Raw genomic sequence first — 144,179 nt, 5'->3', positions numbered from 1 at the left:
AGTTCACACAGCTGTTTTGAATAGAACAAAGTTTAATATCTTCTCACCGTTTCTCGGTAACCACGAGACATAGGTTTTCTTATTTGGTTCCTTTGATTTTTCTTGTTCCTGATTGACAAATATTCCAAACCTCAGATCAACTCTCCCACTTGCATCATGTCCCAGTCTCAGTCACAAGCAACACATAACAACACAAACACTCTGAAACATACAACGCAGTCACATTTTCCTTCAGTGACAATAATGTCGAGCTGTTTTCCAGGTTGAATACAACTGTAAACAAATTTGTATCAAAGAAGTTGCCTTTGAAATATCAGCACTGGATTTCTGTACAAGGAGGAACAGCCATTCGAAACTCACATCCTTCACAAAGGCTGTCATCTCCTGTGACGAAAATTAATCATGTAATTTGAATTCTCACTTAAAGGTCAGAAAACACAGTGAGAAGTGATTGATAAAGTAATTTTTACATCACAAATGTGAAACAAGGCTCTACTGGGAATTGATCCCAGGATCTCCTGTTTACAAGACAGGTGCTTTAACCAACTAAGCTACAGAGCCAGAAGTTGTTATTGTTAACATCAGAGGAGTGCACTATTTATTCTCATATAATAACAATATCAAAGCAAAATCCAGCAGATGCTGGAAATCTCAAATAAAAACAAGAAACGCTGGAAATACTCATCAGGTCTGGCAGCATCTGTGGAGAGAGAAGCAGAGTTAACGTTTCAGGTCAATGACCCTTCTTCATTCCCTTCTATATATTCTCATCCCACTTCTCCACAGGTCACAACATATATTTTAACTTTTCCCACTTCCTGAAACAGTCAATCATATACTCTATTCTTCCCAGAATAGAAGACACTGACCAGGTTTCTTTAATGAACAGCAAAATTATCAGTTTATTACAGAACAAGTTTTAACTAGTCATGAAATAAAGCATAAATACACAGGTAGAAATTTTAAAAGTTCCCTTTTTACCTTAACCAACATTGAAAGCCCCTTTCTTACCACAGCCCCACACACGCACACACACATACACTGGTTAACTGTAAAAAAAAGAATTATTTTTTACAATTCTGAGTTCTGTTAAAGACAAAAACAACACTTGGGCTGGTTACTTGTTCATTCCTGAAGAAAACAGCAGATAAGATATGTTGTTCCAAAATTGGCATACAGTCTAACTTCTGAGTGTGCGTAGACAGGTCACTAGGGTCTTTTAGAACAGTTTTTTAGGGGCAGTGTTGAGAATTAATTTTAGCAGGCTTTCTTCAAAGACAGGAGAAGAGATGAATTGACACAGTGAAGTTCTCAGGGTCTTTTAAAGATTTGCTGCAAAACAACGTGGGTTGTGATCTTCTCTCCTTCCTTGACACTTCTTCAGGCTAACTTTATCAGCTGCTCACTCCAGAAGGTAAAACACAATGACTGCGACAACTAAAAGCTTGTGATTTTTCTGCCCTCTTCGGTGAGTGCTGCTGCTGCCGGGTTTGTCCAATCAAGAGGCGCAACTGACTTCTCTGTCCACATTTCCCCCTGTTACCAGGGTTTCTGTTCTACATTTAACTTGAGTCATGTGACAACCAGTAAACATAGTTGCCAAATTAGCACTTTCAGTACCCTCTTGAAAAAGAACTGGTCTGACATTTATTAAGTTTGACGATGAATTCCTCAAAAAAATTTCACAAAAAAAAAATCAAAATCACTTCCATAACATCATGTACTTTCCCTGAGCTACAGGTTATTGCTAGTCTCTCTGGCTGTGTTTATTTTTGTTGATTTTGCACTCAGGTTCTTTCTCAATCCATGTGTTTGCAGAACTTTGTCAGTGAGAAACATGGAGATTTGCTTAAAGATTTCCCTGCAAATTATTCATATCTCCGTCTTTCTCTGAACTTTGTAGAAACACATTATTGTGGGAATCACACACATCAGGCCATAAAACCTCTCCGTTAAACATTGAAAGGTGACAGTGTTTATTGTGACGGGGTTCCATTTATTCAGACACATCTGGTATAAAAGTGCTCAAGAAATGATTCACACATGTAATGTATTTGTATATTATGTGCATGACATAATGACGCAAATAAACAATTCCTTGCACTTGCCATGCTTGGTGTATATTTTCTCTGCTGATGCCCCCTGAATATATTAGAGAAAATGGTGATGAGGATGAGATAAAAGTCTGTAAATATAGGCAGCAAACAGCAGCAGGGACTGCAATGAACAGGATCAGGCAGCTCCTGGTGACCTACCTGCTCGGATGGTGGAGATTTTAGGTGGATTGTGTGAAGCCTGGGCCACAGAATGTCTCTTCAGTTGAATTAGATTCCGCAGGGTCTTCCTGTGCATCTGATTCAAATTGCTTATTTGGGACAATATGGCTGCACACATGTGGGATACATCGGAAGGTGAGGAACTTATGAGAGGGCTTGAGAACCATTCAGTTCATATATTGAAAGAATGGACATGTTTTTCAGAGCTAATAACATTTTGGAATTTGAAGGTGAAAGTGCAGAGGTCAAGACTCAGAATAAGGCAATTCTTGAGGGCAAGAAAGCAATTTTGCCAATGGAAATTAGCCTGGAAGTGCATGACCAGCTAACAAAGCTTCCTGCTCCCATCAAGGCAAAAGATGTGCCATTCAAAACGATCATCACCAAGTTGGAGGAACATTTCAACCCTAAGCCACTAGAGATCACGGCAAGCTAGAAATTTGGAAGCAGAAATCAGAAAAGTAGTGAAACAGTTGGTGAGTACATTGTGGCATTGAAGAATTTATCACCACATTGCAACTTTGGCATATTCTTAGACCGTGCATTATGAGACAGATTTGTGCTTATATTGGTGGATGAGAAAAGATACTAAACACACAAAATCTCACATTCGAGCTCGCATGTAAGATTGCTCTTTCCATGGAGATTGCATCAAAGAATGCTCGAGAATTTCATCCTGTGCCAGTGATTGTAACACACTTCAGGGGAGCTTAAAAAAACTGGTAAAATGGGCTTTCACATGGCAGATAAAATTTACACAGAGAATTGTGAAGAGATACAATTTGGGAGGAAGAATAAGGAGAGGCCATATAAATGAAATGGTACAATTCTAAAGTGGGTGCCGGAACAGAGAGACAATGTACACCAATCTTAGAAGGTTTGAAAAGGCTTCCAAGAGCAAACAGGACACTTGGCTTTATTAATAGAGACATATAGTAAAAGCAAATAAGTTATGATAAACCTTTATAAAATACTGGGTCTGAATGGCCTACTCCTGTACCTCCACAGAAAGCTTCCATTCCAGGTTTGCACACACTCGTCAGGATCACTCGACACAGATCCCGCCACTCCAGGCTCGGACACCCTCTTCAGGATCACTTTCCATAAATCCCACCACTCCATGCATGGATATCTCCCTCATGATCAGATCACAGGTCCTGAGTCCTGCGACATCCAGTCATGAATGATGGTGGACAATTAAATAACTAACCAGATGAGGAGGCTGCAAAAAATCCCCATCCTCAATAATGGTGGAGCCAAAGCTAAATCATTTACAACCATCTTCCATCAGAAATTGCTCAGTGGATGATTCAGCTCGGCCTCCTGAGGTCCCCAGCATCACAGTTTCCAGTCTTCAGCCAATTCGATTCACTCCACATGATAGCAAGAAACAGCTGAAGTCACTCGATACAGCAATGACAATAGGCCCTAACAACATCCCGGCTCTAGTACTGAAGACTTGTGCTCCAGAACTAGCTGCGCTCTCAGCCACACTGTTCCAGTAGAGTTACAACACAGGCATCTACCCGACAATGTGGAAAATTGCCCAAGTGTGCCCACTCCATAAAAAAAAGCAGGACAAATCCAATCTGACCAATTACCACCCCATCAGTCTCCTATCAATCATCAGCAAAGTGATGGAAGATGTCATCAATAGTGCTATCAAGCACCAGACACTTAGCAATAATCTGCTCATCGATGCTCAGTTTAGGTTCTGCAAGGGTTCCTCGACTCCAGGCAAATACTTGGCAGGTAGAGTATAATGTGGGAAAATGTGAGGTTATCCACTTTGGTAAGAAGAATGGAAAAGCAAAATATTATTTAAATTGTGAGAGATTACAGAATGCTGTGGTATAGAAGGATCTGGGTGTCCTCGTACATGAATCACAAAAAGTTACCATGCAGGTAGAGCAAATAATTAGGAAGGCAAATGGAATGTTGCCCTTTATTTCAAGGGGGATGGAGTATAAAAGAAGAGAAGTCTTGCTGCAAATGTACAGGGTGTTGGTGAATACACACCTGGAGTACTGTGTACAGTTTTGATCTCCTTATTTAAGGAGGGATATACTTGCATTGGAGGCAGTTCAGAGAAGGTTCACTGGATTGATTCCTGTGATGAAGTGGTTGTCTTATGTGGAGAGTTGATCAGGTTGGACCTATACTCATTGGAGTTAAGAAAAATGATAGGTGATCGTATTGAAACATATAAGATTTTGAGGGGGCTTGACAGGGTGGATGCTGAGAGGATGTTTCCCCTCATGGTGGAATTCAGAACTAGGGGACACAGTTTCAGAATAATGGTCTTCCATTTAAGAAGGAAATGAGGAATTTCTTCTCTCAGAGAGTCATTAATCTTTGGAATTCTCTACCACAGAGAGTAGTGGAGGCTGGGTCATTGAATGTCTTCAAGACTGAGTTTGACAGAATTTTATCTGCAAGGAAGTCAAGGGTTATGGGGGGCAGGCAAGAAAGTGGGGTTGAGGCCATGATCAGGTCAGCCATGATCCTATTGAATGGTGGAGCAGGCTCGAGGGGCCAAATGGCCTACTCCTGCTAATATTTCTTCTGTTCATATTTTTTATTGCAGCTTGCTTCAAACAGACACAAAAGAGTGGAGTTCTAGAGGAGAGGTGAGAGTGATTGCCCTTGAGTGAGTGTGGCATCAAGGATCCCCAGCAAAATTGTAGTCAATGAGAATCAAGGGGAAAACTCTCCACTTGGTGGAGTCATACCTCGCACAAAGCAAGATGGTTGTGGTTAGTGGAGACCAATCATCTCAGCCCAGGACATTGCCTCAGGACTTTCTCAGGGTAGTGTCCTCGGCCCAAACATCCTCAGCTGTTTCATTGATCACTTTTCCTTCAACATAAGTCAGAAGTGGGAATGTTCGCTGATGACTCACAACTCCTCAGATACTGAAGCAGCCTGTGCCCACAAGCAGCGAGACCTGTACAAACTTCAGGCTTGAGCTGATAAGTGACAAGCAACCTTCTGGCCGCACAAGTGCTAAGCAGTGAACATCTCCATTGAGAGAGAATCAAACCATCTACCTTTTGATATTCAGCAGCATAATCATCACTGAATCCCCCACCATCAACATCTTGGGGGTTACCATTGACCAGAAACTAAACTGGACCAGTCACATCTATGCTGCAGCTATAGATGCAGGTCAGAGATTAGGAATTCTGCAGCAAGTATCTCGCCTCCTGCCACCTCAAATCCTGTCCACCATGTACAAGGCACAAGTCAGGAGTGGGATGGAATACATCCCACTCAACAACACTCAAGAAGCTCAACACCATCCAGGAGAAAGCAGCCCACTTGATCGGCACCTAACCCACCACCTTAAACATTCACTTCCTCCACCACCAGTACACAGTGGCTGCAGTGTGTACCATCTCCATGTGCACTGTAGTATCTCGCCAAGTATCCTTCAACAGCACCTTCCAAACCCGTGACCACTACCACCTCGAAGGACAAGGGCAGCAGATGCATGGGAACTCACTACCTGCAGGTTCCCCTCCAAGTCACTCACCATCCTGACATGGAACTCTATCGCCATTTCTTCACTGTTGTTGGGTCACAATCCTGGAACTCCCTCCCCAATAGCACTGTGGGTGTTCCTGCACCATATGGACTGCATCAGTTCAAGAAGGCAGCTGACCACCACATTCTCAAGGGCAATTAGGGATGGGTAATAAATGCCAGCCTTATCAGCGATACTCGCGCCCATTAATGAATAAAAAACAAATCACTCTCCACAGATTCCCCACAATCTGGGCTTGGACATTTACTTCAGGAGCACAGAGCTTTATATAACTGCAACATGAGTTCCAATCTTCATATTCCGTTCACTTTTCACATTATTTTTCTCCCAGTCCACTAGCTTTTAGTGATTCAGTACTCGGGTCTCTGCACCTCCGCAGTTTCTAACATCTCACCACTTAACAAAAAACACTCTGATATATCTTTCGTAGGTACTAGATGACCCCTCATTTTAAACTCCATCTGCCAAAGCATTGCTCACTTACTTAATCTATCAAGAAGATTTGAAAATAAATTTCTTGCCAAAGGATAATGTTCTGCTTCTGCTCCCTCGCCATTTGCTTTTCCCGTTAGTCTTTCACTTGGTGTAAATCCAGAGAAAGTAAAGATGGAAAGAAGGAAGGAGGGGAGGGAAAATCCTGCTCCGTTTTGTGATCCCTATTTGATCTTCATTCCAGTCCAATATGGGTGAAGAATTCCAATTGTCTGTCTCAATTTTAATAAAGTATAAACAATTCTGGAACCACCGTCAAGATACTGACAAGAACAGGTTTCCAGGCCGACATTGCATTGAAGCTGCAACAAGAATGCAACCGGCAGTTGATAAACTAACGACAAGGATGGGATTCAAACCAATGCGTGCACAACACAAAGGATTATTAACCCACCGCCTTAACCTCTCAGCCACTTCGTCACCTACCAAGTAATTGAAGCACAACCGTCACCTTCACACAGATCCTGGCTGTGCAGCCAGATGCGCAATGATGGAAATGTAGCTTCTGAAAGTAAATGAAATTTCCATCACATCAGGTCATGGCCTGTTGGGAACGGAGCGGTGTGAAACATTTCCAGACCATTTCCAACACGTTTCTACTCAGTGTGAAAACCCACCACGGAAAGACTGGAACATAAAATCATTTGATCACAGCATGATTAACATCACTCAGACACCTGAACCATTCGGTCACTGACGAAGTCATGATAACTTCAAATTTCTCATGAAATGACAACTGAGAAAACTGACTGGAAGAATTGCTTCAACTCCACGTGATCAGTGAGGCACAGCCTCAGCCGACTTGTCAGGTGGTGTAAACAGATATCACTGCTTCTGATCTTCACCAGAACAGAGAGTGAGATGTAACATTGATCATCAAACAGACTGTGAGAGAATACAACAGAATAAAACACATGGAGAGACACTGTGGAATAACAAATAGATTTGATTGGAATGTTGAATTTTAATTGGAATGGATAAAACACCAGAAACAGCAGATTAAATTGGGATTCTCATCATTATATTGATCTGGGACAGAAAAGAGAAACTGATAGAAAGAAGAGAAGAAGGAAGAATGGAATTGTTCAGTTTGTTCAGTTTTTTCACTCGTCCATCAAAGCTGGATAAAAAAAAGTTGCAAAAGTTGCAAATGCTGCCAAAACCTTGGATTGAAGGATGTCCCAACTGTTTAACTGTCTCCTCACTGGGGGATTTCAATCAGTGAGCAATATTATTCTCTACCTTTTTTTGTTAAATGAACCCAGAACTGTCTCTTGGTGTAATATCTGTGTTCCGACTCCTGAATAATAAAATTGTGAGTTTCTTGATATTTTCTGGACACATTTCCTGCTGAAAGAACTAAGAACTCTTTTCTAATTTACACAGTACTATATACACACTCATCAAGCCTCCTCAGCCAGCATCCTTGGTGCTGCTCTCTCTTCTCCCAAACCTCATCTCATGTGACTGTTACATCATCACTCTGACAGTGGGAGGGGTTGATCCCACTGTCTTCAGCATTAACCCTTTACATCTTTATACTACACTGTGAATCAAAAAAAATGGTTAGAGGGAACTTCCTTCATTTATCGAAACACCAACAGCTGCCAGTTGTCAACCAACTCAAACCCATCAGAGAGAGAGAGAGAGACAGACTGTCAGAGAACTTCCTGCATCCAGTCCTGACCCTGTCACGATCAGCAGTTGCTCACCCAGACCCCACTCTCATCAACACTGAACATTGTCACTGAGACCCTTCAAATAATGTTTATAAAAGGCAGAAAAATTCAAAGTTCATCACAGCTGGATTGATTGAAACTAAGTTTAATATCTTCTCACCACTCGGTAACCACATGAGAAAGTCCTTCAATCGTTAGCATAAATTATCAGCTGTAAGAATGTTTGTCATTGGGTTGAATAATTTCTGTGTGAGGAATGTTCCAGCATCATAAACCAGGGGAACGTGCTGACTGAGCTGTGTCTTCATCTCTTCTGGGCAGTCAGACAGTTCACCCTTCATTCTGCTCTGATTCACTTTCCCAAAGCGGATCTACAGATTCTCAAATCTGGAGACTGGGTTTTCTTATTTGGTTCCTTTTGATTTTTCTTGCTCCTGAATGATAATATATTCCAACCTTGGATCAACCTTGCCCTGTGTCCCAGTCTCGGTTAAAGGCGACACATAATGGCACCAACACTCTGAAACATACAACATGGTCACACTCTGCTTCAGTGAGATTAATGTTGAGGCGGTTTCACGTCAAATGCAATTGTGAACAAATTTCTCTCGTGGAAATTGTGGGTGATTTGAGTATTGACACTGAATTTCTGTGCAAGGAGGGGCAGTTTCAAACAGCCACTCCGAAATCACTTCTTTCACAAAGACAAAGACTGTGCTGTCTTAACGTGCCACTCAACTTCACAAACAAATTTGAACTCAAAGTTCAGGGGAAGACAGAGATGTGAATGATTGATAGAGTAATCTTTAAATCATAACTTTCCGTTTCTTCACTGCAGTGAGGCTTTGTTGGGGTTTGAAGTGAGGTTCTGCTGTTTATTAGACAGAGGCTTTAACCAACTAAGCTACAGGGCAAAATCTCAAACACATCCTTTCCTGGAGTTACAGGTTATTGCAGGACTATCTGTCTCTGGGTTCTTTCTGAATCCACAAGTTTGCAGATCTTTGTGAGTGAGAGACATGGAGATATGCTTCAAAGATTTCCCTGTAAATTATTCATATCTCCATCTTTTCCTGAACTTTGAACAGACACATTACTGTGGGAATCACACACATCTGGCCCTCACACTCGTCCGCTAAACATTGAAAGGTGACAGTGTTTATTGTGAGGGGATCCATTTATTCAGACACATCTTGATCGGGACGTGTTTCACACGTGTAATGTTTTTGTATATTATGTTTATGATGTAATATTGTAAATAAACATTTCCTTGCACTTGTCGCATTTGATGTCCATTTTCTCTGCTGATGCCCCCTGAATATATTGGAGAAAATGGTGATGAGGATGAGATAAAAGTCTGTAAATATAGGCAGCAAACAGCAGCAGGGACTGCAGTGAACAAGAACAGCCAGCTCCTGGTGACCTACCTGCTCAGATGGTGGAGATTTTGGGTGGATTGTGTGAAGCCTGTGCTACAGACTGTCTCCTCAGTTGAATGAGATGCCCTAGGGTAAAGCATGGCTACACGACCCGACACCGACCAGACCCGATGACATGTGTCGGGTTCGGGTCGGGTCTCTCTTCCATGTCCGGCATTCGGGTTCATGACGGGTCGGGCTGGAGGCCGACACAGTGCTGCCTTGTTCAGGGAGGGAACTTCTGCATGATTCCACAGGAATAGCCAGCTTTCGGAATGGAGGATCACAACATTTGGACAAGGTATGTTTGATATAATTAACTTTATTATGGTAGTCGGGTCGGGTCGGGTCGGGTGCGGGAAAAAAAATCAAAGGACTCGGGCCCGGGTCAGGTTCAGGTTGGATGTGGTCAGGTCGGACCGGGTCGGGTTTCAATTTTATAAATGAGCAGGCCTTTACCGCAGGGTCTTAGTGTGCATCAGATTCAAAGTGATTATTTGGGACAATATGGTTGCACCCAAGGGATACATCAGAAGGCTCGGAACTTATGAGAGGGCTCGAGAACCATTCAGTTCATATCTTGAAGGAATGGACATGTTTTTCAGAGCTAATAACATTTTGGAACTTGAAGGTGAAAGTGAAGAGGTCAAGACTCAGAATAAGGCAATTCTTGAGGGCAAGAAATTAATTTTGCGAATGTAAATTATCCTGGAAGTGTTTGACATGCTAACAAATCTTCCTGCTCCCATCAAGGCAAAAGATGTGAATTCAAAACAATCATCACCAAGTTGGAGGAACATTTTAACCCGAAGCCACTAGAGATCACGGCAAGCTAGAAATTTGGAACCAAAAAGCAGAAAAGTAGTGAAATAGTTGGTGAGTACATTGTGGAACTGAAGAATTTATCACTGCATTGCAACTTTGGCACATTCTTAGACCGTACATTATGAGACAGATTTGTGCTTATATTGGTGGATGAGAAAAGATACTAAACACGCAAAATCCTACATTTCAGCTGGCGTGTAAGATTGCTCTCTCCATGGAGACAGCATCAGAGAATGCTGGGGAATTTCGTCTTATGCCAGTGACAGTAACACACTTCAGGAGAAGATAAAAAAAACTGTCAAAATGGGCTTTCACATGGCAGATAAAATTTTCCACAGAGAAGTGTAAAGTGATAAAGTTTGGGAGGAAGAATGAGACAATGTGCACCAATCTTAGAAGGTTTGAAAATGTTGCTGAAAGCAAACAGGACACTTGGCTTTATTCATAGAGGCATAGAGTAAAAACAAATAAGTTATACTAAACCTTTATAAAACACTGGGGCTGAATGGCCTACTCCTGCACCTCCACAGAAAGCTTCCACTCCAGGCTCGGACACCCTCTTCAGGATCACTCTCCATACATCCTGCCACTCCACGCACGGATATCTCCCTCAGGATCAGATCACAGCTCCACAGTCCTGCCACATCCAGTCGTGAATGGTGGTGGATAATTTAATAACTAACCAGATGATGAGGCTCCAAAAACACCCACATCCTCAATGATGGTGGAGCCGAGCACGTCAGTGCAAAAGGCAAAACTGAAGCATTTGCAACCATCTTCAGTCAGAAGTATTAAGTGGTTTCGATCTGTGCTAATTTCAGCTTCTCATGCTCGCTGGTGCCTTGATTCTCTGGTGCTAATTTCAGAGTAAATCATGCAGCTTGACAATTGGAGCCAAAGAAAAAGACACAGGAGAGGTTGAAAGTGCCAAAACCTGGGATTGAACCAAGAACTGCGATTTTTAGTGCAATGCAAATCCAGCTGATCTATTTCAGCCACACACTAAAACCAGCCTTCGCTTATTGCTTTGGAAGACAATATTTACATTCAGGTCTTTGCCAAAATTTACAGAACACAACATGAGTAATATTTCCCATTGTTTTCTCAGCACTGATGGAATGTGAAGCAGGAGACAGCCAGAAGTCCCACTGATCCACACTGACCCAGAGCTGAGAGTGAAATGAGATAAAGTTCAATCTTCAGCAACGAGACGCTGGAGAGACGTAAGAGTCCTGAATCAAGGAGAGACTTTCTGATATAGTAAAAGCAAAATACTGCATATGCTGGAAATCTGAAATAAAAACAAAGGTGCTGGAAATACTCAGCAGGTCTGGCAGCATCTGTGGAGAGAGAAACAGAGATAAAGTTTCAAGTCTGTGACCTTTCATCAGAACTGGCAAAGGTTAGAAAAGAATTGGGTTTTAAACAAGTGAACGAGAGGGGCCTGTGGGAGAGAACAAAGGGGAAGGTGTTTGATGGGGTAGAGGGCAGGAAAGATTAAATCACAAAGTTGTCCTGGGACAAAGGCAAAGAGTCCGTTAATGTTTGTGGTCAAAGACAAAGCATTTGTCCAGAGAGAGTGTTAATAGCAGAATAATGAGCAGCTCTGACTACATGAAAAACAGGCGCATGGTTTTAAACACACTGTGTTTTGTGCTCCCCCTTTTGTGAATCCTTGTTCACAGCTTTCCAATTATAATGCAAAGAAATGAACACAAACAGGCTTTCTTTGGTTTAAAGAAGAAAAGTGAAACTTATTAAACTTGCTTAAACTTTAATATGGTTCAGGCCTACAAACATACGATGTACCCATGCTAGCATGCACACATGATATACAGATGCAGCGGGGACAGAAAAAATAAAAGATAAAGTGGAACAGTTTGAGGCAATATCTTGTTACTGTGCTTCGAGCTCACGGTATAGCACTTTTGTAGGTAATTCTTGCATTTTGTAGGGCCCAGTATTCTACTTAAACCTTGTACATGTTGGAGACTTTTCTCTCTTTGAGATTCACATGTTTTCACAAGGTTCAGTTCTGTGGGAAAGAGATGGAGGCAGGCAGGACTGGAAAGGGTCTGCCCCATCCGGGAGCACATGGTGTTCTGAGTTCAAATCTGTGGCAAGTTCAAAAAACCAACAGCCAACTAGTCATGTGACTAAAACTGGTCTGACCACTTCTGCTGTGTATTGGGGAAGCAAAAGACTGCGTCCCTTTGTTTCAATACTGTTTGTTACTATGCAAATTTCTTTCCCGTCAGGCGCTTGCAATTTTAAGTTTTAATGTTCATGTGGCAAAAATCATGTGTGCCTCAGTCTTGGCAGGTGGGGTGGGGGGTTTTCCTGACACCAGTCATGTTCTGAAGTTATTGAACTCAAGGTTCGGTCCACAAGGCTGTAGAGTGACGAATCGAAAGATCAGGTGCTGTTCATCGAGCTTGCGTTGATGTTCACTGGAACACTGGAGCAGGCCAAAGACAGAAATGTTGACATGAGAGCAGGGGGAAGTGTTGAAATGGCAAGCAACCAGAAGCTCAGGGTCATGCTTTCGGACTGAGTGGAGGTGTTCTACAAAACGGTCAGCTAATCTGCGTTTGGTCTCCCCAATTTAGAGAAGACCGCATTGTGAACAGAAAATACAGTACACTAAATTGAAAGAAGTACAAGTAAATCGCTGCTTCACCTGAAAGGGGTGTTTGGGGCCTTGGATAGTGAGGAGAGAGGAGGTAAAAGGGAAGCTATTGCACTTCCTGCGATTGAATGGGAAGGTGCCGTGGGAAGGGGACGAGGTATTGGGGTTAATGGAGGAGTGGACCAGAGTGTTGCGGAGGGAACGATCCTTTCAGAATGCTGACAGGGGAGGGGAAGATGCATTTGGTGGTGGCATCACGCTGGAGGTGGTGGAAATGGCGGAGGATAATCCTTTGGATGTGGAGGCAGGTGGGGTGGAAAGTAAGGACAATGGGAAACCTGTGGCGTTTCAGGGCGGGATGGGAAGAGGGGAGGGCAGATGTGTGGGAAATGGACCAGACACACTCCTTGAACTCTCTGCTGACGAAGTCTGAAAAAGGGAAGAACAACCACACAACATGGGTCTCAAATCGAAGACCCTGGGATTAAAAGTCTCATGCTCCACCAACTGAGCTAACAAGGCCTGATACAGTACTTCCACTCTGTCTGTTATTGGACGGATGCAGCTGTTGGCTCCACCCCAATGGCGGGCGTTTGTTCCACCAACCATGAAGCAGCTTCCTATCAATTCCCAAAATTATCATCTCCAACAAGAGAGAATCTAACTATCTCCCCTTGACATTCAATGGCATTATCATTGCTGAATCCCTCACTATCAACATCCTGGGGTTTGCCAATGAACAGAAACTGAATTGGAACAGCCATATAAATACCACAGCTTCAAGAGCAGGTCAGAGGCTGGGAATTCTACTGTGAATCACTTACCTCCTGTCCACCATCTCCAAGACACAAGTCAGGAGTGTGATGAAAGGCTCCTCACTTGCCTGGATGAGTGCAGCTCCAACAACACCAAAGAAGCTCAACACCATCCAGGACAAAGCAGCTCACTTGATCAGCACTCCATCCACCACTACCTCGACCACCTGGAAGGACATTGGGTGAATGGCAACACTACCATCTGCAAGTTCCCCTCCAAGCTGCACACCATCCTGTCTTGGAACTATATCATGATTCCTTCACTGTCACTGGATCAACATCCTGGAACTCCCTTCCTAACAGCACGTATTGCAATGGCTCAAAAAGGCGGCTCACCACCACCTTCCCAATGGAAATTAGGGATGGGCAATAAATGCTGGCTTTGCCAGCAATGCCCACATCCCATGACAAAATAAAAAAGAGATTTACCACAATGGTAGCAGGGTGAGGGATTTCAGTGATGTGGAGAGATTGGAGAAGCTGGGGTTGTTCTCCTTGCAGCAGAGAAAGGTCAGAAGAGATTTGACACATTTATTCAAAATCATTTTAAATAAGGCGAAACCGTTTCCAGTGGTAAAAGGGTCAGTAAGCAGAGGACACAGATATCAGGTGATTGGAAGAAGAACCAGAGGTGACATGAAGAACCATTTTTTACACAGCAATGTGTTGTGATAAAGAAAGAAAGGACTTGCATTTATATAACACCTTTCAAGACCACTGGACATATCAAAGCACTTTGTAAACAATGAAATACTTTTGAAGTGTAATCACTGTTGTAATGTCAGAAATGCAGCAGCTAATACCCACAAACAGCAATGTGATAATGACCAACTGATCTGATTGAGGGGAAAATATTGATCATAACACCAGGGATAATTAGAATTAGAATTAGAATTAGAATTAGAACATTACAGCACAGTACAGGCCCTTCGGCCCTCGATGTTGCGCCGACCTGTGAAACCATCTGACCTACACTATTCCATTTTCATCCATATGTCCATCCAATGACCACTTAAATGCCCTTAAAGTTGGCGTGTCTACTACTGTTGCAGGCAGGGCGTTCCACGCCCCTACTACTCTCTGAGTAAAGAAACTACCTCTGACATCTGTCCTATATCTATCACCCCTCAACTTAAAGCTATGTCCCCTCGTGTTTGCCATCACCATCCGAGGAAAAAGACTCTCACTATCCACCCTATCTAACCCTCTGATTATCTTATATGTCTCTATTAAGTCACCTCTCCTCCTCCTCTCTAACGAAAACAACCTCAAGTCCCTCAGCCTTTCCTCGTAAGACCTTCCCTCCATACCAGGCAACATCCTAGTAAATCTTCTCTGCACCTTTTCCATAGCTTCCACATCCTTCCTATAATGCGGTGACCAGAACTGCACGCAATACTCCAGGTGCGGTCTCACCAGAGCTTTGTACAGCTGCAGCATGACCTCGTGGCTCCGAAACTCGATCCCCCTACTAATAACAGCTAACACACCATATGCATTCTTAACAGCCCTATTAACCTGGGTAGCAACCTTCAGGGATTTATGCACCTGGACACCAAGATCTCTCTGTTCATCGACACTACCAAGAATCTTCCCATTAGCCCAGTACTCTGCATTCCTGTTACTCCTTCCAAAGTGAATCACCTTGCACTTTTTCGCATTAAACTCCATTTGCCATCTCTCAGCCCAGCTCTGCAGCCTATCTATGTCCCTCTGAACCCTACAACATCCTTCGGCACTATCCACAACTCCACCGACCTTAGTGTCATCCGCAAATTTACGAACCCACCCTTCTACACCCCCTTCCAGGTCATTTATAAAAATGACAAACAGCAGTGGCCCCAAAACAGATCCTTGCTGTACACCACTAGTAACTAAACTCCAGGATGAACATTTGCCTTCAACCACCACCCTCTGTCTTCTTTCAGCTAGCCAATTTCTGATCCAAAGCTCTAAATCACCTTCAACTCCATACTTCCGTATTTTCTGCAATAGCCTACCATGGGGAACCTTATCAAACGCCTTACTGAAATCCATATACACCACATCCACTGCTTTACCCTCATCCACCTGTTTGGTCACCTTCTCGAAAAACTCAATAAGGTTTGTGAGGCACGACCTACCCGTCACAAAACCGTGCAGACTATCGATAATGAACTTATTCTTTTCAAGATGATTAGAAATCCTGTCTCTTATAACCTTTTCCAACATTTTACCCACAACCGAAGTAAGGCTCACAGGTCTATAATTACCAGGGCTGTCTCTACTCCCCTTCTTGAACAAGGGGACAACATTTGCTATCCTCCAGTCTTCCGGCACTATCCCTGTCGACAATGACGACATAAAGATCAAGGACAAAGGCTCTGCAATCTCCTCCCTAGCTTCCCAGAGAATCCTAGGATAAATCCCATCTGGCCCAGGGGACTTATCTATTTTCACACTTTCCAAAATTGCTAACACCTCCTCCTTGTGAACCTCAATCCCATCTAGCCTAGTAGCTTGAATCTCAGTATTTTCCTCGACAACATTTTCTTTCTCTACTGTAAATACTGACGCAAAATATTCATTTAACACTTCCCCGACCTCCTCTGATTCCACACACAACTTCCCACCACTATCCTTGAATGGCCCTAATCTAACTCTAGTCATTCTTTTATTCCTGATATACCTATAGAAAGCCTTAGGGTTTTCCCTGATCCTATCCGCCAATGACTTCTCGTGTCCTCTCCTTGCTCTTCTTAGCTCTCCCTTTAGATCCTTCCTGGCTAGCTTGTAACTCTCAAGCGCCCTAACTGAGCCTTCACGTCTCATCCGAACATAAGCCTTCTTCTTTCTCTTGACAAGCGCTTCAACTTCTTTAGTAAACCACGGCTCCCTTGCTCGACAACTTCCTCCCTGCCTGACAGGTACATACTTATCAAGGACACGCAGTAGCTGCTCCTTGAATAAGCTCCACATTTCGATTGTTCCCATCCCCTGCAGTTTCCTTCCCCATCCTACGCATCCTAAATCTTGCCTAATCGCATCATAATTTCCTTTCCCCAGCTATAATTTTTACCCTGCGGTATATACCTGTCCCTGCCCATCGCTAAGGTAAACCTAACCGAATTGTGATCACTATCACCAAAGTGCTCACCAACATCTAAATCTAACACCTAGCCGGGTTCATTACCCAGTACCAAATCCAATGTGGCATTGCCCCTGGTTGGCCTGTCTACATACTGTGTCTGAAAACCCTCCTGCACACACTGGACAAAAACTGACCCATCTAAAGTCCTCGAACTATAGTATTTCCAGTCGATATTTGGAAAGTTAAAGTCCCCCATAACAACTACCCTGTTACTCTCGCCCCTGTCGAGAATCATCTTCGCTATCCTTTCCTCTGCATCTCTGGAACTATTTGGAGGTCTATAAAAGACTCCCAACAGGGTGACCTCACCTCTCCTGATTCTAACCTCGGCCCATACTACCTCAGTAGACGAGTCCTCAAACGTCCTTTCTGTCGCTGGAATACTCTCCTTGATTAACAATGCCACACCCCCCCCCCCTATTTTACCATCTTCTCTGTTCTTACTGAAACATCTAAATCCTGGAACCTGCAACTTTTGCTCTTCACTTGTTTGAAAATGCAGCATGGGATCTTTTACATTCACCCAAACATGCAGACCAGGTCTTGGTTTAACATCACACCTGAAAGGCAGCACCTTCAACACCCTCAGTGCTGCACTGGAGTGTCAGCTGTGAAATCTGAACCCAGAAGCTTGTGATTTAGAGGTGTGTGTGACCAACTGTGCCACAGCTTTTACCTGAGTCTCAATCCTTCTACCAACAGTTTCTCTCTATCTGGTCTGTCACGACCCCTCATGATTGTGAACACCTCTATCAAATCTCCTCTCTAAGGAGAACAACCCCAGCTTCTCCAATCTATCCACATAACTGAAATCCTAACCACACATTGCAGAAAGGAATTTTTCCTCAAGTTCCTTCTGGTTTTGTGAGTCACCTTAAATCTGTAACTTTCGTTATGGACCTTTCAGCAGTTAGAAACAGTTCTTCAGTATTTACTCCACCTCAAACCTTCAAGGAAGCTCTGTAAAGTAACTGAAAATCAAGTTGTCAGAAGTGGGATTTAAACACATGCCTCCAGTTAAAGCTGCAACCTGAACTGAGAAGCTGAAACCGCTCAGTCACCTCAACTGTTCAGACCTTTTTGACCGCGTCATCACTTCTGTACTTTGAAAGTTCACTCAATTCAGTAACTTGTTCAATGTTACTGGAATGCTCAGTGACTGGGATATTAACTCCCCCGGGTTTTCCTGAGCTTGTTCTCGGTGTATGGGGATGTTTGTCCTGGGCCGTGGAATCTTGCATCCCTGTAATGGACATTAACCCACTGATTGAATCTGTATTCACTGCTTTCCGCTGGTGCTGGGTAATTGCAGAGTGTGGGGCTGGAATGTTGCTGCTTGTCCCGGCCTCACTCACTCTGGGAAAGAGTGAATAATTGATGCGTCTGTTTCTGTATCTGAAATGTGACTTCGATCTGCTGTTATTAACCGAGGCAGCGCTGCAGAAGGATACGTTAATAATCTCTCACTAATCAACTGCAAACAGTCAGAATGTGTAACTTTGAACAGCGCTTTCTGCACCGTCAGGGCTGGAAAGTTGAGGGAGGGAGAGACACTGTCAGTATCTGAGTGTATACAGCACTGGACAGAGAAAGAGTCAATATAACGGGGCTGAGACACAGTGCATCTTTTCACATTGAATCACAATAATATCCACAGTCAGGAGCTGAAAAGGATGAAAAACCGAATAGCAAGAGCAATAGTAAGAATACTAAGCAATTCTAGATTAGCTGATAAGCTTTCACTGTGTTACCTGGTCGTCTACTGTTTTATATTCAATGCTTTCTCCACTGTGGCCAGGGAATGGTTTCTTCTCAAGGGCTGAATATTAACAAAACTTCTGAGAATTAAAATCTTTTAAAATTAATTCCATGGAGCTAATGGGGAAAAGTCAAATAACTGCATCAATTATAGGCGAGTTGGTTGGTGATGACGTGGATGTGTCTGCAGTGTGCAGGACCAGACTGTTTCTATAGATTCACAATGAATGTTCCATCTTTATTTATAACAGTAAAACTGATAGTGGACAATGGCTATTCTGGTTGCAGCAACTTGAAGATTTAACTCATTAACACCCTGCTTCAGGGTAATTTAGAAAGCACAACATGCTGCTCTGTCAGTTAGTGTGCTTGTCTGTTCACCCACAATTTGTTGGTTTAAACACAAAAAAGGATGAGGCTTTATTAACTTAAACTCTTCTCCATCTGCTGTATTACTCTTGCTGTTGATTCTTCAAAGATAAGGTTAATCAAGTCTTTCTTTGTGAAATCCATGCTGACTGTGCTTTATTATATTTTCATTTTCATATGTATTTTCTACTTTTGGGAATTATTGTCTTTTTTATTGATTTTATTTTTATTTATTGCCCATCCCTAATTCCCTGGAGAAAGTGGTGGTGAACTGCCTTCTTGAACCACTGCAGTCGATGTGATGCTGCTCGGAAGGGAGTTCCAGGATTTTGACCCATCAAAAGGAAGAGAACAGTGATATATTTCCAATTCAGGATGTTGTATGGCTCAGAGGGGAACTTGCAGGTGGTGGTGTTCCCATGCATCTGCTGCCCTTGTCCTTCTAGGTAGTAGAAGTCACGGGTTTGGAAGGTGCTGTCGAAGGAGGCTTGCTGCCTTGCTGCAGTGCATCTTGTGGATGGTGCACACTGCTACCACAGTGCATCGGTGATGGAGAGAGTGAACATTGTGAATGAGGTGCCAATCAAGTGGGCTGCTTTGTCCCAGATGGCGTAGAGCTTCTGAAGTGTTGTTGGAGCTGCACCTATCCAGGCAAGTGGAGAGTATTCCATCACACTCCTGACTTGTGCCTTGTAGATAGTGGACAGGCTTTGGGGAGTCAGGAGGTGAGTTACTCGCCGCAGGATTCCTAGTCTCTGACCTGCTCTTGTAGCCATGATATTTATATGGCTACTGCAGTTCAGTTTCTGGTCAATGGTAACGCCCAGGATGTTGATAGTGGGAGATTCAGCAAACGTAATGCTGTTGAACGTCAAGGGGAGATGGTTAGATTCTCTCTTGTTTGAGATGGTCATTGCCTGGCACTTGTGTGACTCGAATGTGAAATATCCTTATTGTCGGGTATTGTATTGTACTGTACAGTGACAACACTTGGAAAGTCCTTCATTGGCTGTAAAAGGCTTTACAAAGTCCTGTGGTCGTGAAATGCATGTGTTGCTTTTTCCATTGTTATCAGTGTCATTTTGATCAAAAGATAGGATTCATGAGCACAAAGTTTAAATCAATGTTGATTCAAATAATGTAAAAGCATCTATATTTTTGCGCCATACTTAATAATCACCATCTTCCCATCCTTACAGAGTACAATGTCTTTGACCCTGAAATTGATTCCACAATCGCAGTCCCTCAGACAATTTCAGCCCAGTTCTGATGAAAGATCACAGATCTGAAACGTTAACTCTGTTTCTCTCTCCACAGATGCTGCCAGACCTGCTGAGTATTTCCAGCATTTTCTGTTTTTATTTCAGATTTCCAGTATCTGCAGTATTTTGCTCCTGTGTTACTTTGAAAGTTAAAACTGACCCACCTGTCTACAATTCACACTGGGGTCTCCCATGAAATGATTCTGTATAATGTTGATGTAAGGAATACAGACTCCGAGCACAGAGCTTCCTGTGGGAAATTGGGGATATGAAAACCAGCAGACTCTGCAGGAATTTCCACTGGGAGCACAAATTCACAAAATCTACCTTTTATATATCGATTCATTTTGATTGTCCTTCTGGAAAATTATTTTGAAACAATTTAAACATCAACCCACAGCTCCATGACTGGGTCAATTATGAGGTCATCCTCTGACAGGTCATGTGACAGCTGGAGCCACAAGACATCAGAACCAGACTTGTGATGGATTAAAACCCGGAATCCTGTCCCAATGGCTTTTCAAATAAAGCTGTTGCTGTTTGAAAACACAGCAGTTAAACTTTCTGCCTGACCATGAGGGGAGCTAGGGAGAAATTTACAAAACTCAATCCTTCAACAAAATAGTTCGAAAACCATTAATATAGAAGTCATGTGAGGATTCATATGCAGGAGAAACAAGCAGAACACAGAAAGTACAGAGGAGAGCTGAAAAAGGAAATGAGATCAGCAAGAGAATGTATGAGAAAAGATTAGCAGGTCACATAACTGGGAACACTGAAGTCTTTTACCAACATATGGACAGTCAAAGAAAGGGTGGGTCAATTAGGAGATCCTGTGGAGGCAGAGGTTGTAACTGAGGTACTAATTAAGTACATTTCATCTGTCATCACAAAACAAGCAGATTGTGCAAATGTCACAGTAAAGGAGGAGGTTGTGGAGAAATTGGAGGGGATGAAAATAGATAAAGAGGAGACAATTACAAGGTTAGCAGTGCTCACAGTAGAAAAGTCACCCGGTCTGGATGGGCTGCATCCTGGGTTGCTGAGGGAAGTAAGGGTGGAAATAGCAGAGACTCAAACCACAATCTTTCAATCCTCCTTGAATATGGGAATGATGCCAGAGGACTGGAGGATGCAGGTAAGCTTAGGTAGTTCGATCTCAGTTTAACTTGACCATTTTTATAATGTATCTGTTGTAATAACTAATAAGGTCAAGGAAGCCATTTTACAATTAACACATGACCAAAGGAGCCATTTTGTGTTCAGTACTAACGTTTATATCCTGCAAAATTAATGAGTAGCTACCCATCATGAAACAGATGTTTGTAAAGGTAATGAACCTTGATTGAGTTATAAATAATGAATCAATAAACATTTTAGAGAGAATGGGTTTTCATTTAAAGTTAGTTCAATCTAATTACTGTGAGTTTCTGTGTCTGTGTGGGAAAGGGCAGTTTCAGCGAAACGTATTCAAACAATGGACCTTTCTCAGACCCCTGATAAAACCCATGGTCTGGTACATCGTGACCGTCAAGAGTCTCGATTTAATGAATAGGAAACTTGTTTCAGATCAGATTGGGAGACAGTGTGAAACCACTCCATTGTACTCATGTCTGAGATTCTGAGGACAGGTGACTGTTAGTGGAAGACATAATTAAGAACTTATTAAATGTACCTAGCAACAGCTCGGACCAAATATTATTTTGCAAGGTGGTGTGATGGCAATCCAGGGGTTAAAAGTAGGGATTTTGTAAGGTTTCTGTGCGCAGGAACGCTAGAAGATCTCAGGGGTAAAGGCTCAGATCATCAACCAAGTTTTCCACCTGATGAGGGATCAAGACTGGACAAAGAGGACCGTGACACTCTGAGACCAAGCTCGACTAGTCCACACACCTGCTCGAGCTGTAAAGTTATATTGTCCAAGTGTGTTAAAGATAATTTTGCTTTCAATTATTAAGCACTATTTTACTCTCAATAAAAGTTCTGGACTTACTAATCTAGTATCCTGTTGCTTTAATTGGTTAAAGTCATGCCCAAAGAGATTGTCCACAATAGACTTTCCAGAACTGAAAGATAAGTCTGCAAGGGTTGCTAATTTTATAGCCCTGTTTAAAAAGAGAGATAAACCAAGGAACTAAAGACCAGTTAGTCTAATGTCGGTGGTGGGGAAACTTTTAGAGACAAATATCCAGGAGAAAATTAACTGTCACTTGGTAGAACATGGGCTAATAAATGACAGCCAGGACAAATTGGTTCACAGAAGATTGTGTCTGAAATAATTAATTAATTTCTTTGATGAAGTTTCACAGAGAGTTGACCAGGGTGGTGAGGTTGATGGTGTGCGTCTGGACTTCAAAATTGTGTTTAAAAAAGTACCATAAAATAGACTTGTTAACAAAATTCGAGCAGATGGGATTAAAGAGGCAGTGGCAGCGTAGATACAAAATTGGCTGAGGGACAGAAAGCATAAAGTAGGGTGAATGCTTGTTTTTCAGAATGGAGGGACTAATACAGTAATGTCACTGTTGCTGCAGTGTGTGCAGTGTCTGACCCTGAGCTGTCCTCGGGAGGGGGCTGTTTGTGATGTTCCTGTGGGGTGCATTATCATCAGGGTATCTCTCTGAGCTGTCACAGGGATGGGGCAATGTGTGATATCCTTGTGCATGTCATGCAGGCCCACTGGCATGTGGTTCCATCCTGATGCCAAGAAACAGAGCCCCAGCTATGGGCAAAAAATCTCACTTCCCTGTGGATGGCTTGAGAGAGAAGAAGGCAGAGGGAGTAAACCTGGACAGTAAATCTGGATTGGAGTCCCTTAGGCAGTTACCTGTTACTTATCAGGTAGTTTTCCAGCAACTCCTCCAGCAGAGCAATACCAAACAGTACTGTTTTTTTCCTTTCCTTTGGACAATACTCGCAATGCTGAGAGGGTGTCCTGATGCTCAGTGTCTCCATACTATTTGCCCAGGCCTGTGCCCTGGAGAGGACACTCCAGCTTTGTGGTTAAACATTAGCACAACACGGGAATAAACAGTTGCTGATTGTAAGCTCTCACTCAATTGGTGCAGACTATGAGCACCAGGGGTTACTTCTGACAGAGGGAGAGATCATCATGTCTCATTGGATAGCTACCACTCACTCAGTTAACTGCTGTCCTGCCACGACCTACTTGCTTCAATGGGTGCTTGGAGCTCAGAGAGTCATCTCTCAACAGGCAGTTTGATAATCTATGCACCAGGCAAGACAAACTTAACAAAGAAGACACCAGTCCTTCGCATCGCAAGCTGGAATGTGAGGACCATGTGTCCTGGCCTTACTGACAACCTTCTGCAGGTTGATGACACACACAAGACAGCTGTGATCGACAAGGAACTCACAAGGCTCAATGTGGACATTGCTGTGCTGCAAGAAACTAGACTCGTTCAAAGTGGATCCCTCAAAGAGAAACACTGCACCTTCTTCTGGCAGGGGAAAGCCCAAGAGGCAACTCATGGGTTTCACAGTAAAAAACACGCTACATGTGATGAGTGAACCACCCACAGTAGGCTCAGAGAGACTTCATACTCTTCACTTGTCAACAAGCGCGGGCCCAGTTAATCTCATGTGCATCTATGTCCCGACACTCACCTCCACCCCAGATGTCAAGGATCAATTCTATGAGACACTTGACGCTGCCATCAGTAGAATTCCCAGCACTGAGGGATTGTATCTTCTCGGAGATTTCAACGCAAGTGTGGGTACTGACTATAGCTTGGCCAACGAGAATAGGGCACCAGGGGATTGGCAAGATGATCAAAAATGGACAGAGGTTGCTGGATCTATGCTGTCACCATGGACTCTGTGTGACAACCAGCTACTTCCAGTTCAAGCTGTGCCACAAGGTGTCCTGGAGCCATCCAAGATCACGCCACTGGCACCAGCTAGAACTTAACATCACCAGATGTACCACCCTCAGCAGTGTCCTCATCACTCACAGCTATCACAGCGCTGTCTGTGACACTGACCACACCCTGGTGCGTAGCAAGGTCAGGCTTCAGCCAAGGAAGCTTCACCCATCCAAGAAGAAAGGTCCTTCATGGATCAACACTTGCCGAACCACTGATCCAGAAAGGACTCAGGAGTTCCTCAACATCATTGATCAGGCTCTTTCAGAAAACACCCAAGGCGTCAGTGCGGTGTCAAAGTGGAATCATCTGCACGCCACCATCTATAACTCTGCACGGGAAAAGAGATGGGAGGAATGCTGACTGGTTTGAGGCTTATTGGACTGAAATGGAGTCAGTTACTGTAACTAAGAAGAGAGCCCTCATGAACTACAAACCAGTCCCCAGCAGACAAACTCTCGACACTCTCAGAACTACCAGAAACAAGTCTCTGCAGACTGCTCGGCACTGCACCAATCAATACTGGTTAAAACACTGCAACAGTATTCAATCTGCCGCTGAATCTGGGGGATGCTGGAGGGACATATGAAGGAATTCAACACACCAAGGTTCCTTGGACAGCACCTTCCATACCCGCAACCTCTACCAACTAGAAGGACAAGGGCAGCAAATTCATGGGAACACCACCACCTGCAAGTTCCCCTCCAAGCCACACACTATCGTGACTTGGAACTATATCGCCTTTCCTTCACTGTCGCTGGGTCAAAATCCTGCAACTCCCTTCCTAACAGCACTGTGGGTGTACCTACCTCACATAGACTGCAGCGGTTCAAGAAGGCAGCTCACCACCACATTCTCAAGGGAAATGAGGGATGGGCAATAAATGCTGGCTTAGCCAGTGATGATCACATCACATGAATGAATTTAAAAAAAATTATGAAAGCAACGGGCCCAGCAGTAACTAAATCAGCACCTTTGAAGACAAAGACAGGGACGATCATCACTGAACCTAACAAGCAGATGGAAAGGTGAGTGGAGCATTACCTTGATCTCTACATAACGGAGAACATTGTCATTGAAGTAGCTCTCAGTGCCATTCCAGACTTCCCTGTCATGGAGGAGTTGGACAGTGAGTCCACTATAATAGAGCTCAACAATGCCATTGACCGTCTTGCCAGCGATAAAGCCCCGGGAAATGATGGTATACCACCTGGAATCATCAAAAGCGGAAAAGCGGCACAGTTGTAGCATCTCCATGAACTTCTGTGCCTCTGTTGGAAGGAGAGATCTGCGCCTGAAAACATGCGTGATGCAAACATTGTCACCTTGTACAAAAATATAGGAATCACAGTGACTGCAGCAATTACCGAGGCATCTCCTTGCTAAGTATTGTGGGGAAGGTCTTTGCTCACATTGCTCTGACCAGATTGCAGACCCTGGCATCACACATCTATGCTGAGTCTCAGTGCAGCTTCAGATCTGGTAGATCGACAGTCGACATGATTGTCTCACTTCGACAGTTACAGGAGAAGTACTGTGAACAGTACAGACCACTCTACATTGTCTTTATAGACATCACCAAGGCCTTTGATCTTGTCAGCAGAGACGGACTCTTCAAGCTGCGATGGAACATAGGCTGCCCTCCTGAACTCTTGGGCATCATCTCTTCTTTCCACGAGAACATGCACAGTTCCATCAGTTACCATGGAGCAACATCAGATGCTTTCAAGATCAGCAGTGGGGTAAAGCAGGGCTGTGTCCTGGTGACAACTCTCTTAGAAACAGAGGAACATAGGAGGAGGCCATTTAGCCCGTCGAGCCTGCTCTGCCATTCAATTAGATCATGGCTGATCATCTGCCTCAACGCCCCTTTCCCATGCTATCCCCATATCCCTTGATGTCATGAGTATCAAGGTTTCTATCAATTTCTGTCTTGAACATGCTCAAAGACTGAGCTGCCACAGACCCCTGTGGTAGAGAATTCCAAAGATTCACCACCCTCTGAGTGAAGAACTTCCACCCTATCTCAGTTTTAAATGGCCTTTTAAATGAAACTTTAAGGAATGCAAGCCCAGTTTCCTCATCCCAGGGATTAGTCTGGTGACCCTCCATTGCACTCCCTCTATGGCATGTATATCCTTCCTTAGATAAGGAAGCCAAAACTGGACACAATACTCCAGCGCGGTCTCACCAAGGCTCTATGCAATTGCAGCAAGACATCTTTATTCCTGTACTCATGACCCCTCGTGTTAAGGCCAACATACCATTTGCCTTCCTAATTGATTGCTGCACCTGCATGCGAGCTTTTAGTGTCTCATGAACAAGGACACCCAGGTCCCTTTGGACATCAACACTTCCCAAACTCTCACCATTTAAGAAATACTCTGTCTTTCTGTTTATTCTACCAAAGTGGATAACTTCACACTTCTTCATATTATATTCCATCTGTCATTTCATTCACTTATCCTATCCAAGTCCCCTGGAAGCCTCCTTGTAACCTCCTCACAGCTCACATCCTTTACAATTAGCATACTCTTCTCCATGCTGCTATTGTACACTTTCAGTGACTCAGATGGGGGTGTCCACCTGCATACCAGAGCTGATGACAAGCTGTTCATCATGGCAAGACTGCACACCAAGACCAAAATGAGTCAGTTCCTAGTCTGTGAGTTGCTGTTTGCTGATGACGCTGTGCTGACATCCCATAATGAAATTCACTTGCAGCAGTTTGTATATCGTTTCTCCCTGGCCTGCAAGGAGTTTGGACTGACGATCAGCATCAAGAAGATCAAAGTTTTGGGCCAGGACGTAGAGACTCCACCTTCCATCAACATCGACAACCTCACTTTGGAGGATCAACAATCACCAGCAATCTGTCCCTTGATACTGAAATCAGCACCAGGATTGTCAATGCTGCAGCTGTCATGTCAAGGTTGAGAAGACCAATGTGAACCAACAGCAAACTGATCAAAAATACAAAGCTCCACATGTCCCAGGCTTGTGTTCTCAGCACCCTCCTTTATCGTAGAGAAGCATCAACAACTTATACAAGCCAAGAAAAGCAGTTGAACAGCTTCCACCTCCGCTGTCTCAGATGGATATTGGGCTACTCCTGGCAGGACAGAGTGCCGAATGCGGTAGTACACCAGCGTGCAGGGATCTGCAGCATGTTTGTCCTCTTGAGTCAGCGGTGACTCTGTTGACTGGGTCATGTGTGCTGAATGGATGACGGTCACTTTGCCAAAGACACGCATTTTGGTGAGCTTGCTATCAGCATGAGACCAACAGGTCACCCACGTCTGTGATACAAGGACATCTGCAAGCGAGATATCCAGCAGACTGGGAGTGTAGTCGATGCATGGGAATTCCTTCCTGCTGACTGGCATTCCTGGAGAAAGGCATTCAGGAAGACCATGGGAAAAGCAGAGGACAAAAGAAATGACCAGTTGGCGGGAAAGAGAGCTCAGAGGAAGGAAAAATTGTCAGTCGACATCGGACCAATGATATTCATCTGTACCAGCTGTGTAAGGGATTGTCACTCACGTGTCGTCCTCTACAGCCACAACAAACGATGTTTAAGACAGAAGTGACGTCCACCCCGGGCGTTGCCCATCGTCTTCCGAGACGGACGGTTGCCTATTACTATTACAGCTACAGCTACAACTACAAGAGCGGGTCGGAGGCTGGGAACTCTGCGGCAACTAACTCACCTCTTGACTCGCCAAAGCCTGCCCACCATCTACAAGGCACAAGTCAGGAATGTGATGGAATACTCATGCCTGGATGCCTGCAGCTCCAACAACAATCAAGAGATTGACACCATCAGGTCAAAGCAGCCCACTTGATTGGCACCCCATCCACCACCTTACACATTCATTCCCTCGAAGACCAGTGCAGAGTGGCAGCAGTGTGTAACATTTACAATACGTACTGCAGCAACTTACCAAGCCTCCTTCAACAGCACCTTCCAACCCACAAACTCTACCACCTAGAAGGACAAAGGTAGCAGACGCATGGGAACATCACCACCTTCAAGTTCCCCTCCAAGTCACACACCATCCTGGCTCGGCATTCTACCGCCATTCCTTTACTGTTGCAGGGTCAAAAACCAGGAACACCCTCCCAAAAAGCACTGTGGAGGTGCCAGAGGACTGAACAGTGGCAAATGTGACTTCCTATTTCAACAAAGGGTGGAAGGATCGTACGGGTAACTACAGGCCAGTGTGATTAACAGCAGTGGTGAGTAAGGTTTTAGAAACAATATTGGGGAAAAAATCAACAGTCACTTGGAGAGATTTGAGTTAATTGAGGAGAGTGAGCATGGATTTCTAAATGGGAGTTCATGCTTGACTAACTGCATTTTCTGATGAACTAACAGGAAGATGATGCAGCGAATGTTGTTGATATGGATTTTAAGAAAGGATGGATGGATGGATTAAGAATGGATTATGAGGTACCACATAAAAGGGCGGTTAACAAAATTGAGGTTGATGGAATAGGAGAGTCACTGTCCAATTGGATAGAAAATTGCCTTATGGACAGAAAATAGCGTATCGTAGTAAATGGTTCTTTGTCAGACTGGAGGATCGTCGACAGTGGGTGTTCTCCAGTGTTCACTGCGAGAACCACAGCTTTTTCTGCTATATGGAAATGACTCGGATCTTGGAATATCGAGTAGAATATCAAAATATACCGATAACACCAAACCTGGAGGAGTGGTAAACAGTGAGGATGATATGACCTGCCTGCAACAGGACAGTGAAAGGCTAGCAGAATGGGCAGACAGGTGGCAAATAGAATTTAACAGCGACTAGTGTGAGGTGATGCACTATAGCAGAAGGAATTGGGAGAGACAATATATACTTAATGGCACAGTTCTAAAGAGAACTAAAAATAATGCACCTTGTAAGTGGCTTGTTGGTCCAGGGGTATGATTCCCACTTTGGGTGTCTGATTGGTTAATATGCGAGAGGTTAACAGACCAGCCCTTCTTCATTAGTGTTTTTAGTTGAAGGTCATCAATTGGTTGCAGCCTTACAGAAAGCGAAATTGACGTTCATACAGATCCTGTTTGAGGACCAGAGAACTGGATTCAAAGAGCCTGTCGACAAAATTGAAATGAACAAAATGTACAGGTCACCAAGTGGGTGTCTGAAGGTGGAGCAGTAACTGAGAGCTGGATACAAAAACAACACGACTAGTATCTAGTATGGAATGGAATTCTTCTGTGTTTCTGTTGTTTGGTTCGGGTTAGGGCAGCACAGTGACACAGTGGTTAGCCCCACAACCTCACAGTCTCAGGGGCCTGGGTTTAATTCTGAGTACTGCCTGTGTGGAGTTTGCAAGTTCTCCCTGTGTCTGTGTGGGTTTTTGCTGGGTGCTCTGGTTTCCTGTCCCCTCCAAAGACTTGCAGATGATAGGTAAATTGGCCATTGTAAATTGCCCCTACTGTCGGTAGGTGGTAGGGAATATGGGATTCCTGTAGGGTTAGTATAAATGGGTGGTTGTTGGTCGCCACAGACTTGGTGGGCCGAAGGGCCTGTTTCAGTGCTGTATCTCTAATAATAATAACTCATCGATTTTCTTGTTTTTCTCTTTTTTGATGCGTTTGAATAATTGTGGATCCTTCTTCAGGGTGTTTCCATTCACCAGGAAGTTCTGACCTCTGATGATGTTGATTGTAATAAGCTTCTGATAGTTTTGGAACTGAGCAAATTTGCTTTGCTTGAGTCTGCAAGATGTAACTCAGTCTGACAAGGGAGGATTTGAAAGCCACCCCTGCATTGGAGCATACAGTTGTATCCATCCAATAAGAGACTGAGTAGAAGTGACAGTTCAGTCAGTCGAATATGAGACTTTTAATCTCAGGGTTGTGAGTTTGAGTGCCATTCTATATTTCCCTTTTTTTAGGCTTCATTAGCAGAGAGTACAAGGAGTGTTTGAAATGAAATTCAACAACAGTCTGCGCAAGTCTTGCTTTGATTCAGGACTCATCTCTCTGCAGCATCTTGCGATGAAAGATTGAATTTTATCTCATTTAATTCTCAGCTGGGGGTCTGTGCGTCTCAGTGGGACTTCTGGCTGTCTCCCACTTCACAATCCTTCAGAGCTGAGAAAGCAATGGGGAATATTACTCCCATGTTGTGTTCTGTAACCTTTCAGAAACAATTGAATGTATGTATTTTCTTCCAAAACAAGGACACAAAGACATTAACAATGTGGGGCTGAAATAGCTCAGTTGGGGGAGTGTTAGATTGAAGATCTAAAGGCAATTTCAATTCTTTATGCGTCCCATGCTTTTGTTCTGATTTTCCAGTTGTACAATTTACTTTGAAATTATTTACCAAACACCAGTGGATTGGATTTGAGAAACAACACAGAGTCATTTACAGCATAGAAGGTGGTCGTTTGGCCCATCATGTCCATGCTGGCTCTCCCCGGAGCAATCGAGTCAGTTCCACTCACCAGCTCAATCCCTTTCCTCCTGCAAGTTTCTTTCCTTCAAGTATCCATTCAATTTCCTTTTCAAATCATTGATTGTCTCTGCTTCCACCACACTCGTGGGTCAGGACATTACCACTCACAACATTAAAAAATTCCACCTCACCCAAGGATGGGAAATATTTATATCTTCTATATTTAGCTTATTCTTTATTTCTATGAGAAGAGAATGGCAGTCAACATGAAAGGGCACCCAAAGATCTTTGAGCAGTAGATAAGTAATCAGTGGGTAGCAAGAGGTGGAGTGGGCCTTATTAAGGACAAAGAGGACAGTATATGCTCAGAGGTGCTGGGCAATGTTAATATATTTAATGAGTACTTTGTATCAGTGATCACTAAGGAATTGGAATCTGACAAAATATCAGTAGAAGCGGAGAGAGTAGAGGCAATGGATAGGGTACAAATTGAGAGAGGGAGCTACTAAAAAGGCTGGCTGTGCTTCGGGTAGATAAATCACCTGGTCCAGTTGGCTTACATCCCAGATTGCAAAAGGAAATGCGGATGCAGATAACGGAAGGGCTTGTTATAATCTTCCAATCTTCCCTGGATACGGGGGAGGTGCCAGAGGATTGAACAGAGGCAAATGTGACACCCTTATTCAAGAAAGGGTGTAAGGACAGTTGGGCTAACTACAGGCCTGTTAGATTAACAGCAGTGGTGGGCAAGGTTTCAGAAACAATAAACAGGGAAAAATCAACAGTCACTTGGAGAGGTTTGAGTTAATTAAGGATAGTGAGAATGGATTTATAAAGGGAAGTTCATGCTTGACTAATCTAACAGCATTTTTTGATGAATTAACAGAGCAGGTTGATGAAGGGAATGCAGTGGATGTTGTTTATATGGATTTTATGAAAGTATTTGATAAGGTACCACATAAAAGGGTGGTTAACAAAATTGAGGTTCATGGAATAGGAGGATCAGTGTGCAATTTGATAGAAAAGTGGCGAAAGGACAGAAAACAGTGAGTCATATTAAATGGTTCTTTGTCAGACTGGAGGATAGTCGACAGTGGTGTTCCCCAGGGGTAAGTGCTAGAACCACTGCTTTTTTTGCTACAGATAAATGACTTGGATCTTGAAATATAGAGTAGAATCTCAAAATATGCCGATAACACCAAACCTGGATGAGTGGCAAACAGTGAGGATGATATGAATTGTTTGCAACAGGGCAGTGATAGGCGAGCAGAATGGGCAGACAGGTGGCAGCTGGAATTTAATAGTGATTGATGTTTGGTGAAGTATTTTAGCAGAAGGAATAGGGAGAGACAATATATACTCAATGCTCCAGTGGTGAAGAATGTGCAGGAGTAGAGGGACTTGGGTGCATGTCCATCAATCTATGAAGTTGGCAAGACATATTGCGAGAGTGGTTAGCAAAGTATGTGGGATCTTGGGCTTTATAAATAGAGGCATTGAGTACAAAAGCAGGGGAATTATGCTGAACCATTATAAAGCTCTGGTTTGGCCCCAATTGGAGTGTTGTGTCCAGTTCTGCTCACCACACTTTAGAAAGAATGTGCGGATCCTTGAGAGGATGCAGAGGAGATTTACCAGAATGGTTCCAGGGATGGAGGATTATAGTTTCAAGGTTAGGCTGGAAAAGCTAGGGTTGTTCTGCCTGTATCAAAGGAGATTGAGGGGAGAATTGATAGAGGTGTATAAGGCTATGACAGTTTTAGATAAGTTGGCAAGGAAAAACTGTTCCCATTAACTATTGGTACAAGGACTAGGGACACAGATTGAATGTTTTAGGCAAGAGATGCAGGGGGGATGTGCGGAAGAACCTTTTTTACACAGTGATTGGTGATGATCTGTAACTCGCTGCCCATGAGGGTGGTGGAAGTGAAAACAATCGATGATTACAAAAGGAATTTGGATGGGCCCTTGAAGGAAATAAATTTACAGGGCTACGGGGATCGAGCATTCGAGTGGGAATGACTGGATCGTTCCCTGGAGAGCCGCCATGGACTCGATGGGGCGAATGGCCTCCTTTTATCCCACAAATGACTCAGTGACTCAATGACTCCAGGTCACTCGCAGAGTCAAGAAAACAGAGTGATGGATTTAACACAACATTATAAGTTATGTTTGTTTTGACAAAATGCAATAATAACTCGTCTCCACTCCTCGTGTTTCGAAATCCCACACATTCACTATAATGTGAGCAATTATTTCCTGTTGTGTCTCTCTCAGATTTGTAAACTTCACTGTTTTGGAGTGAGGTGACATCTACTGGCAGGAAACAAGAACTGCAATCAAGCTGCAGAAACTCCACAGTCTGTCAGGGTGAAAGAAACATTGCAATGTGAGGATGCAGCGAAGTGGTTTGATTGGGTAGATGGAGACATGATTCCACTTGTGGTGGTGTCCGAAGCAAGGGCCGGAAATACGAAATTGTCATTCATAAAAGAAATGAGGAATTCATGAAAAATGTAATTATGTAGTGAATGGTTAGAATGTGGATAGAATAGAAAGTGAGATTGGATGGACAGAAGCATTCTGAAAGGATGGCTGAGACAAAAGGTGAACACCCTGAAACGTTAACTGTGTTTCTCTCTCCACAGATGCTGCCAGAGCTGCTGAACATTTCCAACACTTTCTGTTATGATTTCAGCATTTACAGGATGTTGCTTTGATCTGAAAAAAAAATGGATGAACAGCTTTTCCAAAGGAGCTAAAAGCACATGCATTGTAAGTGGCTTGTTGGTCTAGAGGTATGATTCTCACTTTGGGTGTATAATTGCTAATATGCGAGAGATCCGGGGTTCAACTCCCGGACGAGCCCTTTGTCTTTTGTGTTTTTAGTTGAAGGTCATCGATCGGTTGCAGCCTGACAGCAGGCGGAATTGACTTTCAAACGGAGCCTGTTTGAGGACCAGAGAACTGGATTCAAAGAGCCTGTCGACAAAATTGAAATGAACAAAATGTGCAGATCACCAAGGGGGTGTATGAAGGTGGAGCAGTAACTGAGAGCTGGATACAGGAACAACACGACTTGTATCTGGTATGGAATGGAATTCTTCTGTGTTTCTGTTGTTTGTCTTGGATTAACTCATGCATTTATTGGTTTTTCACTTTTTTGATGCGTTTGAAGAATTGTGGATCCTTCTTCAGGGTGTTTTCTTTCACCAGGTAGTTCTGACCTCTGATGATGTTGATCGTAATCAGCTTCAACTCACTGATAGTTTTGGAAGTGAGCAGATTTCCTTTCCTTAAGTCTACAACATGTAACTCAGACTGACATGTGGATCCATGGGAGGATTTTAAAGCTGCCCCTGCATTGGAGCATACAGTTGCATCCATCCAATAAGAGACTGAGTAGAAGTGACAGTTTAGTCAGTCGAACATGAGACTTTTAATCTCAGGGTTGTGAGTTTGAGTGCCATTCTGTTTTTCCCTTTTTTGGGGGCTTCATTAGCAGAGAGTACAAGGAGTGTTTGAAATGAAATTCAACAACAGTATGAGAAAGTCTCACTTTGATTTGGGACTCCTCTCTCTGCAGCATCTCGCTGTGAGAGATTGAACTTTATCTCATTTCTTTCTCAGCTCGGGGTCAGTGCGGCTCAGTGGGACCTCTGGCTGTCTCCCGTTTCACAATCCATCAGTGTTGAGAAAGCAATCTGGAATATTACTCATATGTTGTGTTCTGTAACCTTTCAGAAACAATTGAATGTATGTATTTTCTTCCAAAACATTCATTCTCAGTACAGAGAAAAATAGAGTATATTATTGCCTGTCTCAGTAGGTGGGAAATGTTTAAAATATGTTGTGACCAGTGGAGAAATGGGATGAGAATATAGTGCCCTCTTCTGATTTCAACTGTAGAAACATTTGTTGTTTGGCTCTGTAGCTTAGTTGGCTAAAACACCTGCTTACTAAATAGGAGATCCTGGGTTCAACTCCCAGCAGAGCCTTCTGTCATTATTAGCAACATGCTTTGGAAGTTCACATCTGCGTCTTGTGAGCTTGAACTCATAATTCAATTTACATGATGAATTTCAGTCACAGGAGAAAACAACCTTTGTGAAGGATGTGAGTTTGGAATGGCTGTTCCTCCTTGTCCAGAAATTCAGTCCTGATATTTCAAAGGTAACATCTTTGATCGAAATTTGTTCACCGTTCCATTCAACCTGGAAAACAGCTTGACATTAATCTCACTGAAGGAACGTGTGACCGCGTTCTGTGTTGCAGAGTGTTTGTGTCATTATGTGTTGCTTTTAACCGAGACTGGGACATGACGCAAGTGGGAGGGTTTATCTGAGGTTTGGAATATTTGTCAGTCAGGAACAAGAAAAATCAAAGTAACCAGATAAGAAAACCTATGTCTCGTGGTTACCGAGAAAAGGTCACAAGATATTAAACTTTGTTCTATTCAATACAACTGTGTGAACTTTGACCTTTCCTGCCTTTTATAAACAGTATTTGAAGTGTCTCAGTAAAAATGTTCAGTGTTGATGAGAGCGCGGTCTGGGTGAGCATCTGCTGAGTGTGACAGGGTCAGGACTGGATGCAGGAAGTTCTCTGACAGTCTCTCTCTCTCTCTCTGATGGGTTGAGTTGATTTTCAACTGGCAGCTGTTGGTGTTTCGATAAATCAAGTTCCCTCCTCTGTTTTTTTTGGACAGACAGTGCAGTATAAGGATGTAAAGGGTTAATGCTGAAGACAGTGGGATCAACCCCTCCCACTGTCAGAGTGATGATGTAACAGTCACATGGGATGAGGTTTGGGAGAAGAGAGAGCAGCACCAAGGATGCGAGCTTAGGAGGCTTGATGAGTGTGTATATAGTATTGAGTAAATTAGAAAAGAGTTCTTAGTTCTTTCAGCAGGAAATTTGTCCCGAAAATATCGAGAAACTCACAATTTTATTATTCAGGAGTCGGAACACAGATATTACACCAAGTGACAGTTCTGGGTTCATTAACAAAACAAAGGTAGCGAATAATATTTCTCACTGATTGAAATCCCCCAGTGAGGAGACAGTTAAACAGGTGATCTGTTGGGACATCCTTCGATCCAAGCTTTCAGCAGCGTTTAATCTCCCTTTTTGGTGAAATTCTCTGTTATTTGCAACTTTTTTTAATCCAGCTTTGATGGGCGAGTGAAAAAACTGAAAAAAATTGAACAGTTCCATTCTTTCTTTTCTTCCTTCTTCCCTTCTTTCCATCAGTTTCGCTTTTCTGTCTCAGATCAATATAGTGATGAGAATCCCAATTTAATCTGTTGTTTCTGGTGTTTTATCCATTCCAATCAGAATTCAACATTCCAATCTAATCTATTTGTTATTCCACAGTGTCTCTCCATGTGTTTTATTCTGTTGCATTCTCTCACGGTCTGTTTGATGATCAATGTTATATCTCACTCTCTGTTCTGGTGAAGATCAGAAGCAGTGATATCTGTTTACACCACCCGACAAGTCGGTCTGAGGCTGTGCCTCGCTGATCATGTGGGGTTCGGAACATAGGAACAGGAGTCGGCCATTCAGCCCATCGAGCCTGCCCCGCCATTCAATATGATCATGGCTGATCATCCACTTCAATGTCCTTTTCCCCACACTTTCGTCATATTCCCTTATGTCATTTGTATTTAGAAATCTGTCAATCTCTGCTTTAAACATACTCAATGACTGAGCTTCCACAGCCCTCTGGGGTACAGAATTCCAAAGATTTACAACCCTCTGAATAACAACATTTTTTCACATCTCTGTCCTAAGTGGCTTCCCCCTTATTTTGAAATTGCATCCCCTGGTTCTCGACTCCCCAACCAGGGGAAACATCTTAGCTGCATCTACCCTGACTGTCCTTTAAGTATTTTGTAGGTTTCAATGAGTTCACCTCTCATTCTTCGAAACTCTAGAGAATACAGCCCCAGTTTCCCAATCTCTTTTCATGGAACAGGCCCACCATCCCAGGAACAAGTCTGATGAACCTTCGTTGAACTCCCTCCATGGCAATAATATCCTTCCTAAGGTAAGGAGACCAAAACTGCACACAGTACTCCAAGTGCGGTCTAACCAAGGTTCTATACAATTGAAGCAAGACTTCACTACTCCTGCACTCAAATCCTCTTGTGATAAAGGCTAACATACTATTAGCCTTTCTAATTGCTTGCTGCACCTGCATGTTAGCTGTCAGTGACTTATTGACATGGATACCAGGTCACCCTTATACTTTATACCTCATTTTAGTGCCTCCCTCTCTCAATTTGTACTCTCTCCATTGCCTCTCTGATATTTTGTCAAATTCCACTTCCTTAGTGATCACTGATACAAAGTACTCATGAAGTAGATTAACATTGCCCTGCACCTCTCAGCTTATATTATCCTTTTTGTCCCGAATAGGCCTTACTCAACTTCTTCCTCCCCACTTATCATTTACATGCTGCTCGAAGATTTTTGGGTTCCCTTTCATGTTGACTGTCAGTCTATTCTCATAGAAATAGAGAATAAGCAAAGAGAAGGTATAAGTATTTCCCATCCTTGATGAGGTGGAACTTTTTTATGTTGTGGGTGGTAATGACTTGGCCCACGAGTGTGGTGGAAGCAGAGACAATCAATGATTTGAAAAGGAAATTGGATGGATACTTGAAGGAAAGAAATTTGCAGGACGAAAGGGATCGAGCTGGTGAGTGGGACTGACTAGATTGCTCCGGGGATAGCCAGCATGGACGTGATAGGCCAAATGACCACCTTCTATGCTGTAAATGGCTCTGTGTTGTTTCTCAAATTCAATCCACTGGTTCTTGGTAAATAATTTCAAAGGAAATTATGCAACTGGAAAATCAGAACCAAGGCAAGGGATGCATAAGGAAACGGAATTGCTGAAACCCAGGATTGAATCAGGAACTTTTAGATTTTCAGTCTAACGCTCTCCCAACTGAGCTATTTCAGTCCTACATTAACAGTTTCTTGGTGTCCTTGTTTTGGAGGAAAACACATACATTCAAGTTTTCCAAAAAATTAAAGAACACAACATGTGAGTAATATTCCCCATTGCTTTCTCAGTACTGATGGATTGTGAAGCGGGAGACAGCCAGAAGTGCCACTGAGCCGCACAGACCCCGAGCTGAGAATGAAATGAGATCAAATTCAATCTTTCACAGTGAGATGCTGCTGAGAGGTAAGAGTCCTGAATCAAAGCGAGACTTGCTCATTTCAAACACTCCCTGTACTCTCTGCTCATGAAGCCTTAAAAAAGGGAAAAACAGAATGGCACTCAAACTCACAACCCTGCCATTAAAAGTCTCATGTTCGACTGACAGAACTGTCACTTCTACTCGGTCTTTTATTGGATGGATGCAACTCCAACGCAGGGGTGGCATTCAAATCCTCCCATGGGTCCACATGTCAGACTGAGTTCCATGTTGTAGACTCAAGCAAAGGAAATCTGCTCACTTCCAAATCTATCAGCAAATTGAAGCTGATTCCAATCAATATCATCAGAGGTCAGAACTACCTGGTGAAAGAAGACACCCTGAAGAAGGATCCACAATTAATCAAAGGCATCGACAAAGTGAAAAACAAGAAAATCGATGAGTCAATGCAAGCCAAACAACAGAAACACTGAAGAATTCCATTCCAATCCAGTCATGTTGTTTGTTGTGTCAGGTCTCAATTACTGCAACAACTTCATGTTCCCACTTGGCTATCTGTTCATTTAGTTAATTACAATTTTGTCGACAAGCTCTTTGAATCCAGTTGTCTTGTCCTCAAGCCAGCTCCGCATGGAAGTCAATTCCACCTTCTGCAAGGCTGAAACAAATAGATAACCTTAATCTAAAAATGCCAGCAGACCAGGGCTCATCCGGGACGTGAACCCAATATCTCTCGCATGTTAATTAACCATACTCCCGAAGCGAGAATCATACCCCGAGACCAACGAGCCACTGATGGGTTGGGCTTCTTTAGCTGCTGTGGAATTTCACTGGAACCCCCCAGTCAATCATCCAATTTTTTCAGATCAAAGCAACATCCTGCAAATGCTGAAATAAAAACAGAAAGTGCTATAAATGTTCAGCAGCTCTGGCAGCATCTGTGCTGAGAGAAACACAGTTAACGTTTCAAGGCACTCATCTTTTGTGTCAGCCATCCTTTCAGACTGCTTCTGTCCAACCAATCTCACTTTCTATTCTATCCACATTCTAACCACTCACTACGTTACTACATTTTTCATGAATTCCTCATTTCTTTTATTAATGACAATTTTGTATTTCTGGCCTTTGCTTCAGACACCACCACAAGTGGAATCATGTCTCCATCTACCCAATCAAACCACTTCGCTGTATCCTCACATTGCAATGATTCTTTAACCCTGACAGACTGTGGAGTTTCTGCTGCTTGATTGCAGTTCTTGCTTCCCGCCAGTAGATATCACCTCACTCCAAAACAGTGAAGTTTACAAACCTGAGAGAGACACAACAGGAAATAATTGTTCACATTATAGTGAATGTGTGGGATTTAGAAATACTAGGAGTGGAGACGAGTTATTATTGCACTCTGCTATTACATCTTTTATAATGGACTCCAGCATTTTCCCCACGACTGATGTCAGGCGAACCGGTATATAATTCGCTGTTTTCTTTTTGCCTCTTTTTTTAAATAGTGGAGTTACATTAACTACCGTCCAATCCATTGGAACTGTTCCAGAGTCTACAGAATTTTGAAAAAAGACCAGAAATGCATCTGCTATTTCAAGGGCCACTTCCTTAAGTACTCTGGGATGTAGATTATCAGGCCCTGGGGATTTATCGGCCTTCAATGCCATCAATTTCCCAAACATTCCCTACTAATACTGATTTCATACAGTTCCTCCTTCTCACAAGACCCTATGTTCCCCAACATTACTGGGAGGTAATTTGTATCCTCCTTTGTGAAGACAGAACCAAAGTATGTATTTAATTGGTCTGCCATTTCTTTGTTCCCCATTATAAATTCCCCCGTTTCTGACTGTAAGGGACCCACATTTGTCTTCACTAATCTTTTTCTCTACACATATCTATAGAAGCTTTTACAGTTAGTTTTAATGTTCTCTGCTGGCTTACGCTCATACTCTATTTCCCCCTTCTTCATCAATCCTTTTGTCCTCCTCTGCTAAATTCCAAACTGCTCACAATCTTCAGGTTTGCTGCTTGTTCTGGCCATTTTATATTTCTCCTCCTTGGATCTAATACTTTCCTTAATTTCTTTTGTAAGCCACAGTTGAGCCACCCTTCCTGTTTTACTTTTGCACAGACAGGAATGAACAATTGTTGTAATTCATCCATGCGCCCTTCAAATGCTAGCCATTGCCTATCCACTGTCAACCCTTTAAGTAACGTTCCCCAATCTATCATAGCCAACTCCCGCCTCAGACCTTCAAAGTTTCCTTTGTTTAGATTCAGGACCCTAGTCTCGGAATCAACTCTCTCACTCTCCATCTTAATGAAGAATTTTATCAGATTAAGGGCGTACTTCCCCAAGGGACCCCACACAACAAGATTGTTAACTAATCCTTTCTCAATACCCAGTCCAGGATGGCCTGTTCTCAAGAGGTGTTTTACACCTCTATCAATTCTCCACTCAATCTCCTTTGATATAGGCCGAATAATCCTAGCTTTTCCAACCTAACCTTGGAACTAAAATCTCCCATCCCTTGACCCATTCTGGTAAATCACCTCTGCATCCTCTCAAGGACCCTCACATTCTTTCTAAAGTCTGCTGAGCAGAACTGGAAGCAACACTCCAATTGGGGCCTAACCAGAGTTTTATAATGGTTCAGCATAACTTCCCTGCTTTTGTACTCAATGCCTCTATTTATAAAGACCAAGATCCCATATGCTTTGCTAACCACTCTCGCAATATGTCTTGCCACCTTCAAAGATCGATGCACATGAACCCCAAGTCCCTCTATTCCAGTACACTCTTTAGAACTGTGCCATTAAGTATATATTGCCTCTCCCTATTCCTTATGCCAAAATACATCACCTCACACTTGTCACTATTAAATTCCATCTGCCACCTGTCTGCCCATTCTGCTAGCCCATCACTGTCCTGTTGCAGGCAGTTCATATCATCCTCACTGTTTGCCACTCCTCCAAGTTTGGTGTCATCGGCATATTTTGAGATTCTACTCTGTATTCCAAGATCCAAGTCACTTACCTTTAGCAAAAAAAGCAGTGGTTCTCGCACTGACCCTTGGGGAACACCACTGTCGACTATTCTCCGGTCTGACCAAGAACCATTTAATATGACTCGCTGTTTTTAGTCTTTAAAACAATTTACTATCCAAATGGACACTGACCCTCCTAATTCATGAACCCCAATTTTGTTAACCACCCTTTTATGTGGTACTTTATAAAATGCTTTCGTAACATCCATATAAACAACATCCACTGCATTCCCTTCATCAGCATTCTCAGATCGTTTATCAACAAATGCAGTTAGATTCGTCAAGCATGAACTCCCATTTATAAATCCATGCCCACTCTCCAAAGGACTTTTTTTCCCTGACCTGTTGGTCTCGTGCTGATAGCAAGCTCACCATAGAGCATGTATTTGGCAATGTGACCGTCATCCATTTGGCCCAGTCAACAGAGTCACCGCTGACTCAAGAGGGCAAACATGCTCCGGATCACTGCACGCTGGTGTACTTCCGCATTCGGCACTCTGTCCTGCCAGGAGATGCCCAGTTTCCATCTGAGGCAGTGGAGGTGGAAGCTGTTCAGCCGCTTTTTTTGGTTTGTATAAGTTCTTGATGCTTCTCTACTATAAAGGAGGGTGCTGAGAACACAAGCCTGGTACACGTGGAGCTTTGTATTTTCGGTCAGTTTGCTGTCGGTTCACACTTGTCTTCTCAACTTTGACATGACAGCTGCAGCATTGGCAATCCTGGTGCTGATTTCAGTATCAAGGGACGGATTGCTGGTGATTGTTGATCGAAGGTATGAGAAGCTGTTGACAACCTCCAAAGTGAGGTTGTTGATGTTGATGGAAAGTGGAGTCTCTACGTCCTGGCCCATAACTTTCATCTCCCTGATGCTGATCGTCAGTCCAAACTCTTTGCAGGCCAGGGAGAACCGATCTACAAGCTGCTGTGACTGAACTTCCTTATGGGATGTCAGCACAGCATCATCAGCAAACAGCAACTCACAGACAAGGAATTTACCCACTTTGGTCTTGGCGCACAGTCTTGCCAAGTTGAACAGCTTGTCGTCAGCTCTGATGTGCAGGTGAACACCCCCATCTGAGTCATTGAAAGTGTACAATAGCAGCATGGAGAAGAATATGCCAATTATAAAGGATGTGATAACTAGACAGTTCGAAAATGATGATATGATTGGGCAGAGTCAACATAGATTTATGAAAAGGAAAACAGGTTTGAAAAACCTCTTGAGTTTTTTGAGGATGTTACCTATTGAACAGATAAAGGAGAACCAGTGGATGTGTGGTATTTGCATTTTCCTTTGGTAAGGTCCCACACAGGAGGTGAGTAAACAAAATTAGAGCACATAGGCTTGGGGATAATATACTGATATGGATTGAGAATTGGTTAACAGACCTAAAACAGAGAGCAGGAATTACGGGTCCTCCTCAGGATGGCAGGCTGTTACTATTGGGGTACTGCAAGGATCAGTGTTGGAGCCACAGCTGTTAACAACCTATATAAATGATTTGGATGTGGGGATTAAACGTAATATTTCCAAGTTTGCAGATGGCACAAAGCTAGGTGAAGGATGAGTTGTGAGGAGGATGCAGAGAGGCTTCTAGGGGATCTGGAGAGGCTAAGTGAATGGGCAAGAACATGGAATGTAATGTGAATAAGTGTGAAGTTATCCACTTTGGTGGAATAAACAGAAAGACAGAGTATTTCTTAAATGGTGAGAGGTTGGGAAGTGTCTATGTCCAAAGGGACCTGGGTGTCCTTGTTCCTGAGACACTAAAAGCTCTTGTGCAGGTGCAGCAATCAATTAGGAAGGCAAATGGTATGTTGTACCCACACGAGGGGTCATGAGTACAGGAGTAAAGATGTCTTGCTGCAATTGTATAGAGCCTTGGTGAATCTGCACTGGAGTACTGTGTACAGTTTAGTCTCCTCATCTTTTGAAGGATATACTTGCCAAAGAGGGAGTGAAACAGAGGGTCAACAGACTAATCTTTTTTTTGCATTTATTTCATTTCATCTCAGTTTGTTCAGTTTGCTTACCTACTGTTTTTTTCAGGTTTGTACTTGCTGCTGTTCAATATTCAGTCCGTTAACACCTAATCTGTACGAATGCTTTGTCTTTCAACACACCATTAACATTTTGTTTGCCTTTGCTGCATGACCTTTTGGTCAGCTATGTGGCCTTGTCCAATCTACACCTTCTCCTTTGTTATCTCTTGCCCCACCCCCACCTCACATGCTTATAACCTGTGACTTTTCTAATATATGTCAGTTCCGAAGAATGGTCACTGACCTGAAACGTTAACTCTGCTTCTCTTTTCACAGATGCTGCCAGACCTGCTGAGTGGTTCCAGCATTTCTTGTTTTTATGTCACCAGACTAATCCCTGGGATGGTGGGATTGTCTTATGAGGAAACTGGGCCTGTATTCCTTAAAGTTTCGAAGAATGAGAGGTGATCTGATTGAAACTGACAAAATTCTTACAGGGCGCGACAGTGTGGATGTAGACAGGATGTTTGCCCTGGTTGGTGAGTCTAAAACCAAAGGACATCGTCTCAGAATAAGGAGTAGGCCATTTAAAACTGAGATGGGTGGAATTTCTTCACTCAGACGGTGGTGAATCATTGGAATACTGTGCCCCATAGGGCTGTGGAAGCTCAATCATTGAGCATGTTCAAGACAGAAATTGATAGTAATCTTGATACTCATGACATCAAGGGATATGGGGATAGCACGGGAAAGGGGCTTTGAGGTAGCTGATCAGCCATGATCGAATTGAATGGCAGAGCAGGCTCGACGGGCTGAGTGGCTTACTCCGATGTTCCTCTGTTCCTAAGAGAGTTGGCGTCAGCGTGCAGCCCTGCTTTACCCCATTGCTGATCTTGAAAGCGTCTGATGTTGCTCCATTGTAACTGATGGAACTGTGCATGTTCTCGTGGAAAGAAGAGATGATGCCCAAGAGGTCAGGAGGGCAGCCTGTGTTCCATCGCAGTTTGAAGAAGCCGTCTCTGCTGACAAGATCAAAGGCCTTAGTGATGCTAATAAAAATGTGTGAGGCTCTGTGGCGCAATGGATAGAGTGTTGGACTTCTAATTAATGATTACGAAGATATTCAAAGGTTGTGGGATCAAGTCCCACCAGAGTCAGATTTTGGACCAGAAACAGAGGAGCACAACGGAACAACAAATGAAGAAATGCGCCAAAAGCACAGACTCGGTGACAGAGCGAGAGAGAGAGGAGCAGAGCAGGGGGACAAAAAATCGTGGAGTGACGTCACAATGGAGAGTGAGAGCAGGGAAACAGAGAGCCGCTGGGGTGAGGATACAGGATTTGGTTCTTTCTTCGGTGCAGTGAAAGGAGCTGTTTGGTGAGGATCTGGTAAGCTGTGACATCACAGGCAAGCAGGTAGTTGATTGGTTTGGAAGAACCGACCTGCTTGATGCGAATCTGGTAAGTGATTAAGGTCCATTTTAGTCCTGACGTTTAAAATAGTAAACAAACTAGTGGTAAGTTTAATAAAATATACAGTAAAATGAATAATTGAATAAAATATTTAAGTAGTTAATTGAAACACATTAAGGATGACAGGACAGGTGATGTGTCACAGCTGCAGCATATGGGAGCTCCTGGATGCCAGTGTGATCCAGGGCAAACACGTCTGCAGTAAGAGTTTGCAGCTCAAAGAGGGAGAAAAAAGGAATGTAGTGGTAGTAGGGGACAGTATAGTAAGGTGGATTGACTCTGTTCTCTGCAGCAAAGAGCAAGAGTCCAGACGGCTGTGTTGCCTGCCGGTGCCAGGATTCAGGACATCTGCTCAGGGCTGGAGTGAAACATACAATGGGAGGGGGAGGATCCAGTCGTCGTGGTCCATGTCGGTACCAAGGACATAGGCAGGACAAGGATAGAGGTTCTGCAAAGTCAGTATGAGGAACTAGGCAGCAAATTAAGAAGCAGAACCTCAAAGTTAATCATCTCTGGATTATTACCTGAGCCATGTGCAAATTGGCATAGGACAAATAAGATTAGAGAAAGTAATGTGCGGCTGAAAGACTGGTGTGGTCGTAGTGGGTTCTGGTTCGTGGGGCACTGGCACCAGTACTGGGGAAAGTGGTGGCTGTATCGTTGGGACGGTCTACACCTGAACCATGCTGGTGCCGGTGTTCTAGCGAGCCAAATAACTAGAGAAGTAGAGACGGTTTTAAACTGAATAGTGGGGGCAAGGGATCAAATTTGGGAAGATATGGTGAATCAAGGAGGAGAGACAAGGCAAGAGAGAAAGGTATAAATATGGGAAATGATAAAGAGACCGAGACAGGAAGGGACAGAATGTACAAATCTAAGAGTAAATCGACAGATAAGGCTAGAGGTGACAAAAATAATAAAAGGACAAAACTAAATGCTCTGTATCTGAATGCATGGAGCATTCGAAACAAAACAGATGAACTGAGAGCACAAATAGAATAAATAAGTACGATCTGATAGTCATTACAGAGACATGGCTGCAGGGCGACATAGATTGGGATGTGAATATTGGAGGTGACATGGCATTTTGGAAGGACAGGAAGCTTGGAAAAGCTGGCGGGGTAGCTCTGTTAATTAATGATGGTATTAGCGTAATAGAGAGGGATGACCTAAGTTCAGGAGATCACGATGTAGAAGCAGTTTGGGTACAAATGAGAAATCATAAAGGCAAGAAGTCACTTGTGGGAGTGGTGTACAGGCCACCTAACATTAACCACACTGTCGGATGGGATATCAAGGAAGAAATAATGGCAGCTTGTCAGAAAGGTACAGTGATAATTATGGGGGATTTTAATCTACATATAGACTGGAAAATTCAGATGGGCAGAGGTAGCCTAGATGAGGAGTACATAGAATGTTTTGGGGATAATTTCTTGGAACAATACATTCTGGAGCCAACCAGAGAGCAGGCTATACTAGACCTGGCATTGTGCAACGAGATAGGATTAATTAATGACCTCATAGTTAAGGTGCCCCTAGGTCGTAGCGATTATAATATGATTGAATTTTACATTCAGTTTGAGGGAGAGGAGAGTGGGTCCCAGACTAGTATTTTAAATTTAAATAAGGGCAATTAAAAGGTCATGAAAGCAGAGCTAGCTAAAGTGTACTGGCAAATTAGGTTAAGGGATAAGTCAATAGAGATGCAGTGGCAGACATTTAAGGGGATATTTCAGAATACACAGAATAGATACATTTCAACGAGAAAGAAAAGTTCCAAAGGTGGGACTCACCATCCATGGTTCACGAAAACAGTTAAAGATACTATCAAACTTAAAGAAAAAGCCTATAATTGTGCAAAGGTGGGAGGCAGGTCAGAAGATTGGACAGAATATAAAAAAAACAGCAAAGAATTACTAAAGGATTGATAAGGAAGGTAAAATTAGAGTATGAGAGAAAGCTCGCAAGGAATTTCAAGACAACTAGTAAGAGTTTCGATAGATATTTTAAAAAGAAAAGAGTTAACAAAGCGACTGTTGGTCCAATAGAAAGTGTGTCTGGGGAATTAATAATGGATAATTAAGAGATGGCAGATGAATTGAACAGATACTTTGCATCGGTCTTCACTATTGAGTATACAAATAACATCCCAGTATTAGCCGTATATCAGGAAATTGAAGGGATGGAGGAACTCAAGAAAATTACAATCACCAGGGAAGTGGTACTAAACAAATTGTTGGAGCTGCGGGTTGACAAGTCGCCAGGTCCTGAATTGGCTAGTGAGATAGTTGATGCGCTGGTTTTAATATTCCAAAATTCCCTAGATTCGAGAAGGTTCCGTTAGATTGGAAAAGAGTGAATGTAACTCATTTATTCAAAAAAGGAGGGAGACAGAAAGCAGGAAACGACAGGCCAGTTAGCTTAACATTTGTCTGAGGGAAAATGTTTGGAGCTATGACAGAGGATGTTATAGCAGGGCATTTAGAAAAAAATTAAGGTAATCAGGCAGAGTCAACATGGTTTTTTGAAAGGGAAATCATGTTTAACCAATTTATTGGAGTTCTTTCAGGGAGTTACATGTGCTGTGGATAAAGGGGAACCAGTGGATGTATTGTATTTCGATTTCCAGAAGGATAAGGTGCCATATCAAAGGTTATTGCAGAAAATAAAAGCTCATGGTGTCGGGGGTAACATATTGGCATGGATAGAAGATTGGCTAGCTGACAGGAAACAGACAGTCAGCATAAATGGGTCATTTTATGGTTGGCAAGAAGTAACGAGTGGTGTGCCACAGGGATCTGTGCTGGGGCCTCAACTTTTTACAATTTATATAAATGACTTAGATGAAGGGACCGAAGGTATTGTTGCTAAATTTGCTGATCACAAAGATAGGTAGGAAAGTAGGTTGTGAAGAGGACATAAGGGGGCTACAAAGGGATATAGATAGGTTAAGTCATTGGGCAAAGACCTGGCAAATGGAGTATAATGTGGGAAAGTCGGAAATTGTCCACTATGGCAGGAAGAATAAAAAAGCATATTATCTAAATGGTGAGAGATTGCAGAGCTCTGAGATGCAGAGGGATCTGGGTGTCCGAGGGCATGAATTGCAAAAGGTTAGTATGCAGGTCCAGCACGTAATTAGGAAAGCTAATAGAATGTTATCATTTATCACCATGGGAATTGAATACAATAGTAGGGAGGTTATGCTTCAGCTATACAGGACATTGGTGAGACCTCTTCTGCAGTACTGAGTACTGTACTGGTCTCCTTATTTGCGGAAGGATGTAAATGCATTGGAGGTAGTACAGAGAAAGTTTACGAGACTAATACATGTAATGGGTGGGCTGTCTTACGAGGAAAGATTGGACAAGCTAGGCTTGTCTCCGCCAGAGTTTAGAAGAGAAAGAGGCGACATGATTTGTTATTTAATTTATTAATTAACAAATTAGCTATCCTCCAGTCTTCCGGTACCTCACCCGTGGCTAACGATGATACAAAAATCTCTGCCAGCGCCCCAGCAATCTCCTCCCTTGCTTCCCATAGCATCCCAGGATACATCTGATCAGGCCCTGGGGATTTATCCACCTTAATGCGATTCAAAACCTCCAACACCTCCTCTTTTGTAATGTTGATATGCTGCAGGATATCGCTGTTCCCTCGCTTGAACTCACTAGCTTCCATGACCTTCTCCACGGTAAATACAGACGAGAAATATTCATTTAAGACCTCGCCCATTTCGCGTGGCTTCACACATAGATTGCCACACTGATCCTTAAGGGGACCTACTCTCTCCCTAGCTACCCTTTTACTCTTAATACACTTATAGAATCTTTTAGGATTCGCCTTTATCTTATCTGCCAGGGAAATCTCATGGCCCCTTTTCGCCCTCCTAATTTCCTTCTTAAGTATACTCCTATATCCCCTATACTTCTCGAGGGACTCGCTCGATCCCAGCTGCCTATACCTGACGTATGCCTCCTTCTTTGTCCTGACCAGACCCTCAATATCCCTCGTCAACCAAGGTTCCCTAAACTTGCCAGCCTTGCCCTTCCATCTAACAGGAACATGCTGGCCCTGAACTCTTCCTATCTCACTTTTAAAAGCCTCCCACTTGCCAGACGTCCCTTTACCTGTAAACAGCCTCTCCCATTCAACTTTTGAGAGTTCCTGTCTGATGCCATGGAAATTAGCCTTCCCCCAATTTAGGACTTCAACCTGAGGACCAGTCCTATTCTTTTTCATAACTATCTTGAAGCTAATAGAGTTATGGTCACTGGTCCCAAAGTGCTCCCCCACTGACACACCAACCACCTGCCCATTCTCATTTCCGAAGAGGAGATCGAGTGTAGCCCCTTCTCTAGTCGGGCCATCCACGTACTGCTTCAGAAAACTATCCTGGACTCACTTAACAAATTCTTCCCCATCTGATCCCTTAGCACTAAGGCAGTCCCAGTCAATATTATGGAAGTTAAAATCACCGACTATTACAACCCTATAATTCCTATACCTATCTGTGATTTCCCTACATATATGCTCCTCCACTTCCCTCTGACTATTGGGGGGCCTATAGTATAATCCCATCAAAGGGATCACCCTTTTATTATTTCTAAGTTCTACCAGTATGGCCTCACTGGACATTCACCCCGGGATATCCTCTCTAAGTACTGCCGTGATGTCCTCCCTAATCAATAGTGCAACTCCCCCTCCTCTCTTACCTCCACCTCTGTCACGCCGGAAGGATCGGTACCGCGGAACATTGAGCTGCCAGTCCTGCCCATCCCTCAACCACGTTTCCGTAATAGCTACAATACCACAATCCCATGTACCGATCCATGCTCTGAGTTCATCTGCCTTACCTGTAAGGATACTTGCATTAAAGTAAATTCAGTTTAGCCCACCAGACCTTCCACGCTCCCTGTCCTGCCCCTGCCTGGCCTGCCTACTGGACTTGCTTGCTTTAACCTCTCCATTTGCCTCAACTATCTCATCGGAGAGACTACTACTTTGGGTCCCACCCCCGCTGCAAGACTAGTTTAAACCCTCCAGTGTATTACTATAAAATCTCCCTACAAGGATATTGGTCCCCTTCCAGTTCAGATGCAACCCGTCCCTCTTGTGCAGGTCACCTCTGCACCAGAAGAGATCCCAATGATCCAAGTACCTGAAGCCCTCCCGCCTTCGCCAGTCTTCAGCAACGCATTCATTTGCCTAATCCTCCTATTCCTACCCGCACTAGCACGTGTCACAGGGAGTAATCCTGAGATTACAACCCTCGAGGTCCTGCTCTTTAACCTTCTGCCTAACTCCCTATATTCACTTTGCAGAACCGCATCTCTCTTCCTGCCTATGTCGTTCGTACCAATATGGACCACGATCTCTGGCTGCACACCCTCCCCTTTCAGAATTTCCGGCAGCTGCTCCGAAACATCCTCGACCCTAGTATTAGGGAGGCAACATACCATCCTGGAGTCTCGTTTGCGGCCACAGAAACGCCTATCTGCACCCCTTATGATAGAATCCCCTATCACAATAGCTCTTCCACCCCTTTTCCTCCCCTGCTGTGCGGCAGAACCCTTTGTGGTGCCACGGACCGCGCTGTTGCTCTTTTCCCCTGGGAGGTCTTCCCCCCAACAGGAACCAAAGCGGTGTATCTGTTTGAGAGGGGGATGGCCACAGGGGACTCCTGCACTACCTGCCTGCTCCTACTATTCCATCTGGTGGTCACCCATCCCTTTTCTGCCTGTGCATCCATTACCTGCGGTGCGACCACCTCACTAAACATGCTATCCATGACGCCCTCAGCTTCGTGGACGCTCCACAGTGAAACCACCCGCAGTTCCAGATCCATAATGCGAGTAGCCAGTAGCTGCAGCTGGATACACTTCCTGCACACATGGTCGTCATGGAGACTGGGAGGGTTCCTGAATCCCCAGATAGCGCAGGAGGAGCATATCACGGGACTGAGTTCTCCTGCCATGACTTACCCTTAGATTAATTAGTTACTCCCTTAATTAAAAAACGCTAATGACACTCGGGGCCTTGTTCTACCCACTACAATCTAAAGTCCTTCATAAGTTACACTGAATAAAAAAAACACTTTAGTAGTACTCATCTTATCAGCAGAGGTTTTTTTTCAACTAAAAAACTTTGCCCTTTTCTTTATGATATTTAAATACACTAACAGCAGTGACTCACCAACCAATCACCTTGCAGCTCTCCTCTGACATCACAGTTGGCTTCTTTTTTTTTCAAAACTCCAGCACACTGGAAGAGCTCCACTCCACTCCTGGAAGGTAAGAGACTGGGCCTCGATCCTCGGATTGGATTTATAGGCTCCGCTCTCAACGTTCTCCTCATATCGGTCCAATTAGGTCTGCTCCGCTCCGCTCCTCTCCGCTCCCGGAAGGTAATTCACCAGCTTTTGCAGAAAAGTAGGTCTTAAGCTGTTGCAGTACCTGTTAGAAAGATAGTCTAAGCTATTCTGAAGTCATCTTCCAATGTCATCTGCATGGAAGCAGGATTTTAAAGGACAAGATGTAGTTTTTAAAAGTCACTTCAATCTTGCTCAAGAGTCTTTTCAAAGAAGCCAAGTAAATCTTGATAAAAAGTCATATACATTTAGAGATCTTTTAAAAGCACTTCAATCTTGTTAATAAAAAGTCAGATGTAAATTTAAGAACTCTGATCAGGCTATGCTAAAAAGTTACATACAATTAAGAAATAAAATACAACATTTAAAATGTCTGAACTCATTTCTGAAAGTTGACCACTGCTGCTGCCGGTGTCTTCCTGGAATAGTGGAGCTGTTGTGTCAACAGAAAAGTCCTTCCCGAGCAGGCCCTGAGCCTGTTGGTACCGGGTCTAATCCAACCCAGGTAAAAATCAGGGTACAATGTGGGCAATGAGCCCAAATTGCTGAACTACAGGTCCCTGTCACTTTAAAGAGTGGGCTGGTGCGATTATGATCAGAGGCTCCTTCTAAGCACATTTCTCACCACCACAACTTCCAGATGCTGGTGTTAGTGTGTGCATGTACTAGCAGTTGCAGTGCTGTTCAGACCTCAATAGCAGTGAAAGTCTCAGAGTTCACCGCTATTGGGGCTGTAAAATCCAGGCCAATATCTCACAGTCCTGTTAGATTTGCTCTCCCTCTGTACAAAATCAAACTCCACATATTGTCTTTCACTCACTCCTGTTTCCAGCCCTGATGGTGCAGAAATCCCCACTCAAAGGCACACAATCCAGTTGATTTCTGATCAAATACCTCCTTCCTCATTCAATAGAGGAAACAGAGACATGAACAGGAGTCAGGTGCAAGAAAGTTTCACCAACAGAGCAAAGAAAGGCACCAACAAAAGTCACACCTACTTTCCAAATCATTTCATTGGAATATTCTTTCACTTGTTTTGTCGGATGACTGCAATAAATCTGAAAATGAGCACCATGAGGTTTGTGTTCACTCGTCACATTTTTGCAACACTTAAAATCCAACTTTTAGATGCAAACAAGTTTACATAAAATGTCAAAGGGAATTTATTTTGAAAAACATCCATTGCATCTTTGTCACTGGTCTGGAGTAACACAGAATTCTTTCCAATTATCTTCCGTTTGCTGATAAACATTGAACTCGTGGCCTGTTCTCGTTAATGGTCACGAGCAGCAAAAACAGACAGAGCAAGTCTGACCGCCCAGAGATGTGGAAAAGGCTTCAGTTTGGGACATATGCAGCAAATCAAATGTTCACCCGGCCCCGAAAGATTCAAAAACTGGGGAAAAGGACACAAGGAGATAGAGAATAAGCTAAAGCTGACAATGTAAATATTTCCCATCCTTGATATCTCTCTATTCCAATCCAACCTTCAGAGTTGGGGAAATAATTTTAGTGTAAATTGTGCAGCTCAAGAGTCAAAACCAAAGGATGATGCAGAATAAAGGAGAACTGCCAAAACCCCAGATTGAACCAGGGATCTTCAGTCTAACACACTCCCAACTGAGCTATTTCAGTCTCACAGGCTTGGGATGATAAGTGGCAAGTAACATTCGCACCACACAAGTGCCAGGCAATGACCATCTCCAACAAGAGAGAATCTAACTATCTCCCCTTGACATTCAACAGCATTACAATCACTGAATCCCCCACCATCAACATCATGGAGGTTACCATGGGTAGCCATACAAATAACGTGACTACAAGAGCAGGTCAGAGGCTTGGAATCCTGAGGCGAGTAATTACAGTGCAGCTGTTGGCTCCACCCCAGGGGCTGAATTTGTTCTGTAAACCATGAAGCAGCTTCCTCTCAAATCCCAGGTTTATCAATAAATCCTCTTACAAAAGCCCCAAAGAGTGATATATTCCTCTCACTCATCCATGACTACTGACTCCCCAAAGCCTGTCCACCATCTGCAATTCACAAGTCAAGAGTGTGATGGAATACTCTCCACTTGCCTGGATGGGTGCAATTCCAACTCAAGAATCTCAACACCGTCCAGGACAAAGCAGCCCACTTGACTGGGACCCCATCTGCAAACATTCACTCCCTCCACCATCGGCACACAGTGGCAGCAGTGTGTACCGTCTACAAGATGCACTGCAGCAATGCACCAAGACTCATTCGACAGCACCTTCCAAACCCAGCGACCTTTACCACCGAGAAGGGCAAGGGCAGCAAATGCACGGGATACCACCACCTGCAAGTTCCCCTCCAAGCCACACACCATCCTGACTTGGAACTATATCGCCGTTCCTTCACTGTCGCTGGGTCAAAATCCTGGAACTCCCTTCCTCACAGCACTGTGGGTGTACCTACCCCACATGGACTGCAGCGGTTCAAGAAGGTAGTTCACCACCACCTTCTCATGGGCAATTAGGGATGGGCAATAAATGCTGGCCGAGCCAGCGATGCCCACATCGCATGAATGAATGAATAAAAAAGTGAAGTATCCCTTGTGTCATTGTTTTGGTAGAAAATATAACCCTGGTGGAATTGCCCCTCCCAATCACACCTCACTTCATAGAACATCGAAAATGGAGAAAATTTATGGCACAGAATGAGACCATTTAGCAATCGTGTCTGTGCCAGCTGAAAAAGAGTGATCCAGCCCAATCCCACTTTCCAGGTCTTGGGAATGGGATCTGAACAGATCTCAGAGCTCACATTATGTGAATGTTCTGTTGAAGTGTTGATGAGCTGATATACCAGGGGAGATTCACACTGTTAGACACAGTGTGAAATACAATCAAGTATTTATAAAACATTACAACATGTGAGTAATATTCCCCATTGATTTCTCAGCACTGATGGATTGTGAAGTGGGAGACAGCCAGAAGTCCCAGTGATCCACACTGACCCTGAGCTGAGAATGAAATGAGACCAAATTCAATCTTCAGCCGTGAGATGCTGCAGAGAGGTAAGAGTCCTGAATCAAGGAGAGACTTTCTCATACTGCTGTTAAATCTCATTTCAAACACTCCTTGAACTCTTTGCCGAGGAATTTAGAGCTGGATAACGCCTGTAAAATCAGCCTAAAAAGGAAATAGAAAACACCCACCGTGGGCTCAAACTCAAAAACTTGAGATTCAGAGTTTCATGCTTTCATCGACTGAGCTCACCAGGCCTGAGACAGTGTCCCCGTCCTGTCTGTTATTGGACGGTGCAGCTGTTGGCTCCACCCCAGGGGCTGAATTTGTTCTGTAAACCATGAACCAGCTTCCTCTCAAATCCCAGGTTTATCAGTAAATCCTCTTGCAAAAGCCCCAAAGTGTGATGTATTCCTCTCACTCATCCAGAATAAAAGTTACATCTTTTGCTCTTTTTACCTTCCAAACATTGACTTCTATTTTACTCAGCATTTATTTCTCTCTCCTTTTTATGTTGTGCATTTCCTAATAAACATTTAATTTCAATTATTTATGAGGGATGAAATGAACAGAAAAGATTTTCTGCAATGGTACCGGGGTGTGGGACAGAGTGAGTGGTTCGGATCTGGAATACACTGCCTGAGAGTGTGCTGGAGGCAGATTCAATCGTGGCTTTCAAAAGGGAATTGGATAAACACCTGAATAGAGAAAATTTGCAGGGCTACACTGAAAGGGCAGAGGAGTGGAATTAGCTGATCAGCTCTTGCAAAGAGCTGTCATGGACATGATGGACTGAATGGTCTCCTTCTGTACTGTAACCATTTGATTCCTTGATTCTAACTCTGTCAAATTTGTTCTGAACTTGCTCTGCTCCAAGGAGAACAACCCCAGCTTTTCCAGTGTCTGCACATAACTGAAGTTATGAGGAACCATGGGGAACCCACTGTAAACCTTCCTCCAGACAGAAATACAACTGTTCACCACCACACTGTCACCCAGCTGTTCACATGATTTGGATGTGGGGACCAAATGTAGTATTTCCAAGTTTGCAGATGACACAAAACTAGGTGGGAATGTGTGTTGTGAGGAAGATGCAAAGCGGCTTCAAGGGAATTTGGACAGACTTAGTGAGTGGACAAGAAAGTGGCACATGAAATATAATGTGTAAAAATGTGAGGTTATCCACTTTGGGAGGAGAAACAGATGTGCAGATTATTTGTTAAATGGTAAGAGTGTGAATGTACAAAGGGGCCTGGGTGTCCTTGTCAATAAGTGACTGAAAGCTAACATGCAGGTGCAGCAAGCAATTAGGAAGGCTAATGATATGTTAGCCTCTTTCGCAAGAGGATTTGAGTACAGGAGTAGTGAAGTCTTGCTTCATTTAACCTTGGTTGGTCTGCAGTTTGGAATACTGTGTGCAGTTTTGTTCCCCTTACCTTAGGAAGGATATCATTGCCATCGAGGGAGTGCAACGAAGGTTCACCAGACTTGTTCCCGGGATGGCGGGACTGTCAAATGAAGAGATATTGGGGAAACTGGGCCTGTATTCTCTAGAGTTTTGAAGAATGAGAGGTGATCTCATTGAAACTTACAAAATATTTAAAGGGATAGACAGTTAGATGAAGCTAAGATGTTTCCCCCGGTTGAGGAGTCTAGAACCAGGGGACACAATTTCAACAGAAGGGGAAAGCCACTTAGGACAGCGATGAGGAGAAATTTCTTTACTCAGTGGGTTGTGAATCTTTGGAATTCTCTACCACAGAGGGCTGTGGAAGCTCAGTCATTGAGTATGTTTAAAGCAGAGATTGACAGATTTCTAAATACAAATGACAGAGGGGAGATGGAGATCGTGTGGGAAAAAGGCATTGAAGTGGATGATCAATCATCATCATATTGAATGGCAGGGTGGGCTCGACGGGCTGAATGGCCTACTCCTGCTCCTATGTTCCTATCAGTCTGCAAACTTCATATGCATGCTGTCATTGTCCCTTTTATTCCATGGGCTTCAGTTTTACTGGCAGTCTAGTATGTGACATCATCAAGAAGGTTTTCAATAAGTTAAATAAGGAGAAATTGTTTCCAGTGGCAAAAGGGTCAGTAACCAGAGGATGTATTTATCAGGTGATTGAGAAAAGAACCAGAGGCGAAATGAGGAATGATTTTTTATACAGTGATGTGTTGTGATCTGGAATGCACTGTCTGATCAGGACTTGAAAGCAGATTCAGTCGTAACTTTGAAAAGCAATTGGGATAAATACTGGAAGGAAAAATGTACAGATTACAGGAGACAGCACTGACACAATGGAACAAATGGTCTCCTTCTTTGGGTATCATTCTATGGTTTTATGAACATAATGTTGATACAATTCGCTGAGTTGGAAGGGAAGTGAACCCAGATTGCGGGTATTCTAAACACCAGACCCAAACCAAATGAACAAGCCCGTTGTTTAATCTCTGTTTTTCACACCAGCTTCTCCTCGCTCTTTCTGTGTTTCCTGCCTGGTCTGTTCCTCTGACCTTCATTCCTGACACTCTATTGAGAATGGCCAACTCACTGCGCCTCTCACTCACACCGTCACTCCACCCCTTCACCCACTTCCAAACCTCTCTGTTCAACAGTACCTCACATCTGCTCCTCTGCTCCATTAATATAACAGGAAAACATTTTCAAACAGACATTTCCAGACAGTGAATGTTCCAGTAAGACAAGGTAAAGAGCAGATTCATTCACTTTAAATACAGAGAGAGCAGCTCTCCCTGTTCAGTCTAAGGAGCAGATGTGGTTTCATTCCCATTAGTCTTAGAGACATGGGCCAGAATTTTAAGGGACCGTTGGAGACGGGAATGGAGGCTGGGGAGGGGGAGGGGGGTGTATAAAATAGGGATGGAAGACGTTGGACCGGATTTTTCTGTCAGCGGCTGACATGGAGGGCAGACTTCGCACATCCACACGGCAAGAAGGCATTTAAAGTATGTATGAGTCCAATTGTCAGCAATTTTATTCACTGGATCCAATTGAACTAATAGCACACGGGAACCACGGGGCTTCAGAGCCTCGCCTGGTTAAAGGAGGTGACTGGGAGGTGGGAGCTGAGTGTTGGCTTCACTGGGAAGCTATCGGGTGAGGCAGCAAAACTTGGCAGCAAGGGTGGAGGGGGAAAGGGCATCAGGAAACACTGTCAGGAGTGGGGGCCAATGTGCCAGCTCTGCAGAGGGAACAACACCAGGGTGCCATTGGGGCAGTGCCACTTCATTGAGGATGACAAGTGAGGTAAATGTGGCTGGGTGTTGTTTACTGTGAAGGCCTTGCACTCAGGGAGGGGCAACCTGTCATGGGCCTCATTCGAGGCTCTCATTGGATTCGAGGCTCCCATTGAGGAGGAGGAGGAGGAGTATAGAGGAAGGGAGGGAGGCACAGGCACCAGCAGGGGCACCACAGCAGCTTGGGGGCCCACAGGAAGGCCAGCCTCGAACAGGAGGCTGGAGAAGGAGGCAGAGGAACACGTCAGCCGAGGTTCAACTACCTGCAGATGTCCGAGTGACAGTGTCTCCGCAGACTGCACCTCTCCACGGAGGTCGTCACTGATCTCTCTGCCATGATGCAGCTGTGCCCCCTGCGACTTGGTGGGCACCTGATGCCAGTGTCACTGAAGGTCACCGTGCCACTGAACTTCTTCACCACCAGATCATAGCGGGGATCCACTGGAGATATGTGTGGAATCTCACAGTCTGTAGTGAATCAGTGCATCAAGGAGGTCACCAATGTCCTGTTCAGGAGGGCCAGTGACTATGTGCACATTGATCCAAACAGTCAAGCTGAGAGAGGTATAGGATTTGGGGCCATCGCTGGATTCCACCAGGTGTAGGGTGTCATTGACTGCACCCATGTGACCATCAAGGCTCCTGCAGACCAGCCAGCAGCCTTCAACAGGAAGGGCTTCCACTTGCTCAGTGTGCAATTGGTCTGCGACCACTGCAAATGGATCCCATAGGTGTGTGCACAAATCCCGGGAAGCAGTCACAACGCCTGCATACCAAGGCACTCCCAGGTGCCAGAACCTTTCCGCGGCCCCATCCGCTTTCAGAGATGGATCCTTGGAGACAAGGGCTACCCACTGAGGACGTGACTACTGACGTCTGTGAGGAACCCACGCACGGATGCAGAGGAGAGGTACAACACCTGCTGCGGGTCAACCCGAGCGACCATCAAGGAGGCCATTGGTCTCCTGAAGATGAGATTCAGGTGCCTAGATCGATCCAGTGGAGCCCTTCAGTATGTCCCGGCGAGGGTCTCGCATATCGTGGTGGTTTGCTGTGCACAGCACAATCTGGCATTACAGAGGGGCGAGGTGTTGACTAGTGAGGATATCGTGGAGTGTGATGTCTCCTCTGATGATGAGGATGTGGAGGAGGATGCTGCCCAAGCAGTGCCAGATGAAGAACCTCAGGCACAGTAGGAAAGGGGCCATGAGATACACACAAGGGAGACATGAGACACCCTTATACATTCAAGTTTCCTTTGAGCCTTACCACCTTCTGGAACCACAGCAAAAAAGTCTTAGCTTTAAGCAGCCCTGTTGTCGCCTCCTTCCTTCTGCACTGCAGTGTCCAGGTACACATCGCAAAGTGACAAGGCCGAAGCTTTGTGAACTCAGGGCTTGGTCCCTCACTTCCAGCCCCTTGGGAGGAAGGGTTTAAATGAAGTCCCAAAGGGCATCAACAATGGGAATGAGACATAGTGAGAGAACATCATTTCTTTCTTCCGTGTGACACCAAACACAACCCTATCCATCTGGAATGTACATTCACCCGTGAACCCCTCAGTGAATCTAGGTGCTCTTCTTAAATCTTTTCCGGGTGCTCCTACGTGGTGCTCCCCCTGCTCTGTCAGCTGAGGTGGAGACAGGCTGCTGACCTTGCTGCCCCATGGCTTGGGATGACATTGGTGGCCGTCCTCTTGCTGCCTGAGGAACCTTGAGGGCCCCGGCACACTGAGGGCCTCCTGCACAGGTACAGGGACCCCCCTCTGTCATCGAGGATGATGGAGGCAGGCACTGGCATCACTTGTGTCACTGGCAGAGGGGCTTTGGAGCTACTGTCCACACCAGGAGCACCCTGAGAGGAGACCCCAGATGTAGCAGCCAGCTGCTCCTCCCCCTTATAAGACACACTTGTAACTCCCTGCTGACCTGAGAGGGATGTGGACCTGGTGAAGAGTTCAGGTGCCTCGTCCCCCCTCTCGCCTTGTCACCGCTGGATGGAGCTCATGGACAAAGCGATGGAGTGCAGGTCTGCGCACATCTCCGGCAGCCACTGATTGGTCGACTGGATCTGGCTCTCCATCAGAGTTACCAATCTCTCAATGAAGGAAGCCAGACACACCCCCATCAGAGACAGTACAGCATGCAAGGCCTGGATGGACTCCTCCATCATCCGAACTTGGGTACACATAACCTCTGGCAACTCTGCCAGATGTTGCCTGACCTCTTGCTGCAGCTGCAGCATTTCCCGTGTTGCTGGTGACACCAGAGGCACGTCATCAGCCTGGGACTCAGCATGGGCCTGGCCTCCCACAGACTTCCAACTGCCAGTGGCCTCGGCTGTCACAGCCTCCGTCAGCTGCCCGGGCCTGTCTGTGACGTGCTCACCAGCTTGTGTGCCCAAATCTAACAGCAGGTGGATACCCACAGATTGAGGGTTTCTGTGCTGGTGGAGGGTGCAGGGGAATGAGGTGATGGTGCACCATCTGAGGCTCCCTCCTCCTCCTCAGAGGTGTCTGGCTGTCCCACAGTCTCTCCAGCTCTTCGCTCTTGTCATTCATCCTAGCCTGCATGTGAAAACAGGGACATTGAAGGGTTAGGGTCTGCCCATCGTGACATTCCAACCACCCCTACTGTGCAGCTCCATTGATGCAGTGGTGAACAGATGAGCAGTGTGGCTCCTTTGCAGCGGATGCTCCCTTGTGCCCCAGGAGATGTTCACTCACTCTCTTAGGTAGGTGTCCCTGTCTCTCCATCAGCTATGGAGCAGCTGCTTTGCTGCCCAGCCTGTTCCATGGCCTCCTCCTCCATCGGGATGAGGACATGGAGATAAGGCATCCACTGCCAGTCTTGGCACGCTCTTTCCGATTGTGGGCTGTCTTCTCCTGCAGCCACTATGATCAACAAAGTTAGTCTCCCAGCGGGGACAAGCCCAATATCTCTGATGGTGATAGTCCAGCAGTCCATGATGTGGACACACATATTCCTCCTGCATGTGGCCCCTCTCGAGGGACTGTGTGAGTTTATACAATGACTGACGTGCACCTCCCACCGAGATGCAGCCAAGCCTCAGGTGCATGTCCTGCTGCCCTTCCCCAATACACATGACTGGGTGGTCACTCCCTTTCCACCAAACACTGCCTCTCACTCTGCCATGCGCAATGTCCAAAGAGTCCAAAGTGTTTTGAGTTTGCGCCTGAGCAGCCCGGATCCGGTCATTGACCCACTTCGTGCACTGGATCCATGTCTTGGGGATGACCCCACGGCTGCTGACTTCACCTTCTATCTCAAAGCAGCTTTGCTTGGTCAGGTGGACAGGTCTCCACCTCCCATCCCTGGGGAAGAGGATCTTCCACCTATCTGTTGTCACCTGGAGGCGAACCTGCAGGAAGGCATCACCAAACCATTGGACCAGGGTCACTGCAGGCTCGCATTCAGCTCCTTACCTATCAGGCAGCAGAGACAGCAGAACGGGTCCTGGGGCATCAGTGACAGCAGAACGGGTCCTGGGCAGCAGAGGCAGCAGAACAGGTCCTGGGGCAGCAGATGCAGCAGAACAGGTCCTGGGGCAGCAGATGCAGCAGCACTGGTCCTGGGGCAGCAGAGGCAGCAGAACAGGTCCTGGAGCAGCAGATGCAGCAGAACTGGTCCTGGGGCAGCAGATGCAGCAGAACAGGTCCTGGGGCAGCAGATGCAGCAGAACTGGGCCTGGGGCAGCAGAGGCAGCAGAACAGGTCCTGGGGCAGCAGAGGCAGCAGAACAGGTGCTGGGGCAGCAGATGCAGCAGAACAGGTCCTGGAGCAGCGGAGGCAGCTGAACAGGTCCTGGGGCAGCAGATGCAGCAGAAGGGGTCCTGGAGCAGCAGATGCAGCAGAACGGGTCCTGGAGCAGCAGAGGCAGCAGAACGGGTCCTGGGGCAGCAGAACGGGTCCTGGAGCAGCAGAGGCAGCAGAACGGGTCCTGGGGCAGCAGAACGGGTCCTGGGGCATCAGAGGCAGCAGAACGGGTCCTGGGGCAGCAGAGGCAGCAGAACGGGTCCTGGGGCAGCAGAACGGGTCCTGGGGCAGCAGAGGCAACAGAACGGGTCCTGGGGCAGCAGAGGCAGCAGAACGGATCCTGGGGCAGCAGAGGCAGCAGAACGGGTCCTGGGGCAGCAGAACGGATCCTGGGGCAGCAGAGGCAGCAGAACGGGTCCTGGGGCAACAGAACGGGTTCTGGGGCAGCAGAGGCAGCAGAACGGATCCTGGGGCAGCAGAGGCAGCAGAACGGGTCCTGGGGCAGCAGAACGGGTCCTGGGGCATCAGAGGCAGCAGAACGGGTCTTGGGGCAGCAGAACGGGTCCTGGGACAGCAGAACGGGACCTGGGGCAGCAGAGGCAGCAGAACGGGTTCTGGGACAGCAGAGGCAGCAGAACGGGTTCTGGGACAGCAGAGGCAGCAGAACGGGACCTGGGGCAGCAGAGGGCTCTCAGGAAGACAGTCCTTTAAACCAGGCAGCAGTGAATGCAGGGCTGGCAGCCCTTTAAATATGGTGCCAGCGCCTGCCGTTGTGTCAGATGTCGGTGCCATCGGTGCCTCGTTCCCTACCTCTGGTCCTTGTTTACATGGGCCCCACGCCTCCCCTTCATTAATTGGTCGGCTGCTCCGTGATCGGGGTCGGTCGGCCACATTTCACTCGTGTGGTGACGACACCCACTTCCGGTGCCTCTGCCGAGAGCCGCACCGTTAGTTTAAAATTCAGCCCATGGGGTCAAGAGTGGAAAATCTCCCCTCTGATTCTCTCTACTTAAACTGATGGAGACACCAAATTAAAACTGATGAAACCAGGGATTGTATCCTGGTTCTTCAATCTAGTGTTCTCCCAACTGAGATATTCCATCCTCACTGTGAACTCATCTTCATTGGAGACAAATATAACTCCAGGCGGAATTTCCCCACGCGTTCATTCCTCACTTCAGGGGAATGGGACCCGACCAGATCGCGGAACTCAGATTATGTTAATGTTCTGCTCTTGATATCTTAATATTATCTTGCGTTTGAGCCACTTTTAATCAGGTTCACGGACAAATTCTTCCATCATCCCTTCTCCCACATTCTCTCTCTCTCATTCATTCTTTATTCCTCACAATCCAGAAAGGGTTAGGAATCAGAGCTCACCCCCAAACCCTCTGCACACAGACCTCTGTCTGTTACCCTGTTTGATCCAAGAGACCAGTCAATAAATTACACTCTTTATAAACACAGAAAGCTGCCTCAGAGTGTTGGACAGAGATAAATGCACTGAAGTCTTTTGAAAAAAGTTCATCTTACGGGTTGTTACTGAGCCCACAGAGCAGGGCGAGCCCAGGCTCCAGCCCCAGCCTGTGCTGTGTTAGCTGATGCCACCTGGTGTGATACTGAGCCACACGGAGCAGGAAATGGCCTGGTTGTATTCATGGCCTGTGTTGTGTTAACTGATCCCACTCAGTGTGGTAGGATCCACACAGAACAGAATGGGCCCAGGCTCCTTCCTCAGCCTGAGGGATGATAGTTCTTCTCACACGTTGTTGTCCAGAGCCCCACACAGAAAAGGGAAATCTCAGGCTCCATCCCCGGCCTGTGGTATTTTACTTCATCGCACCTGGTATGGTAAGGAGTCCCCAGAGCAGTAAAGATCCAGCTTCCATCTCCGACCTGTGCTGAATTAGCTGATCTGACCTGGTTGGCACTGAACCGCAATCAGGGGAGGATGGGCCGAGGCTCCATGGCCTGTGGTGTGTTAGTTATTCTCATTTGGTGAGGTACTGAGCACTATATAGAGCAGGATGGGCCTGTGCTCAGTGAGCTGATCTCACCTTGTGTGGTCCTGAGACCCACACACAAAGCAGGACAGGCCTAGGCCTCATCCCCGGCCTGTGTTCAATTAGCAGATCTCAGCCAAAAGATTTTGATAAGGTTCCACACAAGAGGCGTCTCTATAAGATTAAAGTCCCTGGTATCAGTGGTAATATATTGATCTGGATTGGGAACTGACTGGCAGACGTAGGCAGAAATTAGTTACAGATGGATCTGGATCTGTTTGGAGACCAGTTACCAGTGGTGTCCCACAGGGATCGGTGTTGGGACTGTTGCTCTTTACTATTTTTATTAATGATCTGGATGTAGGTGTAGGGGGCACCATCTGTAAATTTACAGATGATTTGAAGATCTGTGCGAGTGTTTAGACTGTAGACGATACTCGACTGTTTCAGGCTGATCTTCATGTGTTGGGAGATTGGGTTCATGATTGGGAAATGATGGTTAATTTGGGTAAGTGCAGTGTTATTCATGTGGACAGGGCGAATGCTCAACATTCATACACGCTTCAGGGAAAAACATTAAAGTAGGTGGAAAAAAGAAAATAATTTTGAGCAGAGATCTGGATGTTCTAGTGCACAGATCTCTAAAGGTACAGCAGCAATGCTGTGAAGTGATAGTTGGAGCAAATAGAGGGTTGGGCTGCATTCAGAGGACAATTGAGTATAAAATGAGGCATATTCTTTCATGGGATGTGAGCGACACTGACAAGTCCAGAATTTGTTACCCATCCCTAATTGTCCTTGACAAGGTGGCGGTGAGCTCCCTTCTTGAATTGCTGCACTCCATGTGGTGTAGGTACACCCACAGTGCTTTTAGGAAGGGAGATCCAGAATTTTGACCCAGCATCAGTGAATGAACAGCGATATATTTGCAGATCAGATGGTGTGTGACTTGGAGGGGAGCTTGCACATGGTGGAGTTTCCATGTATCTGCAGCCCTTGTCCTTCAAGGTGGTGGAGGTCTTCGGTTTGGAAGGTGCTGTCTGCAGAGCCTTGGTGAGTTGCAGCAGTGCATCTGGTAGATGGTACACACTACTGCCACTGTGCGTCAGTGATGAAGGGAGTGAATGTTTAAGGTGGTGAATGGGGTGACAATCAAGGTGGCTGCTTTGTCCTGAACAGCGTCGAGTTTCTAGAGTATTGTTGGTGCTGCACTCATCCTGGTTTGTGCCTTGTAGATGGTTGACAAGTTTTGGAGAGTCAAAAATCACAAAATTATTGCAGTGCAGAAGGAGGCCATTCGGCCCATTGTGTCTGCATAGAATCATAGAACATAGAAAGTTTACAGCACAGGCAGGCCAAAAAACGAGCCACCCAGCTGAATCCCATTGTCCAGCATTTGGACCGTAGCCCTGCAGGTTCAGGTACTTGAGGTGCACATCCAGACTCCTTTTAAATGAGTTGAGGGTTTCTGCCTCAGCTACCCTTACAGGCAGTGAGTTCCAGACTCCCACAGCCCTCTGGGTGAAAGAACCTTTCCTCATCTCCCCTCTAATTGTTCAACACATCACTTTAAATCTATGCCCCCTAGTCACTGACCTCCCTACTAAGGTAAATAGACCCTTCCCATCCATTCTATCCAGACCCCTCACAATTTTGTACATTTCAATCAAATCTCCCCTCAGCCTCTTCTATTCCAAGGAGAACAACCCCAGTCTATCCAATCTTTCCTCATAGCTGCATTTTTCCAGTCCTGGCAACATCCTCGTAAATCTCCTCTGTAACCTCTCTAGTGCAATTACATCCTTTCTGGAATGAGGTGACCAGAACTGCGCACAGAACTCAAGTTGTGGCCTAACTAATGATTGATACAGTTCCAGCATAACCTCCCTGCTCTTATATTCTATCCATCGGCTAATAAAGGAAAGGATTCCATAAGCCTTCTCAACCAACTTATCAACCTGTCCTGCTACTTTCAGGGATTTGTGGACATTCACTTCAAGGTCCCTCACTTCCTCTACACCTCTCAGCATTCACCCATTAATTGTGTATTCCTTTGCTGTGTTTGACCTCACCAAAGGCATCACCTCACACTTCTCCAAGTTGAGTTCCATTTGCCACTTTTCTGCCCACCTGACCAGTCCATTTCTCCAGCTCTCCTAATGAGCATTTCACCACGTGCCTTGAGCTGAGTTACTCATCACAGAATTCCCACTATCTGATTTACTCTTGTAGCCAGAGTATGTATATGAATGGTCCAGTTAAGCTTTTGTCAATGGTAACCCCCAGGATGTTGATGGTGGGGGGATTCAGCGATGGTAATGCTGTTGATCGTCAAAGGGAGATGGTTACATTCTCTCTTGTTGGAGATGGTCATTGCCTGGTACTTATGTGGTGTGAATGTTACTTGCCACTTAGCAGCCCAAGTCTGAATGTTGTCCAGGTCTTGCTGCGTCTGGACACGGACTCCTTCAGTATCTGAGATGTCGCGAATTTGTCCTTTTATGAAACCTTGGTCAGGACTCACTTGGAATATTGTATCCAGTCTTGGTCTCCTCACATGATGGGTGATATTGAGGCTTTGGAAAGGGTACAGAGGAGAGACATTCGACGAATTCCCAGTATAAGACATCTTGGTTATCAAGTTAGACTAAAAGAGTTGGGACCCTACACCTTAGAGAAACCTTGACTGAGGGGTGATCCGATTGAGGTTCATAAATAATGAAGGGTCCAATTTAGCATGGGAGAGGAGTCATAACTTTGTATTGTAAAAGGCCAGATGGCACCCGGATCACATTAAATTTCATTTTCAGTGTTGGGTTAATGTACTAGGATGGCCGAGTGGTTAAGGCGTTGGACTTAAGATCCAACGGACATGTATCTGCGTGGGTTCAAACCCCACTCCTGGTATCTGTTCTTACAAAATGTTACTTATTCTTTCCCTGACTTTTGCCTTGCACCATCATCTCTTCTGTCATTTAATCACTCTTGCCTTCCAACTGATCACAGCTTCCTATTATTTGATCTGCCCCAGCACCGTTCCTTGGCTCTGCGCTTGATTATAAACTGGTAAATCTTTAACTTAATCTCCTCTGTACCCTGACAATGACCTTCTCATCCTTCCTGGATTGTGGTTCCTCACAGGATCCGCTGCCTCTCCGACTCCCCTCCAGGTAACTGAAGGCCCTGAGCCTTGGTCTCGCTTTATACGCTAGCTGGTAGTTGATTCCTTGCAGGTCTGCCACCGCTCAGGAGAAGCTCAAGACCCAGATCAAGCAAAGTATCAAGAGGAATGTGAACAAAGGCTCCCTGGTGCAGAGCAAGGGACAGGGCGCCTCCGGCTCCTTCAAAATCAGCAAGAAGGAAAACCCAGGGAAAGGTGGGAAAGAAGGTGAAGAAACCAGCAGACAAGAAATCTTCAGTGAAGAAACCAGCAGACAAGAAATCTTTAGTGAAGAAACCAGCAGACAAGAAAGTGACAACAAAGAAAGTAACAGCAAGGCGGCGGCAACGCCAAATAAGGCGGTGAAGAAAGCAGTGCTTCAGAAAAAGTCTCCTGCGAAGAAGGTCAAAAAAGGCAAGAGTGCGGCGGGCGGAAAGGCGCTGAAGAAAGTGCAGACATGGAAGAGCAAGGTCAAGCCGAAAGCAGCGAAGTCTCAGAAAGCAGGGTCTGGAAAGAAGTGAAAGAGCGCGGGAAACTTGTAAACATCTGAACACAAAGGCTCTTCTCAGAGCCACCCACATCTCTCAGGAAAGAGCTGATCCCCTGATCAAATGATCCCTGTCCCGGCCCCGCCTGCAGATTCCACATGGAAATGATTTGGAGTAAATCCAGGATCCCTGGTGACTCCCCTCCACACAGCCCTTTCCCCTCTCTCTGTAATAAAACAGAGGGATATCCGGCCCTCACTCTAACTGGGGATGTATTCGGTGCAGTCTCAGTTCACAAATTCAGGGGGAGAGTCTGTAAGACAGTAACACTGGCGGAGAAACCCCACCTCACAACTCAAACCCCAACACATGAGTTTCTCCAATTCAGCTGGAGTCGGGTGACAACAGGAGCTGGGATAGGCTGTGATCGGGAATGTTAGGAATGGATTTGTTCAGGGAGGAATGTACCTGGAATCTCCGAATATAATAGTTCCTTATTTCCCCAGATGACACATTCTGCAGTGAGAGTGAAAAGTCTCTTCACTGCTTCACATTTACTAATTGTTTGGTTCTAGATGAATAATGAGTCAGAGAGTAATGACAGGATCTGAAGCTTCTCTCACACCAGCCCTTGAATGACTCAGTGTGAAGTGTCCAATGTGTGAAGCTACTGCCAGGGTTTGTCAATCTGAACAGTTTCAGCTCAGTTACTGGGGGCCTGGAATCCCCACAGTTTGACTCTGTCTCTGATTGGTCACCCGCTTCTCAATCCAATTCTTAACCAATAGGAGAATCACATATAAGTAAATAGAAGTTCTCATTGGCTTAGATTTTCCAATTGGAAAAAGCCCGGCAATTCCAGAGCAGGAAGGAATTGAAGTGATGGAAAATTTCAATTTTCAGGCAACAATTTTAAAACCTCTCATTTTATGTTCTGTTTTACAGTATTTACCGTCACAAAATCCTGACGCGATTTTAGGAATCGTTTTCATTTGTCAATCTGTTAACTGTAAGCGGAGGGAGGAAGGTCCAGTTCAGCAATTTAAAACGGGACAAATATCAGCTTCTTCTCTGTAAAAGGAACAAATTAGCGACTAACCGCTTCTCACAGGCTTCTCGGGGACTGACAGAAACGAGCGGTTTCTGATCTTTTCTCCTGAAAGAGGCGGATAATGCTGCAGGGAGCAATGAACTGCCCTTCACTTTCTGGCTGCTAATACACCCCTGATTTTAAACAGTTCAAACAGCGACTGATGCTTCTGCCGGAAAATAAGCAGATTCACCAGAATGATCCCGGTCCATCATGGCCAAAGACATCCAGCTGGCCCGCCGCATCCGCGGGGAACGCACCTAAAACCCAGTTTCAGTAACAAGTGTAACAAGGGCTCTTTTCAGAGCCACCAAATCAGCAAAGGAAAGAGCTGCCATCTCTGTTCATCATCAAACCCATTAGATTGGAGGGGCGGCCACATGGTTTCTGTTTTGTCACATCACTTTCCCGAAAGGCCTGTCGGACTGACAGCTGATCTGGAATTTAGAAAGCAGCATTACCGGAGACTCATTGCTGCTCAGCACAATCTCAACCCCGCTCCTGGGATCCGTTAGCTGGCATTTGGGGAAAAGAAATGGATCCCAGTTTTATTTGGAAGGCATTAATGGAGCCGGGTCCGTTCACATGAGGGTTATTTACAAACATTACCCAATGAGTTCACTAATATTTGAATCCATTGGAGATTAGTACACAGGATATGTAAGGCAGCTCGGTCACTCTGACTGAAACCGCCAGTTCCCCGGGGTTGCAGACCCTGACACTGCGGGGAGAGAATCCCCGACTCTATCCCGCCGCCGGGGGAAACAGACAGCTCTGTGTCCGGAGAATAGGGAGGGCCGGGGAGAAGGCACATATTAAAGCGCTGCAATGGACTCAGCTCCTGTGTGTGCACAACTCTCACTGATTCCGTCCTCTGGGAACAGTGCGGTCGAAACAGATCAGTTTAGGAGAGAAACACACAGCCCGAGAATGGTCTCTTCCTTCCTGCATTTACTCTGTTCTGGGAGCAGATTCTCATTGAGAAGCGGCGCTCAGATCACCAGAGAGAAAAAAAACACACAATTCAAACTGTCCAAATAAAAAACAGAGAATTAACCCGGACACTTCCATTATTAAATTAATTCATCAGCTCCGAACCAGTTCCCGTTAATGTACCGGGATAATCTCGGGATTTATCAAATCGAAGGCAGCAGGATTTATTAAATTGTTGATTCTGACACCCTGGAGTTCAGTTCTTCACTTAACTAGAGGGGGAGATGTGTGAGCAGATAAACAGAGCGAAATCCACAGAGGGAACTGAAAATACACCTGGACAGATGTGAAACAGGTCAATCCACTGTCACAATAACTCCATCTCTGACTCCCTCCTGACAGTAACCAGTCCTTTCACAGAGACTGTGGGTGGCTCTGAAAAGAGCCTTTGGTTTATTAGATGACATTTTGGCCGCTTTACTTTTTCTGGGAGCTCTTGAGTGCTGGTTTTCTTGGGCAGCAGTGCGGCCTGTATATTAGGCAGCACCCCGCCCTGAGCGATAATCACCCCTCCCAGCAGCTTGTTGAGCTCCTCGTCGTTGCGGACGGCCAGCTGCAGGGGTCTGGGAATGATGCGGGTCTTCTTGTTGTCCCGGGCCGCGTTACCGGCCAGCTCGAGGATTTCAGCGGTCAGATACTCGAGCACAGCAGCCAGATAGACCGGGGCTCCGGCACCCACACGCTCAGCATAGTTACCCTTTCTCAGGAGCCTGTGAACACGGCCCACCGGGAACTGCAGTCCAGCCCGGGAGGAGTGAGACTTGGCCTTGGCCCGAGCTTTCCCGCTGGCCTTTCCTCTTCCAGACATTTCCACAATCTCACAAATACTTTCACAAAGAATGAATAACTTCCTTAGCATTGATGCTACATCGCAAGCAGTCAGGATGGCTGAGCGGTCTAAGGCGCTGTGTTCAAGTCGCAGTCTCCACTGGAGGCGTGTGTTCGAATCCCACTTCTGACAAGTTGTGTTTTGACTGAACTGGAGGCGTTTGGGAGCAGCGGTGAAGAGCAAATAGAAAGCAGGAAAGAACATGCACAAACAAAATAACAATGGCCCCAAAGATGTTGCATCAAATCATTCGAGGAAGAGGCAACGAAGCAAACAGCAGGGCACAGAAAAGATCAAAAATGTAACCTTTGTATCGGGGTGGAAGATGTTGCCAATATCCTTAATGAATACTTTACTGTTTTCCCGAATGAGAGGGTGATGCAGATATTGTTATTAAGGAGGAGGAGAGTGAAGTATTGGACGTGATAACTTAAGGAGAGAGGAAGTCTTAATGGGATGAGCATCCTTGAATGTGGATAAATCACCAGGACCAGATGAAATGTACCCCAGGCTGTTGAAAGAAGCCAGGGAAGAAATAGTGGAACAAAGACAAGAAATGCCGGATTCACTCAGCAGGTCTGGCAGCATCTGTGGAAAGAGAAGCAGAGTTAACGTTTCGGGTCAGTGACCCTTCCTCGGAACTCCGAAGTTCCGAAGAAGGGTCACTGACCCGAAACGTTAACTCTGCTTCTCTTTCCACAGATGCTGCCAGACCTGCTGAGTGAATCCGGCATTTCTTGTTTTTGTTTCAGATTTCCAGCATCCGCAGTATTTTGCTTTTAAGAAATAGTGGAAGGTCTGACCATCATTTTCCAATCCCTCACTGGATACAGGTGTGGTGCCAGAGGATTGGAGGTCTTGTAACGTTGCAATAAAAGCAAAATACGAGGCAGATCAAGCATGGCTGATCCTTTCGAGTAGAGAAACAGGGCTGAATTCCCTGAACCAGTGCTACAGCTTTCAAAATAGAAGGAGCCTATACACACCTGATGGGTTCCACTTAAACAAAAGAGCTGGAGGTGTTGACGGTCAGAACACATAAAATGTGGAGGAGTGTTTGAAGCAGATTCTGTGTGGTTACTGTAGTTGTACTATGGAGTTATTTCAAGGAGGTGATTCTGAATGTAATGGATCAACGTGGACCCGTCCAAGGCAAAGGTTCTAAACTTCCCTGTGGTCCAGCCTGGTTGAATGGAACTGAAGCAAACAAATCATCCAGAAGAAGAAAAGATATGTAAGGCCATGAAAGCACAGAATTTAGATGGATGCAATACCAGATGGTATGGCAAGAGTGTAAAACAGCAACAGACTGGTGAATAACACTTTCCCATTGAATGAGACAAGAGAAAAGAAGGGTAATAATAGTGTCAGGTGAGTTGTGACACTATTCACATTCCACCTTGATCTGAATAGGACTGTTGAAGGGAGTGATTGAGAAGAATAGAGGAGAAATGAAAAGAAAGGAGAAATAAACAAAAGGTCTTTTGATTTTAGAATGCTTGTTTTTGGAAATGACAGACTGTAAAGTGTGTTTGTCAGAAGATATAGAGCGAAGTTGGGTATGACAAGATCACAGGAAAGTTGTGCCCTGAGACAAGGTGTGTGTTGACAGGAAAGCTGCTTTCTTTTGCACAATATGTATTTTATTCGTATAATTTGTGCAATTACATTGCAAAGCAGTTCAAATTTAATATTACATAAGGTACAATACAGATCAGTTTCCTTCAATAATGTACATGATGTATCTCACTATCCCTGCCTGCACAGGTTATATTTACAGTATTTACATTACACATCAAACATTCTCTGGTGCAAACAGCCCGAGGGGTTTTACACGGGTTCCAGCCCCTCACTGTACTATGGCCTACTAGGGCCTTAGACTGCAGCCTTTCCCCATTGAGTCTCCTTGGTGGCTTCCCCAAGCTTTAATGCCGTCCCACAGCACATAGTCTTGGACGTTGCAATGTGCCAGTCTGCAACACTCGGTCATGGACAGCTCTTTGCACTGGAATACCTATCCCACGGCCGGGCTCGTTCTCAATAGAGATCATTTCAAATGAACATTTCCTAAATCCGTGCTTTCTCTCTCACAATAAAGAGAACAGGATGTCTAGCAGATTCAGTGTGAGACAATAACACTGCCGGGTAAAGGCCGCTTTCCAACTCCAATCTTAACACAGGAGATTCCCCAAGCAGCTGCAGTAAGGTGCTGTAAACTGCTGGAAGCGGATGTGTGTGGAAATGGTGATGTGACTGAGGAGGTTTCTTGTTATGGAATGGACTGTGTTTAGGTGGGAATATTACTGAGTGTTAATTGCCTCGGGACCATATTTAAAAGCTCCGGCTTTCTGGAAAGCCTTGACTATGAAGACCGAGTCTGGAAGGGTTTGTGTGGAGAGCTGGGTTTCGGTTCTACTGTTAATAAAGGGTTTGAAATTGGCAGCCCGGAGGAAACTGGAGGTGGAGCTGAAAGATGAGGGGCCATTCTCTCTCTGTCTGTCACTCTGGGTGTCTCCACCATCTAGCTCTCTGTTTAATCTTCACTCTTGTCTCCTCCCCTCCCTGCTCTCACTCTACCTTTCTCAGCCAGGTCCGGGTGGCCTGTATAAAAAGGAGCCTGACGGAATCAGTCTCTTTTATTGTGCACTGATTTGAGGCAAGAATCAACATGTCTGGCAGTAAACAAGAGTATGCTCCAGGCTGGCAGTATGTTAGAATCTATGAGGGAAGGCATCATCAGCCTCATCGAAAAGCGGAAGGGGGAGAGGACAGAAATAAGAAATTGGTTGCCCATTTCACTGCTTAATGCTGACTACAAGATTCTGTCAAAAGTCATAGCCAGTCGATTCAAGTCTGCTCTGGAGTTGGTGATTCACCCTGATCAGACCTATACTATACCAGGCAGGACAATCTCTGATAGCATTGTGCTACTCAGGGATATGATCACCTATGTACGGGACAGGAGGGTGGACACCTGCCTCATCAGCCTGGACCAGGAGAAGGCTTTTGACAGGATATCGCACACTTACATGATGGATGTGCATTCCAAAATGGGGTTTGGGGAGGGAATCTGCAATTGGGTCAAACTACTCTACACAAACAACAGTACTGCAGTCTCACTCAGTGGGTGGGAATCAGAAAGTTTCCCGATCCAATCTGGAGTCAGACAGGGCTGTCCTCTCTCCCCTGTCTTGTTTGTTTGCAGTATTGAACCCTTTGCTGAGTCTATTAGGAAGAATGCGAGCATCAGAGGGGTGACAATCCCAGGCAGCGGAGGCACTCAGGTGAAAACCTCCCTGCGCATGGATGACATCGCCATTTTATGCTCGGATCCACTGTCTGTGGGCAGACTGATGAGCATCTGCGACCAGCTCGAACTGGCCTTGGGAGCCAAGGTTAAACACGGCAAGAGCGAGGCCATGTTCTTTGGGAACTGGGCTGACCGATCCTTTGTCCCCTTCACCGTTAGGTCAGACTACCTGAAGGTGCTGGGGATATGGTTTGGAAGGGCTGGGATGTGCACCAAAACCTGGAAGGAGCGAGTAGCCAGGGTACAACATAAGCTGAGCATGTGGGAGCAGCGATCTCTCTCCATTATGGGTAAGAAACTGGTCATCAAGGGCGAGGTGCTCACATTGCTGTACGTGGTGCTGGTCTGGCCCATACCGCATTCCTGCGCTGTGGCGATCACCTGAGCCATTTTCCGCTTCATCTGGGGATCCAAAATGGTCCGAGTCCGGAGGGACACGTTGTTCAAACCTCTGGATAAGGGCGGGAAAAATGTACCCAACGTCGCCCTCATCCTTATGGCTACCTTTGTGTGCGGCTGCATCAAGCTGTGTGTAGATCCCCAGTTTGCAAACTTCAAGTGTCACTACGTGCTGAGGTTCTATCTGTCCCCGGTGTTGCAAAGGATGGGCCTGGTCATATTGCCGTGGAATGCTCCATCCAGTTGGACTGTGCCGTACTGCCTATCCTTCATGGAAAAGTTTCTGTGGAAAAACAACTTTGACCACCAATCCATCAGGCAGTGGTCTGCACGGAATATCCTCAAGGCCCTACGGGAAAAGGAGATGGTGGATCCTGTCGGATGGTCCCCTGAGCAGAAGTCCAAAGTCATTTGGCAGAATGCCTCATCACCAGAACCTTCAAACAAGCACCAAAATGTAGCCTGGCTGATGATGAGAAGAGCCCTCCCTGTCAGATCCTTCCTGCACACCCGAAGTCTCACCCCATCCACACGCGGCCCTCGAGGTGGCTGTGGTGGAAAAGAGACGATGCCCACCTCTTTCTGGAATATGTCTTTGCAAAGCAGGTGTGGAAGAGATGCATTGTTTTTTGTCGAGGTTCATCCCAAGCAGCTCTGTAGCACAGGAGTCTGTGCTCTGTGGGCTGTTCCCAGGGACGCACACCAAGATAAACATCAACTGTTGCTGGAAGACTATCAATTCGGTGAAAGACGTCCTTTGGTCTGCCCGAAACTTGCTGGTCTTCCAGTGCAAAGAGTTGTCCACGACCGAATGTTGCAGACTGACACATTCCAAGGGCCAGGACTATGTGCTGAGGGACGCACTAAAACTTGGGGCAGCCGCAGCAAAGGCTCAATGTGGAAAGACCACTGTGTAAGGTCCCCTCACCAAGCTGAACTGAGGGGCCGGATCCATGGGAAACCACTCGAACTGTAGCCAGAAAATATTTATTTGCTGTAAAATCTACATGGCATGACAATGAAATGGAAGGGTTGTGAGGCAACTCACTCCTGTATTGAAGGAAACTGATCTCCTTTGCACTCTTTGTATTGTTTGACTTGGTGTTTTTGGGAACTGTTTTGTAATGTATTTTTTTTTACAGATTTTAATGAATAAAGTATATTTTGGAAATTAATATAAGAAAGTCTGGCAGAGGTAAAGGAGGGAAAGGACTGGGCAAAGGCGGAGCAAAGCGGCACCGCAAAGTGCTTCGTGATAATATCCAGGGCATCACCAAACCAGCAATCCGCCGCCTGGCTCGCCGTGGTGGGGTCAAGCGGATCTCGGGTTTGATCTATGAGGAGACTCGCGGGGTGTTGAAGGTTTTCCTGGAGAATGTGATCAGGGATGCGGTCACCTACACTGAACACGCCAAGCGCAAGACGGTCACTGCCATGGATGTGGTGTGCGCTCTGAAACGGCAGGGCCGCACGCTCTACGAATTCAGCGGCTGAACAACTCGACCCTTTCCAGCAAACACAACAAAGGCTCTTCTAAGAGCCACCCACCGCCTCACAGAGAGAGCAGTGACCTAGAAACGGGAGCTGGGATAGGCTGTTTAGAACTGTCTGGAATAAATCTGTGCTCTGTTCGAGATACAAAACTAGAATCCCCAAATTTGACATTTCATTTGCAGCAAGGATATGCAGTGGATTTGATTTTCTGAACGGGCTGTGTAAACAGTGCCTGAGGCTCTACAGTTAGTTATTTCCCCAGTCGAAACATGCCCTCAGTGAAAAGCCACATCACTCCTCCAGAATCACTCATTGTTTTCAAAGAATTTCAAAATGATTTCGCTGCAATGAGGGAATCCGGGAGTTTTGCAGCAGCCGTTGAATCTGTCACTGGAACCAGACCCACTTGTGATGTTATTTCCCCCGAGACGGTGTTTCCTGCACTGAAACTGACAGGGTTTGTGAAACTGATCAGTTTCAGCTCAGTCATTCAGGGTCCTGGAATTCCCGCAGTTTGAGCCCACGCTATCCAGAGCCCACTTCTGATTGGTCACCCTCTTCCCATTCGCATGTTTTAACAAATTGCCGAGCCTCGAATTAGAAAATACAGCTAATCATTGGCTTAAATTGTCGTCCTGGCAGAAAGGTTGAATTCAAAAAAGCCGCCAATTTCAGTGTTGGGCAGAATCGAATTACTCAACGAATCTCAATAACGAAATTGGCGGCACATTTTATACTTTCCCCGATTTTCCTTTCCATCGATTGGGGTGCTAATTCACTCGGGTGCGTTTGCTAATACTAACTGTAATCCTCAGATCCATTTAACATTTCAGTAATCCTATTAAATAGAAAAGGAATTTTATGATTGAATTTCCATTGGAAGATAGTGAATTAGCACCCCGATCGATGGAAAGGAAAATCGGGCAGAGGATAAAATGTGCTGCCAATTCGTTATTGTGATTTGTTTATGTAACTGACCAGGACTGACTTCACCCGAACTCAGCTACTAGCTCCCACCTCACTGACCGCTCTCCCCCCTCTGCAACTCGCTTTCTCCCCCTCCTCCCTACTGGCGAAATTCCGCACTCTGGCTGTTCGCTCTCCGCACCCCCACCCCCACCCTGTCCCAGCCCAGCCCACAGCTGCTAGCTCTGGCCGTGACACTCGCTCCCACATTTCTTCACCAGGCGCCACCTGTAGAAGCAGGAGGGCCGCAAGGGGTGACAGGGCAACGGAGGAGTGAGTGGCTGAGAGGAGGGAAGCGGCGCGGCCTGGAGTGAGTGGCCAGAGAGTGGGGTAGTGCGAAGCGAGGAACAACTGGCCAGGGGAGTGGGGAGGTGGGGGAACAGCGAGGTCTGGAGCGAGCGGCTGAGGGGGGGAATCGTCGAGGCCTGGAGTGAGTTGCCGAGGGGGGAGAGCTACAGCTTCAAAATCTCCCATTCAGCCACTTCCTCCAGCCAAGTGGTGGGGGGATGGGGTGGCGAGACACCCAATGACGCATTATCACGCATGCACGAAGATGGATTTGTTGCGGAAATGTGATGATGTTGGCGCTGCAAAATGACATCATCCCGTGCACGCGCCAGTCAATCCTGGCAAGATGTCAAAAATCACTGTGATTCTTTGGTCTTTTCAGTGCACTCCTCTTTCTTTAGTTGCCTCTTAGCTTAATGTATTGAAGAAACATCTTTGGGTCCATTTTCATTTTCCTTGTCAATATTCTTCCATGCTTTCCATTCACCGCTGCTCCCAAATCCCTCAAGTTCAGTCAAAACACAACTTGGTGGATTTGGGATTTGAACACACGCTTCCAGAAAACACTACGACTTGAACACAGCCCCTTAGACCACTCGGCCATCCTGACTGTTTCAAGCTTATGACAAAAGCTGAGAAATTATCCATTCTTTGTGAAAGTATTTTTGAGATTGTGGAAATGTCTGGAAGAGGAAAGACCGGCAGGAAAGCTCGGTCCAAGGCCAAGTCTCGCTCCTCCCGGGCTGGACTGCAGTTCCCGGTGGGCCGTGTTCACAGGCTCCTGAGAAAGGGCAACTATGCTGAGCGTGTGGGTGCTGGAGCCCCGGTCTATCTTGCTGCTGTGCTCGAGTACCTGACCGCTGAAATCCTCGAGCTGGCCGGTAACGCGGCCAGGGACAACAAGAAGACCCGCATCATCCCCAGACACCTGCAGCTGGCCGTCCGCAACAACGAGGAGCTCATCAAGCTGCTGGGAGGGGTGACCATCGCTCAGGCGGGGTGCTGCCTAATATCCAGGCCGTGCTGCTGCGCAAGAAAACCAGCGCTCAGAGCTCCCAGAAAAAGTAAAGCGGCCAAAATGACATCTAATAAACCAAAGGCTCTGTTCAGAGCCACCCACAGTCTCTGTGAAAGGGCTGGTTACTGTCAGGAGGGAATCAGTGATGGAGTTATTGTAACAGTGGATTGACCTGTTGCACATCTGTCCAGCTCTGTTTTTTAATTTGCTCTGTTTTTCTGCTCACACATCTCCCCCTCGAGTTAATTGCAGAACTGAACTACAGGGTGCAGAATCAACAATTCCCAGGATCGGGGGTGAGATTGTGCTGAGCAGCAATGAGCCTCCAGTAATGCTGCTTTCTAAATTCCAGATCAGCTCTCAGTCCAACAGGCCTTTCATATTTTAAATATCACAACAGAGCTGAGCGTGGGTGAGCGCAGCCTCAGCTGCCCCGAGTCTCAGGGGCTCTCAGGACCCCAATCAGAGCCACCAGGCCTGGCGGACGTGCAGCGAGGACCCCGGGGGAGGGAGGGTGCACTATTAAAGTGATGGTGCAGCACTTCCCCCATCCTCGCCGCCACTTCCCGGTTTCTTCTCCCGTTTATCTCAACATTAAGAAGACGCTTTTGCTCTGGACTGCACTGGTTATAAAGTAAGACCCAACTTTGTCTCTGAAAGCGATGAATAGCAGCAACAACAGCAGAATCCAACCCCTGCAGTTACATGTGAACTTGCTGATGTTGCAGCAGATTGAATGACTGAGTGAATCCCTTCCCACACACATGGCAGGGGAACGGCCTCTCCCCAGAGTGAATGTGTTGGTGTTTCAGCAGATCTTTACTGCTTTTCAAGCTCTTCTCACAGTCAGGACATTGAAAAGGTCTCTGATCAGTGTGAACAAGTTGATGTTCAGTGAGGTTCGATGACTGAGTGAACCCCTTCCCACACACGGAGCAGGTGAATGATCTCTCCCCAGTGTGAACTTACTGGTGTTTCAGCACGTTGACTCTGGCTGGGTTCAGTTCTACACTCACTGGTTCCTCTCCCTCCCCTCCCCTGAATGTGCTGATTCTGACTGTATGTACATGCTCTCTCCCCCTCTGACCCTCCCTGTCCAATGTAGTATCTCCAGCTTTGGTGATGTGCTCTCCCTGACCTGTCTCCATTTCTCCTTCCTATACAGACTTGCCCTGACTGTCACTATTTCATAGAATCATACAGCACAGAAGGAGGCCAATCGGTCTTTTGTGCCTGTGCTGAATCTGTGAAAAAAATGATGCAATTAGTCCTACCCCCTGCCTATTTCCCCATAGTCCTGGAGAATTTCACTTTGAAATATTTGTCCAATTCCTTTATGAAAGTGATAATTGAATCTGTTTCCACCACCCTGTCAGACAATTCATTCCAAATCCGAATCAGTTACTTCTTAAATGTTGTGAGGGTTCCGGCCTCTACCTCCTCTTCAGGGAGTGCGTTCCAGATTCCAACCACCCTCTGGGTAAAATTTTTTTCCTCAAATCCCATCTAAACCTCCTGCCCCTTACCTTAAATCTATGCCACCTGTTTATTGACCCCTCCGCTAAGGTAAAATGTTTCTTCCTATCTAACCCATCAATGCCCCTCATAATTTTGTAAACCTCAATCTTATCTCCCCTCAGCCTTCTCTGCTCTAAGGAAAACAACGCTAGCCTTTTCAGTCTCTCTTCATAGCTGAAATGCTCCAGCCCAGGCAACATCCTGGTGACTCTCTTCTGCACCCTCTCCAGTGCAATCACATCCTTCCTATAGTGTGGTGCCCAGAACAGTACACAGTACTCCAGCTGTGGCCTAACTAGCATTTTATACAGCTCCGTCATAACCTCCCTGCTCTTATATTCTCTGCCTCGGACGATCTATATTGGCCTGTAATCTAAGGCTTTCCTCCTCACTATTTACAACACCACCAATTTTCGTGTCATGTGTGAGAAAGGGTTTGATTCTATCCCTATCAGTATCCGTTACATGCATGTGTTTTTAATCTGCACCCCCTCTATTTTATTCTCTGTACTTGTCAGCCTCTGGTAGGTGAGTCTGTGTTTTGCTCTTTATCTCTCAGTCTTCGAAGTATGAGCCTGGGTTTGTACCTAATTTTCTTTGTACCTTGCAGGATGGATATTGAAGAGAGGTTTTTACACATTAACTGCCAAATCCTGATAAGTGATTTTTGGGTTTCACACAGTATCTGTCAGTTTCTTGTCTCGGACTGTTGGTTTTACTCTGTCCCTGGCATTTGCTGGTTTGTTAGTGTGGGGTTTACACGGTACCTGTCAGTTTCTCATATGTGAGTGTTGGTTTCACTTTGTATAGAATCAGAGATCACAGAATACTTACAGCACAAAAGGAGGGATTCAGCTCATCGTGCTTCTGCTGCCTCTCTGCACAAGCAACTCAGCTCATGCCACATCCTCATGTATTCCATGAAAAGCTGATTTTTTTTTCCCTTCAGATAATTATCATATATCCTTTTGAAAGCGATGGTTGAATCTTCCTCCGTCACACTCTCAGGCAGTACATATCAGATCTTAACCATTTGCTGCATAAAAAAGGTTTTTCCTCATGTTGCCTTTGGTTCTTTTCCCATTCACCTTAAATCGGTGTCCTCTGCTTACTCAGCCATGAGTAATATTTCCCATTGCTTTCTCAGCACTGATGAATTGGGAGGTGGGAGACAGCCAGAAGTCCCACTGAGCCGCACTGACTCCCAGCTGAAAAAGAAATGAGATAAAGTTCAATCTTTCACAGCGAGATGCTGCAGAGAGTTAAGAGTCCCGAATGAAAGAGAGCGTTTCTCATACTGTTGTTGAATTTCATTTCAAACACTCCTTGTACTCTCTGCTAATGAAGCCTAAAAAGTGGAAAAACTAAATGGCGCTCAAACTCACAACCCTGAGATTAAAAGTCCCATGATCGACAGACTGAACTGAATATGTCACTTCTCCTGTCCCTCTGTTTTGATGGATGCAACTGTATGCTCCAATGCAAGGGCAGCTTTCAAATCCTCCCATGGGTCCACACGTCAGGCTAAGTTCCATGTTGTAAACTCAAGCAAAGGAAATCTGCTCACTTCCAAAACTATCAGCAAATTGAAGCTGATTACGATCAACATCATCAGAGGTCAGAACTACCTGGTGAAAGAAGACACCCTGAAGAAGGATCCACAATTATTCAAAGGCATCGACAAAGTGAAAAACAAGAAAATCGATGAGTCAATCCAAGCTAAACAGAAACACTGAAGAATTCCATTCCAGACCAGAACACAATTAGAGGCATTTTTGTATTCAAAGCTGGGCATTAGTATTTAATAGTTGATATATAATTTTGAATATATTTGAATTTCTTTATTCATTTGGCACAGCTGAACATGAAGCAGTCTTAAATCATTTAATTTTTTTTTTGTAAAATCTGACTTACCAGATTAAAATATTAGATCAAGGGAGAAATTTCAAAGATTACTGGACCAGTAATCCAGAGGCCTGGACTCAAGATCCAGTGACAGCCAGGACGTCAAGGCGGGAAACACTCCGCACTAGTCTGCAGTGAGCGGTTCCATCGAAGGTAGAGCACAATCTCTTTAATATAAGAATGTATATTTTATAATAATTAATCACTCAAGACCTTCCTGGTCTCTGCATCTCAGCTGCTCTCTGGATAAACTTGCAGAAAGTATTTCAACCTGGAAAGCAAGAGTCTAGGGAATGTATAATGATATTTTCTTGCCTTCGGGCAATATTTTAATCAATACAGTGTGGGACAACCTGTCTGGGCACAACTCCATGAATTTCTCTTGAACTAGTGACCTAACAATCACTAACTTCTATGGTAACAATCTTCAGCTCATCACCTCCGGTACGTAGCTCTAATCTTAATGTACATTTAAACAACCTTTCAAGTCCAGTTACAGTTTTTGTTGCTTACCTGCACAAGCTTAAAAAGTGAAAAACGGAAGCAAGTTTAACTGAACATTCTGGTGGTCAGTTCGGGCACGGGAAAAAAATGAAAGGACTCGGACCAGGTCGGATGCGGTGCTGTCAGGCTTGGGTCGGGTTTCATTTGCTGACCCGAGCAGGCCTTTACTTACTGTTGCAACCTTATATTCCCACTTGACAATCTGTATATTTTGTTCATTTCAATTTTGTCGTCAAGCTCTTTGAATCCAGTTCCCCTGTCCTCAAGCAGGCTCAGTTTGGAAATCGATTCCGCTTTCTGGAAGGCTGAAAGCAATCGATGACCTTAAACTAAAAATGGCAACAGAGAAGGGCTCGTCTGGGATTTGAACCCAGGATCTCTCACATTTTAATCACTTATATCCCCAAAGCGAGAATCATACCCCAAGACCAACGAGCCACCGTTAACACAGCTTTTATTCGCTCCTGTGGAATTTCACTGTTACCCACAGCCGATCATGCATTTTTTTCAGATCAAAACAATATCCTACAAAGCTGAAATAAAAACAGAAAGTGCTGGAAATACTCAGCACCTCTGACAGCATCTGTGGAGAGAGAAACAGAGTTAACATTTCAGGGTTTTCACCTTTTGTTTGAGCCATCTTTTCAGACTGCTTCTGTCCATCCAATCTCACTTTTTACTCTATCCACATTCTTAGGGTGGTGCAGTGGTGAGCACTGTAGCTTCACAACTTCAATGACCCCGATTCAGTTCTGTATACTGCCTGTGTGGAGTTTGCAAGTTGTTTATGTGGGCTTCCACAAGGTACTCTGGTTTCCTCCCACAACGAAAGACTTCTGTGTTGATAGATAAATTGACTGTTGCAAATTGGCCCTAGGGTAGGTGATAGGAGAAATGTGGGGATGTGGTAGGGAATTCTGGGTTAACATAGGATTAGTATAAATGGGTGGTTGATGGTCAGTGCAGACTCAGTGGGCCAAAGGGCCTATATCAGTGCTGTCTATCTCAATAACCATTCTCTAAGCAAATGCATTTTTCATGAATTCCTCATTTCTTTTATTAACGACAATTTTATATTTCCGGCCCTTGCTTCATACGATACCACAAGTGGAATCATGTTTCCATCAACCCGATCAAACCCCTTCACTATTTCCTCATATTGCAATGTTTCTTTCACCCTGACAGACTGTGGAGTTTCTGCTGCTTGATTGCAGTTCTTGCTTCCCGCCAGTAGATGTCACCTCACTCCAATATAGTGAAGTTAACAAATGTGAGAGAGACACAACAGGAAATAATTGTTCACTTTATAGTGTATGTGTGGGATTTAGAAATACTAGGAGTGGAGACGAGTTATTATTGAATTTGTCAAACCAAACATATGCTATAATGTTGTGTTAAATCTGTCACTCTGTTGTCTTGATTCTGAGAGTGACATAGACTCATCGAGTCATTGGGTCATTTGTGGTATAGAAGGAGGCCATTCGCCCCATCGAGTACAGGCCAGCTCTCCATGGAGCGATCCAGTCAGTCCCACTCGTCTGCTCGATCCCCCTAGCCCTGTAAATTTATTTCCTTCAAATGCCCATCGAAATTCCTTTTGTAACCAACGATTGTCTCCACTTCCTCCGCCCTCGGGGGCAGCGAGTTACAGATCATTACCAATCACTGTGTAAAAAAGTTCTTCCGCACATTCTCCCTGCGTCTCTTGTCCAGAACCTTCAATCTGAATCCCCTAGTCCTTGTACCAATAGTTAATGGGAACAATGTTTCCTTGCCAACTTATCTAAAACTGTCAAAGCCTTCGACACCTCTATCAATTCTCCCCTCAATCTCCTTTGATACAGGCAGAAAAAACCCTGTTTTTCTGACCTAACCTTGAAACTAAAACCCTCCATCCCTGGAACTATTCTGGTAAATCTCCTCTGCATCCTCTCAAGAATCCGCACATTCTTTCTAAAGATTGGTGAGCAGATCTGGATGCAACACTCCAATTGGGGCCTAAACAGAGTTCAGCATAACAACCCTGCTTTTGTACTCAATGTCTCTATTGTTAAAGCCCAAGATCCCACATGCTTTGCTAACCACTCTCGCAATATGTCTGAACAGTTGAGGTGACTGAGCGGTTTCAGATTCTCTGTTCAGATTGCAGCTTTCACTGGAGGCATGTGTTTAAATCCCACTTCTGACAACTTGATTTTCAGTTACTTTGCAGAGCTTCCTTGAAGGTTTGAGGTAGAGTAAATACTGAGGAACTGTTTCTAACTGCTGAACCGTCAATAACCGAAGGTTACAGATTTAATGTGACTCACAAAACTGGAAAGAACTTGAGGAAAAATTCCTTTCTGCAACGTGTGGTTAGGATTTCAGTTATGTGGATAGATTGGAGAAGCTGGGGTTGTTCTCCTTAGAGAGGAGATTTGATAGAGGTGTTCACAATCATGAGGGGTCGTGACAGACCCGATAGAGAGAAACTGTTGGTAGAAGGATTGAGACTCAGGGAAAAGCTGTGGCTCAGTCGGTCACACTCACCTCGAAATCACAAGCTTCTGGGTTCAGAGTTCACAGCTGACACTCCAGTACAGCACTGAGGGTGTTGAAGGTGCTGCCTTTCAGGTGTGATGTTAAACCAAGACCTGGTCTGCATGTTTGGGTGAATGTAAAAGATCCCATGCTGAAATTTCAAACAAGTGAAGAGCAATTCTCCCTGGTGTTGTGATCAATATTTGCCCCTCAATCAGATCAGTTGGTCATTATCACATTGCTGTTTGTGGGTATTAGCTGCTGCATTTCTGACATTACATCAGTGATTACACTTCAAAAGTATTTCATTGTCTACAAAGTGCTTTGATATGTCCAGTGGTCTTGAAAGGTGCGATATAAATGCAAGTCTTTTCTTTCTTTATCACAACACATTACTGTGTAAAAAATGGTTCTTCATGTCACCTCTGGTTCTTCTTCCAATCACCTGATATCTGTGTCCTCTGCTTACTGACCCTTTTACCACTGGAAACAGTTTCTCCTTATTTAAACTATTGAAAACCTCCATGATTTTGAACAAATGTGTCAAATCTTTTCGGAACTTTCTCTGCTGCAAGGAGAACAACCCCAGCTTCTCCAATCTCTCCACATCACTGAAGTCCCTCACCCTGCTACCGTTGTGGCAAATCTCTTTTTTATTCTTTCACGGAATGTGGGCATCGCTGGCAACGCCAGCATTTATTGCCCATTCCTAACTTCCCTTGAGAAGGTGGTGGTGAGCCGCCTTTTTGAACTGTTGCAGTCCATGTGGTGTAGGTAAATCCACAGTGCTGTTTGGAAGGGAGTTCCAGGATTTTGATCCAGTGACAGTGAAGGAACGGTGATATAGTTCCCAGTCAGGATGGTGTGTAGCTTGGACGGGAACTGGCAGATGGTGGTGTTCCTACGCATCCAATGTCCTTTTCGGTGGACGAGGTCATGGGTTTGGAAGGCGCTGACGAAGGAGTCTTGGTGAGTTATTGCAGTGCATCTTGTAGATGGTACGCACTGCTACCACTGTTCACTGGTGGTGGAGGGAGTGAATATTTAAGGTGGTGGATGGGGTGCTGATCAAGCGAGCTGCTTTGTCCTGGATGATGTTGAGCTTCTTGAGTGTTTTTGGAGCTGCACTCATCCAGGCAAATGGGGAGTATTCCATCACGCTCCTGACTTGTGCCTTGTAGATGGTGGACAGGAGGTGAGTGATTCACAGCAGAATTCCCAGACTCTGACCTGCTCTTGTAGCTACGGTATTTATATGGCTGATCCAATTCAGATCCTGCTCAACGGTAACCCCCAGAATGTTGATAGTGAGGGATTCAGCAATGGTAATGCCATTGAATGTCAAGGGGAGATGGTTAGATTCTCTCTTGTTGGAGATGTTCATTGCCTGGCACTTTTGTGGGTTGAATGTTCCTTGTCACTTATCAGCCCAAGCCCAATGTTGTCCAGGTCTCTCTACATGTGGACACGGACTGCTTCAGTAGCTGAGGAGTTGCTAATGCTACTGAACATTTTGCAATCATCAGCGAACATCCCCACTTCTGACCTTATGAGAGAGGGAAGGTCATTGATGAATCAACGGAATATGGTTGGGGCCTAGGACACTACCCTGAGGAACTCCTGAGTGCTGTTCTGGGACTGAGATGATTGGCCACCCACAACTATCACCATATTCCTTTGCGCTAGGTATGACTCCAACTAAAGAACAAAGAACAAGGAAAATTACAGCATAGGAACAGGCCCTTCGGCCCTCCAAGCCTGCGCCGATCCAGATCCTCTACCTAAACATGTCGCCTACTTTCTAAGGGTCTGTATCTCTTTGCTTCCTGCCCATTCATGTTTCTGTCTAGATACATCTTAAAAGACGCTATCGTGCCCGCGTCTACCACCTCCGCTGGCAACGCGTTCCAGGCACCCAACACCCTCTGCGTAAAGAACTTTCCACGCATATCCCCCATAAACTTTTCCCCTCTCACTTTGAACTCGTCACCCCTAGTATTTGAATCCCCCACTCTGGGAAAAAGCTTCTTGCTATCCACCCTGTCTATACCTCTCATGATTTTGTACACCTCAATCAGGTCCCCCCTCAACCCTCGGCCTTCTAATGAAAATAATCCTAATCTACTCAACCTCTCTTCATAGCTAGCACCCTCCATACCAGGCAACATCCTGGTGAACCTCCTCTGCACCCTCTCCAAAGCATCCACATCCTTTTGGTAATGTGGCGACCAGAACTGTATGCAGTATTCCAAATGTGGCCGAACCAAAGTCCCATACAACTGTGACATGACCTGCCAACTCTTGTACTCAATACCCCGTCCGATGAAGGAAAGCATGCCGTATGCCTTCTTGACCACTCTATTGACCTGCGTTGCCACCTTCAGGGAACAATGGACCTGAACACCCAAATCTCTCTGTACATCAATTTTCCCCAGGACTTTTCCATTTACTGTATAGTTCACTCTTGAATGGGATCTTCCAAAATGCATCACCTCGCATTTACCCTGATTGAACTCCATCTGCCATTTCTCTGCCCAACTCTCCAATCTATTTATATTCTGCTGTATTCTCTGACAGTCCCCTTCACTATCTGCTACTCCACCAATCTTAGTGTCGTCTGCAAACTTGCTAATCAGACCACCTATACTTTCCTCCAAATCATCTATGTATATCACAAACAACAGTGGTCCCAGCACGGATCCCTGTGGAACACGTCTCCATTTTGAGAAACTCCCTTCCACTGCTACTCTCTGTCTCCTGTTGCCCAGCCAGTTCTTTATCCATCTAGCTAGTACACCCTGGACCCAATGCGACTTCACTTTCTCCATCAGCCTACCATGGGGAACCTTATCAAACGCCTTACTGAAGTATGTATATGACATCTACAGCCCTTCCCTCATCAATCAACTTTGTCACTTCCTAAAAGATTTCTAGTGGAGAGTTTTCTCCCTGGTTGCCATTGACTTCAATTTTGCAAGGGCTCCTTGATGCCCTTGGCAAGAGCAGTCACTGTCTCCTCACCTCACCTCTTGAGTTCAGCTCTTTTGTCCAAATTTGGGTCAAGGCTGCAACGAGGTCAGGAACCAAGTGGCTCTGGCAGAACCCAAAATGAGCATTGATGAGCAGGTTATTGCTGTGTAAGTGCCGCTTGATAGCACTGTCAATGACACCTTCCATCACTTCACTGATGATCAAGAGGAGGCTGATGGGGCAGTAATTGACAGGGTTGGATTTGTCCTGCTTTTTGTTTGCAGGACATACCTGGGTAATTTTCCACGTTGCTGTGTAGATGCCAGTGTTGTAGCTGTACTGGAACAGCGTAGCTGGTGGCGCGGCTAGTTCTGGAGCATAAGTCATCAGCACTACAGCCGGGATGTTGTCAGTATCCAGTGCCTTCAGCCATTTCTTGATATCATGTGGAGTGAAGTGGATTTGCTGAAGATTGGCATCTGCGATGCTGGAGACATCAGGAGGAGGTCGAGATGCATCATTTAGTTGATACTTCTGGCTGAAGATGGTTGCAAATTATTCAACCTTGTATTTTGCACTGATATGCTGGTCTCCCGTATCATTAAGGATGGGGATATTTGTGGAACCTCCTGTTGATTGTTTAATTATCCACCACCATTCAGGACTGGATGTGGCAGGACTGCAGAGCTTTGATCTGATCTGTTGGTTGTGAGATCACTCAGCTCTGTCTATTGCATGCTGCTTCCACTGTTTGACATGAAAGTAATCCTGTGTTGCAGCTTCACTCATTTTTAGGTCTGCTTGGTGCTGCTCCTGACATGCCCTCCTGCACACTTCATTGAACCACTATTGCTCCCTTGGCTTGATGGTAATGGTAGAGTGAGGGATATGTCAGGCTATGAGGTAACATATTGTGTTTAAATACAATTCTGCTGCTGCTGATGGCCCACAGTGCCTCATGGATGACCAGTTTTGAGTTGCCAGATCTCTTTATTTCTTCCCTCAGATATAATTGGAAAAAATTCCAAAGGAATGCATGAACTAAATAAAAAGGAGAGAGAAATAAATACTGACAAAATAGATGGCAGCATTTGCAAGGTAAAAAGATTTATAAGTTTTATTATCGATGAGTGAGAGGAATATATCACGCTTTGGGGCTTCTGTAAGTGGATTTACTGATAATTTTGGGAATTGATAGGAAACTGCTTCATGGTTGGTGGAACAAACTCCCGCCCTCGGGGTGGAGCCAACAGCTGCATCCGTCCAATAATAGACAGAGTAGAAGTACTGTATCAGGCCTTGTTAACTCAGTTGGTAGAGCATGAGACTTTTAATCTCAGGGTCTTGGATTTGAGACCCATGTTGTGTGGTTGTTCTTACCTTTTTCAGACTTCATCGGCAGAGAGTTCAAGGGGTGTTTGAAATTAAATTCAACAACATCACCAGATTTCAACTCCCCCACTCCCAGTGGAGTTGAATGGACCTTCAACCTCTGCCCTCCCCCTTCCCCTCCCTCCCAGAACTGCAACAGGGATCCCCTTGTCCTCACTTTCCACCCCACCTGCCTCCACAGCTGCACAGTGGCGCAGTGGTTAGCATTGCAGCCTCACAGTTCCAGCAACCCGGGTTCAATTCTGGGTACTGTCTGTGTGAAGTTTGCAAGTTCTCCCTGTGTCTTTTCGGGTTTCCTCCGGGTGTTCCAGTTTCCTCCCAAAAGACTTGCAGGTTGGTAGGTAAATTGGCCATTAAAAATTGCCCCTAGTATAGGTAGGTCGTAGGGAAATATAGGGACAGGTGGGGATGTGGTAGGAGTATAGAATTAGTATAAATGGGTGGTTGATCGTCGGCACAGACTCGGTGGGCCGAAGGGCCTGTTTCAGTGCTGTATCTCGAAACATAAACACATCCAAAGGATCATCCTCCACCATTTCCGCCACCTCCAGCGTGATGCCACCACCAAACGCAACTTCCCCTCCCTTGTCAGCATTCCGAAGGGATTGTTCCTTCCACAACACCCTGGACAACTCCTCCATTACCCCAACACCTCTTCCCCTTCCCAAGGCACCTTCCCATGCAATCGCAGGAGATATAATACCTGCCCTTTTCCGTCCTCTCTGCTCATTATCTAAAGCCCCAAACACTCCTTTTAGGTGAAGCAGCGATTTACTTGTACTTCTTTCAATTATGTATACTGTATTCACTACTCACAATGCGGGCTCCTCTAAACTGGGGAGACCAAAAGCAGATTAGGTGGAACACCTCTGCTCAGGCCGAAAGCATGATCCTGAGCTTCTGGTTGCTTGCCATTTCAACACTCCCCCCTGCTCTCATGTCAACATTTCTGTCTTTGGCCTGCTCCAGTGTTCCAGTGAAAATCGACCCAAGCTCGAGGTGCAGTACCCGACCTTTTGATTCCGCACTCTACAGCCTTGTGGATTGAACATTGTGTTCAATAACATCAGAGCATGACTGGTGTCAGGCAACCACAAGCATTAACACACTTTGTCCCAGGACAGCTTTGTTATTTAATCTCTCCTGCCCTCTGCCCTTTCAAACACCTTCCCCTTTGTTCTCTCCCACATGCCCCTCCCCTTCACTTGTTTAAAACCTAATTCTTTTCTAACCTGTGTCAGTTCTGATGAAAGGTCACAGACCAGAAATGTTAACTCCGTTTCTCTCACCACAGATACTGCCAGAGCTATTGAGTATTTCCAGCACTTTTTGTTTTTATTTCAGATTTCCAGCATCTGCAGTATTTTGCTTTTATTGTGTCAGAAAGTCTTTCCTTGATTCAGGACTCTTACCTCTCTCCAGAATCTCTCTGCTAAAGGTTGAACTTTATCTCATTTCACTCACAGCTCAGGGTGAGTGTGGCACAGTGGGACTTCTGGCTGTCTCCCACTTCACAGTCCATCAGTACTGAGAAAACAATGGGGAATATGACTCACATGTTGTGTTCTGTAACTTTTTACAAACACTTTAATGTATATATTGTCTTCCAAAGCAGTGACAGAATGGTGGCTTTAGTGTGTTGTTGAAATAGCTTTGTTGAGTTCGTGCTGTACTAACAGTTAAACAGTTCTTGGTTCAATACCAAGTATTGGCACTTTCAACCTCTCCTGTGTCTTTTTCTTTGGCTCCAATTGTCAAGCTGCATGATTTACTCTGAAATTAGCACCCGAGAACCAAGGCACCAGCGAGCATGAGGAGCTGAAATTAGCACAGATCAAATCCACTTAATACTTCTGACTGAAGATGGTTGCAAATGCTTCAGTTTTGCCTTTTGCACTGACGTGCTCAGCACCACCATCATTGAGGATGTGAATGTTTTTGGAGCCTCCTCATCTTGTTAGTTATTTAATTATCCACCACCATTCACCACTGGATGTGGCAGGACTGTGGAGCTGTGATCTGATCCTGAGGGAGATATCCGTGCGTGGAGTGGTGGGATGTATGGAGAGTGATCCTGAAGAGGGTGTCTGAGCCTGGAGTGGAAGCTTTCTGTGGAGGTACAGGAGTAGGCCATTCAGCCCCAGTGTTTTATAAAGGTTTAGCATAACTTATTTGCTTTTACTCTATGCCTCTATTAATAAAGCCAAGTGTCCTGTTTGCCCTTAGCAACCTTTTCAAACCTTGATCAAAAAAGATTGGTGCACATTGTCTCATTCTTCCTCCCAAACTGTATCACTTCACAATTCTCTGTGTAAAATTTTATCTGTTGTGTGAAAGCCCATTTTACCAGTGTGTTTAAGTTCCTCTGAAGTGTGTTACTGTCACTGGCATCGGACGAAATTCACGAGCATTCTTTGATGCTATCTCCGTGGAAAGAGCAATCTTACACACTAGCTCAAATTGGGATTTTGTGTGTTTAGTAACTTTCCTCATCCACCAATATAAGCACAAATCTGTCTCATAATGTACGGTCTAAGAATGTGCCAATGTTGCAATGTAGTGATAAATTCTTCAGTGTCACAATGTACTCACGAACTGTTTCACTACTTTTCTGATTTCCGGATCCAAGTTTGTAGCTTTCCGCGATCTCTAGTGGCTTAGGGTTGAGCCTCACTTCAACGAAGAAACGGAAAATTATGATTTAAAGATTACACTGTCAATCATTCACATCTTTGTCTTCTCCTGAACTTCGAGTTCAAATTTGTTTGTGAAGTTGAGTCACTCGTTAAGACAGCACAGTCTTTTTCTTTGTGAAGGAAGTGATTAGGGAATGGCTGTTTGAAACTGTCCCTTCTTGCACAGAAATTCAGTGCAAATACTTGATCACTCACAATTTCCTTGAGAGAAATTTGTTCACAATCGCATTCGACACGGAAACTGCCTCAGCATTAATCTCACTGAATCAGAATGTGACCGTGTTGTTTGTTTCAGAATGTTGGTGCCGTTATTTGTCGCTTTAAACCGAGACTGTGAGACAGGGCAAGTTTGATCCGAGGTTGGAATATATTATCATTCAGGAGCAAGAAAAATCAAAAGGAACAAAATAAGAAAACCCAGTCTCTGGATTTGAGAATCTGTAGATCCGCTTTGGGAAAGTGAATCAGAGCAAAATGAAGGGTGAACTGTCCAGAAGAGATGAAGACACAGCTCAGTCAACACGTTCCCCTGGTTTATGATGCTGGAACATTCATCACACATAAATGATTCAACCCAATGACAAACATTCTTACAGCTGATAATTTATGCTACTGATTTAAGGACTGTGGTTACCGAGTGATGACGAGAAGATATTAAACTTTGTTCTCTTCAATCTAGCTGTGATGAAGTTTGAATGTTTCTACCTTTTATAAACAGGATTTGAATGGTCTCGGTAACAATGTTCAGTTTTGATGAGAGTGGGGTCTGGGTGAGAAGCTGCTGAGTGTGACAGGGTCAGGACTGGATGCAGGAAGTTCTCTGACAGTCTCCCTCTATCTCTCTAATGGGTTTGAGTTGATTTGCGACTGGTAGCTTTTTTTTTACTTTTCTTATTCAGAGATACAGCACTGAAACAGGCCCTTCGGCCCACTGAGTCTGTGCCAACCAGCAACCACCCACTTATACTAATCCTGCATTAATCCCATATTCTCTACCACATCCCCACCATTCTCCTACTACGTACCTGCACACGGGACAATGTACAATGGCCAATTTACCTACCAACCTGCAAGTCTTTTGGAGGTGGGAGGAAACCAGAGCACCCTGCGGAAACCCACACAGACACAGGGAGAACTTGCAAACTCCACACAGGCAGTACCCAGAACTGAATCCTGGTCGCTGGAGCTGTGAGGCTGCGGTGCTAACCATTGCACCACTGTGCTGCTGTTGGTTTTTTGATAAATGAAGGAAGTTCCCTCCACCCATTTTTTTTGGACAGACAGTGTGGTATAAGGATGTAAAGGGTTAATGCTGAAGATAGTGGGATCAACCCCTCCCACTGTCAGAGTGATGATGTAACAGTCACATGAGATGAAGTTTGGGAGAAGAGAGAGCAGCACCAAGGATGCTCGCTTAGCAGGCTTGATGAGTGTGTACAGAGTATTGAGTAAATTAGAAAAGAGTTCTTAGTTCTTTCAGCAGGAACTGTGTCCAGAAAATATCGACAAACTCACAATTTTATTATTCAGGAGTCGGAACACAGATATTAATTCCAAGTGACAGTTCTGGGACCAATTAACAAAAAAAGTAGAGAATAATATTGCTCACTGATTGAAATCCCCCAGTGAGGAGACAGTTAAACAGGTGATCTGTTGGGGCATCCTTCGATCCAAGGTTTCAGCAACATTTAATCTCCCTTTTTGGTGAAATTCTCTGTTATTTGCAACTTTTTTTTATCAGCTTTCATGGGCGAGTGAAAAAACTGAAAAGATTGAACAGTTCCATCCTTTCTTTTCTTCCTTCTTCTCTTCTTTCCATCAGTTTCTCTTTTCTGTCCCAGATCAATATAATGATGAGAATCCCACTTTAATCTGTTGTTTCTGGTGTTTTATCCATTCCAATCAAAATTTCAACATTCCAATCAAATCTATTTGTTATTCCACAGTGTCTCTCCATGTGTTTTATTCTGTTGTATTCTCTCACAGTCTGTTTGATGATCAATGTTACATCTCACTCTCTGTTCTGGTGAAGATCAGAAGCAGTGATATCTGTTTACACCACCCAACAAGTCGGCCTGAGGCTGTGCCTCGCTGATCACGTGGAGTTAAAGCAATTCTTCCAGTCAGTTAGTTCAGTTGTAATTTCATGAGAAATTCGGTCATCATGACTTCGTCAGTGAACTAATAGTTCAGGTGTCTGAGTGATGTTAATCATGATGTGATGAAATGATTGTATGTTCTAGTCTTTCCGTGGTGGGTTTTCACATTGACTAGAAACGTGTTGGACATGGTCTGGAAATGTTTCACACCACTCCATTCCCAACTTCATTTTCTTCCAGAGGTTCTTTTTCCATCATTGCACAACTAGCTGCACAGCCAGAAACTGTGCTGAAGGTGACAGCTATGTCTACGCAACTGACAAGGTGGCCGAGAGGTTAAGGTGATGGGCTGCTAATCCATTGTGCTGTGCACACGTGGGTTCAAATCCCATCCTTGTTGCTAGTTTATGAACTTTTTAGTGTATTGTTTCTGTTGGGGGAGTTGACGTGTAAAGTCAGCCTCGAAACCTGTTCTTGTCCATGTCCAGACAGTGATTCCAGAATTGGTTATACTTTATTAAAATTGAGACAGACAATTGGAATTCTTCACCCAAACTGCACTGGAATGAAGATCAAATAGGGATCACGAAACGGAGCAGGATTTTTCCTCCCCTCCTTCCTTCCATCTTTACTTTTTCTCGATTTGCACCAAGTGAAAGACAAATGGGAAAAGCAAATGGCGAGGGAGCAGATGCAGAAAATTATCCTTTGGAAAGAAATTTATTTTCAAATCTTCTTGATAGATTAAGTGAGTGAGCAATGCTTTGGCAGATGGAGTTTAAAATGAGGGGTCATTTAGTACCTACGATAGATCAGAGTGTTTTTTTGTAAGAGGTGAGATGTTAGAAACGGTTGAGGAGCAGAGACCCGAATGCTGAATTAATAAAAGCTCGTGGACTGGTAGAAAATAATGTGAAAAGTGAACAGAATCTGAAGATTGGAACTCATGTTGCAGTGATATAAAGCTCTGTGCTCCTGAAGTAAATGTCCAAGCCCAGATTGTGGGGAATCTGTGGAGAGTGATTTGGTTTTTATTCATTCTTGGGTGTGAGTATCGCTGATAAGGCTAGCATTTATTACCCATTCCTATTGCCGTTGAGAAGGTGGTGGAGAGCTGCCTTCTTGAACTGATGCAGTCCATATGGTGCAGGAACACCCACAGTGCTATTGGGGAGGGAGTTCCAGGATTGTGACCCAACAACAGTGAAGAAATGGCGATATCGTTCCAAGTCAGGATGGTGAGTGACTTGGAGGGGATCCTGCAGGTAGTGAGTTCCCATGCCTCTGCTGCCCTTGTCCTTCGAGGTGGTAGTGGTCACGAGTTTGGAAGGTGCTGTTGAAGGATACTTGGCGAGTTGCTGCAGTGCATATGGAGATGGTACACACTGCAGCCACTGTGTACTGGTTGTGGAGGGATTGAATGTTTAAGGTGGCGGGTTAGGTGCCGATCAAGTGCGCTGCTTTGTCCTGGATGGTGTTGAGCTTCTTGAGTGTTGTTGAGTGGGATGTATTCCATCACACTCCTGACTTGTGCCTTGTAGATGGTGGACAGGATTTGGGGTGTCAGGAGGTGAGATACTTGCTGCAGAATTCGTAATCTCGGACCTGCGCTTATAGCCACAGCATAGATGTGACTGGTCTAGTTACGTTTCTGGTCAAGATGTTGATGGTGGGGGATTTAATGATGATAATGCTTCTGAATATCAAAAGGTAGATTTTTTTTCTCTCTCATTGGAGATGTTCACTGCTTGGCACTTGTGTGGCCAGAAGGTTGCTTGTCACTTATCAGCTCAAGCCTGAATGTTGTTCAGGTCTTGCTGCTTGCAGGCACAGACTGCTTCAGTATCTGAAGAGTTGTGAATCATCATCTAACATTCCCACTTCTGACTTATGTTGAAGAGAAAGTCGTCAATGAAACAGCTGGGAAGTTTGGGTCTGCGACACTAGCCTGAGAAACTCCTGAGGCAATGTCCTGGGCTGAGATGATTGGCCTCCACTAACCACAACCATCTTGCTTTGTGCGAGGTATGACTCCAGCAAGTGGAGAGTTTTCCCCCTGATTCCCATTGACTTCAATTTTTCTGGGGATCCTTGATGCCACACTCACTCAAGGGCAATCACACTCACCTCTCCTCTGGAATTCCACTCTTACGTCTCTGTTTGGACCAAGCTGCAATGAGATCATACGAACATAAGATCAGAAGAACTAGTAGCAGGAGTAGGCCATTTGGCCCCTCGACCTTGCTCCGCCATTCAATAGGATCATGGCTGACCTGATCATGACCTCAACCCCACTTTCTTGCCTGCCCACATAACCCTTGGCTCGCTTGTAGATAAAAATCTTGAAGACATTCAATGACCCAGCCTCCAATGCTCTCTGCGGTAAAGAATTCCAAAGATTAATGACCCTCTGAGAGAAGAAATTCACCTTAAATGAAAAACCCCTAAATCTGAAACTATGTCCCCTCGTTCTAGATTCCACCACGAGAGGAAACATCCTCTCAGCATCTACCCTGTCAAGCCCCCTCAGAATCTTATATGTCTCAATACGTTCACCTTTCATTTTTCTCAACTCCAATGAGTATCGGTCCAACCTGCTCAACTTTTCTCAAAAGACAACTCCTTCATCACAGGAATCAATCCAATGAACCTTCTCTCAACTGCCTCCAATGCAAGTATATCCCTCCTTAAATAAGGAGACCAAAACTGTACACAGTACTCTAGGTGTGGTTTCACCAGCACCATGTACATTTGTAGCAAGACTTCTCTACTTTTATACTCCATCCCCCTTGCAATAATGGGTAACATTCCATTTGCCTTCCTAATTATTTGCTGTACCTGCATGTCAACTGTTTGTGATTCATGTACGAGGACACCCAGATCCTTCTGCACCGCAGCATTCTGTAATCTCTCACAATTTAAATAATATTTTCCTTTTCTGTTCTTCCTACCAAAGTGGATAACCTCACATTTTCCCACATTCTCCTCTATCTGCCAAATTATTTCCTGGAGCTGAGAGACCCTGGCAGAACCTAAATTGAGCATCGATGATCAGATTATTGCTAAGTGTGTGGTGCTTGATAGCACTGTTGGTGACATCTTCCATTGCTTTGCTGATGATTGATAGTAGACTGATGGGGCAGCAAGTAGATGCCTGTGTTGTCGCTCTACTGGAACAGCTTGGCTGAGGGCGCAGCGAGTTCTGGAGCACACAGTCTTCAGTACTAGAGCCGAAATGATGTTCGGGCCCATAGTCTTTGCTGTATCGAGTGCCTGCAGCTGTTTCTTGCCATTATGTGGAGTGAAGCAAATTGGCTGAAAACTGGAAGCTGTGATGCTGGGGAACTCAAGAGGCCAAGTTGAATCATCCACTGAGCAATTTCTGACTGAAGATGGTTTCAAATGCTTCAGCTTTATCTTTTGCACTGACGTGCTCGGCTCCACCAACATTGAGGATAGGGATGTTTTTGGAGCCTCCTCATCTGGTTCGTTATTTAATTGTCGACCACCATTCATGACTGGATACCTAGTTTCTCAGGGCAGTATCCTAGGCCCAAACATCCTCAGCTGTTTCATTGATGGCTTTCTCTTCAACATAAGTGAGAAGTGGGAATGTTCGCTGATGATTCACAACTCCTCAGATACTGAAGCAGTCTGTGCCTGCAAGCAGCAAGACCTGAACAACATTCAGGCTTGAGCTGATAAGTGACAAGCAACATTCTTTGATCTGATCCTGAGGGAGATATCCGTGCGTGGAGCGGCGGGATGTATGGAGAGTGATTCTGAAGAGGGTGTCTGAGCCTGGAGGGCAGAATCTGTGGAGAGTGGTCCTCAAAGGATGTCCGTGGCTGGAGATTTAGGATCTCTGAAGAGGGTCTCCAAGCCCGTAGTGCTGGGATCTTTGGAGAGTGATCCTGAAGTGGGTGTCCGAACCCGGAATGGCGGGATCTGTGGAGAGTGATCCTGAAGTGGGTGTCCGAGCCTGGAGTGGCGGGATCTGTGGAGAGTGATCCTGAAGTGGGTGTCCGAGCCTGGAGTGGCAGGATCTGTGGAGAGTGATCCTGACGAGTGTGTGTAAACCTGGAATGGAAGCTTTCTGTGGAGGTACAGGAAGAGGCCATTCATTCCCAGTATTTTATAAAGGTTTAGCATAACTTATATGTTTTTACTCTATGCCTCTATTAATGAAGCCAAGTGTCCTGTTTGCTCTAAGCAACCTTTTCAATCCTTCTAACATTGGTGTACATTGTCTCTCTGCTCCTGCACCCAGTTTAGAATTGTAACCTTTTCATTTATATGGCATTCTTCCTTCCAAATTGTATCACTTCACACTTCTCTGTGTAAAATTTCATCTGTTATGTGAAAGCCCATTATACCATTTTTTTTTAAAGTTCCCCTGAAGTGTGTTACGATCACTGGCATAGGACAAAATTCCTGAGCATTCTTTGATGCTATCTCCATAGACAGAGCAATCTTTTATGCGAGCTCAAATGTAGGATTTTGTGTTTAGTATATTATTTCACCCACCAATATAAGCACAAATATGTCACGTAAATCTTGTTCACTGCAGTCCCTGCTGCTGTTTGCTGCCTATATTTACAGACTTTAATCTCAACCTCGTCACCATGTTCTCTAATATATTCAGGGGGCATCAGCAGAGAAAATGTTCAACAAACGTGGCAAGTGCAAGGAAATGTTTATTTATGTCATTATGTCATGAACTTAATATACAAATTTTTACATGTGTGAATCATCAAGATGTGTCTTCATAAATGGAACCCCGTCACAATAAACACTGTCACCTTTCAATGTTTAGCGGACAGGTTTGACGGCCTGATGTGTGTGATTCCCATATTAATGTGTTTGTACAAAGTTCGGGGAAAGATGGAGATATGAATAATTTACAGGGAAATCTTTTAAACATATTACCACATCTCTCACTCACAAAGAGCTGCAAACACATGGATTCCAAAAGAACCTGAGTACAAAATCACCTAAAATAAACACTGGCAGAGAGACTTGCAATAACCTGTAGCTCAGGGAAAGTACATGATGTTATGGAAGGGATTCTGTTTTCTTTTGTTAAAATATTTTTTGAAGAAGTCATAATCAAACTGAATAAGTGTAGGACCAGTTCTTTTTCAAGAGGGCACCAAAAGAACCAATTTGGCAACTATGTTTACTGGTTGTCACATGATTCAAGTTAAGTATAGAACAGAAACCCTGGTAACAGGGAGAAATGTGGACAGAGAAGTCAGTCATGCCCCTTGATTGGACAAGCTTGGCAGCAGCAGCGCAAACCTAAGACGGCAGAAAACTCACAACCTTTGATTGTAGCAGTCAGTGTGTTTTACCTGCTGGAGTGAGCAGCTGATAAAGTTAGCCTGAAGAATCGTCAAGGAAGGAGAGAAGACCACAACCCAGTTTGTTTTCCAGAAAATCTTTAAAAGACCCTGAGAAGTCCACTGAGTTAATTCATCTTGTCGCATGTCTTTGAAGAAGGCCTGCTAAAATTAATTCTCAATGCCTTCTGAAAAGAACTGTTCTAAAATACCCTAGTGACCTGTCTACGTATACTCGTAAGTTAGACTTTATTCCAGTTTTGGAGCAACATATCTCATCTGATGATTTCTTCAAAAATGAGCAAATAAACAGCCCAAGAGGTTTTTTTTGTCTGTAACAGAGTGCTGAATTTTTTTTTAAACCCCTTTTATTTTTTCAGCCATCCGGTGTGTGTGTGCATGTGGCTCGAAGATAAAAAAAGGACTTTAAAAGTTGGTAAAGGTGAAAAAGGAACTTTTAAAATTTCCACCTGTGTGTTTATGCTTTACTTCATGACTAGTTAAAACTTGTTCGACAATAAATGGATAATTTTGTTGTTCATTGAAGAAACCTGGTCAGTGTCTTCTATTCTGGGAAAAATAGAGTACATGATTGACTGTATCAGTATGTTGGAAAAGTTCACATAGATGTTGTGACCTGTGGAGAAGTGGGATGAGAATAAAGAGTGCCCTCCTCTGCCCTTAGTTGTCACAGCACTTGTGATCTGGCTCAGTAGCTTAATTGGTTCGAGTGTTTGTCTTATAATCAGAAAATCTTGGATTCATATCCTTGCTTCAAAAGTTTAGCTATCAATCATTTACATCCATTTTCTTGTGAACTTTAACTTTTCTTATGAATTTCATTCACAAAAGAAAACAGCTCAGTGATTGCCTTTGTGAAGGATGTGAGTTTGAAATGGCTGTTCCTGCTCGTACAGATGTCCAGTGCTAATATTACAACGGCAACTCAATCCCCTACAATTTCTTTGAGAGCAATGTGTTTGCAGTTGCATTTAACCTGGAAAACAGCTCAACATTAATCTCACTGAAGGAAAGTGTGACCGTGTTGTATGTTTCAGAGTGTTTGTGCCGTTTTGTGTCTCTTTTAACCAAGACTATAACACGACGCAAAGGGGAGGGTTGATCCGAGGTTTAGAATATATTATCATTCAGGAGCAAGAAAAATCAAAAGGAACAAAATAAGAAAACCCCGTCTCCAGATTTGAGAATCTGTAGATCCGCTTTGGGAAAGTGAATCAGAGCAGAATGAAGGGTGAACTGTCCGACTGCCCAGAAGAGATGACGACACAGCTCAGTCAGCACGTTCCCCCGGTTTATGATGCTGGAACATTCCTCACACAGAAATTATTCAATCAATATTCATCTGCCAAGTCGGTCTGAGGCTGTGCCTCTCTGATCACGTGGAGTTAAAGCAATTCTTCCAGTCAGTTAGTTCAGTTGTCATTTCATGAGAAATTCGAAGTCATCATGACTTCGTCAGTGACCTAATGGTTCAGGTGTCTGAGTGATGTTAATCATGATGTGATCAAATGATTGTATGTTCCAGTCTTTCCATGGTGAGTTTTCACACTGAGTAGAAACGTGTTGGACATGGTCTGGAAATGTTTCACACCACTCCATTCCCAACAGGCCATGACCTGATGTGATGGAAATGTCATTTACTAAAAGAAGCTACATTTCCATCATTGCACATCTGGATGCACAGTCAGGATCTGAGCTGAAGGTGACCATCCTGCCCAAATTTCCATAGAGGCAAAAAAGACATGTGATGGGTTGCTGGCACAAAGCTGGGTGATGAAGTGTTTGAGAGGTTAAGATGATGGATTGTTAATTCCTTCTGTTTTACATGTATGAGTTTGAATCCCATCTGCAACAACAGTTTATAAAATGCTCAATACATTGTTTCTTTGTAATTCACCAGCTTTTGCAGAAAGTAGGACTGAAGCTATTGCAGTACCTGTTAGAAAAATAGTCTAAGTTATTCTGAAGCCATCTTCCAATGTCATCGACATGTCAGCAGGATTTTAAAGGATAAGATGTAGTTTTTAAAAGTCATTTCAATCTTACTCGAGTCTTTACAAAGAAGCCAGATAAATCTCGATAAAAAGTCATATATATTTAGAGATCTTTTGAAAGCACTTCAATCTTGTTAATAAAAAGTCAGATGTAAATTTAAGAACTCTGATAAGGCGATGCTAAAAAGTTACATACAATTAAGAAACAAAATACAACATTTAAAATGTCTGAACTCCCTCTGAAAGTTGACCCCTGCTGCTGCCGGTGTCTTCCTGGAATAGTGGAGCTGTTGTGTCAACAGAAAAGTCCTTCCCGAGCACACCTGAACCTGTTGGTACCGGCTCTAATACAACCCAGGTAAAGATTAGGGTACGTTGTGGGCAATGAGCCCAAATTGCTGAACTACAGGTCCCTGTCACTTTAAAGAGTGGGCTGATGCAATTATGATCAGAGGCTCCTTCTAAGCACATTTCTCACCACCACAACTTCCAGATGCTGGTGTTAGTGTGTGCATATACTGGCAGTTGCAGTGCTGTTCAGACCCTCAATAGCAGTGAAAGTCTCAGAGTTCACCACTATTGGGCTTCAAAATCCAGGCCAATATCTCACAGTCCTGTTAGATTTGCTCTCCCTCTGTACAAAATCAAACTCCACACATTGTCTTTCACTCACTCCTGTTTCCAGCCCTGACGGTGCAGAAATCCCCTCTCAAAGGTGCACAATCCAGTTGATTTCTGATCAAATACCTCCTTCCTCATTCAATAGAGGAAACAGAGACATGAACAGGAGTCAGGTGCAAGAAAGTTTCACCAACAGAGCAAAGAAAGGCACCAACAAATGTCACACCGACTTTCCAAATCATTTCACTGTAATATTCTTTCACTTGTTTTGTAAGTGACTGCAATAAATCTGAAAATGAGCACCATGAGGTTTGTGTTCACTTGTCACTTGTTCTCCTGTGTTTGTCTGTCAGGTTTGTAATTCAATTTGTATTGGATATTGAAGAGAATCTCTTTTCAAGATGATTGCACATCGTACTGTGTTTAAAGCAACCAACTTGTAAAATGGAAGATAATGAATGTTTCAATACCTGTGTGACCAGATTCTTCCAATGCTTTTCAACAGCTAGATTGATGATGCTTGCAATCTGTATCCTGTGGAGAATGGGAGAGGAGAATAAAAACATGGTGCATGAACAGGACAGACTGTGTAAAATGGGTGCACAGAAATACTGCCACCTCATTGAAAGTTAATGAGATTTATTCTAAGTCAGTCACCTGTCCACAATGAACAAGTGAATAAATTAATTGTCCACTTTCAATCTAAATGGGACTGAGGTTCCAACAGAGAAGTTTTCTGGAAAATACCTGCTGCAGTTTTAAAATTGATGAACTGGAACATCTTATACTAACTTTCAAATAACTGTAGTGATTGTATAGTTCCCAAAGTGGAGAGAAGGAGTTGTTTATAAATATAAGCAGAAAGACACATTTGTGGATTGGTGAATGAGCTTTAACTTTCTGAAATGTATTTGTCCATTGGTTGCAGGTCACTGGAAATTCTTTTTTTACATTTCAATTGTAGCAGCAGCAGTTAGCAGCAAAATGTCTGATTAATCAGAGTAGTGGGTCTGGGAAACACTTAAACAGCCGAGACCCTGTAAAACAGAACTCCAAGTAATAGTTTAAATAAGGCACTGAACTGACAGAGCGGTAAAGGCCTGCTCAGGTCAGGAAAAAATACCCGACCCGAACCCGACAGAACCACATTGGACCCAAGCCCGACCCGGCCCGAGTATCTCCATTTATTCCCATGCCCAAACCGACCCGAGCCTTACCTGACCACCGGAATGTTCACTTTACCTACCTCCCGATTTCGAATCTACAGGAAGCTGCAGCATGAGCGCAATGACATCATAGAGATGCTCACTTGCTCACTGAGCAGACTCAGTGTTTCCCTCCTTAATGACCCGGACTCCCGGCTTTGGTTGGCTTTTCAACTTTTGACACTTATTAAACTCAACTTCCCAGCAGAGTTAAATGTAATACTTACTGTGTGTGTCACACCCGGACTCAGTCCAACCTGGACCCAGCCTGACCTGAACCTGGCCTGACCCTACCCGAGTCCTAAAGCCAGACCCAGAAGATCGACCCGACATGACCCGAACCCGACACAGGTCGTCGGGTCCCGTCGGATTCAGGTCGGGGAGTAGGCCTTTACAGAGTGGAGGTCAGATGAGGATTGAATTAATTTCAATCACTGAATCTAAACAAGAAGTAAATCTGCCAGGAATGGAAAACTTTGCTTTATCTGTGAGCTTGTGGCACAACGGTAGCGCGTCTGACTCCAGATCCGAAGGTTGTGTGTTAAAATCACATCAGGCTCAGTTGCGTTTTACAGCAGTTCAAGTTCCTGGATTTTATCTCAGGAGAGAATTCAATCTTTTGGAATGTTCAGTAAATGGTTGAATTTCAAGATCAACTTTAATAGATGAAAGTCCTGATTTCTGGTTCCGCTCCATTTCCATGCTCAGTTCTTATTTCACACTGTTTTATATCAGAACAATGTTTCAGGGATGTGATGTGTCCATTGTTTGTACAATTGCTCTGTCACCCAGTGTGAGAAATAAAACACAAACCGCCCAGCGTGCGGCTCAAACCCATACCTGGCTCTGTCTATAGGCCACTTAGTTCAGTTGGTTAGGACGCAGTGTTGATAACAACTAGGCTGTGGATTTGATCCCCATGTGCGCTGTTACATGGTCAGTCAATAATTGGACACATTTTTGTTGCACTTAAAATCCAACTTTTAGATGCAAACAAGCTCACATAAAATGTCAGAGGAAACTTATTTTGAATAACATCCATTGTATCTTTGTCACTGGTCTCGAGTAACACAGAATTCTTTCCAATTATCTTCCGTTTGCTGATAAACGTTGAACTCGTGGCCTGTTCTCGTTAATGGTCACGAGCAACAAAAACAGACAGAGCGAGTCTGACCACCCAGAGATGTGGAAAAGGCTTCAGTTTGGGGCAAATGCAGCAAATCAAATGTTCACCCTGCCCCGAGAGAGTCAAAAACTGGGGAAAAGGACACAGGGAGATAGAGAATAAGCTACAGCAGACAATGTAAATATTTCCCATCCTTGATATCTCTCTATTCCAATCCAACCTTCAGAGTTGGGTAAATAATTTCAGTGTAAATTGTGCAGCTCAAGAGTCAAAACCAAATGGCGATGCAGAATAAAGGAGAACTGCCAAAACCCCAGATTGAACCTGGGATCTTCAGTCCAACACATTCCCAACTGAGCTATTTCAGTCACACAGACTTGGGATGATAAGTGGCAAGTAACATTCGCACCACACAAGTGCCAGGCAATGAATATCTCCAACAAGAGAGAATCTAACCATCTCCCCTTGACATTCAATAGCATTACAATCACTGAATCCAGCACTATCAACATTATGGGGGTTACCAAAGGGGAGCCATACAAATAACGTTGCTACAAGAGCAGGTCAGAGGCTTGGAATCTTGAGGCGAGTAATTACAGTGCAGCTGTTGGCTCCACCCCAGGGGCTGAATTTGTTCTGTAAACCATGAAGCAGCTTCCTCTCAAATCCCAGGTTTATCAATAAATCCTCTTCCAAAAGCCCCAAAGTGTGATATATTCCTCTCACTCATCCATGACTCTTGACTCCCCAAAGCCTGTCCACCATCCACAAGGCACAAGTCAAGAGTGTGATGGAATACTCTCCACTTGCCTGGATGGGTGCAATTCCAACTCAAGAATCTCAACATCGCCAGGCCAAAGCAGCCCGCATGATTGGCACCCCATCTGCAAACATTCACTCCCTCCACCATCGACGCACAGTTGCAGAGTGTGTACCGTCTACAAGATGCACTGCAGCAATGCACCACGACTCCTTAGACAGCACCTTCCAAACCAGTGACCTTTACCACCTAGAAGGGCAAGGGCAGCAAATGCAGGGGATACCACCACATGCAAGTTCCCCTCCAAGCCACACACCATCCTGACTTGGAACTATATCGCCGTTCCTTCACTGTCGCTGGGTCAAAATCCTGGAACTCCCTTTCTCACAGCACTGTGGGTGTACCTATCCCACATGGACTGTAATGGTTCAAGAAGGCAGCTCACCACCACTTTCTCATGGGCAATAAATGCTGGCCTAGCCAGCGAAGCCCACATCGCATGAATGAATGAATGAAAACGTTGAAGTAGCCCTTGTGTCATTGTTTTGGTAGAAAATACAACCCTGGTGGAATTGTCCCTCCCAATCACACCTCACTTCATAGAACATCGAAAATGGAGAAAATTTATGGCACAGAATGAGACCATTTAGCAATCGTGTCTGTGCCAGCTGAAAAAGAGCGATCCAGCCCAATCCCACTTTCCAGGTCTGGGAATGGGATCTGAACAGATCTCAGAGCTCACATTATGTGAATGTTCTGTTGTAGTATTGGTGAGCTGATATACCAGGGGAGATTCACACTGTTAGACACAGTGTGAAATGCATTCAAGTATTTATAAAGCATTGTAACATGTGAGTAATATTTCCCCATTGATTTCTCAGCACTGATGGATTGTGAAGTGGGAGACAGCCAGAAGTCTCACTGATTCACACTGACCATGAGCTGAAAATGAAATGAGATAAAGTTCAATCTTCAGCAGTGAGTTGCTGCAGTGAGGTAAGAGTCCTGAATCAAGGAGAGACTTTCTCATACTGCTGTTGAATTTCATTTCAAACACTCCTTGAACTCTCTGCCGAGGAATTCAGAGCTGGAGAATGCCTGTAAAATCAGCCTAAAAAGAAAATAAAAAACACCCATCGTGGGGCTCAAACTCAAAAACTTGAGATTCAGAGTTTCATGCTTTCATCGACTGAGCTCACCAGGCCTGAGACAGTGTCCCCGTCCTGTCTGTTATTGGACGGTGCAGCTGTTGCCTCCACCCCAGGGACTGAATTTGTTCTGTAAACCATGAACCAGCTTCCTCTCAAATCCCAGGTTTAGCAGTAAATCCGCTTAAAAAGCCCCAAAGTGTGATATATTCCTCTCACTCAACCAGAATAAAAGTTACATCTTTTGCTCTTTTTACCTTCCAAACATTGACTTCTATTTTTCTCAGCATTTATTTCTCTCTCTTTTTTATATTGTGCATTTCCTAATAAACATTTCATTTCAATTATTTATGAGGGATGAAATGAACAGAAGAGATTTTCTGCAATGGTACCAGGGGTGTGGGACAGAGTGAGTGGTTCGGATCTGGATTACACTGCCTGAGAGTGCTGGAGGCAGATTCAATCGTGGTTTTCAAAAGGGAATTGGATAAACACCTGAATAGAGAAAATTTGCAGGGTTACAATGAAAGGGCAGAGGAGTGGAATTAGCTGATTTGCTCTTGCAAAGAGCTGTCATGGACATGATGGACTGAATGGTCTCCTTCTGTACTGTAACCATTTGATTCCTTGATTCTAACTCTGTCAAAGTTGTTCTGAACTTGCTCTGCTCCAAGGAGAACAACCCCAGCTTTTCCAGTCTGAAGTTATGAGGAACCATGGGGAACCCACTGTAAACCTTCCTCCAGACAGAAATACAACTGTTCACCACTACACTGTGACCCAGCGGTTCACAAAATACATCAATGATTCGGATGTGGGGACCAAATGTAGTATTTCCAAGTTCGCAGATGACACAAAACTAGGTGGGAATGTGTGTTGTGAGGAAGATGCAAAGCGGCTTCAAGGGGATTTGGACAGACTTAGTGAGTGGACAAGAAAGTGGCACATGGAATATAATGTGCAAAAATGTGAGGTTATACACTTTGGTAGGAGGAACAGATGTGCAGATTATTTCTTAAATGGTAAGAGATTAGAAAGTGTAGATGTACAAAGGGGCCTGGGTGTCCTTGTCAATAAGTGACTGAAAGCTAACATGCAGTTGCAGCAAGCAATTAGGAAGGCGAATGATATGTTAGCCTCTATCGCAAGAGGATTTGAGTACAGGAGTAGTGAAGTCTTGCTTCAATTGTATATAACCTTGGTTGGTCTGCAGTTTGGAATACTGTGTGAAGTTTTGTTCCCCTTACCTTAGGAAGGATATCATTGCTGTAGAGGGAGTGCAATGAAGGTTCACCAGACTTGTTCCCGGGATGGCAGGACTGTCCTCTGAAGAGAGACTGGGGAAACTGGGCCTGTATTCTCTTGAGTTTCAAAGAATGAGAGGTGATCTCATTGAAACTTACAAAATATTGAAAGGGATAGACAGGGTAGATGAAGTTTTTCCTCCGGTTGAGGAATCTAGAACCAGGGGACACAATTTCAACAGAAGGGGAAAGCCACTTAGGACAGAGACCAGGAGAAATTTCTTTACTCAGAGGGTTGTGAATCTTTGGAATTCTCTACCCCAGAGGGCTGTGGAAGCTCAGTCATTGAGTATGTTTAAAGCAGAGATTGACAGATTTCTAAATACAAATGACATAGGGGATATGGAGATAGTGTGGGAAAAAGGCATTGAAGTGGATGATCAATCATCATCATATTGAATGGCGGGGTGGTCTCAATGGGCTGAATGGCCTACTCCTGCTTCTATGTTCCTATCAGTCTGCTAACTTCACATGCATGCTGTCATTGTCCCTTTTATTACATGGGCTTCAGTTTTACTGGCAGTCTAGTATGTGACATCATCAAGAAGGTTTTCAATAAGTTAAATAAGGAGAAATTGTTTCCAGTGGCAAAAAGGTCAGTAACCAGTGGATGTATTTATCAGGTGATTGAGAAAAGAACCAGAGGCGAAATGAGGAATGATTTTTTATGCAGTGATGTGTTGTGATCTGGAATGCACTGTCTGATCAGGACTTGAAAGCAGATTCAGTAGTAACTTTGAAAAGCAATTGGGATAAATACTGGAAGGAAAAATGTACGGATTACAGGAAAAAGCTGAGCAGCAGGACTAATTGGATCGCACAACCAAAGAGACAGCACTGACACAATGGACCAAATGGTCTCCTTCTTTGGGTATCAGTCTGTGGTTTTATGAACATAATGTTGATACAATTCGCTGAGTTGGAAGGGAAGTGAACCCAGATTCCGGATATTCTAAACACCAGACGCAAACCAACTGAACAAGCCTGTTGTTTAATCTATGTTTTTCACACCAGCTTCTCCTCGCTCTTTCTGTGTTTCCAGCCTGGTCTGTTCCTCTGACCTTCATTCCTGACACTTTATTGAGAATGGCCAATTGGAATGGAATACATTGGAATGGATTTTTCTGTCGGCGGATGACATGGAGGTCAGACTTCGCACATCCACACGGCAAGAAGGCATTTCAAGTATTTCTGAGTCCAATTGTCAGCAATTTTATTCACTGGATCCAATTGAACTAATAGCACACGGGAACCACGGGGCTTCAGAGCCTCGCCTGGTTAAAGGAGGTGACTGGGAGGTGGGAGCTGAGTGTTGGCTTCACTGGGAAGCTGTCGGGTGAGGTAGCGTAACTTGGCAGCAAGGGTGGAGGGGGAAAGGGCATCCGGAAACACTGTCAGGAGTTTGGGCCAATGTGCCAGCTCTGCAGGGGGAGCTACACCAGGGTGCCATTGAGGCAGTGCCACCTCAATGAGGGTAAATGTGAGTGGGTAAAGAGTGAGGTAAATGTGGCTGGGTGTTGTTTACTGTGAAGGCCTTGCAATCAGGGAGGGGCAACCTGTTCATGGGCCTCATTCACCCTGGATTCGAGGCTCCCATTGAGGAGGAGTAGAGAGGGAGGGAGGGAAGGGCAGGCACCAGCAGGGACACCACAGCAGCTTGGTGCCCACAGGAAGGCCAGCCTCGAACAGGAGGCTGGAGAAGGAGGCAGAGGAACATGTCAGCCAAGGTTCAACTACCTACAGATGTCCGAGTGACAGTGTCTCCACAGACTGCACCTCTCCACGGAGGTTGTCACTGATCTCTCTGCCATGATGCAGCTGTGCCCCATGGGACTTGGTGGGCACCTGATGCCGTTGTCACTGAAGGTCACTGTGCCACTGAACTTCTGGATGACCAGATCATTGCGGGGATCCACTGGAGATATGTGTGGAATCTCACAGTCTGTGGTGAATCAGTGCATCAAGGAGGTCACCAATGTCCTCTTCAGGAGGGCCGGTGACTATGTGCACATCGATCCAATCAGTCACGCTAAGAGGGCTATAGGATTCAGGGCCATCGCTGGATTTCCCCAGGTGTAGGGTGTCATTGACTGCACCCATGTGACCATCAAGGCTCCTGCAGACCAGCCAGCAGCCTTCAACAGGAAGGGCTTCCATTTGCTCAGTGTGTAACTGGTCTGTGACCATCACAAATGGATCCTACAGGTGTGTGCACAAATCCCTGGAAGCAGCCACAACGCCTGCATACCAAGGCAGTCGCAGGTGCCAGAACTTTTCCGTGGCCCCATGCGCTTTCTGAGATGGATCCTTGGAGACAAGGGCAACCCAGTGAGGACATGAGTACTGACGCCTGTGAGGAATCCACACAAGGATGCAGAGGAGAGGTACAAAACCTGCTGCGGGTCAACCCGAGTGACCATCAAGGAGGCCATTGGTCTCCTGAAGATGAGATTGAAGCGCCTGGATTGTTCCAGTGGAGTCCTTCAGTATGTGCCGGCGAGGGTCTCGTATATCGCGGTGGTTTGCTGTGCACAGCACAATCTGGCATTACAGAGGGGTGAGGTGTTGACTCGTGAGGAGATCATGGAGTGTGATGTCTCCTCTGATGATGAGGATGTGGAGGAGGATGCTGCTCAGGCAGTGCCAGATGAAGGACCTCAGGCACAGCAGGAAAGCCACCATGAGATACACACAAGGGAGACACGAGACACCCTTATACATTCACGTTTCCTTTGAGCCTTACCACCTTCTGGAACCAAGTCAATAAAGTCTTAGCTTTGATCAGCCCTGTTGTCACCTCCTTCCTTCTGCACTACAGCGCCCAGGTACATATCGCACAGTGGCAAGGCCGAAGCTTTGTGAACTCAGGGCTTGGTCCCTCACTTCCAGCCCCTTGGGAGGAAGGGTTTAAATGAAGTCCCAAAGGGCATCAACAATTAGGCGGAGACAGAGTGAGAGAACATCATTTCTTTATTCTGTGTGACACCAAACACAACCCTATCCATCTGGAATGTACATTCACCCGTGAACCCCTCAGTGAATCTAGGTGCTCTTCTTAAATCTTTTCCGGGTGCTCCTACGTGGTGCTCCCCCTGCTCTGTCAGCTGAGGTGGAGACAGGCTGCTGACCTTGCTGCCCCATGGCTTGGGATGACATTGGTGGCCGTCCTCTGGCTGCCTGAGGCCTGGAGGGCCCCGGCACACTGAGGGCCTCCTGCACAGGTACAGGGACCCCCCTCTGTCATCGAGGATAATGGAGGCACTGGCATCACTGGTGTCACTGGCAGAGGGGCTTTGGAGCTACTGTCCACACCAGGAGCACCCTGAGAGGAGACCCCAGATGTAGCAGCCAGCTGCTCCTCCCCCTTATAAGACACACTTGTACCTCCCTGCTGACCTGAGAGGGACGTGGACCTGGTGGAGAATTCAGGTGCCTCGTCCCCCCTCTCACCTTGTCACCGCTGGATGGAGCTCATGGACAAAGCGATGGAGTGCAGGTCTGCGAACATCTCTGGCAGCCACTGATTGATCGGCTGGATCTGGCTCTCCATGAGTGTCACCAATCTCTCAATGGAGGAAGCCAGACACACCCCCATCAGAGACAGTGCAGCACACAAGACCTGGATGGACTCCTCCACCATCCTTGTTTGGGTACACATAGCATCTGGCAACTCTGCCAGATGTTACCTGACCTCTCGCTGCAGCTGCGGTATTTCCCGTGTTGCTGGTGACACCAGAGGCATGTCATCAGCCTGAGGCTCAGTGTGGGCCGGGCCTCCCACAGACCACCAACTGTCAGTGGCCTCGGCTGTCACAGCCTCCGTCAGCTTCCCGGGCCTGCCTGTGATGTGCTCATCAGTTTGCGTGAGCGTTTCTGTTCTGGTGGAGGGTGCAGGGGAATGATGTGATGGTGCACCATCTGAGGCTCCCTCCTCCTCCTCAGACGTGTCCGGCTGTCTCCCAGTCTCTCCAGCGCTTTGCTTTTGTCGTTCATCCGGGCCTTCATGAGAAAACAGGGACATTGAAGGGTTACGGTCTGCCCATCGTGACATTCCAACCACCCCTACTGTGCAGCTCCATTGATGCAGTGGTGAACAGATGAGCAGTGTGGCTCCTTTGCAGCGGATGCTCCCTTGTGCCCCAGGAGATGTTCACTCACTCTCTTGGGTAGATGCCCCTGTCTCTCCATCAGCTATGGAGCAGCTGCTTTGCTGCCCTGCCTGTTCCATGGCCTCCTCCTCCATCGGGATGAGGACATGGAGATAAGGCACTCCACCGCCAGTCTTGACACGCTCTTTCCAATTGTGGGATGTCTTCTCCTGCAGACACAATGATGAACAAAGTTAGTCTCCCAGCGGGGACAAGCCCAACATCTCTGATGGTGATAGTCCAGCAGTCCATGATGTGGACACACATATGCCTCCTGCATGCGGCCCCTCTCGAGGGACTGTGTGAGGTTATATAATGACTGACGTGTGCCTCTCCTGCTGCCCTTCCCCAATACACATGACTGGGTGGTCACTCCCTTTCCACTAAACATTCCCTCTCACTCTGCCACATGTAATGTCCAAAGGGTCCAAAGTGTTTTGAGTTGTCGCCTGAGCAACCTGGATCAGGTCATTGACCCACTTCCTGCACTGGATCCATGTCCTGGGGGTGAACCCATGGCTGCTGACTTCACCTACTATCTCCAGCCAGCTTTGCTTGGTCAGGTGGACAGGTCTCCACCTCCTATCCCTGGGGAAGAGGATCTTGCACCTTTCTCTTGCCACTTGGAGGAGAACCTGCAGGGAGGCATCGCTAAACCGTGGCACCATGGTCACTGCAGGCTCGCATTCAGCTCCTTACCCATCAGGCAACAGAGGCAGCAGAACTGGTCCTGGGACAGCAGAGGGCTCTCAGGAAGACACTCCTTTAAACCAGGCAGCAGTGAATGCAGGGCTGGCAGCCCTTTAAATATGGTGCCAGCACCTGCCGTTGTGTCAGATGTCAGTGCCATCGGCACCTCGTTCCCTACCTCTGGTCCTTGTTCACATGGGCCCCACGCCTCCCCTTCATTAATTTGTCGGCTGCTCCGTGATCGGAGTCGGTCGGCCACATTTCACTCGTGTGGTGACGACACCCGCTTCCGGTGCCTCTGCCGAGAGCCGCACCGTTAGTTTAAAATTCAGCCCATGGGGTCAAGAGTGGAAAATCTACCCTCTGTTTCTCTCTGCTTAAACTGATGGAGACACCAAATTAAAACTGATGAAACCAGGGATTGTATCCTGGTTCTTCAATCTAGTGTTCTCCCAACTGAGCTATTCCATCCTCACTGTGAACTCATCTTCATTGGAGACAAATATAACTCCAGGCGGAATTTCCCCACCCGTTCATTCCTCACTTCAGGGGAATGGGACCCGACCAGATCGCGGAACTCAGATTATGTTAATGTTCTGCTCTTGATATCTTCATATTATTTTGCGTTTGAGCCACTTTTAATCAGGTTCACGGACAAATTCTTCTATCATCCCTTCTCCCACATTCTCTCTCTCTCATTCATTCTTTATTCCTCACAATCCAGAAAGGGTTAGGAATCAGAGCTCACCCCCAAACCCTCTGCACACAGACCTCTGTCTGTCACCCTGTTTGCTCCAAGATCCAAGAGACCAGTCAATAAGTTACACTCTTTATAAACACAGTGTTGGACACAGAGTTAAATACACTGAAGTCTTTTGAAAAAAGTTCATCTTACGGGCTGTGTTACTGAGCCCACAGAGCAGGACAGGCCCAGGCTCCAGCCCCAGCCTGTGCTGTGTTAGCTGATGTCACCTGGTGTGATACTGAGCCACACGGAGCAGGAAAGGACCTGGTTGTATTCATGGCCTGTGTTGAGTTAACTGAACCCACCCAATGTTGTAGGAGCCACACAGAACAGAATGGGCCCAGGCTCCTTCCTCAGCCTGAGGGATGATAGTTCATCTCACACGGTGTTGTACAGAGCCCCACACAGAACAGGAAAATCCCAGGCTCCATCCCCGGCCTGTGGTATTTTACTTCATCGCACCTGGTATGGTAAGGAGCCCCCAGAGCAGGAAAGATCCAGCTTCCATCTCCAGCCTGTGCTGAATTAGCTGATCTGACCTGATTGGCACTGAACCGCAATCAGGGGAGTATGGGCCGAGGCTCCCTGGCCTGTGGTGTGTTAGTTATTCTCATTTGGTGAGGTACTGAGCACTATGTAGAGCAGGAAGGGCCTGTGCTCAGTGAGCTGATCTCACCTTGTGCCTTCCTGAGACCCACACACAGAGCAGGACAGGCTTAGGCCTCATCCCCGGCCTGTGCTCAATTAGCGGATCTCAGCCAAAAGATTTTGATAAGGTTCCATACAAGAGGCTTCTCTATAAGATTAAAGTCCCTGGTATCAGTGGTAATATATTGATCTGGATTGGGAACTGACTGGCACGATGTAGGCAGAAAGTAGTTACAGATGGATCTGGATCTGTTTGGAGACCAGTTACCAGTGGTGTCCCACAGGGATCGGTGATGGGTCTGTTGCTCTTTATTATTTTTATTAATGATCTGGATGTAGGTGTAGGGGGCACCATCTGTAAATTTACAGATGATTTGAAGATCTCTGCGAGTGTTCAGACTGTAGACGATGCTCGACTGTTTCAGGCTGATCTTAATGTGTTGGGAGATTGGGTTCATGACTGGTAAATGATGTTTAATTTGGGTAAGTGCAGTGTTATTCATGTGGACAGGGCGAATGCTCAACATTCATACACCCTTCAGGGAAAAACATTAAAGCAGGTGGAGAAAGAAAATAATTTTGAGCAGAGATCTGGATGTTCTCGTGCACAGATCTCGAAAGGTACAGCAGCAATGCTGTGAAGTGATAGCTGGAGCAAATAGGGGGTTGGGCTGCATTCAGAGGATAATTGCATATAAGATGGGGCATATTCTTTCATGGGATGTGAGCGACACTGGCAAGGCCAGAATTTGTTACCCATCCCTAATTGTCCTTGACAAGATGGCGGTGAGCTCCCTTCTTGAATTGCTGCACACCATGTGGTGTAGGTACACCCACAGTGCTGTTAGGAAGGGAGATCCAGGATTTTGACCCAACATCAGTGAATGAACAGCGATATTGTTGCAGATCAGATGGTGTGTGACTTGAAGGGGAACTTGCACATGGTGGTGTTTCCATGCATCCGCAGCCCTTGTCCTTCAAGGTGGTGGAGGGCTTCGGTTTGGAAGGTGCTTTTGAAGGAGCCTTGGTGAGTTGCAGCAGTGCATCTGGTAGATGGTACACACTACTGCCACTGTGCGTCAGTGGTGAAGGGAGTGAATGTTTAAGGTGGTGAATGGGGTGACAATCAAGGCAGCTGCTTTGTCCTGAACAGTGTCGAGTTTCTGGAGTATTGTTGGAGCTGCACTCATCCTGGCTTGTGCCTTATAGATGGTGGACAAGTTTTGGAGAGTCAAAAATCACAAAATTATTACAGTGCAGAAGGAGGCTATTCGGCCCATTGTCTCTGCATAGAATCATTGAACATAGAAAGTTTACAGCACAGGAAGGCCAAAAATCGAGCAACCCAGCGGAATCCCATTGTCCAGCATTTGGACCGTAGCCCTGCAGGTTCAGGTACTTGAGGTGCACATCCAGACTCCTCTCAAATGAGTTGAGGGTTTCTGCCTCAACTACCCTTATAGGCAGTGAGTTTCAGACCCCTCGCACCCTCTGGGTGAAAAAACGGTTCCTCATCACCCCTCTAATCGTTCAACGAATCACTTTAAATCTATGCCCCTTAGTCATTGACCTCCCTGCTAAGGTAAATAGACCCTTCCCATCCACTCTATCCAGACCCCTCACAATTTTATACATTTCAATCAAATCTCCCCTCAGCCTCCTCTATTCAACCCCAGCCGATCCAATCTTTCCTCATCGTTGCATTTTTCCAGAGCTGGCAACATCCTCGTAAATCTCCTCTGTAACCTCTCTCGTGCAATTACATCCTTTCTGTAATGAGGTGACCAGAACTGCACACAGAACTGAAGTTGTGGCCTAACTAATGATTGATACAGTTCCAGCATAACCTCCCTGCTCTGATATTCTATACTTCTGCTAATAAAGGAAAGGATTCCATAAGCCTTCTCAACCAACTTATCAACCTGTCCTGCTACTTTCAGGGATCTGTGGACATTCACTTCAAGGTCCCTCACTTCCTCTAGACCTCTCAGTATTCATCCATTAATTGTGTATTCCTTTGCCGTGTTTGACCTCACCAAAGGCATCACCTCACTCTTCTCCAAGTTGAATTCCATTTGCCACTTTTCTGCACACCTGACCAGTCCATTTTTCCAGCTCTCCTAATGAGCATTTCACCTCGTGCCTTGAGCTGAATTATTCATTGCAGAATTCTCACTGTCTGTTTTACCTTTGGTGCCACAGTATTTATATGAATGGTCCAGTTAAGCTTGTGTCGATGGTTACCCCCAGGATGTTGATGGTGGGGGGGGGGGGATTCAGCGATGGTAATGCTGTTGAACGTCAAAGGGAGATGGTTACATTCTCTCTTGTTGGAGATGGTCATTGCCTGGTACTTATGTGGTGTGAATGTTACTTGCCACTTAGCAGCCCAAGTCTGAATGTTGTCCAGGTCTTGCTGCTTCTGGACACGGACTCCTTCAGTATCTGAGATGTCCCGAATTTGTCCTTTTATGAAACCTTGGTCAGGCCTCACTTGGAATATTGTATCCAGTCTTGGTCTCCTCACATGATGGGTGCTATTGAGGCTTTTGACAGGGTACAGAGGAGAGACATTAAACTAATTCCCAGTGTAAGACATCTTCGTTATCAAGTTAGACTAAAAGAGTTGGAACCCTACACCTTCGAGAAACCTAGACTGAGGGGTGATCCAATTGAGGTTCATAAGTAATGAAGGGTCCAATTTAGCATGGGAGAGGAGTCATAATTGTATATTGTAAAAGGCCAGATGTCACCCGGATCACATTAAATTTCATTTTCAGCAACAGGTAAATGAACCAGGAGGGCTGAGTGGTTAAGGTGTTGGACTTAAAATCCAATGAATATATGTATGTGTGTGTTCAAACCCCACTCCTGGTATCTGTGCCGGCCAAATGTTACTTGTTGTTTCCCTGACTTTTGCCTTGCACCATCATCTCTTCTGTCATTTAATCACTCCTGCCTTCCAACCGATCACAGCTTCCTATTATTTGCCCCAGCACCGTTCCTTGTCTCTGCACTTGCTTATAAGCTGGGAAACCTTGAACTTAATCTCCTCTGTCCCCTCATAATGACCTTCTCATCTTTCCTGAACTGTGGTTCCTCACAGGATCCGCTGCCTCTCCGACTCCCCTCCAGGGGAAACTGAAGGCCCTGAGCCTGGGTCTTGCTTTCTACGCTTGCTGGTAGTTGAGTCCTTGCATGTCTAGACTCCTCCAGGAAGGGCTTGCCATAATCTTCCAATCTTCCCTGGATAAGGGGATTGGAGAGTGGCAAATGACACCCTTATTCAAGAAAGGGTGTAAGGACAGTCCAAGCAACTCCATGCCAGTTAATTTAACATCAATGCTGGGTAAGGTTTCGGAAATGATAATCAGGGAAAATATCAATGGACATTTAGAGAGGTTTGAGTTAATTAAGGATATCCAGCATGGATTTGTAAAAGGCAGATCATGCTTCACTAATCTAATTGAATTTTTTGATGAAGGAGCAGAGAAGTTTGATGAAGGAAATGCAGTGGATGTTGTTTCTATGGATTTTACGAAAGCATTTGATAAGGTATCACATAAAAGGCTGGTTAACAAAATTGAGGCTCATGGAATAGGAGGGTCAGTGTCCAATTGGTTAAAAAATTGGATTAAGGGCAGAAACAAGCAAGTTGTAGTAAATGGTTTCTTTTCAGACTAGGGGATGGTCGACAGTGGTGTTCCCCGAGGGTCAGTGCTGGGATCACTGCTTTTCTTGCTATGTATAAAATATGTGGATCTTGGAATACGGAACAGAATCTCAAAATTTGCTGACAATACCAAACTTGGAGGTGAGGCAAACAGTGAGGATGATATGAACCGCCTGCAATAGGACATAGATAGGCTAGCAGAATGAGCAGAGAGGTGACGGATGGAATTTAATACTGTTAAGTGTGAGGTGATGCATTTTGACAGAAGGAATAGGGAGAGGCAATATATCATGAATGGCACAGTTCTAAAGAGTGTTCAGGGACAGAGGGACATGGGGATGCATGTGCATCGATCTTTGCAGGTAGCAGGGCATATTGAGAGAGTAGTAGTAAAATATATGGCATCTTGGGCTTTATACAAACATACAAGCATACGAACATATGAATTAGGAGCAGGAGTAGGCCACTCGGCCCTTCCAGCCTGCTCCACCATTCAATAATTTCATAGCTGAACTGATGACCCACATTTCCAGCTACCCCTGACCACGCCCTTGCTTATCAAGAATCTATCTACATCTGCCTTAAAAATATTCAAAGACTCTGCTTCCACTGCGTTTTGAGGAAGAGAACTGCAAAGACTCACAACCCTCTAAGAGAAAAAAATTCTCCTCATCTCTGTCTTAAATGGGCAACCCCATATTTTTAAACAGTGACCCCTAATTTTAGATTCTCCCACAAGAGGAAACATCCTTTGTACATCCACCCTGTCAAGACCCTCAGGATCTTATGTGTTTCAATGAAGTTGCCTCTTACTCTTCTAAAATCTGGTGGAGACAAGCCAAGCCTGTCCAATTTTTCCTTGTAAGACAGCCCACCATTCCAGGTACTTGTCCAGTAAACCTTCTCTGAACTGCCTCCAATGCATTCACATCCTTCCTTAAATAAGGAGACCAGTTCTGTAGACAGTACTCCAGATGTGGTCTTACCAATGCCCTGTATAGCTGAAGCATAACCTCCCTACTTTTGTAATCAATTCCCCTCGCGATAAACACGAGCATTCCATTAACTTTCCTAATTACGTGCTGTACCTGCATACTAACCTTGTGCGATTCATACACGAGGACACCCAGATCCCTCTGCATCTCAGGGCTCTGCAATCTCTCACCATTTAGATAATATGCTTCTTTTTTATTCTTCCCGCCAAAGTGGACAATTTCACACTTTCCCACATTTTACTCCATTTGCCAGGTTGTTGCCCACTCACTTAACCGATCTACATCTCTTTGTAGCCCCCTTATAAGAACATAAGAAATAGGAGCAGGAGTAGGCCATTCAGTCCCCAAAGCCTGCCCCACCATTTAATAAGATCAGGGATGATTTGCCCCAGACCTCAACTCCTCTTTCGTGCCAGCTCCTCATAGCCCTCAACTCCCCAATATTTCAAAAATCTATCTACCTCCTCTTTAAATGCTTTCAGTGATTTAGCCTCCACAACTCTCTGGGTAGAGAATTCCAGACATTCACTACCCTCTGAGAGAAGAAATTCCTTTGCATCTCAGTTTTAAATGACTGTCCCCTTATTCTGTAACTATGTCACCTAGTTTGAGATTCCCCCACTAGTGGAAACATCTACCCTGTCAAGCCCCCTCAGAATCTTATACATTTCAATAAGATCACCCTTATTCTTCTAAACTTTAATGTATAAAAATCTAACTTGTTAGCCATTCTTGATAAGTCAACCCCTTTCTCCCAGGAATCAGCCGAGTGAATCTCTTTTGACTGTATCCAATGCCAATATATCCTTTCTTAAATACGGGGACCAAAACTGTACACAGCACTCCAGGTGTGGCCTCACCAACACCCTGTACAGCTTTAACAAGACTTCCCTATTTTTAAACTCCAGCCCCCTAGCAATAAAGGCCAAAATTCCATTTGCCCTCTTAATTACTTGCTGCACCTGCATGCTAACTTTTTGTGTTTCAATCACAAGAACACCCAGATCCCTCTTTTTTGGAGTCTCTGTCTATTTATATAATAGTCTGCATTTTGATTCTTCCTACCAAAGTGTATGACCTCACACTTTCCTACATTAAACTCCATCTGCCAAGTTTTTGCCCACTCACTCAACCTATCTATATCCCCTTGGAGATTCCTTACGTCTTCATGACAACATGCCCTACCTATTTTTGTATCATCAGCAAATTTGGATATATTACACTCTGCCCCCTCCTCCATGTCATTAATATAGATAGTAAATAATTGAACCCCAAGCACTGATCCTTGTGGCACTCCACCAGTCACATCCTGCCAATGAGAAAATGGCCCATTTATGCCTACTCTTTGTTTCAAGGAATTGGTAACTCGTGTGTGCATCATCACTTCAGGAATTGATGTCATACAGTATGTGACACAGAGTAGGAGATGGGATGATCCCCGGTAAGATGTGCCTGTAATACTCTCCTGTAAATTGTATATTGTATTGTCAGTCTTCAATAAAAAAGTCAAATTATTTGTTGGCGTTGATCAGTGTGTGATTGGTAAGTCTGTGTGAAGAACAGGGGTTGGCAACATGTCTGTACATGGACACCAGTGTCCTCGTTAAAACAGTTCGGTCCGTGACTGATAATTTCAGGGATGAGAAATTTCCCATTGGCTTCTTCTTCCAGACCAGTCTGACTTTCAATCAAATCGCAGCCGTCACTTTCACAGCTGACAGGTCCTGAGAGCAGAGACAACGTTTCAGAACCTCGGACAAGTTCGGAGCTTTCCCGCAGTTCTGATTTCATTCAAAAGCCCTCCAGAAAAACCCGAAATTGTCCGAGTTTCGGAAGTGCTGTCTCTGCTCAAAGCACCTGTCAGCTGTGAAACTGACGGCTGCGATTGTAAAAAAAAAAATAACCATAAAGCTGAGAGTTCTCGCTCTCTGCAACTGTCAGAGAGAGGGAGAGAGAGAGAGGAGAGTAAGAGGGAGAGAGGAGACCGGGGGTGGGTGTCGGCAGAGAGAGAGGGGCAGAGAGAGAAAGGACAACCTGAAAGGTTTACCCCGTATCCTTAGATTATGACCCCTGGTTCTGGACTCACACCCAAATCCCATGAACGAATAAAAAAAGTCACAACTGTGATTGGCTCTTGGTGCGGACTCTGGTTAATAGACAATATTCGGAGCGCCGGTCCCAGACTGTTTAACACTGACTGAGCTGAGAAAATACAACTCACCCCCGAGAATCCGCAGCACAGAATGAGCGGAGGGGAAAACCTGTCCTGGGAACTCTTCATTCAGGGAACAGTTTGTCCTGTGAATATGCAGATGTGAATATTGTGGAAGAGAGATTGTATTAAAGGGGAGGGCGGGTTCGTCTGAAGCCACTGTGTTTGTGGGTCCGCTCTCATCGTCGGATTTCAGAGTCATTCTTGTGTAAAATCAAATGATTTTCCAGTCAAAGAACCGCCCTGCTCCCTGCTCAGCCCCAAAGTGGGAATTCGGGATCATTTTTTTTTATTTCAAGATTTCAGTTGAAAAGTAGAGAACATGTCAGCGAGGGGTGAGAGAGGGCGGTCAGTGCAGCAATAAAACCAGGTGAAATGGAAAATGGAGTCCTCAATCCTAGTGAAAGCTTTTCAACAGCAAACATACTGGAGTGAGAGACAGGAAAGATCTAGTCTGGAAGTCTGGAGTCTCTGAATTTCAATGGAATTGGAGAGTTTGTGAGGAGAGAGAAACACAGAGAGACAGCAGGAGCCGGGAGCTGACAGCAGCTTGTCTCCGCCCCGTCCTCTCTCTGCCTTTAAGTTGCTCTGTGCCGCCATCACCGGCTTCATTTCTGACCCAGTTCACATTGACAGAGAGAATTTGTGCAGAGTCCCGGTCATAACCGATCGTGCAGCCGCCCAAACGGCTCCTCCAGCCGCCGCCGCCGCCCAAGTCAAGACCCCCAAGAAGAAGGCGGCGGCTCCCCGGAACAAGCCAGCCGGTCTCCCGTTGGGCGAACAGATCCTCAAGATTGTGCCGGCTTTCAGCGATCGCAAGGGGATGTCCCTGTCCGCCATAAAGAAGGCTCTGGGTAGCAGCGGTGTCGATGTGGAGAAGCTCAGGACCCAGATCAAGCAAAGTATCAAGAGGAATGTGAACAAAGGCTCCCTGGTGCAGAGCAAGGGACAGGGAGCCTCCGGCTCCTTCAAAATCAGCAAGAAGGAAAACCCAGGGAAAAGTGGGAAAGAAGGTGAAGAAACCAGCAGGCAAGAAATCTTTAGTGAAGAAACCAGCAGACAAGAAATCTTTAGCGAAGAAACCAGCCGACAAGAAATCTTCAGTGAAGAAACCAGCAGACAAGAAATCTTTAGTGAAGAAACCAGCAACCAAGAAATCCTTCGTTAGAAACCAGCAGACAAGAAATCATTGGTGAAGAAACCAGCAGCCAAGAAAGTGACAACAAAGAAAGTAACAGCCAAGAAAACGAGCAGCAAGGCGGCGGCAACGCCAAATAAGGTGGTGAAGAAAGCAACGCTTCAGAAAAAGTCTCCTGCGAAGAAGGTCAAAAAAGGCAAGAGTGCGGCGGGCGGAAAGGCGCTGAAGAAAGTGCAGACATGGAAGAGCAAGGTCAAGCCGAAAGCAGCGAAGGCTCAGAAAGCAGGGTCTGGAAAGAAGTGAAAGAGCGCGGGAAACTTGTAAACATCTGAACACAAAGGCTCTTCTCAGAGCCACCCACATCTCTCAGGAAAGAGCTGATCCCCTGATCAAATGATCCCTGTCCCGGCCCCGTCTGCAGATTCAACATGGAAATGATGTGGAGCAAATGCAGGATCCATGGTGACTTGTCTCCACCCAGCCCTTTCCCCACTCTCTGTAATAAAACAGAAGGATGTCCGGCCCTCACTCTAACTGGAGATGTGTTCGGTGCAGTCTCAGTTCACAAATTCAGGGGGAGAGTCCTGTAAGGTAGCTCGGTCACTCTGACTGAAACCGCCAGTTCCCCGGGGCTGCAGCCACTGACACTGCGGGGAGAGGATCCCCGACTCTATCCCGTCTACGGGGGAACAAACAACTTTGTGTCCAGAGAAGAGGGAGGGTTGGGGAGAAGGTACATGTTAAAGCGCTGCAATGGACTCAGCTCTTGTGTGTGCACAACTCTCACTGATTCCGTCCTCTGGGAACAGTGCGGTCTAAACAGATCAGGTCAGGAGAGAAACACACATCCCGAGAATGGCCTCTTTCTTCCTGCATTTACTCTGTTCTGGGTGCAGATTCTCATTGAGAAGCGGCGCTCAGATCACCAGAGAGAGAAAAAAACACAATTCAAACTGTCCAAATGAAAAACAGAGAATTAACCCGGACACTTCCATTATTAAATTAATTCATCAGCTCCGAACCAGTTCCCGTTAATGTACCGGGATGCTCTTGGGATTTATAAAATCGAAGGCAGCGGGATTTATTAAATTGTTGATTCTACACCCTGTAGTTCACTTCTTCACTTAACTGGAGGGGGAGATGTGTGAGCAGAGAAACAGAGCGAAATCCAGAGAGGGAACTGAAAAGACACCTAGACAGATGTGAAACAGGTCAATCCACTGTTACAATAACTCCATCTCTGATTCCCTCCTGACAGTAATCAGTCCTTTCACAGAGACTGTGGGTGGCTCTCAAAAGAGCCTTTGGTTTATTTGATGACATTTTGGCTGCTTTACCTTTTCTGGGGGCTCTGAGCGCTGGTTTTCTTGGGCAGCAGCAAGGCCTGGATATTAGGCAGCACCCCGCCCTGAGCGATGGTCACTCTTCCCAGCAGCTTGTTGAGCTCCGCGTCGTTGCGGACGGGCAGTTGCAGGTGTCTGGGAATGATGCGGGTCTTCTTGTTGTCCCGGGCCGCGTTGCCGGCCAGCTCGAGGATTTCAGCGGTCAGATACTCGAGCACAGCAGCCAGATAGACCGGTGCTCCGGCACCCACACGCTCAGCATAGTTACCCTTTCTCAGGAGCCTGTGAACACGGCCCACCGGGAACTGCAGTCCAGACCGGGAGGAGCGAGACTTGGCCTTGGCCCGAGCTTTCCCGCTGGTCTTTCCTCTTCCAAACATTTCCTCAATCTCACAAATACTTTCACAAAGAATGGTTAATTTCCTTAGCATTAATAATAGCCAATAGGCAGTCAGGGTGGCCGAGCGGTCTAAGGCGCTGCGTTTAGATCGCAGTCTCTATGGGAGGCGTGGGTTCAAATCCCACTTCTGACACCTTGTGTTTTGACTGCACTGGAGGCGTTTGGGAGCAGCGGTGAAGAGCAAAGAGAGAACAGGAAAGAACATGGACAAGCAAAATAACAATGGACCCAAAGATGTTGCATCAAAACATTAGAGTAAGAGGCAACTAAGCAAACAGCAGTGCACAGAAAAGATCAAAAATGTAACCTTTGTATCGGGGTGGAAGATGTTGCCAATATCCTTAATGAATAGTTTACTGTCTTCTCAAATGAGGGGGTGATGCAGATATTGTTATGAAGGAGGAGGAGTGTGAAGTATTGCACGTGATAACTTCAGGAGAGAGGAAGTCTTAATTGGATGAACATCCTTGAATGTGGATAAATCACCAGGACCAGATGAAATGTACCTCAGGCTGTTGAATGAAGCCAGGGAAGAAATAGTGGAAGGTCTGACCATCGTTTTCCAGAGGATTGGAGGTCTTGTAACATTGCAATAAAAGCAATTACGATGCAGATCAAGCATGGCTGAGCCTTGAGAGTAGAGAAACAGGGCTGAATTCCCTGAACCAGTGCTACAGCTTTCAGAATAGAAGGAGCCTATACAAACCTGATGGGTTCCACTTAAACAAAAGAGCTGGAGGTGTTGACAGTCAGAACAGATAAAATGTGCAGGAGTGTTTGAAGCAGATTCTGTGTGGTTACTGTAGTTGTACTATGGAGTTATTTCAAGGAGGTGATTCTGAATGTCATGGATCAACGTGGACCCACCCAAGGCAAAGGTCACTGAAAGTGGCAACGCAGGTGGATAAGGTAGTCAAGAAGGCAGACGGCATGCTTGCCTTCATCAGTCGGGGCATAGAGTATAAAAATTGGCAAGTCATGTTGCAGCTGGACAGAACCTTAGTTAGGCCACACTTAGAATATTGCGTGCAATTCTGGTCGCCACACTACCAGAAGGATGTGGAGGCTTTGCAGAGGGTACAGAGGAGGTTTACCAGGATGTTGCCTGGTCTGGAGGGCATTAGCTATGAGGAGAGGTTGGAAAAACCCGGATTATTTTCACTGGAACGACGGAGGTGAAGGGGCGACATGATAGAGGTTTACAAAGTTATGAGCGGCATGGACAGAGTGGATAGTCAGAAGCTTTTTCCCAGGGTGGAAGAGTCAGTTATTAGAGGACATAGGTTGAAGGTGCGAGGGGCAAAGTTTAGAGGGGATGTGCGAGGCATGTTTTTTACACAGAGGATGGTGAGTGCCTGGAACTTGCTGCCAGGGGAGGTGGTGGAAGCAGATACGATAGCGACGTTTAAGAGACATCTTGACAAATACATGAATTGGCAGGGAATAGAGGGATATGGGCCACGGAAGTGCAGAAGGTGTTAGTTTAGGCAGGCATCAAGATCGGCGCAGGCTTGGAGGGCCGAATGGCCTGTTCCTGTGCTGTACTGTTCTTTGTTCTTTGTTCTAAGCTTCCCTGTGGTCCAGCCTGGTTGAATGGAACTGAAGCAAACAAATCATCCAGAAGAGGAAAAGATATATAAGGCCATGAAAGCACAGAATTCAGATGGATGCAATACCAGATGGTATGGCAAGAGTGTAAAACAGCAACAGACTGGTGAATAAAACTTTCCCATTGAATAAGACAAGAAAAGAGAAGGGTAATAATAGTGTCAGAGGTGAGTTGTGACACTATTCACATTCCACCTTGATCTGAATCGGACTGTTGAAGGGAGTGATTAAGAAGAATAGAGGAGAAATGAAAAGAAAGGAGAAATAAACAAAAGGTCTTTTGATTTTAGAATGCTTGTTTTTGGAAATGACAGACTGTAAAGTGTGTGTGTCAGAAGATATAGAGCGAAGTTGGGTGTGACAAGATCACAGGAAAGTTGTGCCCTGAGACAAGGTGTGTGTTGACAGGAAAGCTGCTTTCTTTTGCACAAAATGTAATTTATTCATATAATTTGTGCAATTACATTGCAAAGCAGTTCAATTTTAATATTACATAAGGTACAATACAGATCAGTTTCCTTCAATAATGTACATGAGGGATCTCACTATCCCTGACTGCACAGGTTATATTTACAGTATTTACATTACACATCAAACATTCTCTGGTGCACACAGCCCGAGGGGTTTTACACAGGTTCCAGCCCATCGCTGTACTAGGGCCTTAGACTGTCACCTTTCTATTGAGACTCCATGGTGGCTTCCCCAAGCTTCAATGCCATCCCACAGCACATGGTCTTGAATGATGGAATGTGTCAGTCTGCAACACTTGGTCATGGACAGCTCTTTGCACTGGAATACCTGTCCCACGGCCGTGCTCGTTCTTAACAGAGATCATTTCAAATGAACATTTCCTAAATCCGTGCTTTCTCTCTCACAATAAAGAGAACAGGATGTCTGGCAGATTCAGTGTGAGACAATAACACTGCCGGGTAAAGGCCGCTTTCCAACTCCAATCTTAACACAGGAGATTCCCCAAACAGCTGCAGTAAGGTGCTGTAAACTGCTGGAAGCGGATGTGTGTGGAAATGGTGATGTTACTGACGAGGTTTCTTAGTATAGAATGGACTATGTTTAGGTGGGAATATTACTGAGCGTTAATTGTAGTGGGACACTATTTAAAAACTCTGGCTTTCTGGAAAGCCTTGACTATGAAGGTCGAGTCTGGAAGGGTTTGCGTGGAGAGCTGGGTTTCGGTTCAACTGTTAATAAAGGGTTTGAAATTGGCAACCCGGAGGAAACTGGAGGTGGAGCTGAAAGATGAGGGGCCGTTCTCTCTCTGTCTGTCACTCTGGGTGTCTCCTTCCCTCTCGCTCTCTGTTTAATCTTCACTCTTGTCTCCTCCCCAACCTGCTCTCACTCTGCCTTTCTCAGCCAGGTCCGGGCGGCCTGGAAAAAAAAAGGAAGCTGACGGAATCAGTCTCTTTTGTTGTGCACTGATTTGAGGCAAGAATTATCATGATGGCTGTTGTGGGGAAAAGACGGTCGCCCACCTCCTCCTGGAATGTGTCTTTGCAAAGCAGGTGTGGAAAGGGATGCAGTGGTTTTTGTCGAGGTTCATCCCAAGCAGCTCTGTAACACAGGAGTCTGTGCTCTACGGGCTGTTCCCAGGGACGCACACCGAGACAAACATCAACTGCTGCTGGAGGACTATCAATTTGGTGAAAGATGCCCTTTGGTCTGCCCGAAACTTGCTAGTCTTCCAGCGCAAATAGTTGTCCACCAGCGAATGTTGCAGACTGGCACATTCCAAGGTCCAGGACTACGTGCTGAGGGGCGCACTAAAGCTTGGGGCAGCCGCAGCAAAGGCTCAATGGGGAAAGACCACAGTGTAAGGTCCCCCCACCAAGCTGAGCGGAGGGGCTGGATCCATGGGAAACCCCTCGAACCGTATCGGGAAAATTTTGTGTGCTGTAAATGTTGAAATTTATATGGCATGACAATGAAATGGACGAGTTGTGAGGCAACTCGTGATTGTATAGAAGGAAACTGATCACCTTTGCACTGTTTGTATTTTTTGACTTGATGCTGTTTTAAACTGTTTGGGAATGTAATTTTTACAGATTTTTATGAATAAAGTATGTTTTGGAAATTTAAAAAAAAAGTCTGGCAGTATACCAGAGTATGGTCCTGGCTGGCAGCATATTAGAATCCATGAGGAAAGGCATCATCACCCTCATCCACAAGCGGAAGGGGGAGGGGGCAGAAATCAGAAATTGGCGGCCCATCTCACTGCTTAACATCGACTACAAGATTCTGTCAAAAGTCATCGCCTGTCGAGTCAAGTCTGCTCTGGAGTTGGTGATTCACCCTGATCAGACCTGTACCATACCAGGCAGGAAGATCTCTGATAGTCTCGCGCTACTCAGGGATACGATCACCTATGTACAGGACAGGAGGGTGGACACCTGCCTCATCAGCCTGGACCAGGAGAAGGCTTTTGACAGGATATCGCACACCTACATGATGGACGTACTTTCCAAAATGGGGTTTGGGGAGGGAATCTGCAATTGGATCAAACTGCTCTGCACAAACATCAGTAGCGCAGTCTCAATCAATGGGTGGGAATCAGAAAGTTTCTCAATCCAATCTGGAGTCAGGCAGGGCTGTCCTCTCTCCCCTGTCTTGTTTGTTTGCTGTATTGAACCCTTTTCTGAGTCTCTTGGGAAGAATGCGAGTATCAGAAGGGTAACAATCCCAGGCAGTGGAGGCACTCAGGTTAAAACCTCCCTGTATATGAATGACGTCGCCATTGTCTGCTTGAACCCGCTGCCTGTGCGCAGACTGATGAGCATCAGTGACCAGCTCAAATTGGCCTCGGGAGCCAATGTTAAACATGGCAATAGCGAGGCCATGTTCTTTGGGAACTCAGCTGACCGATCCTTTGTCCCCTTCACCATTCGGTCAGACGACCTGAAGGTGCTGGGGTATGGTTCGGAAGGGCCGGGGCATGCACCAAAACCTGGAAAGAGCGAGTAGCCAGGGTACAACAAAAGCTGAACATGTGGGAGCAGCGATCTCTCTCCATTGTGTCAGGTTACTGTACGTGGTGCAGGTCTGGCCCATACTGCACTCCTGCACTGTGGTGATCACCTGAGCCATTTCCCGCTTCATCTGGGGATCCAAAATGGACCAGGTCCCGAGGGACACGATGTTCAAACCTCTGGGGAAAGGCAGGAAAAATGTCCCCAACATCGCCCTCATCCTGATGGCTACCTTTGTGTGTGGCTGTATCAAGCTGTGTGTAGACCTCCAGTACACAAACTCCAAGTGTCACTCCGTGCTGAGGTTCTATCTGTCCCCGGTGTTGCGAAGGATGGGCCTGGTCATATTGCCGTGGAACGCTCCATCCAGTTGGACTGTGCCGTACGTAACACCGATCCTTCATGGAAAAGTTTCTGTGGAAAAACACCTTTGACCACCAATCCATCAGGCAGTGGTCTGCACGGAATGTTCTCAAGGCCCTATGGGAAAAGAAGATGGTGGATCCTGTTGGATGGTTCCCTGAGCAGACTTCCAAAGTCATTTGGCGGAATGCCCCATCACCAGAACTTTCAAACAAGCACCAAGATGTAGCTTGGCTGGTGGTGAGAAGAGCCCTCCCCATCAGATCCTTCCTGCATGCCCGAAGTCTCACCCCCTCCACACAATGCCCTTGAGGTGGCTGTGGTGGGGAAGAGATGGTTGCCCACCTCCTCCTGGAATGTGTCTTTGCAAAGCAGGTGTGGAAAGAGAAGCAATGGTTTTTGTCGAGGTTCATCCCAAGCAGCTCTGTAACACAGGAGTCTGTGCTCTACGGGCTGTTCCCAGCGACGCACACCGAGATAAACATCAACTGCTGCTGGAAGACTATCAATTCGGTGAAAGGCACTCTTTGGTCTGCACAAAACTTGCTGGTCTTCCAGCGCAAAGAGTTGTCCACCACCGAATGTTGCAGACTGGCACATTCCAAGGTCCAGGACTACGTGCTGAGGGACGCACTAAAGCTTGGGGCAGCTGCAGCAAAGGCTCAATGGGGAAAGACCACAGTGTAAGGTCCCCCCACCATAGTGAACTGAGGGGCTGGATCCATGGGAAACCCCTCGAACTGTAGCCAGAAATTTGTGTTTGCTGTAAAATGTACATGGCATGAGAAATGAAATGGAAGGGTTGTGAGGCAACTCACTCCTGTATTGAAGGAAACTGATCTCCTTTCTACTCTCTGTATTGTTGGACTTGGTGCTTTTTGGAACTGTTTTGTAATGTACTTTTTTTGCAGATTTTTATGAATAAAGTATATTTTGGAAATTAATAAAAGAAAGTCTGGCAGAGGTAAAGGAGGGAAAGGACTGGGCAAAGGCGGAGCAAAGCGGCACTGCAAAGTGCTTCGTGATAATATCCAGGGCATCACCAAACCAGCAATCCGCCGCCTGGCTCGCCGTGGCGGGGTCAAGCGGATCTCGGGTTTGATCTATGAGGAGACTCGCGGGGTGTTGAAGGTTTTCCTGGAGAATATGATCAGGGATGCGGTCACCTCCACTGAACACGCCAAGCGCAAGACGGTCACTGCCATGGATGTGGTGTCCGCTCTGAAACGGCAGGGCCGCACAACTCGACCCTTTCCAGCAAACACACAACAAAGGCTCTTCGAAGAGCCACCCACCGTCTCACAGAGAGAGCAGTGAGCTGGAAACGGGAGATGGGATAGGCTGTTCAGAACTGTCTGGAATAAATCTGTGCTGTGTTCGGGTAGAAAACTGGAATCCCCGAAATTGACATTTCAGTTGCAGCAAGGATGTGCAGTGGATTTGATTTTCTGAACGGGCTGTGTAAACAGTGCCCGAGACTCTCCAGTTAGTTATTTCCCCAGTCGACACATGCCCTCAGTGAAAAGCCACATCACTCCTCCAGAATCACTCATTGTTTTCATAGAATTTCAAAATGATTTCGCTGCAATGAGGGAATCCGGGACTTTTGCAGCAGCCGTTGAATCGGTCACTGGAACCAGACCCACTTGTGATGTTATTTCCCCCGAGCCGGTGTTTCCTGCACTGAAACTGACAGGGTTTGTGAAACTGATCAGTTTCAGCTCAATCATTCAGGGACCTGGAATTCCCGCAGTTTGAGCCCGCGCTCACTTCTGATTGGTCACCCTCTTCCCAGTCGCATTTCTTAACCAATCGCAGAGCCTCGAATTAGGGAAAATGCAGCAAATCATTGGCTTAAATTGTCGAAATTGGCAGAACGTATGAATTCGAAAAAGGCACCAATTTCAGTGTCGGCAAAAAGCGAATTACTGGAAAATCTATTTAAAGTTGTTCGTAAAATATTTTCCACCAACCTTTAAAAACCTTTCTTTATTCCGCTATTATTGCCACAAATTCCTGGCGCTATTTTACGCACAGCTTTAACCTGTCATTTTTTCCCCCACTTCTTATCTGTAACCGACGGTAAAAGACTCCATTCAGCAATCCTTCAGGGACTAATAACTCAAACTCGGTGTGGAAAGGAATAAATTAGACTATTGGTAATTCTCTTTAACACAGGGATCAGGGGGACAGTGAGAAGCCAGTGAAATAGTTGCTCACAAACATTTTAAATAGTTCCAATTCTGTTCTCTTACTGACATGCTGGAATCAGACAGTAATCAGCCCTTTCACAGAGACTGTGGGTGGCTCTGAAAAGAGTCTTTGGTTTATTAGATGACATTTTGTCTGCTTTGCTTTTTCTGGGAGCTCTGAGCGCTGGTTTTCTTGGGTAGCACCCCGCCCTGAGCGATGGTCATCCGTCACATCAGCTTGTTGAGCTCCTCGTCGTTGCGGACGGCCAGTTGCAGGTGTCTGGGGATGATGCGGGTCTTCTTGTTGTCCCAGACCGCGTTGCCGGCCAGCTCGAGGATTTCAGCGGTCAGATACTCGAGCACAGCAGCCAGATCGACCGGGGCTCCAGCACCCACATGCTCAGCATAGTTGCCCTTTCTCAGGAGCCTGTGAACACGGCCCACCGGGAACAGCAGCCCAGCCCGGGAGGTGCGAGACTTGGCCTTGGCCCGAGCTTTCCCGCCGGTCTTTCCTCCAGACATTTCCACAATCTCACAAATACTTTCACAAATGGATAATTTCCGCAGCATTTACTTTACTTAAAGACTAAGAACTCTCCTCAATGGTCGGTACTTAATTCCATTTGCCTATATTCTTCACCAATCAGGTCACTGACCAACAGAAGAGGGCGGGATTTAGCCGCCACGACATCAGAAGCAGAGAATTTGTCAATTTCAAAAAGCCCGCCAATTTCATTGCCGGAAAGGAGCGGATTAAAATAAATGTCATCCTTAGTCAAAGATTTAAAGTCCCATCTCTTGATTTTGTATTATTCAACTTGTAAAATGTTATTTAAATTGTGACTCATTCTACAATCGCTTTCAAACTGTCCCGGGTGGGGACTGCATTGGCCTGAAGTGAAATACTCAGTTTAGTTTTCAATCAGAGCCCAGTGTCCTTCTCTGAAAAGAGGAAGCCGGATCAAGTCCTCAAACGGCCCTTAACTTGCTCTGTAATAATCCCATCCCAGGCTGTTACACTGCGGAGAGTTGCTGTTAATAAAATGATTAATCAGTGAAGGGATTAAGGTCTAATCCTTACCGTTGAAATCAGCTGTTAATGCGGTCATTCAGGGGCTGTGAAAAACCAGAATAAGAGCAGCTTTAAGCAAAAAAAGTGAAGGCGGGTGATCAGATTATGGGTTCGTGTTCGGTTAATAACAGGAGATACAAACACAGCAGTGGGATCGTTATTATATTATACATTGTCTTGAAGTGATTTCATAGAGATGTCGGATGCAGCTTTTTCAGAGAGATTGTGGGTGGCTCTTAAAAGAGCCGTTGTGTTTGGGATGTTTTTCAGTCCATTGTGCAGTTTTACTTGGAGCTGGTGTACTTGGTCACCGCCTTTGTCCCTTCCGACACGGCGTGCTTGGCCAGCTCCCCGGGCAGCAGCAGGCGCACGGCGGTCTGGATCACCCGGAGCTGATGGTTGTTGTAATGGGCCAGGCGGGAAGCCTCACCCGCGATGCGCTCGAAAACATCGTTCACAAACGAGTTCATGACGCTCATGGCCTTGGAGGAGATGCCGGTGTCGGGATGAACCTGCTTCATCACTTTGTAGATGTAGATGGAGTAACTCTCCTTCCTCCGCTTCTTGCCGCCCTTTGTTGACGGTTTATTTAAGGTTTTCTTGGCGCCTTTCTTAGGAGCTGCTTTCTTCTCTTTTTTTTATTTCCAAAATATACTTTATTGATAAAAATCTGTTAAAAATACATTGCCAAACAGTTTCAAACAGCACCAAAAAATACAAACATTGCAAGGGAGATCAGTTTCCTTCAATACAATCATGAGTTGCTTCACAACCCTTCCATTTCACATTTGTCATGCCAATTACATTTTTACATTTACAGCAAATGAAAATTTTCCCGATACAGTTCGAGGGGTTTCCCAGGGGTCCAGTCCCTCAGTTCAGCTTGGTGGGGGGAGCTTACCATTTTCAGTTTCAGATACAGAAATAAACCAAACCCCTTCCGAGTGCGGATTAAATGGACAATCCCACAGCTCTATGCCAATGAGGGATGGGAGAAAGTAAAGATTGTGATTGGGTGATTGGCAGTGATGTCACAATAGTTTTATATCTGCAACCAATCACAAACTCTCTCACTGCATTCAGGAATTACATTTCCCAAAGACTCTCTCCAGCCCCAGTTTCTATTGAATAATTCACCGGGAAATGACGCCTGGCTGCGAGGGTCTCTTATTCTCAGCAGCTTCTCACATTCCGGCCTCTAAGTTGAGCGGAAATATTTATTCAGGCAGTTTCAACAGCTCAGAGCCGACACTGGGTTAGAAACCAGAAATAGGAATACGGGTCACAAACAAGGAGTTTATGCTGAACCTTTATAAATCTCACTGGTTATCGGCCTCAGCTGGAGCATTGTGTCTAATTCTAGGTTCCACATTTTAGCAGGGATATCAAGGCCTGAGAGAGAGTGCAGAGGAGATTGACTAGAATGGCACTAGAGATGCGTGAAAGGATGGCAAAGCTACCTCGACTACACTTCTTCACACCCTACCTCCTGTAAGGACTCCATTCCATTCTCCCAGTTTCTCCGTCTCCGACGCATCTGCTCTGATGATGCTACCTTCCATGACGGTGCTTCTGATATGACCTCCTTTTTCCTCAACCGAGGATTTCCCCGCACTGTGGTTGACAGGGCCCTCAACCGTGTCCGACCCATTCCCCGCACCTCTACCCTCACCCCTTCCTCTCCCTCCTAGAACCGTGACAGGGTTCCCCTTGTCCTCACTTTTCATCCCACCAGCCTCCATATCCAAAGGATCACCCTCCGCCATTTTCGCCACCTCCAGCATGATGCCACTACCAGTCGCATCTTCCCCTCCCTTCCCTGTCAGCATTCCGAAGGGATCGTTCCCTCCGCGACACCCTGGTCCACTCCTCCATTACCCCCACCACCTCGTCCCCGTCCCAGGGCACCTTCCCCTGCAATCGCAGGAGGTGTAATCCCTGCCCATTTACCTCCCCTCTCCTCACTATCCCAGGCCCCAAACACTCCTTTCAGGTGAAGCAGCGATTTACTTGTACTTCTTTCAATGTAGTATACTGTATTCGCTGCTCACAGTGTGGTCTCCTCTACATTGGGGAGACCAAGCGCAGACTGGGTGACCGCTTTGCGGAACATCTCCGCTCAGTCCGCAAGCAGGACTCTGAGCTTCCGGTTGCTTGCCATTTCAACACTCCCCCCTGCCCTCATGCTCACATCTCTGTCCTGGGATTGCTGTAGTGTTCCAGTGAACATCAACGCAAGCTCGAGGAACAGCATCTCATCTACCGATTAGGCACACTACAGCCTGCCGGACTGAACATTGAGTTCAATAATTTCAGAGCATGACAGCCCCCCATTTTACTTTCATTTTTAGTTATTTTTTCTTCCTTTTTTATACATTCTTTTTTACATTTTTTACTATCCTTTTTTGCATTTATTTCATTTCATCTTAGTTTGTTCAGTTTGCTTACCCACTGTTTTTTTCAGGTTTTTTTTCAGGTTTGCACTTGCTGCTGTTCAATATTCAGTGTATTCACACCTAATCTGTACTAATGCTTTGTCTTTCAACACACCATTAACATATTGTTTGCCTTTGCTCCGTGACCTTTTGGTCAGCTATGTGGCCTGGTCCAATCTGCACCTTCTCCTTTGTTATCTCTTGCTCCACCCCCACCTCACTTGCTTATAATCTGTGACTTTTATAATATTTGTCAGTTCCGAAGAAGGGTCACTGACCCGAAACGTTAACTCTGCTTCTCTTTCCACAGATGCTGCCAGACCTGCTGAGTGATTCCAGCTTTTCTTGTTTTTGTAGCAAATCTAGGGTCGTTCTTCTTGGTGCAGAGATGTTAATGTAATATTTAATAGTTGTGTTCTACATTCTAATGGGTTGAAGAGGAACTGTTCCCACTGGCAGAAGGGTCTGCAACCAATGGACACAGAATTGTTAAAAGAATCAGGGGAAGATGAGGTGATATTTTAACACGCGTTCTGATGATCAGAAATGTACTGCTTGAAAAGGGAGGTGAAAACAGATTCAATAATAACTTTCCTGAGGGAATTGGATCATTATTTGATGGGGAAATTACAGGGCTATGTGAAAATGACAGGGAGGTGGGACTGATTGGATAGATCGTTCAAAGAGCAGCACAATTGTTCAAATGAACTCTTTCTGTGTTGTAAAATTGTGATTATTGCTGTTCCGAAACATCCTGACACATCATGTCGCCTTTCAGTTCACCAGTTTTAAACACCTGGAACTGAGCTGAGTATTATACTGGGCTGTGATAAGAGCATCAGAGACCAAAAGACAGCGACCCAGTCCCAAAATCCACAGAAAGACTCAATGTATTGTTCCATGTGAGCGATGCTGTTCGAGCAATGAGCATAGCTGCCTTCCAAACAGCTGGAATAAAAACAGAAAATGCTGGAAATACTCAGCAGGTCAGGCAGCATCTGTGGAGAGAGAACAGAGTTAATGTTTCAGGTCAATGACCTTCCAAGCAGCTGTGCCCGGGTTTGATTCCCAGCCATTACAGTTTGGCATTCCTTAAATTCCTCAGATGAGAAACTGAAAGATAGGAACTGAGTTGGGTGCTGTCTCGAAGGAATTTTGTTTCCCAAAGCAAGAAGTGTATAATTTGAATAAACATATTTACAACGCTGATTTCCTTCAAATTAAAGTTCAATTGAACTCTGATTTTACTCCTTTTTATTGATAATTATTATTTGACCTGAATCATACAGTGGACTCAGAATAGAATTACTCAGATTCATTTTCCCACAGCTATCCCCGTTCCTTATAAGAAACAATTCCTGGATTCTGGAAGCTGTGAATTGGAGGGTAACAAACATATCCACACTATTCAAGAAAGGAACGAGAGAGAAAGCAAAGAACTAGATGCCAGTTTGCCTGACATCAGCAATGGGGAATATGCTATCATCTATTATTACAGACATGGTAAATGGTGATGTGGAATATCAGAATATGGTTGGTCAGAGTCAACATGGATTTATTAAAACGAAATTGTCAATGATAAATTATTAGAATATGTTGATGTTGTAACTGCCAGGGTAGATAAGGGGAACCAGTGGATGTCGTCTGTTTGGATTTTCAAAAAGCATTCAATAAGTTATCAAACAAGTGGTTATTTCACCAATGTAGGTCCCATGCAATTTGGGGATAATATATTAGTATAGATTGAGTAGTAGTTAACAGACAAAAAACAGAGAGTAGGAATAACCGAGTCATTTTCGGCAGGAAAGCTGTAAGTAGTTGGATACTGCAAGGATTGGTGCTCGGGACTCAGTTATTTACATTCTGTATCAATGACTTAGATGAGGTGACCGAATGTCATGTTATCCATGTTTGCCGATGATATAAAGTGAGGTGGCAAAGTAAACTGTGAGGAGGATGCAAAGGGGGAAAAAAGGGATTTGGACAGACTAAGTATGTGGGCAAGAATGTGAGAGATGGAATATAATGGGGAGAAGTGTATAGTTACACACTTTGGCAGGGCGGCGCAGTGGTTAGCACCGCAGCCTCACAGCTCCAAGGACCCGGGTTCGATTCCGGGTACTGCCTGTGTGGAGTTTGCAAGTTCTCCCTGTGTCTGCGTGGGTTTTCTCCGGGTGCTCCGGTTTCCTCCCACAAGCCAAAAGACTTGCAGGTTGATTGGTAAATTGGCCATTATAAATTGTCACTAGTATAGGTAGGTGGGAGGGAAATATAGGGACAGGTGGGGATGTTTGGTCGGAATATGGGATGAGTGTAGGATTAGTATAAATGGGTGGTTGATGTTCGGCACAGACTCGGTGGGCCGAAGGGCCTGTTTCAGTGCTGTATCTCTAATCTGAAACAGCAATACAGAACATTTTTGAAATTAGTGAGAGAATGGGAAATGTTTACATTCAGAGGGACCCGAGTGTCCTTGTCCAGGAATCACAGAAAGTTAACGTGCAGGTACTCAACCAATTAGGAAAGCAAATGATATGTTTGTCTTTATTGCAAAGAGATTAGAGTATGAGTATTTATTGCAATTATACAGCGTGAGATCACACTTGGAGTGCTGTGCAGTTTTGGTCCCCTTATCGAAGGAAGGATATACTTTCCTTAGAGGGAGTACAGAGACGTGCCACTAGGCTGCTTCCTGGGATGAGGGGATTGTCCTATGAGAAGAGATTGAATAGATTAGGCCTCTATTCCCCAGAACTCAGTCGAGTGAGAGGTAATCTCACTGGCAGATAAAATGCTCAGTGGCTTGACATGGTAAATGCTGGGAGGAGGTTTCCTCTAGCTGGGCAATCTAGAATGAAGGGTTACAGTCTCAGTATAAAGGGCTTGGTCATATTTGATTGAGAAGAGGAGATTTTCTTTTCAGTCAAAGGGTTATGAATCTTTGGAATTCTCTATCCCAGAGAGCTCTGGATGCTCAATCATTGTGTATATTCAAGAGAAATCGATAGGTTTTTGGATATTAAGGGAATCAAGGGGGCTGTGCCAGTGTGGTAAGATGGAGTTGAGGGAGGAGAACAGCTGTTATATTATTGAATGGTGGAACTATTTCAATGGGCAGAGTGGCCACTCCTGCTCTTATTTCTTATGTAAACTTTCATTCCCTCCCAGGGATTGTTTTATTCTTCAAAAAGAGAAATACTGCAGCCGCTAGAAATCTGAATAACAGAAGATTCTGGAAACACTCAGCAGTTCCAGCAGTATCTGTGGAGAGAGGAAGGGAGGAGCAATGTTTCAGGTCTATAGAAGGGTCACAGAACTGGACCATTAACCCGAGCTTCTCTTCTCCACAGTTGTTTCCGGACTGGCTGAGTGTTTTCAGTATTTTAACTTTTTTTCTTTCTATATGTTATCTCTTTCCCTTTTGACTGTTTGCTGTGAAACTTTCAGCATTGTGCTCAGTTCTTTGTGTAGTTATGTTTTCTTTATTTGAAGTAATGCAAATAGTATCCTGAAAAATCAGACAGAAATACTGCTCAATGTAGTGTAATATATAACAGGGCACATTTACAAATATCAGATCAATATAGTAAACATTTTTATTAAGAATTGATTACTTTTATTTTCAGTATAAAAATGTGAAGCAATATGAGTTTATTACAAAGTTTATTACCTCACATTACCTGTTTATTAACCCTGACAGGCTGTGCCAATTTCTGCTTCTATTTTGCAGTTCTCACTTTCAGCTAGCAAATGTCAGCAATCTGTGTTACAGTGCAGTTTACAGATCAGACAGTCAACACGACATGCAATAATTGTTCAGATTATGGAGGACAGGTGGGATTTAGAAATACTGGGAATGGAGATGAGTTGTTATTACACTGAGTTTGCCCAAAGATTAGAGACACCATTGTGGCAAATCAGTCTGTTGTCCTGTACATGAGAATGAGAATCATTCTTTATTTGTGGCTATCTGTCAGTCTCTATTACTGAGTGGGAGTGTGGGATTCATGCTGCATTGGTCAGTCTCTGGTACAAAGTGTCATATTCACTCTGAATGTATAAGGCTCTGGAACTGTTTGTGTGTGTGGAATTCATTCTGTATCTGTCAATCTCTGGTACTATATATGAATGTGGCATATATGTTTTCGCTCTCAGTGTCACTGTATTTGTGTGTGGGTTTCATTTGATATCTGTCAGCCTCTGTTTCTGTACACGACTGTCAGATTCATACTGTGCCAAAATGTCCCTGTTGCTGTATGTGACTGTGTGATTCATTCTGTATCTGTCATTCCCTGGTATTATGTGTCAGTATAGACTCATTCTGTATCCCAGTCACATGCACTATATTTGAGAGTGCGATTAATTCTGTACCTTTAAGTCACTGGTATTATATGTAAGTGTTGGATTTCTGTTGGATCTCTCAGTTATTTTTTCTGTTGTGAATTTGGGATGGACATAACATCTGTCAGTCTCTGGTACTGCCTGTGAGTGTGTGTTTTGTTCAGTATCTGTCAGTCTCAGGTACTGTCCGCGTGTGTACTTTTTGTTCAATATTTTCAGTTTCTGGTACTGCCTGTGAGTGTAGGTTATGTTCAATGTCTGTCAGTCTCTGGCACTGCCTGTGAGAGGAGGTTATGTTCAGTATCTGTCAGTCTCTGGTACTGCCTGTGAGTGTGGGTTTTGTTCAGTATCTGTCAGTCTCTGGTACTTCGTGTGAGTGTGGGTTTTGTTCAGTATCTGTCAGTCTCTGGTACTGCCTGTGAGTGTAGGTTATGTTCAATGTCTGTCAGTCTCTGGCACTGCCTGTGACTGTATGTTATGTTCAGTATCTGTCAGTCTCTGGTACTGCCTGTGAGTGTGGGTTTTGTTCAGTATCTGTCAGTCTCTGGTACTTCCTGTGAGTGTGGGTTTTGTTCAGTATCTGTCAGTCTCTGGTACTGCCTGTGAGTGTGGGTTTTGTTCAGTATCTGTCAGTCTCTGGTACTGCCTGTGAGTGGAGGTTATGTTCAGTATCTGTCAGTCTCTGGTACTGCCTGTGAATGTGGGTTTTGTTCAGTATCTGTCAGTCTCTGGTACTTCCTGTGAGTGTGAGTTTTGTTCAGCATCTGTCAGTCTCTGGTACTGCCTGTGAGTGTGGGTTTTGTTCAGTATCTGTCAGTCTCTGGTACTGCCTGTGTGTGTTATGCATTCAGTAGCCATTAATCTCTGGGTTAGTTTGTCATTCTGGATTCACTCTACACAAAATTACATAGTATTTACAGCACAGAGGCAGGCTTTTCTGCCCAAGTGCTGGTAGTTCCAATGAGGTTACTCCAACCCTACTTCATCTAATCCTATCAGCAAATCTCTCAAATTGTTTCTGCCTCATTTAATCATTTAGCTTGATGTTAAATGTAACAATGTTCAGCAGCTCAAGTGCTGTCAAAGCAGGGTAAAGAAGATTCCCCTGAGTTATTTATTTAATTTATTACTGACTATTTCATATCGACAGCTTTGGACTCCACCACAAGTGGGAAACATCTCTACCTCTACCCTAACGAAACCCTTCATATTATTCAATGCTTCTATTAGGTGACCACTTAGAGAAAAGAGCCCAGGCTTGTTCAACAGTATGAACTCCTGTGGAACATATAGCTCATTTTGCATTTATGGAATAAATACTGTATCTCAGTCTGAAACTGTGTGTGATTTTAGATTGGCATATAATGTGTAGCTCAGGCTGCAATAAATAACTGAGACAATATCTTTCACTCTAACACTATAGTTTTGTGGAGTGCTATGTTATTTGTCATTCAGTCTGTTCTGAAAGAATATATAATGTTACCTTTAAGTCTGAGGCAATGGGGGGGTCAGGTACAGGGTCCGGGGGTGCCCAATGGGGGCGTTTGGAGCTTTGAGGGTGGCTCTCCATGGGGAACAGGGTGCCTAGTCAGGAGGACCCCCCCCCCCACCCGCAGCCCGCAAGAAAGATGCCTGGTTTTATCAGGCAGGGTTCTTGGTGCCTTTGCCACACTGCCTCCCCGCCCCCAACCCAACCGAGGATAAAATACCTGCAGCAGAGAGAGGAGGCCCATAAGTGGATGTTAATTGGCCAATTAAGGGCCTTGATTGGCCTGGGGCAGACACGCTGTTTCTCCCCACCCCCGTTCCCTGTAATATTGCAGTGGGTGTGGGAGGGGGTCAGAAAATTTCCATCAGATTGGAAGTTGGCAAATGTTACACTGCCTTTCAGGAAAGGAGGGAGAGAGACAACTGTGAACTACAGGTCAGTTAGCCTAATATCAGTCCTTGGGAAAATGCAGGAAGTCTGAACAATGCATTGAGAAAAGCATTCAAACAAGTCAACATGATTTTCCTGAAGGGAAATCTTGTTTGACAAATTTATGAGAGTTTTTTGAGGATGTAATTAGCAGGGTAAAGGGAAACTAGTCATATTCCTGGATATCCAAAAGGCATTCAATAAGGTGCTACATAAAAGGTTAATAGAGAAGATAAGGGACTCATGGAATTGTGGGTAATATATTAGCATGGATAGAGGATTGGTTAATGGACAGGAAGCAAAGAGTGGGTATAAACAGATTGGCAGGCAGTGAATAATGGAGTGTCGCAAGGATAAGTGCTGGGGTCTCAGCTATTTACAATCTAAATTAATGACTTAGATGAAGAGACAGAGAGTAATGTATCTAGGTTTGCTGATGATACAAAGGTAGGTGGAAAGGGAAGCTGTGGGAGGACATAGAGAGGCTGCAAAGAGATATAGACAAGTTCAGTGAGTGGGCAAGAAGATGGTAGATGGAGTATAATGTAGGGAAGTGTGAAGTTCTTCACTTTGGTCATAAGAATAGAAAAGTAGAATATTTGATAAAAGGTGTGAAACTTGTAACTGTTGGTGTTCAAAGAGACTTGAGTGTTCTTGCACAAGGAATACAGAAAGTTAGCATGCAGGTACAACAAGCAATTCGGAAGGCAAATGGCGTGTTGGCCTTTATTGCGAGGGGTTTAGAATACAGGAAAAAAGAAGTTTGCTACAATTGTACAGGATTTCGGTGAGACCACATCTGGAATACAGTGTGAAGTTTTGGTCTGCACACTTAAGAAAGGATATATGTGCATTGGAGGCGGTGCAGCAAATGTTCACTAAATTAGTCCCTGGGATGAGGGGATTGTCCGATGATGGGAGGCTAAGTAAATTGGGCCTATACTCTGGAGTTTAGAAGAATGAGAGGTGATCTCATTGAAACATACAAAATTCCAAAGGGGCTGGATAGGGAAGACACTGAGAGATTGTTTCTGCTGGTCAGACAATCTAAAAAATGGGGACACAGTCCCACGATAAGGGGCTGATCATTTAGGACTGAGATGAGGAGAAATTACTTCACTCAAAGGGTTGTGAATCTTTGGAATTTTCTACTCCAGAGGATTGTGGATGCTCCATCATTGAATACATGTAAAGCTCCGATAGACAGATTTTTGATCTCTCAGCGAATCAGGGGATAAGGCGAGCAGGCGGGAAAGTGGAATTGAAGCCTAAGATCATCCACGATGGTACTGAATGGCGAGCAGGCTCCACGGGCCACATGATCTACTCCTGCTCCTATTTTGTGTGTTTTTGTGTTCTGACTACTTCTGCTGTCGGTGATTGTGGAACTGATGTCTCTGCTCTCTGTGAGTGATACTGTACTTACTGTGTGTGAGGAGCTGGCTGCACTTCCCCTTGTGTCGAGGAATCACTACATTTATTCAGCTTCCTCAAGTATTGCCTGTGGAAAGAAAAAGTATTAATTATAATTCAGGAAGAGATGTGGTGCAAGTTACAAGAGAGACCAAAACAATTTTTCAATGAATAATCATTGTGAACAATCACAAAGGAAACCCAGCAATACAAACAGAATCAGTGTCTGATTCCACTGCAGTCCTGCAGCCCCCAGCTACTGCATACCAGGGGCTTTGGCCATTTTACAACAATTAAATAACATCCAGAAACAATCCACTGGGCCATGAATGGGACTGACCGACGGAACAGGGACTTTTACACAGGTCAGATTTCCTGTTCCCGCTCCCATGGTCTAACCGTTCAAATGAAACCAAACAGCCACTGTTTAAAATGTGTCCTTCACACTTCTCACCTGGTGCCTATAATAGTGTAACTCTTTGTGTAACTCCCCACATCCTGACTGTCCGCTTCTGTTTCCATACTTCACTGTCCAATAACAACAAACTGTGGGAACATGCTATATCCCTCTCATTCCGCTAGCGCGGACATGATGGGCCGAATGGACTCATTCTGTGCCTGAAGTTTTCCACGTTTCTGGCTGAAGTGCTGCAGAAATCTGGGCCTGCGCTCCCCTCCCCCAGCACTGCCTGTGAGCGGAAGAAGATGGTTTAAAACAGCCGCGAATGGAGAGATCCCGGTCCCGGGGGAAGGGAGCAAACAGCAGCCTCCTTCCAGCAGGACATCGCTTTGGGAGCATGTCCGCAGATAGACTCAGAGATCAGCATCGAGTCCGGGGCAAGTTCAGGGGCAGGCGGGGGCTGTTTGTAGGAGGCGGAGTGGATCTGAAACTGGTCTCGGAACATGGAGTGAGTGGAGAGGCCATTCTCCGGTTGTGTGTGGACAAGGGGATGGAGACAGAATGGGAAGAAACTTATTGTAGTGGAGTGAAACAGTGACAATATTTGTGTTGCGGTGGTTCTTTTGCGGGTATCCATAATGATTGTTATTTGAGAGATTAAATTCATTAAAACTCTATATCTTTGATCTCACCTGTATTTTAGTTACAAACATACTTTTGTTCAAACAGGGAAATGATTGAATGAACCAGAATAAATGGGCTATTTCCTCCACCCAAGTTACAAGGAAGAGTGCCACCAGCTCCTTCTCACACACAATACGTACATTATCACTCACAGAGCGCAGAGACACAGACAGGTCATCAGTTCCACAGTCTCAGACAGCAGAAATAGTTCCAGAGACACATTTTCAATCCATCAATCAAATAGAGCAGGAAAGACAGTCGTTGTTTCTATGTCATCCCAACTCATTACCACTGACAGGTAGATACATACATCCCAGTCCAACTTCTCACCCACAATCAAATTATCAGTGTGTCAATCCCACAATAGAGCAACCTCAGCTACAAATTAAACACACAGAGAACTGACACGTGGTTCCTGTTTCAAAGTTACAGAATTAACCTCAATAATGTACTCTGAGATTCAAGTTAAATACCAGCCCAATATTTACACAGGTTATGAGTTTATTATCAGTATTAATTCCCATCATGTTTCCAGACATATACGTTAGACTCAAGTCCATAATCAGATTGAGAGATTCTGAAATATCGTATAACCTGAGATCCAAACTCAGATTCCAGTTTAAAACTCATCCGGATTGTGAAACTAAAAGATACATTATAAATTTGATCAGTATAGTCTGAGCTATAAGTTACATACCAGTCCTGAAACCTCATAGTGTCAGATGGAAGATACTGTACAATTCCAGACTGAGCTCATTTTACATGCAAATCCAAGATACTCACTCAGACTGAATGACACTGATCAAACTGATCAGTACAGCCTGAGTTACACTTGCACACCAATCCTGTATCAGATTGTAGGATACATTATCTTTCACTATTGTGTTCACAGTGACAGATATTTAATACTAAGCAAAACCTCAAATATATTGTCTGCTTAAAACCTACCACATCAGTGGCCTGTTGCTGTGCTGACATTTTATGGAGAATAAATCCAGACTTGCCATCAGTCCCAGGGACGGAGGATTATATAATGAATCCCACACTCACACAGAGTACCAGATACTGACAGATAGAGAGTGATGCTGAAACACATGCTCAGTGCCAGATGCTGAAAGATATAGGTTGATTACTGCACTCACTCACAGTAGTTCAGCCTGAGTCATCTAAAGCAACCTAACACACAAAAAATAGCAGTGAGAGAGTAAGAAATAGTCCAAAACTCACATAGAGTAACAGACACTGATAGATACAAACTGAAAACTACACACCCATGGATATAGGATTGGCTAACTCACAGGAAACAGAGAGTGGGGACAAATGGGGCATTTTCAGATTGGAAAACTGTAACTAATGGAATGTCACAGGGATCAGTGCTGGTGCCTCAACTATTTATGGTCTATATTAATAATTGCATGAAGGCACTGAGTGTACTGTTGCCAAATTTATGGATGGTACAAAGATAGGTAGGAAAGAAAATCGTGAGGAGAACATAAAGTGTCTGCAAAGAGATATAGATAGGTTAAGTCAGTGGGCAAAAGTTTGGCAGATGGAGTATAATATGGGAAAATGTGAGATTGGCTACTTTGGCAGGAAGAATAGAAAAACAGAATATTACTTACATAGAGACAGACTGCAGAATGCTGCTGTACCGAGGGATCTGGGTGCCAGGTACATGAATTACAGAAAAGTTAGCATGAAGGTATAGCAAGTAATTAGGAATGCAAATGCTATGTTGGAATTTTTAGCAAGGGGAATGGAGTATAAAAGTAGGGAAGTTTTGCTGTAACTGTACAGGGCATTAGTGGCATCCCAACTAAAGTACTCCATACAGTTTTGGTCTCCTTACTTAAGGAGGGATATACTTGTATTGGAATCACTTCAAAGAATGTTCACTAGGCTGATTCCTGGGATGAAGGGTTGACTTGTGAGAAAAAGTTGAGCAGATTGGGCCTCTACTCACTGGAGTTTAGAAGATTGAGAGGTGATCTTATTGAAACCTATAAGATTCTCAGTGGGCTGGACAGGTAGATGCTGGGAAGATGTTTCTCCTTGTGGGGGAATGTAGAATTATGGGCCACAGTTTCAAGATAAGTGGTCTCCCATTCAAGAAAGAGATGAGGAGGAATTTCTTCTGTCAGAGGGTTGTTCATCTTTGGAATTCTGTTCTCCAGAGGACTGTGGAGGCTGGGTCATTGAATATATTCAAGGCTGTGATAGACAGATTTTTTGATGTACAGGGGAGTCATTGGTCAATGGGCACAGGCAGGAAAGTGGAATTAAGACCTCAATCAGAACAGGCATGATCTTATTGAATGGCAGAGCAGGATTTATGGGCCACATGGCCTTCTGGAAGCGATCCTGAGTGTCATTGTCGATATCTGCCCTTGGTAACAGGAGGTTCCCAAGGTATGAGCAGTGATCCACATTGTCCAGTGATTCGCCGTGGATCTTAATAGTCGGGGGCAGTGTCGGGGAGCAGGCTGGCAGAGGACCTTAGCTTTCCGGATGTTTTGCTTCAAGCCAATTCTTTCATACGCCTCCATGAATGCATCGATGAGGGTTTGAAGCTTGGCCTCTGAGTGTGCGCATATGCAAGCATTGTCAGCATACTGCAGCTCGATGACAGATGTTGGAGTGGCCTTGCTTCAGGACTGCAGGCAATGTAGTTTCAATAGTTTCCCACTCGTCCTGCAGAGTAGATCTGCTTACACGAACTAAAGAACAGCTGATGGGCTGAAAGAGTGCAGGAAATACAGCAACTTGCTGACAGCCACGACATGTGTGGATTCTTCAGCACCATCAAGACCATTTATGGCCCAAATGACCAAGGACCTACCCTACTGAGAGTAAAGAATGGAGTGACACTGATCAAGGTCAGAGAGGCAGTCAGCACTCGTTGGAAGTAGCACTTTGAAGATCTTCTCAATCGCAACTCAGTCTTTGATGCAAGTGCCACATTCCACAGCATGTTCCCCACCATGACGTCAGCACAATCCCAGCCCAACAGAAATTGAAAGGGCAATCTAACAGGTAAAAA

General features: G+C 45.1%; 2 protein-coding genes, 5 non-coding genes and 1 pseudogene across 7 annotated transcripts; 5 read left to right on the top strand and 3 right to left on the bottom strand.

Moving 5' to 3' along the window:
• Positions 1-487: 487 nt before the first annotated feature.
• trnat-ugu (transfer RNA threonine (anticodon UGU)) lies at positions 488-561 on the bottom strand. Its single transcript has one exon. It is a non-coding gene; the product is annotated as a tRNA-Thr (tRNA).
• Positions 562-25,303: 24,742 nt separating this feature from the next.
• On the bottom strand, positions 25,304-69,119 carry LOC137364979 (histone H2A-like). The gene is made up of 2 exons (XM_068027852.1): positions 68,733-69,119; positions 25,304-25,378 (listed from the first exon to the last, which is right to left on the bottom strand). Exons 1-2 carry the CDS (start codon positions 69,117-69,119, stop codon positions 25,304-25,306), a joined length of 462 nt encoding a protein of 153 aa, XP_067883953.1.
• On the top strand, positions 65,405-65,487 carry trnal-uaa (transfer RNA leucine (anticodon UAA)). Its single transcript has one exon. It is a non-coding gene; the product is annotated as a tRNA-Leu (tRNA).
• A 70-nt stretch (positions 69,120-69,189) lies between the features above and the next one.
• Positions 69,190-69,272, top strand: trnal-caa (transfer RNA leucine (anticodon CAA)). The gene has a single exon. It is a non-coding gene; the product is annotated as a tRNA-Leu (tRNA).
• A 7,004-nt stretch (positions 69,273-76,276) lies between these two features.
• Positions 76,277-76,665, top strand: LOC137364978 (histone H2AX-like; annotated as a pseudogene).
• Positions 76,666-92,537: 15,872 nt separating this feature from the next.
• trnas-gcu (transfer RNA serine (anticodon GCU)) lies at positions 92,538-92,619 on the top strand. The gene has a single exon. It is a non-coding gene; the product is annotated as a tRNA-Ser (tRNA).
• Positions 92,620-97,836: 5,217 nt separating this feature from the next.
• Positions 97,837-121,712, bottom strand: LOC137364977 (histone H2A.J-like). The gene is made up of 4 exons (XM_068027851.1): positions 121,327-121,712; positions 109,533-109,618; positions 100,388-100,486; positions 97,837-97,850 (listed from the first exon to the last, which is right to left on the bottom strand). The coding sequence occupies exons 1-4, from the start codon at positions 121,710-121,712 to the stop codon at positions 97,837-97,839; spliced, it is 585 nt and encodes a 194-aa protein (XP_067883952.1).
• A 70-nt stretch (positions 121,713-121,782) lies between these two features.
• On the top strand, positions 121,783-121,865 carry trnal-uag (transfer RNA leucine (anticodon UAG)). Its single transcript has one exon. It is a non-coding gene; the product is annotated as a tRNA-Leu (tRNA).
• Positions 121,866-144,179: the final 22,314 nt, after the last annotated feature.

Source organism: Heterodontus francisci, unplaced genomic scaffold (assembly GCF_036365525.1).
Source record: "Heterodontus francisci isolate sHetFra1 unplaced genomic scaffold, sHetFra1.hap1 HAP1_SCAFFOLD_43, whole genome shotgun sequence".
Classification (NCBI taxonomy): domain Eukaryota; kingdom Metazoa; phylum Chordata; class Chondrichthyes; order Heterodontiformes; family Heterodontidae; genus Heterodontus; species Heterodontus francisci.
Note: the sequence above shows the minus strand (reverse complement) of the source record. Positions and strands in the feature narration are given on the sequence as shown.

Excerpts from the sequence above, each read along its gene's own strand:
- LOC137364979 (XM_068027852.1), bottom strand. The coding sequence starts at position 69,119 with ATGTCTGGAAGAGGAAAGGCCAGCGGGAAAGCTCGGGCCAAGGCCAAG. Across the intron at positions 25,379-68,732 it reads CTCAAGAGCTCCCAGAAAAA|GCGCAGATCTCTCCTTCCAA; the intron begins GTAAAGCGGCCA and ends GCATGTTTTCAG.
- LOC137364977 (XM_068027851.1), bottom strand. The coding sequence starts at position 121,712 with ATGTTTGGAAGAGGAAAGACCAGCGGGAAAGCTCGGGCCAAGGCCAAG. Across the intron at positions 109,619-121,326 it reads GCTCAGAGCCCCCAGAAAAG|AACAGAAACGCTCACGCAAA; the intron begins GTAAAGCAGCCA and ends ACCCTCCACCAG. Across the intron at positions 100,487-109,532 it reads GACAGCCGAGGCCACTGACA|ATTTATTGCAGTCACTTACA; the intron begins GTTGGTGGTCTG and ends GCTCATTTTCAG.